This window comes from Meriones unguiculatus, chromosome 9 (genome assembly GCF_030254825.1).
Source record: "Meriones unguiculatus strain TT.TT164.6M chromosome 9, Bangor_MerUng_6.1, whole genome shotgun sequence".
In the NCBI taxonomy this organism is placed as follows: domain Eukaryota; kingdom Metazoa; phylum Chordata; class Mammalia; order Rodentia; family Muridae; genus Meriones; species Meriones unguiculatus.
Genome location: NC_083357.1, coordinates 71,133,050 through 71,254,945, shown reverse-complemented (window position 1 = coordinate 71,254,945; position 121,896 = coordinate 71,133,050). Strand labels below are relative to the sequence as shown.

General features: G+C 42.5%; 1 protein-coding gene across 1 annotated transcript; it reads right to left on the bottom strand.

The window, feature by feature from the left end:
* Nucleotides 1–429: 429 nt before the first annotated feature.
* Htr2a (5-hydroxytryptamine receptor 2A) lies at nucleotides 430–61,150 on the bottom strand. The gene is made up of 3 exons (XM_021647053.2): nucleotides 60,027–61,150; nucleotides 57,187–57,387; nucleotides 430–1,623 (listed from the first exon to the last, which is right to left on the bottom strand). The coding sequence occupies exons 1-3, from the start codon at nucleotides 60,436–60,438 to the stop codon at nucleotides 821–823; spliced, it is 1,416 nt and encodes a 471-aa protein (XP_021502728.1). The 5' UTR covers nucleotides 60,439–61,150; the 3' UTR covers nucleotides 430–820.
* Nucleotides 61,151–121,896: the final 60,746 nt, after the last annotated feature.

The following is a 121,896-nucleotide window of genomic DNA, read 5'->3' as shown; positions in this document are numbered from 1 at the left end:
AGTGCGGTACCAGTATACCTCCGGGATGCTGTTTCTCTGAAGCAAGTTCTAGAACTGTACTTGAAAAAGGGAAATTATCCTTTGATAGTTTACAGAGAAGAAAATATGCGAAACAAGACCACATTGCAAATTCAGGTAAAGCCCAAGAAGTGGAAGAGAAAGCAGGCTGTTACGGAATAACATTTAAAACCCTCCACATCTGAGAATTAACGACAGATGCAGCAAATGCCAGCAATCCTGTGAACACTTCAAAATGGCATCCATGGAAAAGCAAGAATGCAAAATATTGTCAAGTATTTCAATGAATTATATCAGCAATACAAATTTCATAATACTGTCTATTTCTTTTTTCTTTTCAAAATATTTGTCAGGGTGAATTTGAAACACTTTTTTTTTTTTTAAAAGAGGCTAATTCATTATTTCTAGCTATTTTTATATACAACAATTTATAGGTCACCAACTCACTCCCATGCCACCCATCAACAACATGGCAGCAAGGTTTCCATTTGATAATAGAAGGCGACTAGATTGATTTTATGCCTCCTTACAATTGCACAATAAAGGCCAATGATTTTAAAGCTCTCATTGACAATGTTAAAAGTGTCCTAACGCTCCCGTTACAAGTGCTGTCGGGACACTGTCCAAGTGCACACTTTGTGACCCGCTCCTCTGAACACACAGAACACAGCGAGGCGCAGAAACACTGTGGGCTCCCTGGAGTAGTCAGTCTAATTCATCCCAGCCTCCTCTCTCCCTGCCCCCACACGCGGGTACAGACTTGTTCAAGCGACCCCGGCAGTTGGTCACAGCATCCCGTTCATCACACACAGCTAACTTTTTCATTCACAGTTTCAAGGTTGTCTGTACAAGTCTCCTCTGAGTGCTCCTTCCCTAGCGTAACCATGGAGCAGTCGTTACCTGTCGGCTCGGCGTCTTCCTGTGAGTTCTTGTTTTGGCCCGCCTGGAGTTCACTAGACTTGTAGGCCAATGCTGGTATGGTGTTCACTAAAATCAGCTGCAGTGGCTTTCTGTTCTCCTTGTACTGACACTGGATGTACCGTGAGAAGGCGGACCTGTAGGTCTTGTTGAACAGCGTGTACACCAGTGGGTTGACAGCTGAGGAGAGGTAGCCGATCCAGACGAACACGTTGAGCAGGGCTCCGATGACGTCTTCGTTGCAGGACTCTTTGCAGATGACGGCCATGATATTGGTGATGAAGAACGGGCACCACATCACGACGAACAGGAAGAACACGATGCCCAGCACCTTGCACGCTTTCTGCTCGTTGCTGATGGACTGCATCGTCCTCCTGCCTGCGTAGGAGCCTGTCTCCCTGTGGATCGACCGTTGGAAGAGCTTTTCTGAGGACAGAGAACTCTGAGGGAGGAAGCTGAAGGAGGCTAGTTTGGCCCGAGTGCTGAGGTCACTCACACACAAGGTGGCCTCTTTCTGAAGTGACTTGATCGTGAGGAAGTAGGTGATCACCATGATGGTTAGGGGGATGAAAAATGACACAAAAGAGCCTATCAGGACAAAGTTGTCATCGGCGAGCAGGCAGCTCCCCTCCTTAAAGACCTTCGAGTCATCCTGGAGTCCAAAGACTGGGATTGGCATGGAGATACCTGGAAGAGGATGAAAAGTGAGACAGATGATCAAGGAATTGATTATATGAAGGTGTGAGCATCACCACATAATCCTGGCTGGTCAAAGAATTGACCAGCTTACTTCAAGAGTGTGAGTTAGAAACAGAATGCTACAGCACATGGAAATATGAGCTTACAGCCAGTCAGGTGGTACAAGGCTCAGGCAGAGGAGGACAGCAGTGAGGAAATGTCACACCATTGGCTCTGATCACGCTAATTTCTCCCCATGGTGACTGGACCCTACTCAGTGAAGTTTAGCTTGACCATGATGTGATGTTTTGTTCTCATTTTAGAGTTCAGGAGGTTTGAGGGAGGCTGCCCGGGCCAAAGCAATCATGATATACTTCTTAGTCTATGTTATTTTTTTTTCTATCACAAAGGCAGAATCAGGAGGATGGGGAAGGAGAAGAAACAACTGTACAGAGCAGTTCAAGTCTGCTTCTTCCACCAAAGGGTAAACATTCTGAGAAAAGAAAGCTGTTTCCTTCCTGCACTTGCTTGCTTTTTCAGCTTCCTGAGTTGCATGACAGAGGATGCTTGGGCGAGCTTTCAGCCACTCTGTAGTCTAAGATGCGGCCCTCAAGGCCAGCTCATCCCAGAGTCAGGGGTCACTGTTGAACTCTTGCCTTGCCATCCAAAGGGAAAAGAGTTTCCTTTGAGAATGTGTAATACAAATGCAGCAGCAGCAGCGGCAACAACAACAACAACAAAACAAGAGAAAAACAGCCAAACTCTGCATGGTCAGAACAGATTTTGGCTCTCCTCAAACACAGGTGTGACTGTCCTAACATTCCCCTGGTGGGAGGGAAAATATTTGACAAGAGTATCTCTCTGTCTGGCCCCCAAGGTGTGTGTGTGTGTGTGTGTGTGTGTGTGTGTGTGTGTATGTGTGTGTGTGCCTACTCACCGTCTGGGCCCATGTGGGAGCCAGAGACTGACATCTTTAGTTACTTCTCTACCTTATATTTAGAGACAGTGTCTCTCATTGAATCAAGAGCTTGCAATCTCAGCTAGCATGGATGGCCAGTGAGGCCCCAGGATTCGTGTGGCTCCGTCCTGCCCCTCCCTCTTGCTGCCATGCCCAGGATTTTACATAAGTGCTTAGTATTCAAACTTGGGCACTCATGTTTGCCTGGTGTGTTCTTTGCCCCCTGAGCTGTTTCCCCAGCCTTACAAGACTCATTCTAAGTACCATTTGCTGGTAACTCCACAGGCTTCAGTGATGACATTTGTCCCTTGTCTATGCAAGGTCATCCCAGTTCTTGTTTTTGTTTTGCCCTGTTTTGTCTCCTGGAATGTGAACGTAAATGACATTAGGGATACTTACTGGTAAATGACCCTTCATTCCTGTGTGTACCTGTCACATTGTTGAGAACATCCTCTGAGCTAAGAGTTGTGACTGTAAGGGAACCATCCTTTGAGACTGTCTGATGCCTCACCGAATTTCAGCAACTTCAGAAAAGATAACCTATGATTTCTAAGAAGTGCTCTCTTGTATTTTTTTGGCCAACATTTGAACTCACATCTGTGAGAGATGTTTCTTGTACTAGTATCCGTGAGAGATATTTCTAGTACTCATCCAGTCTTATTATTATACAGACTCCCTGCTTACTTCATCAGAACGGACACACTGGACATCCATTTCAGACGGACGTAGATGTGACTCATGGCTATGGGTCTGGGCTTCTGGGGTGATGTTCAGTTCTTTTATGGTATGAGGTTGGTGCCAACATGCCTTCATGAATGGAGCAAGGATGAAAGCAATCAAATATGCAGAACACCAGGATGGTGCCTGGCTCAAGAGAGATCACATAACACACGGCAAAGCAGGTGCGAATAATTTTCTTTGTGGAATTTTCAGGAAAAGATACCAGCATTATTTTGTTCTCGTCTGTTTTGTTCAGTTTTTCTATGTTAGCCTTTACATAATAGAGTTCATAAACCCAAAGAAACAAATAGTGTTTTGGCTGTTCACTATTGGCTACGTGAAGATGATGTAATTATTGGCTTCTGCCAGGGTCATGGGAGGTCTCAATCAATTTTAATTTGGTACGGCTAGCACTGTTGATTACTTTTCTGATGTGATGAATTACAGCCATTACTATTAGTCATGATGCATATAAACAAAATATCAACTGTCCAAAAAGGTGTATGATTTTGTTATTAAACTCTTGGGTGTTCATTTTCTTGATTAATGCAAAGGAAGTTTCTACCTTGAAAGCCTTTTTGCCCTATTATTTATGACCTGGTAATTTATAACGAGTGGCCATTTTCACTTAACTAAGACAGCCTAAAACACCCAATCCTTTAATTATTTGGAATTTGGAATTATGTCTTGGGTTGGAGAATCACAAAAACTAGACAGCCACTGAGGGGTGTTTTGATTTCTGCAGCCATGGAAGGAAAGGGTGATGAAACCATTCCTACAGGCACATAGATTCTCCCTCTAACATGTCTGAGATAAAGAACTACCTGCAGGAAGGCATGGCAGGAGGTTATAGGCAGGATAGTTTTGTGCTTCAGAGGGGACACCTTGATTTGAATGGGGGAGAGTCAAGTTCACTGGTCTTTGAATGACCCACTTCTCTATCCAATTACTATCCAGCCACTGCTGTATACCACTTGTTTTCAGCGTTTCTTCCTGAGTATGTGGTCAGCAAATGTTTGTAGAAAGACTGGTAGGAGCGCTCAAGCAACGCTCTAGAAAGAGGGAAAGACATTTTTGTCAAAGAACAAAAGCATGGAGCTAGGGCTTTGTGTGTACGATGAAGAGGTTCAGAAGCACGCTCCTGCCAAGAAAAATGAAGAGCACTGGCTGATAGCCAAGAGTATGGCCACAGTCATCTCAAGTGCATTAATTTTCTGGCTGCTTTGTTTGATAATAGTGGCTTTTGGAGACCTGACATCTCCTCTCACTTGAAATTTCTGCATATTAAGCATTTTGCTTTATGAACAAACAGACGGTAGCTTGAACTATGTGACTCTGCATTTTGTTTAATACTTTTTTTTTTCCCTGAGGAGTAGAAAACAGCAATCAAAATTCACTAAAGGTGCTGGATCTTCCGTGCACATTTTTTCACTTCTTTGCATTACAATTCAGACAGTGAAGTGGATGGGGAATCACGGACGCTGAGAACACAAGGGCTTCGTTAGGTGTTCTCTGTGAGCTCAGTACCCTGCTTGCTGTGCACATGAAGTTCGAACCTCTAGTTAGCATCATACCATGGGCTAAAAGATCGTAATTCCTAACTTCCAGCTGTCGTAAACAGGCTTTCCTTTTAAGCCTCCACCTTGACAATTAAGGACCTTGGAACTAATGGCTCTTTTGTGGCAAGTGCTTTTTCTTCCAATCAAGAAGCTTGAAGTAGTAGGTAGCAAGGGTGTCATGGGAAGTGAAACACTGACAGTCAGTGTTGGGGGGGGCAGGGGCTTTCAGTGTATAGAGAGCTGAGGAGATGGAAACAGATATTTCATGACCCTGAGGGAAGTTCTGAGTCGTACGTTTCAATTTCCTTCCGATGGTTACCTTTTCTTTACATTTGAACACTTGTCTTTAAAAAAAAAGGGGGGGGGTTTACTAGCAGTTGAACAGAAAACACCATATAAGCCAATGCTACAGGATAATCTTCAAGCTGCAGGGAGAGGGAAATTGAAGATGGATGGGGAAGCTGGAAAGGACACTCACCAACCTATCGGCTCCAACACATGGCAACATTTCAAGATAGTTTACACACGTGCCTTCACTCTACATTGACCACAGAGTGGATAAATATTACCCAGGTGTTCCTAAGGGTTGATAAGAATTGCACCATAGAGAGAGGAAAATTGGCCCTAGCAAGCTTACACAACTTTTCTTTAAAGAACTGCATAGAAATTTAGGGACAGAATTAAGACTTATACTAGCCTCTTAATTTTTATGGCTGATTGTTAAAAACTGATTGTGTCTTTTTTTTTATAGTAGTTATAAAATCTATAACTGTATCTGAGCTCATTAATGTTGGTTTCAGACAGTCCCCCAAACCTTTAACTGGCATAGATGCATATTTATATACAGTCTATGAGAAAGAGAGAACTTTCATTAGGTCATCTGAGAACTTTTATCGGCCAGCATTAATTACCCTGAATTTCACTGATGTTGCACACACACACACATACATGTACATATCCATTCATATACCTACATACCCGTACATGCAGACACATTATACATACATCTACACACACACACACACACACACACACACACACACACACACTTATGCACACACCCCTCTTCAAAGACTCTCTGAACTTTGAATCTTTCTTCATTCTTAATCTCATAATAAGTTTCCTCCGATGTGACATTACATTTTTGAGGCTAGAAATTAGGAAGAAAATGTAAATTCCTCCCTTGGTCTCCATCCCACTTAACAGTTGCTCTCAACTTTGGTTGCCCATTAGGATCACCCAGGAGACTTTAAAAAATTATGGTGCCTGGGCCTCATTCCCAGACCAATACATGGACTTTGAGAAATATGAATGCCTAGGTTCTGTGCTGACATTGGAACAAAAATGATGCCAGTGACCTCAGAGAGAATCGTGTAAAGCAGAGGTTGGCACTACTTGCCCCATCATAGATTCTTGGTTCAGTGGCCCCTGGCTCTGCCAGTCCCCCTGTAGCAAAGAGGCTGTGCTTGAAAATTCTGTGACGGTCTCCCACTAAATGTAGCTTGAATCCTGACTTGGAGATGCAGACAGTGGCTGTCACTTCAAGACCCAGAAGCCCATCCACATGCTTCTTGTTCCAGGAAAGATGTTTATTTACAGTTGTCATTTTTGCTCCTTGAAAATGTAAATGTCTGAATCATATCATGTGGTTGAAAGCATTGACATTTCTTATTAAAAACTAATTGGTTATTTTTAGGGGATGGGTATGCCACATCATGAGTGTGGCAATCAGAGAATAATTCTGTGGAGTCGGTGAAACAAACTTTGACCTTGATTTGTTGTTGAAGCCACAGTAATGAAGGGACTTTGGATGATGACTTATATAAGTTAATCTGGCTTAATTATTCTATATCATATACATGTATCAAACTCACATTATACCTCATATCTATATATTCAGTTATGATCTTGTATCCAAACATTAATACTAAAACTCAACATTTTGTATCCTATACTTTCTTTTTAAATAAGCATACAGATGTGTATGTCATCCAGCATTACCAGGTGTTCGTTTCTCAGTTGAGGATTTAGGATTATTTAGACAAAGGCCATGCCTGGCCCGCATTGTCTAACCCCATTTTTATTATTGACTCCCTGAATTCCTGTTGGGGACAGGTTTCTTGAGTAAGTTTTGCACGTGATACATCTAGTTTTGGCACCTCCGGTCTACAAGGTATGGGCAGAAACAGCGCTGGTGTCTGCAAGGCTAGGGTGTGGCAACTATGTGTGCACACAACCCAGGTCTATGGAAAGTCAAACCTACCTGTGGGTTAACACGTTGGATTAACCACACCACACTATAGAGAACCCACAATGTCTCCACGCTCAAGCAATTACCAATCATTCAGCTCACCCTAGAAGGTCTTTGCAATTTGGTCTTCATGGAATTATGCACCATTCTTAAGTTTTCACATAATTGTGTGGCCTTCTCTCGCTGACTCCTCTTCACCATGTCTGGAGCTATTCAGAACAGTGTTGCACATGGTTTGTCTTTTCGGTTAGTTGCATAGTGATCTGAGATGTTCCCAAGACCTGCCTCCTCTCAAAAGCATCTCCTCCCCGTGACTTGGTTGAGATATGGCAGTGTCCTGTTGTTAGCATGAGATGTCCCTTTTATTGTATCTAGAATACACTGCAGAGTTGGCTTCTATCCAAATTCAAGTGGCAGTGGATAGAGGTAGATCCATGTGGGCCTTGGCTGTCATGACAGAGAAGCCATGGGGAATAACTTAGGGAGTGCCAGCCTGACAGTGAGGTGATAAATACATCCTGGCATCTTACTAAAGGTGGAGAGCATCCAAGGGCACTGGAAATAGTAACAGAGGATACAGAGACTCATCCCATTTGCCCTCTGATTCAATTCTGATGATGCCTACTTCTCCAAACGTTTCACAAACCACCCTTTGTGGTTCCTAAGCTAAGCAGGGGCTTGGGTAAGGAAGGGGGTTGGGAATCTGTCAGGTGGACAACTTGTCTCGTGGGTACACTTGCATAGAAAGCTCATTTTTTGTTTTCTATGTCTACCAGATATGCTGCAGAGGGAGACTGTATTCTCCAACCCCCTCCTACGTTTCTTTCAAGATGTTTCTCAAGGCATATCCTTTGTGAAGACTTTCCAAATCATTCTCTCTCCAGTAAGAACTCCTTCCTAACTCTGCAACTGACTCCATAATCACTTACATGGTGCTTCCAACACCTTAGCATTTTTTTTTCTGTAGAAATATCATTATATTCATGGGATGATGATTAGTAGCAGAGATGCTTTTTCTTAAAAACTTCTTATAAGTTCAGACCTCAGGTAAATGTCTGTGGGACTAGGGAGTAAGTGCACGAAGGGGTGGGGGTGGGAGAAGGGTTGGGAATTATAACACGTTCTGTAGACACATCTTGGCATTGCTGAACAATGTCATAGTGTTTTCCCTCATTTTTGCTGGGACAACACAGTAAAGGGGTGTTAATTAGTCACGAAAGGTAGAAGAAAGCAAAGTGGACATTGATGTGAGACGGGAAAGCTGCCCACAGGACAAGGCAGCACAGAGCAGACTCCTGGGACAGCTGAAACCACAGGGAGTGATGGGAGGGTGTGGACAATGCCTTGTGAAAATCAGGGATCTCTGCTTTTTTCCTTACTATTCTGATTCCTGCCCCGAGATCGGGGCTGTTATTTTGTTTAAAGCTGTTTCTCAAGTAAAGTTATTACTGGGAATCTAGAGAATTGCGTAGTGAGGAAAGACAGTATTTAAGACAGGAGACTGTATTTAAAGATAGTGTTTAAAACAGAAGTTTGTCTCGTGACTGCTCCTCACTGGCTGGGTGACCTTAGGCTGTGTACTTTTAGTGATTCAGCCTGCAATGTGATGGAGATTAGGGAGAGAGATCCGCCCTAATTTTCACGCAGGACTTTGATGAGGAAATGGTGATAAACTGGTGTAGAATTATTTTGTAAACTTCTAAGATTTAATTAAATGAAACAAATTACGATTGCCTTTATGGTGGGTGGGGTTCTGTAGGTAATACTAAGGGCATATGCAAAGCTTCAGGAAGCCCGAGATCTCATAGGGAGAATTAAATCATGTGCATACATGATTTATTAAGGAGGCGGTGCGGGAGAAAATGCAATCGGGGGCGAGACAGAAGATGTGGGTGAGCACAGCTGAATGATGGTGGGGTGTGATGCTCGGCGCTCGTTCACATTTCTGGGAGAGAATCGGGTAGAAAACAGCTGCTGAGCTGGCCCTGTGGCTGGTTGACATCTGGATGGGACTCTGAACCAAGGCAGGGTCCAGGAGGGGGTCTGGCCCCACTGTGGGCTAGTGCAATCTCTAGTTTACTGTGCAACTAACTGCAGGCTCAGAAGCTAACACACATATTTTCTTGATTTGTTTCTGGTTCTGGTTTTTTGTTTTTTTCCCTGAAGCCAAACTCAACGTTCTGCCAATGCTCGTCAAGTTTGTCCCTCCTGAGCTACAAACCTAGTTCCGTACTCACGTCTTGTGTCTTATTATAGACACTGAGTAGGTCCACCATCTGGGTCAGCAATCAGTTATGGTCATTTATCCATCCGTCATATATTTAATTGAATCCCCACTGAATGAGGTACTTTAGGAGTTCAAGAGGAAGAAGGGGCTTTACTATAATCAGGTACTTCATAAGACCTTTCCCTGTCATCTATCCCAAAGAGACCGAGGGAGGGAGAGGGGACAGTAGGCAGTGCCAGGGTTATCACCAGCATCATACTGAAGAAGGAAGGAAGGAAGGAAGAAAGGAAGGAAGGAAGGAAGGAAGGAAGGAAGGAAGGAAGGAAGGAAGGAAATGATGCATTCAAGGAAGTATGCATTTCCCTTGAACTTTATTGTTGCTGAGGGGGATTATAATGTACAGTAGCGGTTCTGGAACATTTGGTCTCAAGGCTTATTTACACGTTTAAAAAAATCATTCAAGGGCCCAGAAAGCTTTTGTTTTGGGGAGTTTTGGGTATCTATTTTTTTGGAAATTCGAAAGAGCATTTTAAAGGCAATTATTTACCGATTCATTTAATAATAATATATTACGTATTAACATGAGTAGCATATTTTAAACAAAAAGCCCCTGCATTTCCCCCAAACACATTTGAAGTGGCATGATTGCGTAGAACACGGTGCATTGGCATGGCTCCATCTGACTCAGTCTTTCTGTTGTCGCTAATCCTTGTATCTGGAAACTGCACCCGGTCCCCATAAGAGAGGGGAGAAGGCAAATGCCATCTTGAAAATATCACTGACCCCTTTGGACTTCCTGAGAGTGTCCTGGGGATTCCCAAAGACCCGCCTCAAAGCACACTTGAAAGGCACCAGTGTAAGAGAGAAAAGCAATTAGCTAATATCAGAAGAGCCCAGCTTGGCTCCCTGTTATTTGAAGCAAGCCCCCTCACTTCTCTGAGTTTCTTCTATGAAATGAGGGTTCTTCAGTGATGTTCCTTCAAAGGACTGCCATCGGGAACAGAAAGGAGACTCGCTCTAGCATTAGTGGTGACTGTGGTACTAACCGCTGGCAAAGAAAAGAATGCTCCATAGCCCCTCTTAATGCTCAGACAGAATGAACTGTCTGAAATCCCTGCTGTAGCCCAAACCTCCAGCTGCCCTTGTTTGGTTCCAAGAGATGTGCTCTCTCCCTTACAACTTAGTTTGGAGATGTGTTCATGTCTCAACTCCTGTTTCTATTAACATCAAACCACTGACCACCCAAGATAGGGGCCCTGCAGAGCAAGACTGTGTTCTAAGATGGCTCATTAACAGAAGTGCTGAACATGACCCCTGGGGTGAGAACAGTGGTGTCAACCACCAACACTAAATGATAGGTGCAAAAATGGGTACGACTTAAGAAAACCCATGAGGATTCGGATTCACAGAGCAAGGATAACAGACACGTCTATTGTGGCTTCCTCTGTGGACTTGGGACAGCTGGGAATTTTTTTGGTTGGCGTTGGACTTCATGGGAATTTGTATGAGTAACCCTCTTTCCATGAAGCCCCCAATAGGAGGTCTGCATCGCCTTCTTTGCTAATCAATGTCTTTGGGTTTAAGAAACGGTAGCTTATTCTGGCTGACGTAGCAGAAACTGCACTTAATAAAGTGAGACTGAGCATGTCAAAGGATGTGGGAGGGCTGGGCTCCAGGCTAAGATCTCAGACGTGAAATTATGCCGCACATGCAGTGTGTAGGCGAAGAACATTTACTGCTCTTTGCCCACTCAGTGCTCAGGAGGCCACAAAAGTGCCCCTTCTGTCCTTGGGCCTTAGGGGCTCAGGCCCTGGCAGGAGGTTCTTCAGATATGTGAACCAATACATGATACTAAGTGCTTTAGGCATGTGAGCCAACCAACACCTGGCAACTGCTTCAGCGTGTGTGTTCATTTCACTCCTTCCCAAGCCAAAATTTGACCAAGGCACCTACTGGCTCCCAGTCTAAGTCTTAGGAAAAGTTGGGAATTAGAGTTCTGAAGACTTTTAGAGATCTTAAGAAGCTCCTGTAAATATCGAAATCACATTGAGAACAGCCATCGCTCTGAAGCGCAGTGGTTGGCGTTCACTTTACTCAGCATGAAGTATGATATGCAGCTGCTGTTATAGACAATTTTGTAAGTGCTGATGCTAAAATTTCTGTTGCTCTTCCCCACCGTCTCCTACTTTTGTTGGAATTTGTGGTTAACGTACTGTCAAGTATTTAACACTTTAGAAAAGTAAAAAGAACTAGCAAGCTGTCTCAGTTGGTAAATCGCCTACCATATAAGTACAAAAGCCTGAGCTAAGATGCCCAGAGCCTACATGAAAATCAGGTACTAGGCCCTTGACACATATGTTACAGCTGTGCAGCTTGATCTTCGTATGGGACTCCTAACAGTGGGAGCAGGAGCTGTCTCTGACTCTGTTGCCTGCCTTTGGGACCCTTTACCCCTACTGGCTTGCCTTGTCTAGCCTCAATAGAAGAGGAGGTACCTAGTCTTACTGCAACTTGATACGCCATGACTATTGGATATTCATCGAGGCTGGCCCTTTTCTGAAGAAAAACAGAGGAGATGTGGATGGGTTGGGGTAGAGAGGGGAGGCAGCGGGGAGGGACTGGAGAGGGAGGAGGGAGGGGCAACTGCTGTTAGGATGTAAAATAAATCAAACAAAAACCAGGCACAATGGCATACATCCATAACCCCAGAACTGGAAGGTGGGGCAGAGACGAGAAGATCCCTGGAACTCACTGGCCAGCCAGCCTAGCAGAATCTATGACAGACTCCGGTGGTGATGGTGTTGGGTGGTAGTTGATGGGTAAGAACATCTTCTGGATGAAGACCTCAGTTCAAATCCCCAGCCCCCACCTGAAAGCAGAGCTTGGACATGTACGCCTATAACACTGGCACAATATTAAGGATGGACTCAAGAGGATCATGGGGGCTTTCTGGCCTCCAGCCTAGCTTCAGTTCCCATGAGAGATCTCATCTCAGAGGAGTAAGGCGGAGGATGATAAAGCAAGTTGCCCAAGGTCCTTCTCTGACTTCCCCACCTTCACATGGCATGCACACCTAGCTGAACACACACACACACACACACACACACACACAGAAGCATGCACACATGCACCCTGTGCACCCACACACTAACAGGTACACACACACACACACACACACACACACACACACACATCAGACAATCTGGAAACACAAACCACTTAATGACAACCATGAACTCAAATGTGTTTGGAGGCAGTGTTAATAACTCAGTAACATGTCTGAGCTTTGAGGTTCCTGGAGGTTGGTTGGGAGACCAGTGCTTGGCAGATGATAATATCTGTACAATCAGGCTCAATTAAAAAGAAAACTGAGACACATTGTACGAGCAAAGCAAAATGTGTCTGTGGGCTAGATACACTTTTCCATTTTGTTATTAGCTTGGCAGGCTTAGAGCTTTAGAGAATTTCTCTTGAATTCTTTTTAATTCACATCCCTCATGGGCTTTTCACCTTGGCCTTACTCTTGGGGTCATTGTCTCTGTACCGATAAACTGACACCATTTCTACCAAAAGGCTCAAAGTGACTTTTTATTTGGTTCCTAAACCCCTGAGATCAGCCAGGCTTGTTTTCAGCTTCATTTCAGATTCATGCCCTTGGGCTCAGAAAACACCGCTTTTCCACAGACAGGTAAATTCTCCATTTGACGCTGCCTTCTGGGGGCACAAAATGTCCCCAACCAGCAACTTTACCTTCTAACCCCAGCTACACTTCAGCACTCCCCTGATGTCTTAGCTGTGCGTGAGCGCCTTGAATTCTAGAAGCTTCTTTATGTTTTTCTCTTTCACCGTCTGCAAGTTGAGCAACAGGAAAGCTGCTAGTCAGGGAAGAGTTTACTACCTGTCTTCTACATTTGTATGTTATACATACATACCCTGGCATGTAAGCTCAGGGATTTAGAGGTAGAATTATTTTTTTCTATATCAGAGAAACTTTTCTGGGCTCTATTTTCTACTTGTGCACGCTCTGTCTTCTCCAGTCTAAGTATGCCCTTGGGCTTGCAGAAAGAGGCACTCCCTGACTTGAAGTTAGAAAGCACCTTTGATGGAGTTTATCTGGTTGTTGCCAGGTGGTTTTCTTGTAAGGCACTCCAGGAGAGCTTAATGGTCATCCAAGGAAACAGCTTGCCTTTACATTCGATATTTCATGCAAACAAATACACATGCAGAGGTGAAAAGCAGGGAGGAATGATCAACAGGGTGTTAGGTCATCACAGATGCTCTACCCAACAAGTTGCCTATGAGGCAGGAGGCATTCTTCTCATTTTATGAAGAAGGCACAGATGCCACTACAGTCTCTGGTTCGCCTTACAGCTAACAAATGAATGAGGTAGGTTGTAAACTTGATCTGATCTCCCCACCGCCCCTAACTCAAATGTTTTAGGACCTTGGCCTGGTGGATGCTTGTCTTGTCTGGTTTAACTAGGCTGCTGAGTTTATAGGGCGTTTTTAATAGATTCCTCGAAGACCTTTGATTTATTAGCATTTTCATGACTTTCATTTTACAGCCAATGCTTCTGCGTGGAGGATTAAGTGTGCTCACTCGTGGGAGCATTGAGATGCATGTGGAAATTATTCAGGATCCCTTATTACTTAAACGGGGGCAAAGGAACAGAAAGAAGAGTTGGGAAACAGAATCAAACAAAACCTTCGCCCCAAGGGAGAGAATGGTCACAGCCAGTAAGATGCAAGTACCGAATGCCTGCGTGGCCTCTCAGCTTTTCACCTCTCTAATGGGCATCCCTACCTTTGCACAGCCACATCCGTGCTATGGGCTGCATCCCATCACCTATTCCCTCCTTGCCCAGGGAATGACATTGCTTTGTGTGTGTATACTTGGCTCAAGGACTTAGGGGAAACATTTTCATCATGTTCCCCATGAGCATCCTAATGTGCTAGGGACCCATATATCTTCTACCCTTTAGAGCACTTACTGGCCAACAAGGAGCTATCTTTGAACTCCTTGTTGAATCGATACAGTCTGTCTTTCCATTCCCATGGCAACGCCTGTACTTCAAGCCTTTCAGACTCCTGCTTGAGCTCCCCCACTGTTCTTACCGCTTCACTTCTGCCTGTGCGGGCCTTCCTCTCTTCCTCAGCTACCACCACTCACGCAAACACACTGGCTGTTCATCTAGGCCCAGTGATCCAAAATGTCTCATGTGCTAGAGTGCCAGAAGAACACACCTCTTCTAAACTTGGACACGTGAATGTAAATGTTTGCATTCATCTTTAAGGGGGTCTGCCTTCCACGGCCCCACCCCCAACATCTTACCCTCTGTAGGGTAAGTTGGAGTAGAGCCAATGCCAGTACAGGTCTAGGACATCAGTTTTCAGGAGTTCACTGACAGTAATTAATAAGAAAGAGTGCAGGAAATGGTAATTAAAAAAAAATGCTGGCCTGGAAGTTGTGCGTTAAAGGCTTACAGTAAAGTACAATCATCGCTTCATCCTAAGCCCTGGAAGCTATCCCGCATCGCCTTCCTTTTCTATGTCTCTTCTGAGGAGCCATGACCTGCTTTTTTTTTTTGTGAGATTAATAGGAAGTTGTTTCTCCTATTACTTGCACCTGATGTGGTAGGCAGAATAATGGTGTCCCAAAGATGCCCTCAGCAGACTCCTGTACGTCATGTTTCATAGCAAAGAGGAATTAAAATGGTGGGCAGGGATAAAGCATCCAGATCAGCTGATCTTAAAAATAGGTTCCTCTTACTGGACATGGTGGTGCACACCCATAATCCCAGCAGAGGCAGAAGCAGGCGACTCTCTGGGAGTTTGAGGCCAGCCTGGTCTAAAAAGCAACTCTGGGACAGCCAAGGCTACACAGAAAAACCCCTGTCTTGAAAGACAAAAAAACAAAAAAGATTTCTGCTTCCTGGACCACCCAGGTGGGCCCAATGTAATCACAGGAGTCTTTAGAAGTGAGAGAGGGAGGCAGGAGCGTTTGATCAGAGCAGCTCAGGGAGAGGAAGGCCTGCCTGGTCCTGACTGGCTTTGCAGACAGAGCAAGTGCATAGGCCTGGCTTGTATCTCTCCTGCAGTTGGAAGGAGGAATACCAGTCTCCAGGGAGAACACTTCTAGCATTACTGCAGGCTAAAGGGTATCATATGCCCAGATCCAGCCTGGATATCTCCATGAGCTTTGGCTCTAGCTCCAAGTCCCCTAACCTTGTGCTTAGAAGCAGGAGAGAAAGCTCAGAGGCCGGCTGCTGGCTCTTGTTCCACTCTGCGCTATCACTGGTTATTGGATACACACTGGGACCAACGACCAACTTGAAAAAGCCAAGCATCCGGCTGAAGCTATGTGGCATCTGAGTCTGCAACTTAGGTAAGGCTGAGGGCTGGGGCATGGGCACCTCTCAGAGCTCCCAGGTGATTGCAAAGTAGCTTGAGTTGAGCTCTTTGTTCACCCAAGGCTAGAGAAGATGCTGGGGTCACCACCTCTCTCTCTGCCTGGGGCATCCCTTATACCCTTTGCCAGGGCACTGTCTACATTGTGGCTTTCTCAGCAGCCCTCTGCTTGGGGCTGCCTATGGTTCCTACAGATGGATTAATGATCTCTGGTTGGTAGACATTCTTTAGTTTTTCTGTTGGCTCTGAGTCTCTCATCTTCCTCCAATGAGGAGGAATCGTCTGTTGTTCCAGTGAGTGTACCTTCAGAATAGGACAAGGGAGCCCTTTCTACTTTTTTATTTATTTTCATTTCATGTGTACAAGTATTTGTCAAGAGTTTGTCTGTGTTCCACCTGTGTGCCTGATACTCATGGAGGCCAGAAGAGGGCGTTGTATCCCCTAGAACTAGAGTTACAGATGGTTCTGAGTCACCATGTGGTTTGGGGTATTGAACCCAGGTGTTCCGGATGAGAAGCAGTGCTCTTGGCTGCCGAGCCATCTCTCCAGGCTTACCTCTTTACTTGTAATCCGGAGAGAAGGGGAATTCTCCAGGTAGTTATGGACATCAGTACCTCTTAACCCCACTGTGGGCCTATAAATTCCTCTGTTCTCTGAGCCATGCCTCCTGCTCCTCCCCCTTAGGATGCTTTGGTAGACATGGTCAGAACTGGCACTATTAGAATTTCCTGTTAGGTGATACAAGAGGCTGAGGCCATCTAGGCAGTCCATTTTCTGGTTGCACCAGTTTGGGACTGATTGTTATAGGAAGGCCTTCTTAGAGGGGCTGGAGGATGATTTTGAAGAAAATACTATCATTTCAGGACCAGTTCTTTCCAGATTGAAAGTTGCTGTAGGATTTTTTGATCTATGGGACTGATGGATGACTCCTGTGCACGGGGACACGGAGGTCTTGGTTATCAGCTAGACATAACTGGGAAAAGGGGAGCCCTAGCTGAGTAATTGCCTCTGTCACATTGGCCTGTGGGGCATTTTCTTGATTGGTGATTGATTTGGAAGGGTCCAGCCCACTGTTTGCAGGGCCAGCCATGGGCAGGTGGTCCTGGGTTGTATAAGAAAGCAGGCTGAGAGAGCCCGGGCTCACACTCCTCTCCGGCCTCTGTTCCATTTCCTGCCTTGACTGCTCTCAGTGAGGGACTGTGACCTGTAAACCAAAAAATCCCTTCCCATAAGTTGCTTTTGACCAAGGTGTTTCATGATAGGACCAAAAGCAAACTAGAACAGTCGTAATATAATTAACATTTTTATCACATTCAAGGCAGCAATGGAATAGTGCTTGTGGCCAGATCATCAATCTTGAAAGCTCTGTTCTGGGCTGAGGCTGTCGTGCTTTCTACAGTGAGCTCCAAAGCTGAAACTCCAGCAGTGAATATGATCTTACTTGGAAATGGACTGTTTGCAGATGACCAAGATAAAGTCAGGTCATGGGGGTGGCCCCGATCTAGTCTTATAAAAAGGGGGTTATCAGAGCCCAGTAAAAGAGCAGCACGTGGGCTAATGCTTTGTAAAAATAAAGACAGAGATTAGGTGATGATCTAAAAGCCAAGGGGCACCAAGGACCACCAGCAAACCACTGGAATCTAAGATAAGGGCCTAGAAAGGACCACCACAGAGGGAAGCAGCCTGGCTGCTACCTTGATCCTAGTCTCCTGCTCTCCAGAGGGAGACAAGAACTCTGCTAAAGTAAACTAAGTATGCTAAAGTAGGAACTCCATTGAACCTCTTCTCTACCTTTCAGAAAGGATGCTGTAGATGGGCCAAACTCTGGGATACCTACTCAATCCATAGGTTAAAATACAGGAGATTGATAACCATTCTGACCTTCAGAAATCTCACAGGACTTAACTGATCTTTAGCAAAGAGATCTTTGTAGACATCTTTTTTTGGTGCCAGGTTTGGGCATGTCTCTTTTGGTTTGCAGTTCTTAAGGAGTTGGGAAAATAGGAAAGAAATCCCCAAATGGAGACATAATTTTCCTTGCAATTTTTTTTTAATGCTTTTGGAATGCTCTTCATTCCATGTAGCCAGCAAACATGTAAACAGATGCAGAATCTCCAAAGTCCCCTCACTATTGAATGTGTCAGGCAGGCAGGTTGGAATCTATGAGAATTTTAAGATCTGGGAAGGGGTATTATCCAAAATGCAAAAAATTTCAATCTCAGAATTAATACATTTAAATTTCTGTTAAAAGGTTTCCATCCATTGGACACATCTACCAGTTGAATATTTAAGTTATTTAGCATGGCGCATTAAAGTATACAATAGGATGTAACTAGGCCCCACCCCCACCCCCAATGCTTTGTCTCTGCTTATGCACATTGTCTTAGGCTGAGAACAGGACTCAGATATTCTTGGACCCCTGCCAATACTGTCTCATCCTTTGTGAGAGTACCCAACTGAGATTTTTTTTCTCTACGGAAACTCATTACAATAAAAGCAAAGCATCAGTCCCTCATAGATTTACAATCAAACTAATACACTATTTGGAAAAGACGAAGTCAGAGCTTAGGCACCGAGTTCTAACTTTCCAATGAAACTTGAATAAATCTGATTACTTTCACAATTTCCTCACAGAGGCAGGTGGAAAGGGAAAATGTTTAAGAAATGTTACTGGAAATGCTGTAGGCTTCAGAAATTCAAGAGGTAGAAAACACAGCAAGGTTTCAAACAGCGAGAGAGCTTTTTAAGTGGATGTGAGGCTCAGTTGTTCCCAAGAGGTGTAGGTCTTTTAAATAGACGTGGACTCTGTGGTGGTTTGAATGAAAATGGCCCCCTTAGGCTCAAAGGAAGTGGCACTATTAGCATCGTGGCCTTGTTGGAGTGGGCGTGGCCTTGTTGGAATGGGTGTGGCTTTGAAGTTTCAAGTGTATAAGTCAGTCCTGGTCTCTAATTTTCCTGCTGCCTCCTGATCCAACTAAAGCTCTCTCAGCTCCCCCTCCAGCACCATGTCTGCCTGTGTGCCACCATGCTTCATGCCATGAAATAATGGACTAAACCTCTGAACTGTAAGCCAGCCCCAATTAAATGCTTTCCTCTATAAGAACTGCCATGGTCACAGTGTCTCTTCACAGCGATAAAACCCTAAGACAGACCCTGAACATACTTTTCGAGTCTGTGGCAGTGAATTCTGCAAGACTCCTCAGGTTTCTTGAACGGAGTCCTTAGGTTGAATAGGTTATTGATGCGATTGAGGGTGGTGGTTATGTATGATTTCACACTTGGGTTATATTTCCTTAGAACTTAGATTTAAGAGACATACCGTTATTCAATTCCATAACTGATTCATGGAGGGTATACGCTCGAGGTTGGTTTGATGTGTGTCACTGGCCCTCAAGATCTGGTTACGCCTATCCTTGTTTTGTAAACCTGCCTAAGACATACCTGATTGGTTGGTTAGATGGCCTATACCTGGGCAGGGCAGAATGGGGTAGGTGTGGCTAAGGTTCCCTAGCTTGGAGAGGACAGACAGATGGGAGGAGAGACAGAAGGAGGACAGGGCAATGGGTTAGTGTGGTAAAAACAAAACAAAACAAAACAAAACAAAACAAAAAGACAAACCCACGTGGGCTGAGAGGAAGGACTTCAATAATGGCGTGAAAAGGAAGACCCAAATGAAGAATACAAGCAAGTACCATGGTTTATGGAGGAAAGGTAGACCAGATGAGGAGGATGGAGGTGGATGGCATAGGGTGGAGGCTGGGAGGCAGAGGGTGAGGTTATTCAGACAGTGTAAGTGTACTATGTGCCCTGCCCAAGGTAAATAAGGGAATTATAAGATCTAACAGGTGACTGTGTCATCTTATTTGTGATAGCACGTTAGATAACACCGCCATGATAATCTTAGGGCTAATAATAAACATGATATAGCCCCATCCGCATTTTTAAAAAATTTACTACAACAGGAATATCTTACTGAAAGTGTTAAATTTTGAGAAATGTAACCCTTGTCCAAAACAACAACAGTCTTCAGCACTGAGCAGCTTACAGGTCAGTAGGAGGCATTTGTGTCACTATGATGAACACTGGCATGAGGACAGTACAAGGGATGAGGCCCACTGGCATCTTAGACCCAACAGGCTGCTATAACAAAACAGCACCAACGAGGCCATCTATAAATCATAGACATTTATCTCTCACAGTTCCTAAGGCTAGAAGATCTAAGGTGGAGGCAGCAGCAAATGCATGCCTGTTATGGGCTCCTTATATTTCCTCATTTCCTTATATACACACAAAACTATACTTATGGCATCTTCACATGGCAGAAGGGCCAAGACATCTCTCTCAGGCCCCTTTTACAAAGGTGCTAATCCATTCATGAGAGTTCTGTCCTCAGGATTTAATCAACTCTCACCAGTACATGGATGATTAGGTTTCAGTACACAGATTAGGAGAGACACTCAAATGTTCAGGCTGTATCATGCAGGGAGGGCCACTTGACTTGGATATGAGAACTGATTAGGAAAGATTTCTGTGGAAAGTGATAGCCAAGCCTTCCGAAAACACTAAGACTTTATCCAGACAAATTGGATAAATGCCCCAGAGGCAAGAAAGCTCAGCACATAATCAGAACTGAAAGTAATTCGATATGAAGTAAGGGTGCTTGAGAGAGAAATGGGCTCAGACTAAAACGCAAGAGGCACATCTTGAAGGGGTTTGCAAGTCATTTAGAGAAAATTTAACTTTATCCTGGGGGCAATGGGTAGCTCTCAAATGATTTCCAACAGAGAACAGAAATGATGCAATGAATAGCCTGGCCATGTGGAGGATGGATTTGGACTAGAGCAGCAAAGAGGCTGCTATAGCAAACAAGGTGGCCAGTTACAGCAAGGCTGGGAACAGGAAGTAGAGGGTCCCTAAGATACTGGGAGACGGAACTGACAGAACTTAGAGATCAAGGAGGAACAGGGGCTAAGGAAAAGATTGGGGGTTTCTATCGTAAGAACCTGTGAAGGGAGAAACAAGCTTTAAAGGGAAGGTAATGGCTTCATATTGTACATCCTGTGTTAGAAGTAAAGTGTATCTAAATTGACATACGCTGTTTTAGTTAGAGTTTCTATTGTTGTGGTGAACACCATGACCAAAGCAACTTGGGGGAGGAGTTTACACTTCCATCACTGAAGGGAGTCAGGACAGGAATTCAAACTGGGCAGGATCCTGGGAGCAGGAGCTAATGAAGAGTCCATGGAGGGGTGCTGCTCCGTGGAGGGAGCTGACTCCTCATGGCTTGCTTAGCCTAGAACCCAGGACCTGCAGCCCAGGGATGGGCTGGGTCCTCCTCTATCAATCACAAATTAAGAAAATAGCTCACAGCTGGATTTTTTGGAGGCATTTTCTCAATTTAGGTTTCTTTCTTGCAGGTGACTCTAGCTTGTGTCAAGCTGACATATGACTAGCCAGAACATATGTTTTCTGAGTCCAGAGCAGGAAGGTGCTGGGAATTCATCTAGAATAGGCCTCTCCCTCAGTCAGTGATTGGGCCTTCAAGAAGAGAGTGTTAAGCTGTGTCTTGAAGGATTAATGCTAGTGGTTAGGAAGGAAAAATGCCTTAGGAAGAAGTGTGTTGATGAAGGAGAGTAAGTGCTGTGAGGAGCTGAGGGTGGTACAGAGGACAGAGAAACAAGGCAGGGCATTCCTTATTGGCCTTGTGCACCATAATGTCTGGGGAAGTTAGAAACAGCCAAGACTGCAAGAGACAGAGACAGAGAGAATATGTGTTTTATAAATTAGACTAGCACAGAGATGACCTGTTTGATAAGAAAAAAGCTGACCAATTTAGAGAATACAGTATGAGTATATTCATTCAAAGGTTCAACTCCCAAACTGGGGTGAAGGCCAGGGAGTGGAGAGGAAGAAATGATTTTGAGAGAAAAGCAGGTGTCAGAAATGAGAGATACAGTAATCAACTAGGTATGGAGGAAGGTGGCAAGGACTGTGTCTGGGCTCTGCTTCGGCCACCTGGTAAGATGGGCAATACAGCTAGGAGCTAGGGAACCTTAGGTGCAATAAGTCATGACAGACTGGTCACAAACCTTAGTTTTTCATTTTAGTCTGAAGTCATTAGTCTCTAAAACAGTACAATTTGTGTCCCTACAAGAAACAATCATAATCACCTTCATCTGCACTGAGGAATGTGATGTCACTTAACCCCACTCCTGGTAGCATTTTCATGGCTTAGGAATGAGTTCCCTATTTGTGAAGTGTTTTCGGTTTTAGAAAGCAATAGCACTATTCAACACTGGTGAAACTGATAAGATCCCTCTAGGACTCAGCTTTTGCAGGTGCTTCTCTGCAGCAGTGACTTTTAAGTTTCCTCAAGTCCTTGAGATGCCATATGTGGTGGTGGTTCCTCCTCCTCCTCCTCCTAAGAGTCAGTGGGCATGAAAATGGCCAGCAAAGCTTTTCTAGAAAAGTTTCTAAATATGTTCCATCATTGATGTTGTGGCACCACATCCTGTTCATTCACAGCACCTCACCTTGCCATTGTTGGAGGCTTTTTTTTTTTTTTAACCTGTTCATTGTCCTTCTCACCTACTACATAAAGTCATGGTGGGGATAAGCAGGGAGTTGTACACTTTCTTAACCTGCTGTGAAATCATTGCTCTATAAATACTGACTCTTGGAGAGCTCTATTTGCAGGCTCTTTTAAACCAACACCATTTTTTTTTCTGACCACACAGATGGTTAACAGCTCAATTCCTTTTGTTTTCCTTACCAGCCACTAAGGAGAGCCCTGGAATCCATCACTGATCCACAGCTCTCCCTTTGGATTTTCCCAGTAACCCACCACTTAAAGCTTCACAACCAGGTCAAGCAGGCTCTTGCCCTGGTGCTAAAGCTCATGTTTGTTCAAGCTGGTGTCTGTGCTGTTCGTGCTCATGCTTTGACCACCATCCCTCAACTACCTTCAATTTGTTTTGCTGCACCATGCATGGAAACTTCCACAACAATTAGATCAATGGAAGAAAGGATTCCTAAAATTAACAGTGAACAAGCTCACTTGCATGAAAGGAGAACCATGGTGTGGGGTTACTGCAGAGAGATGGATAGTTCTGTGTACATGACTGTGACAGTCAGGAAATCCAGGCTCTGGAGAAAGGGCTGAGGGACTGGAGAATAATCACGCTTGTTCCGTTTTTGAATGGGGGACAATACTTTATTGCTTTCAAAGAAAGTTAAGGCTCACTCAAAAGAGTCTAACTTGAACTGTGTTGATTATGCAATTCTTAAGTGGAGGATCTCACATGAACCTTCCTCTTTAGAGGCCTTAATTGGATTTCAACTGGGCAGAATGGATTCTTAATCAGAGTATATTTTATTTGCTTAAAATGAATATTACTGCAGTTACCCTCTATTTATCAACAGAGTGGTCATTAGGAGCTATCAGTGGGCTGACTTTGACAAATTCCATTACTGAAATAATGAAACCTGATGGGTTAGGGTTATTTGCTAATGGTTCTACATTGCAGAGAGAGAGAGAGAAAAGCATGAAGCTGGGGTGAAAGAGAGCTACTTATCCAGGCAGGCTGACCCCAGGGAGAAGGTGAGGGAGGGCCTAATGAAAAGCATGGAAGCTTGATGAAAAACAAATGCCTGTCAGGCAGAATTCCTACAAATGAAATGCAAATTCAGATATATATCTTTTAATCACCGGACTGAAAAGGTTGATTACTTAAAATTAGACTCTCCAGATGTTTTTGTTGGAAGCAGGACTGGGAGGCTGACTAAGAGGGAAGACAAGAATTTATTCTTTGAAAAAGCTTTTGTTATTTCGTAATAGCCGGCGAGAAACTGAACTGGGACATTGCATCTAGGCCTAGGAGGGAAATGAAGGGGAAAACCCCAGAACAATATGGGAGGAAAAAACAAGCTGAAATCCTACCAGTCCTGTAAGTTCTTAGCATTTCTGAAATCTGGAAGCCGGAGTTGATGGATAAAGGAGGCAATTTTCTTAGCTTCAAGGGTATGCACAGGTTAGCAGCATTTTGCTCACTAACCTATGTTGAGCTTGTCAAAAATTTCCTTCAGAAGCACAAAATTTTCGTCACCTTTAAATATCTGACCTACAGAAAACAACCTGGCTGTTTTCTTTTCTTTCTTTCTTTTTTCTTTTTCTTCTTTTTTTTTCTGAGCAAGAACCAACAGTGTGCACAGGAGTATCCTTTCTTCTGTGACACAACTGTGGGACACCAGAAAGGCCTGTTCTAGCTCAGATGTCCACCCCCCCCTCCCCGCCTTCCTAAAATTTCCCACCACACATGCATTTCTTCTGACCTATCAAGCACTCTGGTCTTTCTGCCTTGTCTGTTTAAAGCGCAGGAGGAAATAGGAACTTGCACCCCCTTTTGCTTTTAGCCTGTGGAGTTTCAGCCTAAGTGGAAATCCTGTCAGGGCTGAATCATGTACAATGGATTATTTCTGAGTAATTATCGGGATGAGGGGGGAAAATAGCATTCATAGGGATTGACAGAAGCCACTCTGCCTGTCTTATGGTTTGAAGAGGCGGGAGGGATCAGCTCTGGTTTAGCCAATCTCTACTGCCCAGACTTTGTGGCTCACTGATTCTCCAGCTGAAGTCAGCTTAGGTGTTTTTGAGCCTGTCTGTTGCACTGGCACCCAGGGCGATGAATACTGAGCACAAGCAGGAGGAAGTGCTTCCTTTATCTAAAAGAGAGAAATGGAGTTTGCCTTGCTAGGCTTGTCTTTGCGTCAGTGGTCTAGGCTGATTCCCTACACAAGAAATTAGCTGTGGACCTCAAAATGACCTCTGTTTGAACATGCAAAATACCAGATATGGCCTGTGCCGATCAACTATAATTGTACAAGTGCAGTATCGTCTGTAAGTGTACTTGACCTTGATCGTCAGGGCACAGCATATAGAAAATGCTGATGCAATTCCAGACACATCAGCCTTTCAAGCAAGTAGCTCCTTAAAAAAACACATCTTTCTGTATATCTCTTTAAACACGGAGTCCTTCCTCTGTGGGTCTCACAACCTACGGTTACAAAGATGATCACCCTGAAGGTTGTGAGCCTGCAATGTGCAAATGAGTGTGCGAATTAGGGGGGCTATGCTACATCGTATTATCAAGCTGACTATTTGGATATTAAAATTTATTTTATCCGTGTGGTTGTTTGGGCTGCATGCATGTCTGCATCATTCATATGCCTGGCGCTAGTGGAGAGCACGGAGGGTGTCAGATCCCCTGGAACTGAAGCTGGTTGCGAGCCACCATGTAGGTGCTGGAACTTGAACCTGCGTCCTCTGGAAGAGCAGCCAGTTCTCATAACCACCGAGCAAATTCTCTAGCTCCCTACTACCAAATTTCATAACAAAAAAAAAAAAAAAAAAAGGAAAAAAAAAACCAGTAAATTTATTTGGTAGAAATAAATTTGTAGTAGAATTCATTGGATGAAAATGGCTTTTGGGACATAGCTCTCCCCCACTCCCCCAAGAGCCTGGGAAACAGAACAGAAACTGATGACTCTTACTTGAGCGAGAATTAACAGCAACTCCCATTTGTTGATACAGAAACCCCAGCTCTCACCTCAAAAGGAATAAAGTAGTTTATTCTAGGGCCAAATGTAAATGATCATGGCCTGGGGACACAGATTCAAGTCACCCCAAATATCATGTTCCAATGCGACAACAGTTGCATGAAGTTTTATAGTGTATCAGACCAGAGGGAGGTCCCGAAGTAAGACACTTTTCAAGAACAACGGGGAAATACACTGTTAGAATTACAACGGTAAGTAAGGGGGTTACAGCAAAGCCGGGAAATCTCTGATCTAGGCTTCCACAGCCTACACCTGGAACATTCCAACGCTCCTCCATCATGAAGTTGTAATCAATCAGCGTTTTAGAATCCTTAATTTTTTTTCTCTGAAAACTACAGTTCGTACATTAAACGAGCTATTTGAGACAAATAGCTATTTGAGACATGTTGTACTGGGTAAGTTGAAAAGTATCTTCTATAATAAAATAGATCCTGTGTTAAAATATGCCAGTGTGTAAACTGGGAAACCAGACCTGGAGGAGAGCAGAAAATGAAGTCGATGGTGGGTATGAATAGGAAATTAATTTGAACTCTGGGGGAGAAATAATTGGGAACTGGGAAGATACACTCCCGACCGTATCTCTGAAGTCTGCTCCATTGTCATTATGACTTAGCATCCATATCTGTTCAAACATTTAAGTATTCAGCTCCAAACTAACTGGGTTAAGTGTATATATGTACTATGTATATTCACGGTGTGTATATATTAATATAATATTATATGTGGTTTGTGTATATATGTAGTTTTTTTTTTTTCTAATATAGAGTCTTACTGCATAGTTTTGGCTGGCCTGGACCTCACTATGTAGACCAGGCAGACCTTGAACTTGTGGCAGTCCTCTTGCCCCTGCTTCCTGAGTGCTGGTATTCCGGCCATGCATCACTGTACCCACATATCTATACTGTATGATTGTTAAAGATCTTGGCACTGCTCTGACCACCGAAGAGTGAAATAAAGGAATAATACGAGGACTGCAGCCGACTGGTCCTTGACATGAACGATGGGGTTCTTTTTTTTCAAATCAGAATCTTAATAAGGATTGAAATCGAATCTCCAAACCACGGTGGTAAGGAGTTTCCCTGAGCTGTAACAGAACTCTGCCAGGGCGTAACATTGTTACGTGCAGTTGTTTCCTGGAACTCAACCCAGGAGGCAAAAACCTAAAGCAAGGCGATGAATCTAATGTCTGATTTACATAGTTCGAATTTGCTTAAATATTAATTACCGCTTCAGAACATACAAAGGTACACTTGCACCACCTATAAAATGACAATTTTAAAGGAAAATAGCCCGAAGTGAGCTTTGGCGGAAATAATTGGATGATTAGACTGTTTTCAGGCCCTTGCCAGTCACTTCCAATGATGTCAGCCACTAACTAAAAAACGGTTCAGTTCGGTCCTCACAGAAGATGCCCCAGGGACCTCTAACTACGGGTGGATCTCCAGTTCTTATGACTTCACACCAGAGGACGTTAATGCTTTCAGTGTCTGTGAGTTAACCACCAGTGTCGCGCCACTTCTAAGGCTCGCTGGGTTCATCTGGGATGCACTCTGCTGTTCTCCCATCCCGTTCTGTCCTTGTCTTTAACAATGTACTGAGACTATAATTTACATATAGGGGGTTAACGTTATGATACTCCCAAAGAGCGAGATGAAGAACGAGGTGGGCTGTTTCAGCTCTGGGAGGCTGGGAACTGTCAGGGGGCTGAGAGAAAGCGGACTGATTACAACCGGTGGGGAGAGGAGACAGGCTCAGCTGTTGGCAGTTCAAGGTCAGTGAGTGTTAAGATGGAAGATAAAACATTTCACGGTCCCCAAAGGCAGCCTAAGATGAAGCAATGCCTTATAGCTCAGAGAGAGACAAAGAAGCAAAAGGAGACGCTTTTCCTTCATTCCTGACAACACACTGTGCTGCTGGAATTATGGCTGCTTCAGGATGAGATCAGGCCCAAATCAGCCCTTCATGCTCATGTCGTACCAAAAGTGACACGGACCATTGGCACTTTGTTTTTCCAGTCCTTTAGATAGGGTCATGCTAGGTCCTGCAGAGCATCTGTCTTCAAACACTAAATCTTCAGCCTCAGCCTCCTAAGTGCTGGGATTACAAGTATGCTCCCCCGTGCCTCAGTTTCTCTTGAACCTTCAGAAAGGAGGGAAGTGTTATAGGCCTGCATTGTTCATTGCAGTAGCTACCAGCTGTGTGTGTCAACTCACATCTGGAGGTAGCCAGTGTGACTGGAGAATGTTAGTGTTTTAATTAAAAAAAAATTAAGTTTTTAATCAGCTTATGTCGCAATACTATTCGAAGTGTCTACTTCCTTGGATAGTACAGAATTAGACAATTCAAGGGAGAAATTGAGGTGTCGTTCACTAAGGAACAATTTTACAGCACCTGTGGGCAGGAGGGAGTTGCACACATGGGTGCTGCTCGTCATCCACCCTGATGGGGTCACCGCTCAGGGCTGCGGTTCCTGAGGTAAGCTCTCCTGGGCTCTTTGCAGCCATCGCCTGAGAACCTCTTGCTGTTTTGCTTTCAAATATCCCATTATTTTTCAAGTTCTGCTATCTTTATCTTGCCTACATCCTGGGAATCCTAAGAGGATTCATTTGTGAGAGTTCTAGAAAGGGCTTTGTAGATTAAAATTCTGTAGAAAGTGTCTATTACCCCTGGCAGCCCTGACTTCGAGAGATTAGACTTCTGACAGTTCGCTGTTAAGGGTTCAGAGCGAGGAATGCGTGTCACTAATCCTGGAGGCAGGCCCTTTCCGACACACCCTCAGACAGAGGGTTCTTACCCGCAACACATCCCCTCACTTCTCTGCCCATCCTGGAGTCTGGGCTCCCAGACAGAGCTGGCTGGTGTCTGTCTGAGGCCCAGGTCATCAACTCTGTCTGAAGGCAGGGAGAGGTTGGTTACAGTGATAAGCATCGTCTTTGAGTTCTAATGTGCCCGTGTTGGTTATGAAAGCATAGCTAGGTACATAATCTCTTAGCGCATTAGTGCTCTCATTTAATGCATTTTGATGACCAGTGATAGCCCAAGTATTATTTTACTGGGGACTGCAGTCATCAGTGAACAGCTACTTCATGGAAATCATGTTTCCTCTGGGGGAACTGAAAATAGAACGTAACAAATACTTTATGAACATACTAGAGAGTAACGAGCTAGGGAGAAAAATCCGTGCAGGAAATGGGTGGGAGAGAATAAAACTTCTGGAGTGGAAACAGGGTAGATTTCCCAGAGACACAGTACTTAAAGCAAAGGCTAGAAAGAAATTAATTGTAACCCTGTATGGTCAAACGCTGAGGTACCACAGGCTTGGTTCAGAACAGGACAGGGAAACCTGAGTGTACAATGCGATTGGTCACTTACTGCGGACAGGAACAGCTACTGTGGAAGTACTTAACATATGCTAGATGCCAAATAATTTAAGATTCTCATTCTCCTCCTCCTCCCTTTCTCCTCTTCCTCCTTTCTTTCCTCTGTGTCTTCCCCTTCTCTCCTCTCTTCTCTCTCTGTCTTTCTATCTCTCTGTCTCTGTCTCTCTTTCTCGTGTGTGTGTGTGTGTGTGTGTGTGTGTTTTACTAGGAATTAAATCCAGGGCTTTGAACATTCTAGGTACGCAGCCAGCCACACACCTAGCTCTAAACACTTCCCATCTAAAAGCTGCTGCCGGCTGGTCCTCACCTTGGAAGATGAAGGCCAACTGTGAAACTTCAAACTATCAGTCTCAGGAAATTGGTATTTTCAACTTGGATCCAACTCCACTTATCACTGGGATTTATCTCAGTATTAAGAAATGGCTAGGTCTGCAGGAATGGGCAACAAATGAAAGCCACGAAAGGCTGGTTCTCCAGGGACAGTGAGTTGCTGGGCTTCCCCAGGCTTTCCTGAGGATGTTTGAGGAATTAATAGGTTGGAATATAGGTTGTGTCTGCACCTGGAGCAAAGAGCACATTTGCTTCTTGTTCGTTTTGAAAGAGCTGGTTTCCTTAAGCTTAGCTTTCTTTCCTCTAGGGCAGTGGATCTCAACCTGCAGGTTGCAACCACTTTGTGGTCAAATGACCCTTTTAGAGGGGTCATCTAAGGCCACCATAAAACACAGATATTTACATTATGATTTATAACAGTAGCCAAATTACAGTTAATGAAGTTAATTTTTGACAAGGAAGCCAAAACCATACAATGGAAAAAAGACAGCATCTTCAACAAATGGTGCTGAACCAACTGGATGTCTACATGTAGAAAAATGCAAATAGGCCCATATTTATCACCCTGCACAAAGTTAAAGTCCAAGTGGATCAAAGACATAAACATAAAACCAGACATACTAAATCTATTAGAAGAAAAAGTGGGGAAGATCCTTGACCTCATTGGCACAGGAGACAACTTCCTGAACAGAATACCAACAGCGCAGGCTCTAAGAGCAACATTTAATAAATGGGACCTCATGAAACTGAAAAACTTCTGTAAAGCGAAAGACACTGTCGTTCGGAATAAAACTATAGCCTACAGACTGGGAAAAGATCCTCACCAACCCTATATCTGACAGACGGCTAATATCCAGAATGTATAAAGAACTGAAGAAGTTAAATATCAACAAACCAAGTAATCCAATTAAAAAACGGGGTACAGAGCTAAACAGAATTCTCAACAGAGGAATATCGAATGGTGGAGAAACACTTAAAGAAATGTTCAACGTCCTTAGTCATCAGGGAAATACAAATCAAAAAGACCCTTACACCCATCAGAATGGCTAAGATCAAAAACTCGAGGGATGATGCATGCTGGAGAGGATGTGGAGAAAAGGGAACCTTTCTCCACTGCTGGTGGGAATGCAATGGAATAATTTTATGGTTGGTTTTTTTATGGTTTCCACAACATGGGGAAAGGCTGAGAACCACTGTCCTAATGTCATCAGGTGTTTGTAGTGGTGGCCAGTGGAAACAAGTGACTTCAGTGCTATTACAGGGTGAATCCCTGACCCAAGAGCCATGTGTCCGTCACTATCCAAGAAAGTGGCAGGCTAGCTCACTAGTTAGCTATTAGACTATAATTTAAAGATATAATGGGAGAAACCTTTGCTCTTGATATCTATGTGAATCAGATTTTTCTTTTTTTTTTCTTTCAATTTTTTAAATTCACTTTACATTCTTGTTGTAGCCCCATTCCTCCTTTCCTCCTAGGCCCGCCCTCTCCCCTCCCTGCCCCCATTTTCCTCAGAAAATTTTACCTCCTATTTCCCTTCCAGCCTAGCTTATCAAGTTGCATTAGGGCTGGGCAGGTGCTCATCCCCTGTAGCCTGCCATGGCAGTCCTGCCGGGGTAAAGTGATAAAAACGCTGGCAAGTGAGTCCATGTCCAATGCAGTCCCCACTTCCCTTACTACTGGACTAGCATTCTACTTGGAGACGGTGAACCAGATTTTCAAGGAGAAAATATAAGAGAATTTAAGGAGGGTTTATTATAAAAAAACAAAACAAAACAAAAAAAAAACAAAAAAACACCTCAAAACATAAAACAACAAATGTATTGAATGCTTTGAGTAATGAATGTCCGGACTGTAAATTACACAAGGAAATGATGGCTCATTTGTTATCACAGAATTGTTGAAAAGAAATGGTTCCTAAGTTGCAGGTTTCTTTAGACAATTGGATATATAGATGATCTTGTGAATGTATCAGGCTTATTACATGTTCTGTTTCCCCTTTCAAGCATTTACCCCACTTCTACCATCCTACAGCTATGGGAATGTTGTTCTCCTTGAAAGGCCAGACCTTGGGGGACATTTGCACGATCTGAGAGCTTTCCTTGCTGTTGTGAGCTGCCAGAGCAGAATCAGAGTCAGGCTGAGCAGCAGGCGATCTGGATGGGAAATGGACAGCAAAGCCCTGGGGCAGGCTGGGAGCTGAGCCTTAACATTTATACAAGGTCCTAGAGGGTAAAGGCACAGGCAAGAACAAATACAACCGTCCAGATGATGGTTTCAAAGGCTCCTCCATACGATCAAAAGCAAATGCCAAGGTGAGGACTCACGTACCACCCCAGATCCAGAAAATATCACTGCTGATTTTATTTTTCTTTAAATTTAGGGGCTTATCACCCTACAAAAGTATGACGACTACGCCTCACTCTTGGCGAGAACCTCTTCCTGGGGAGTCATTTTGAAATTCTGTATGTTTAAACCGAGTGCCTATTTGGTCCTGTGTGTGTCATGTGCATAGTTTATCTTCAGTTGTTTTCAAAGGAGGTCTGAGGCAGATATTCATCTTTGAGCATGTGTGTTGCAAGGCGAGGAGCGCACAGCTCACGAGCCTCACACAAGTGAGGCTCTTTGTTCAATCCCCAGAAGTGCAGAGAAGAGCATAGTATAAAGGATTCACATTCACCAGCTATTGAAAGCTCACTATTTCTAAACGTAGGTGTGGTGGTTTAGAAGAATGGCCCCTGGAGGCTCATAGATCTGAATGCTTGCTCACCAGGGAGTGGCACTATTTGAAAGGGTTAGGGAGTATGGCTTTGTTGGAGGAAGCGTGTCACTGGGGGTGAGCTTTGGGGTTTCAGAAGTCCAGGCTGGGGCCAGAGGTTCTCTCTCTTTTCTTTATGCTGCCTGTAGATCCAGATGTAGAACTCTCAGCTACTTCTCCAGCACCATGTCTGCCTGCCTGCCGCCAAGTTCCCTATCATGACGACAATGAACCAAACCTCTGAAACTATAAGCAAGCCCCAGTTAAATGCCTTTATAAGAGTTGCCATGGCAGTTCAGTGTCCAAGTGGGTTCCATAGTAATAGGAACAGGAACTGTCTCTGACACAAACTGATTGGCCTGCTCTTTAATCACCTCCCCCTGAGGGAGGAGCAGCCTTACCAGGCCACAGAGGAAGACAATGCAACCACTCCTGATGAGATCTAATTGACTAGGATCAGAAAGAAGGAAAAGAAGACCTCCCCTATCAGTGGATTTGGGGAGGGGCGTGTGTGCAGAGGGGAGAGGAAGGGAGGGATTGAGACTGGAGGAGGGAGAGAACAATGGGGGGGGGATACAAAGTGAATAAAGTGTAATTAATAAAGAATTAAAAAAAGAATAACAAATTAAGAATAGAAAAATAAAGAGTCGCCGTGGTCATGGTATCTCTTCACAGCAACAAAACACTGACTAAAACAGTGAGCAAAACTTTATCACCATTATTATTGTCACAAAGGAGACTGTCAAAACAGTAAATACTTTAAAGCAGTGGTAGAAAAATTAAGCCTTTTGAAAGCCCTTGGTTTTAATTCTTTGTTATATTAGTTAATTAAAATCCAGTGCATGATTGAGTGTGTCATGACGAATTAGTTTTGGAGAGTCTGAAGAGAGAGAAAGCGAAGTTGAAGCAACAAAGTCAATGAGAGACCGGGAGCAAAAGCAGAAGTAGATAGATACATTTCCCATTCCCTGGGGATGCTGCCAACCTTGCTTTCCTCCCTCCCCCATCCTTTTGTGTCAGCTTCTAATACCAAGAGAAACTTTCTACCTGGGATTCCCAGTGGCCACGCTGAGCTTGGACTCAAGTAAGCAGTTTCCATTCTCCTTCCTTCCATCCATTACAGTCTCTTCAGTCTCACCCCCAGCTCTGAAGCACACCCGCTTGCCAGTCCTTTTCTCCCACTCTATCTCTATTCCCTGGAGACGCCTCGTAACCTGGTAGTGGGCTCAGATCTCCTCCTCCCTGTGGCTCCTCTCGGCTCGGCTCATCCTCGGGAACATTCCCATTTCTCTGGATCAGCTGCTGCTACCTAGAAACTTTGTCTACCTGGAAACCCAGTGGCTACACTGGGCTGCGACTCAAGTGGGGCATCTTCATTCTCATCCCTATCTTCTGTTATACTCTGTCCAGTCTCATCCCAGCCCTGTGGCAGACTTCCAGTAGGGGTCTTATCTTCCCCCACCCCATCATTCCATGGGAGCTCTCTAAATCTTGTACTGGACCCAGCCTTTTTCCTTTCTCCCATCCCTCTGTGTCAGAAGAAACACTCTCCACTCAGGACCCCCCAGTGGTCACATCTGACAGGAACTAGGGATATGAATCACACTATCCTCCTTCCTGGTCTCATTTATGATCTCGTTTTTCACCGTCAGCCAGGCAACAGCTTTCTTTCAGGTGTCCCTCCTCTCACCTCAACTCCCATTTACTGGAAACTTCAACTCCTGGATCAGGTATAGAGTCCCTAGCCCTTTCATCCCCATTTCTTCAGACAATTCTTTGCCTCAAGCTGCTTGCAGGATGCCTTCTCCCCACCACACCTCCAACTCCGTGGGAACCCCACCTCTAGGTGTGGACAGGGTCTCATAGCTCTTTTCTGAAGCCCTGCTCAGCCTTTTCTTCTAGCTCACCTCTATTCCTCTCTGCCACCATCTGACTTGCAGAATCACTCCCTGCCAGGCAACCGACAGCCATCATGTTTCCCAAGATCCAGGGAGAACAAAATGGAAATCAAGGACTAGAACACCCTCCCAACAAAGACAGGAAGATAGGAAAGGCCACTACATACTCTTCAAAGGTAAAAAAAAAATGTATCAAGAGGATTTTGCAATTCTTAACATCTATGCATCAAACACAAGGGCACCCAAGTTCATGCAAGAAACACTATTGCAGCTTAAATCACCAACTGACCCTCGCACAGTGATAGCGGGTGATTTCAATACTGTGCTCTCAACATTAAACAGGTTATCAAGGCAAAAACTGATGGAGTTAGTTTATGGCCATACCACCCTGAAAGCACCCAATCTTGTCTGATCTCAGAAGCTAAGCAGGTTCAGGCCTGGTTAGTACTTGGATGGGAGAAATGAAATTAAGTAATGTCATAAACTGAATGGACCTAGCAGATATTTATGGAACATTTCACTCCCACTCAAAAGATTATACCATCTTATCAAGAGCTCATGGATTCTTTTTTTTTTCCTAAAAGTGACTACATACTTGGACACAAAGCAACTCCCAAAGATACAACAAAACTGAAGTAACACCATGTATCCTATCTGACCACTATGGATTAAAGCTTGCTATCAGCAACAACAGAAACGACAGAAAGCTTAAAACTCATAGAAACTGAGCTCACTTCTAAGTGAAAAATGTGTCAAAACAGTAATTAAGAAAGAAGTTAAAATCTGGGTGGTAATGTTGCATACCTTTAATCCCAGTCCTTGGGAGGCAGAGGCAGGCAGATCTCTGAATTTGAGAGCAACCTAGTCTACAGAGAGAGTTTCAGAACAGCCAGGACTGTTATATGAAGAAACCCTGTCTCAAAAAAACAAAACAAGAAACAAAGTTAAATACTTTAGAATTGAATGAAGATGAAAATAGCATATCTCAACATATGGGACACAATGAAGGTGAAGGTGGTTCTGAGAGGCAAGTCCATAATACCAAGTGCCTACATTAAAAAAAAAAAAATGGAGAGATCTCATGCTAGTAACTTAACAACACATCTGAAACTTTAGAACAAAGAAGAAATCAAGCTCAAAAGAATATGGAAAGTAATCCAACTCAGGACTGAGATCAACAAAATACAAACAAACCAACAACAACAATACAACAAAGCAATACAAAGAATCAGTGAAACAAATATTTAGATCTTTGAGAAAACCAATAAGCTTGAGAAAACCTTAGCCATATTCACTAAAAGACTGAGAGAGACGATCCAAATAAATAAAATTAGAGATGAAAAGGGGAACATCACAACTGACACTGAGGATAACCAGGGAATCGTAAGGACATACTTTAAAAACTATATGCTGCCAATTTGAAAAATTCTAAAGAAATGGATAATTTTCTTGATCAGTGCGACTTACCACAGTTAAATCAAGATCAGAAAAGCAATTGAAACAGACCTACAACCCCTAGTACAATAGAAGGGATAACTAAGTCTTCCAACCGAAAAAAAATAAAAAATAAAAAGAGCAAGGTCAGATGGATTCAGTACAGAATTCTACCAGACCTTCATAAGATTAATGTCAATACTCCTCAAATGATTTTACAAAATAGAAATAGAAGGAACATTGCCTAGCTCTTTTTTATGAAGCACTCTGATACCTAAACCACACAAAGACCAAACACAGAAAGCTAATTACACACTCATTTCTCCTGTGAACATTGATGCAAAAGATTCTCAATAGAATACTTGCAAACTGACTCAGTATCACATCAAAAAGATCATTCACTGTGATCATGTAGGTTTCAGTCCAGAAATGCAGGGATGGCTCAACATATGAAAAGATATCAATGTAATTCACCATATAAACAAACTGAAAGACAAACACCACATGATCTTATCATTAAAATCAGAAAAGGCCCTTGGGAAAAAATCCAACACTCCTCCATGAAAAAAGTCCTGGAGAGATTAAGGCTATGAGGGACATGCCTAAACATAATGAGGCAGTTTGCAGCGAGCCTACAGCCAACATCAACTTAAATGGGAAATACTGAAAGTGTTTCCACTAACAGCAGGAACGAGACAAGGATATTCACTCTACAATATAGTACTTGAAGTCTTAGCTACAGCAATAAGGCAACTGAAGAAGATCAAGGGGATATAAGTAAGAGTGGAAGAAGTCAGAGTGTTTTTATCTACAGATGCTATGATAATATATATAAACAACCAAAAAATCCCACTAGGTAACTCCTAAAGCTAGTAACACTTTCAGCAAAGTAGAAGGAGATGACATGAATACAGTAGCCTTCCTCTATACAGATGATAAATGTACTGAGAAAGAGAGCAGGGAAAATATATTTCACAACAGCCCTCCAAAATATTGAGAATAACTCTAGCCAAACAAGTGAAAGACTTGTATAATAAAAATTTCAGCATACTGAAGAAAGAAATTTAAGAGATATCAGAAGATAGAAAGAAGCCCCTACGAAAAACAATCCATAGATTCAATAAATCCCTGTCAAAATTCCAACATAATTCTTCACAGAAATTGAAAGGACAATTTTCAGCTCCATATGGAACACACACACACACACACCAGAATAGCTACGACAATCCTGAATAATAAAAGAATTGATGGAGATATCATTTTTTTTTCTGATCTCAAATTGTTCCACAAAGCTGTAGTAATGAAAACAGCATAGTGTCATAAACACAGATATATTGACAAAGGGAATCAAGTTGAAGACTCAAGACATGAGTTTGCACAGCTATGAACACCTAGTTTTTGACAAAAAGCCATAAATACTGAAAAACAAACAGCAAAACCCCCAAACTACCATCTTCAACAAATGGTGCTAGCCAAACTGTAGAGCAATGTAAATAGACCCATATTTATTACCCCATAGAAAACTCCAAATGGATAATGGGCCTCAACATAAGGCTTGATACCCTGACAGAAGAGAAAATAGGAAATAGGCTTAAAGTCATTGGTCTAGAAAAGTATCCTGTACAGGACACTGATAGCACAGGGAGACCAATATTAATAAATGGGACTTCATGAAATTTAGAACCTTCTAGATGGCAAAGGGCACCACAACTTGGACAAAGCTGCAGGCTATAAAATGGGGAAAGATCTTTAACAGTTACACATCTGATAAAGGATTAATGTCTAAAATATATGAAGAACTAAAAATCTGGACACCAAGAAAACAAATAACCCAATTAAAATGCACAGAAAATGAAACAGAATTCTTAATGTATGAAACACAAATAGCTGAGAAAAATGTTAAATGTTCAGTATACTTAGTCAGCAGGGAAATGTAAATCAAAACTATTTTACTGCATCATCTTACTTCAGTCACAATGGTCAAGATCCAAAAACCAAATGCCAGCTCATGTGGGGAGGTTGTAGCCTAAGGGAGAAAACCCATAAATTGCTTGTGGGAGTGCAAACTTACACAGCTATGGAAATCAGTGTGGTGCTTCCTCGGGAAGCTGGGAATAGATCTACGTCAAGATCCAGCTATACCACTGTTGGGCATAGGCCCAAAGGACTCTATACCCTACTACAGGGACACTTGCTAAAGCATGTTCAGTGTTGTGCTATTCACAACAGCCAGAAATAAACAGCTTAGATTGTCTATCAACAAGTGAATGCATAATAAAAATGTGGTACATTTACACAGTGGAATATTATTCAGCTGTTAAAAATAGAAAATCATGAAATTCATGGGTAAATGGATGGAAAAGAAAATAAAACAATAAAAACATTCCGAGTAAGGGAACCCAGACCTCAAAAGACAAATACGGTATATCTTCTCTTTTATGTGAATGTTAGCTCTTAAGCCTTCGATAGACATGAGAGGAAATAGAGTGAGGAAGGAGATGGGTCAGGGTGGGAATGTGAGAGAGAACAGATAACACTAAGGGACATTTGCAGGGCTATAGACAAACCCCCTACAGTAGAAACTTCTTAAAATATATACAAATATGAAAGAAATAACTAAACGAACTCACCAAATAACAGGGGAAACAAAGCCCCAACAAGATACCTCTTGCTACCAAATGAAACCTCCATGTCAAAAATAGGGTACATCTAATTGAGATGTTGGCCAAAGGGCCCCATGAAAACCCTCAGACGGCTCAGGCTATTGCCAAGGTTATTGGTTCATCTCCGTAAACTGATGGTAAAGCCTTATTGCTGAAGACAAAAAACTTTCAGATCTTACTGAACATGGAGAATTCGAGTGGATGCCTAACTAGAGCCTTCACCTCTACTGACTCGTGTTCACAGTACTAGAGGGTGCTATACACACTCTCGGAGAAGAAAGGGAAACACTAACCCTGCTATATAAATCCTTTGAGCTATAGTGTTGACCTGTCTGTGTGATATGCTGGTACAGTGGAGGCACAAATGTTGTGGGAGGAACTAAGCAGTCTCTGGTTAGATTTCAGGCCCATTCTACAAGATGGAACCCATGCCTGACAAGGTTTGAGTGACTAAGCATCTGAGGTTAGACAAGCCGTGGACCTAAGGGAAAACTGATTACTATTGCTCTGCTAAAGGAACATAGCAATAAAATGACTTCCAAAGACATTCTGGTTATACCCATAGATAAGTGTCTCTTGTTCAGCCGTGATGAGCGTAACTGCAGCTTCCTCTTGCAGTAGATGGGAACTAATACAGAGAGCCACCGTTGGACAATATGCAAGAGTGAGAGACTTGGAGCATTCAGTCCTAAATAGGACGTCTCCAACAAACCAACCTGAGGTCCAGACACACCAGGACCAACACATACGTGAGTTCAAAGAGACTGTAACAGCATGCATACAGCCTACACAGATCAAAAGCAGTCAGGATCCTAGCAATAAGATGGGAAGTAGACAAAACCAACCCTAAACAAAAAACTCTCTTCAACTGCTTGCAGAGGAAAAAAACAGTTTCTCTAAGGGAGTCTCACTGTGTATGTAAACCACACTTAAGGGAGGCTCCTTGTCTGGTGGGATGACCAACACAAAATGAACACAAAACAGTTTTGAATATTTGTTTTTGTCTTATATTACTTTGTTTGGGCATTTTTAAAAGCCTTACTGGTCTTTTCCTTGTATATTATGGTTTTATGATTTTGTGTTTTCAAGAGTGTTATTTACATGTGTGACTTTGTGTATATGTGTTTGGTGTGTTCTTTGCCTCCTTTTTGTTTGTTTGATTCTCTGTTTATTTTGTTTTATTCTTATTTATTTACCATTTAAAAATTTCTCATTTGTTTTCTAAACAGAGAGAAAAAAGAATGCATGGAGTTGGAAGGTTGGGGTGAAGATATGGAAGATAAGGGAGGGGAAATTGTCATCAGAATGTGTTGCATAATAAGTTTAAACATTAAAAACAGAAATGGGTGTTTTGACCTCATCGATGTAGAACCCTTTGTATATCAAAGGACATTGCCAAGAACATAAAAATAAAAGCTTTAGAATGATGTGTAGAATGAGGGGAAGTATTTGTAAATGATATTAGATAAGATTACATTTTCAGTCTAGATAAAGAACACTCAGAACTCAACAAGATAAAGACACTAAAGATGGGCAATGGACTCAGACATTTCTGTAGAGAAGCATACATATTAGCCTGGCTAATATGCACATGAAATGATGCCAATTTCAAATTAGTACCACTAGCACAAAACAGTTAACATGAAACTTAGTGGTCAAAATAAAAAACAGTCAGAAACATGAGGATGGATAAGGGCATGGAGAAATGAGAACCTTGGTGCATCGATAGTGGGAACCCAGAAAGATATAATTGCTTTAGAAAAAGACTTCGGCAATTCCTCAAACACAAACAAACAAAAGCAAAAACAAAACAAAGCTTAAATATAGTAGAGGGCCCCGTAATTCCATCACTAGGTAGAAACCGGAAAGATTTAAAAACAATGTAGTTATTTGTGTGCAAACATTCACTGTTATATTACTCACGACCCAGAGCAGAAAAGCTTAACTATCCATTCATCAGTAAGTAAGATACAGGTACACAGAATACTATTCAGCGGTAAACAATAATGTAAGGGAAATATTTGAACACCGAAGGGGCAAACATTATGCATCCCCACTCACATAAACGCCTACAATAGACAAACCACTGGAAAATAGATTAAGGCTTTAGGAGCTCGGGTGGAGAGAAGAAAAGATTATTGATTAGTGGAAACTCAGTTTCTGTTTAGGGAATGAAGGTTTGGAAATGTTGGTGATGGTAGATGATACATTTAAGAGTGGCAAAATCAGCGTTCGGTATTTTACCATGAGATTTGTCTTTAAAATATACATATATATTTATTTGTGATTTTGAGAAAGGTGATAACATTACTGCAAACCAAACAAACACCCCTGAGCTAATAACAAGCAGGTGAAGCCGAAAGGACAAATGGAGACTTCTGTGGGGTGAGAGTGAGTTGAAACCAGACCAAAGATGCTGTGTGAATACATTACCTTATTTCATTTTTGCTAGTTGACCAGAAGTGGATTGGAAAGTACAGCTAATACACTGCGCTAGGCCAACATGAGGGAGGAACTCACGGTAGTGGAGTCATTAGAAAAACAGATGCTAGCGACACAAGGTTATGTAGAAGGATCAGAGCATAGACCAGCAGACAATGTTCTTGCTACTTTAAACTAGGCTACATGTGGCAGACAAAACACAAAATGGAAATAGCTGTGCTAGGATTAAAATATTTCAAGTGCTGGTATATTATTCAGGTTTTTAAAAAGAGAAAATGAGAAGACAAAGGTTGACTTTGTACCTTGAAGCTCAATATAATGACTCAGTGCCCAATTAAGATAACTTGATGGCGGAGGGGGGGGGAGTTCAGGATAGATTTCCTCTATCATTGAGTTGAGTTGATGATGTAAATTCCTAGTCTGCAGATCATGTCTAACTGAGGAGATGACGTTGGAGTGAAGCCAGTGGTTTAGTTATGGATTTTATAAATTCCACGCCATGCTTTGCTTGAGGGGTCCCTAAGTATTCTTACTGGTAAGACTTCAAGATTCAGTTTATGTAGCTAAGATTATGGGGCTGGAAGTGAGCTTAGGGCTTTGGTGGCCTGCGGAAGCCCATGTCCCCTACTCATTATGGCAGTGTGACCTAAGATCTGTTCTCAAATTCGGCATCACTGTCATAGACACGTGACTGGATGAATTTGTTGTTTGGAGACAACACTGAATGATGCCAGCTTATTATTTTAAGACTGTACTAACTAAACTAACACAGCTGAGCTGGGGAGTTATCTCAGGCAGTAAAGTTGTACAGGTGTGAGGACCCGTGTTTGATCCTCACGGGAAAATGCCAGGTGCGGTGTCACATGCCTACAGTCTCAGTGCGAGGGAGGCAGAGATAGGTAGATCCCTAGGGCCAGCTGCTCAGCCAGCTTAGCCAGATCGGGGAGACCCAGGCCAGTGAATTTCTCTGTACAAGAGACAAGGTGCTTAGCTTCTGAATAACACCCACAGTTGTCCTCTGGCTGCCTGTATACATACATGCATCCCTACATATGAACATGTATGCTCAAATGCATGCATGCACACACACATGAAGAGTAACTGAATTGGTTAGTCTGCTGTCCCTTCTCGTATTATAAGAGTGATTTCAGCTTAGCTATCCTTCGACTCTGACGCATGAGAGATGCTGAATGTGGTCCTATAAATACAGCCTGGCTTGGATTCTTTACATCTGCCCCAGAAAAATGTGTTCTAGCACATATATTATCTGGGTCAATTTGGACTCCAAAGATACTTCCAGAAGCAGAAGGAAATCATGTGGAGGCCCGCCACCACCATGGCTGCTGCCCAGATTCACTTGGAGCAGGGGATTGGGGCAGAACCCCTCTAGCCCTTCATCCCTTTCCAGGTCTAATCCCATTGCTGTCCTGTTAGAGGAGCCTAGTGAGAAAGTTAAAGAGTTTTGTGCTTTGCATTTGACTGTTTTGGAAAAGAAAACCAAGAAAATCACCCTGAGAACGGACTCTTAGCATCGCTCATTTGGGTAGAGTCTCTCTACAACTTATTGTACTCAGTCAAGGACTAACCCCTCTTGAAAATAAGCATGTATTAGGAAACTCTAGTTAGACTGCCGAAGGCAGAGCTGCAGCTGATCAGACTGTCAAGAGGTTCTAGCTTCATCCGTGTATTGTGATGCCTAAATACCACTGAGCATCCTGAAAATTGCAGAGATTTGAGAGTCTATGCTGTTGGTGCAAAAATCCCTTTATGAAGCTTGCTGACAGTCTTAGGTGTTGAGACCTGACAGATAAAATGTAACTAGAATATCAAAAAAAGATTATGGAAATGCACTTTTATTTGAGGTAAATTTCCTGTAAGACTTGTGGTCTTCTGAGCTGTGTCAGAACAGACCAGGGAAACTGTCTGAGTTTCCCTTTCGTTTTTCTATTTCATCCTGGAAGTAATTGTTAATGGACAATGATATCTTTAAAGCATTGTCATCTTAAATTGCCACTTAAGATGGGAGGAGATACCTTTTAATTTTCTCATCAACTTGGAATGAAAACTACTCCTGAGTACAGACTTCAGATCAAAGGTAACATGAGAGGAAATTCTTAAGACTCAAGGCCAGAACACATGCTTGAGGAAAACATGAATGGCTTACCAAAGGACATCTGTAGAACTGATTAAATGCCCATTGTGTCAGTGAGAGATGTATCCTTGACACAGTGCTAGTGAAGGCCCATGAAGGGAACATGATTTTCTTTTAGTCAAGAGAAAGGACTCTGTCTGGCCTGGGTGGAGAACTACTCCAGAGGTCAGTCACCTGGCTAAGAGGCACCCACGAGGAAGGGGGAGCTTTCTTAAGACCATGCTGAAGAGAAACGAGGAATAACTCTCTCCTTAATGGGGTAATGCACATTTCCTCTGCAGTTCTGGGAGGCTCTGTTGGGTTTGCCATGGCTTTGAGCCCTAGAGCAACTTCCCCTTCCTTCCTTCCTTCCTTCCTTCCTTCCTTCCTTCCTTCCTTCCTTCCTTCCTTCCTTCCTTCCTTCCTCCCTCCCTCCCTCCCTCCCTCCCTCCCTCCCTCCCTCCCTCCTTTCCTTTCCTTTCCTTTCCTTTCCTTTCCTTTCCTTTCCTTTCCTTTCCTTTCCTTTCCTTTCCTTTCCTTTCCTTTCCTTTCCTTCCTCCCTCCCTCCCTTTTCCTCCTTCCCTTTCTCCATTCCCTCCATCTCTTTCTTTTCTTTTCTTTCCTTTCCTTTCCTTTTCTTTTCTTTTCTTTTCTTTTCCCTCCCTCCCTCCCTCCTTCCCTCCCTTAGCATTGCTCCCTCCCTCCTTCTCTTTCTCTCTTTCTCTCTTTCTCTCTTTCTTTCTTTCTTTCTTTCTTTCTTTCTTTCTTTCTTTCTTTCTTTCTTTCTTTCTTTCTCTTTCCTTCTTTCTTTCTCTTTCATTCTCGCTAACTGGAGCCTAAGTATGCCTTTTCTGGTACCTGGGGCTTCCTTTCTCTTTCCTTGAGCCTCTGTGCCTAATTCAAACTGCATGGCTTTCTGTCTTCCTCTTACCCATCTCTGTCCCCTGGACAGTTGCTAAGATTAACAGCTTGCCTACTTTGGGTTTTCCTTTTAAATTGTAATAAAACTGTTCTAAGCTTTCTACTGAGCCTCTTCTTAAAAAAATTTTTTTTAACAAGACTAAAAACCCCAACAGTGGACCCTGGGGTCCACTGATATGTGGCAACTCTGGCCAGAGCAGTTCTCCACCCCTAGTTTTCTCTTGCCCCAAGAGTCTAAAACTCTGTTCAGCTCTATGGCATGATTTAGCTGGTTGCTCTGCATCCTACTGCTGGGGGTGCTTACATAACAAACATATGGAATGGGAAGGAACCTGAGAGTTTAGAAAGAAGTGTACATGCCTGCCTAAATCTCTAACCAAATTTTTGAGGAGTGACTCTGTGTCTATTCTATCTCAGGCTGCTCTTCAGTGCCTATTGAATCAGATTCCCTGGGAATGGCCTTTAAGAAAATGCATTTTCCAGTAATTGCTATGTACTTTGCAGAAGAGTCACGCTTCACAGAGAAAGGTTTTCACCCGAAGGTGCAGAGGTCCTCAGGGGGCCATCATTTTTTGTATCCATATCCCATTCACACTTGTCTGGACCTTCATCAAGAATTCACTTTTATAGCTCAGTCATCCCCCTGAGGAACATTCCCTGTGAGTACCATCTCTGGCAATCTTCCACTCACAGGAGAAGTTGAAACGGTCAGAAATATAACCTCATTAACACACGAAGACATTTCTCGGTGGAAATCAGATGCCTCTTTCCTGAGTGTAAATCTCCAGGTTGATGAAGAAATGGTGCAAGGAAAGTGACAGTGTGTGACTCGCAGTCTTGGTGCAAAATCTGTGTGCTATATGATTTTCATTCTTGGCTTCCATCTGCAGCCAGTTTTGCCAAAACTATCTCCAAGGAAACCAACATTAAATCTGTGAAAATACTGGAAAAGCCACCATAGAGATGCTCATCCAAACTCATTTGTTGTACTTTTCCAAGTAAGGTCTCATATGCACCCAGGCAGGCATAGGCAGATACTGGACTGTAGAAACAACTTCCTTATCAGGGAAACATACAAGGGCCCCTGGGGAAACATTCTCTCCCTCCTTTCAGCTCTCGGTTGGCACTTTTTGTTTTCTTTCCTTTCTTTTTTTCATTTGTCATTTATTCAGCAATGTAAATGTGCTCCCAATTGCAGTGAAATAGGTATGTGCATACACTTCCTTTCTTCCTGTCTTGCTCAGGCCTGTGGTACACAGCTTTAAGGGAAGCCAATCAACAAAGGTACTGTGTTTGAGTGTTGACCGGAAGGAATCTACTGTTAAATAGATAAGGATGGGAAGGGAAGTTTGCTGTTTTCGTCATTAACTTCCTACACCTAACAGTGCTGCTTAGACACCTTTGGTGTGAAGGTGGACTAGAATGGCTCGCAGACTGGGGTAGAGATGCCTTAGGGAATTAGGAAGGATAGAGAATACAAAGGCTCTTTGGTACAGCTGTGGTTGACAATTACCTAGCTCACTGTCCTCTTGAAGTGGTCTCAACAAACCATTAAACAACAACAGCAGCAGCAACAGTCAAGGATCTAAGAAGCCTCCGACATCTCGCGCACCATGTATGTGAGGGGGATGTGGCCAGGTATTTAGAATACTACGCCTAAGATAATAGCGGTTGGCGTGAGGGCAGGCCACCATGCTTCTAGCATACCTGGTGATTGGAGATCATCTCTCTTTATTTAAGACAAACTTGAATATTTCTCTTCAGATAAAGCAACATTTTAGTAAGGGCGCTTATCTGTGACAGATGGATGAACTGATCTATCAGAGAGTAGGTAAGAGGCAGATCTTTGGCTCCTGTGTCAAGCTGTGTATGATGAACCCGGTGATGTATTTAGGCTGGGATGTACCCTATTAAACATGGCTGTTCACATGAATCTTTAGAGTGGTTGATTTGGGACTTTAAAAAAGGACAGAGGTGTGAAAAGGGATCATAGTGAACCTGCTCTGCAGAAGGCAATGAATAGCAAAAGACAATTCACATTTTAAAGAGGCTCTAGAAGGGAGCTTGGAAGATAGCTGTGTGTTAAAGTGCTAGCCACACAGTTTGGATCCCCAGGGTGCAGACAAAGCTGGGCATTGTAATCCTGTCTGTAATCCCAGTGCTCTCAAGAATGGGAGGCAGAGACAGAGGGTTTCCTAGAAACTCACTGGCCAGCTAGTGTGTTGTACATTTTAATGAACAACAAGACACCCTGTCTCAAAGAAGGTAGGATGCAAAGACCAATACTCAAGGTCTTCAGACTTCATTCATGCACTCTTATACAACACACACACACACACACACACACACACACACACACACATCACACAGTTTGATAATACTGAGTGGCAAACATGAGTGGTTTTGGTCCTAAAAGTTTTTAAGAACATATTTTAACATGGTATAACATATTTTAAGGCAACAAGGTTTTTCTTATCATTATAACCTCACACAGCCAAAGGCCCTCCCTCCTTGAGTTGATATTAATAATTAAGGGGAAAGGTAAATTTGAGAATTCACTCCCAAGATATTACTTTTTAAATATGCCATTGTAATTCACACTTCTTATAGTAGTACAAAAGACAGAGGCCCTAAACCAGAGACCTAGAATGCCTCAGAGAATTGCCTCCTTACAAAAAGCAACCAGGTTTGTCATAAACCAGTGAAACCGTTCATCCGCTGGTGTTTTCCTAGAACAGCCTGTCCAGAAGAATTCTGCAAGTTTTCTGATAAAAATATTTCCCTCTCTAGATGTCATCAAACAGGAATTTACAATGTGACTGGTATGAGCCAAGGTTAATCCTGGAACTGTGATATAAAAATAGCATATGGTTGATGCCTGAAAAGGGGAAGTCTGGCAAGTTGGGCATCATCCCTGTGCCTGCCAGTGGAACAATATTCTGGTTTTATACAACTGGGTCCATGTAACCAACCACCGATACCCGTGGCAGAGGGCTATAGGATGCTGTGGTTATAAACAACTCCTTTACGTGTCTCTAAGAAAGTCTGATTCTTTTTCATACAATGTATTCTGATCACAGTTCTTCCTCCCCCAAGTCCTCCCAGACCCTCCCCACCCACCTGAATTCCCACCCTCCCTTTCTCTCTCTCATTAGAAAACAAACAAGTATCTAATAAAAAAAAAAGATAAGAATAAAGAGAAACAAAGTAGAATAAAACAAATGGAAAAAAGAGACAAACAAAAAACTCTCATAAGAAACATATAAATTCAGACACACACATTTGCACTCCCAGAAACCCCATAAAACACAAAACCCGAAACCAAAATATATATAAGCCAAAGACCAGTAAGGTAAAAACAGAATGTCCAGACAATTCATTATGAGACTTAAAAACTTCTGAAAACACCACTGAGTCCATTTTTGTGTTGGCCATGTATTGCTGGGCATGGGGCCCACCCTTATGTATGCCCTTCCCACTGAGACTTCTTTGGAGAGAGCTGATTTTTCTTTTTTGAGAATCTTAACTCTTTGTTTGCAATGCCTTTCTCCCACAGCAGCCTCTTCTTGGAAGTTCTTCCTCTTCGTTTCTTTTGCCAACATTCTGCTCATCATTCAAGGTTCAATTCTAACCTTTCTCTGTTCAGTCAGCTCTTCTGGATCCCCAAACCCTGCCAGAGTTCTCGCCCTGTCAATCATGATGGAAAATTCTGCTTTCTGCTGTATGTGGCTTTTTCCCATTAGCTATTTTTAGTGTGTTTATATATTTATTTTGAAGCTTTTTCTTATTAAAAATTAAGTTGTGACATTTTTACACACATATGATATTCTGTGAACCTATCCATCCTGTGACACTCCTATCACCCTCCCATCCTCACAGCTGATTTTTATTTTTAAAACAGTCTGTGAGCATGCCCAGGTCACACCTGACGAATGCTCATTTGTGCCCTCCCTCACACGTCTGTACAGTCCCTGGCTCACTGTGGGCTCTCGCTTACCTTGCAGCCCTACTTACTATGGCCTTTGAGAGGATCCACCTTCTAGGAGGGAGGGCTCCATGGAGATGAAAAGACCCAGGGAAGTAAGTCTCTGGGACTCCACACTCAAAAGAAGGAAACTGGGTTGTAATTTGATATGCATATTTCCTTAGAGTGTGACGATCCCTGAATAAAGGAAATATGTCAGAAGAGTGAACTAGATGTGGACAATTGATGCCAGGGCTGTGGGCAGTGGACGATCCCCTAAGCAGTAGCCAGGGGAGATCCTGCCTGGGTGGCCCATTGACACTTGCAACAGTCACAGAAGCCTGCCTGCCTTCTCCTTTCCTCTTCTCGGATCCTCCCCTTACTTCTTTGCCCAACTGAAAGATGAACATCTCATTGATTCCAATGTGGGAAAGGATTCCAACTTTAGAAAGGAATGATTCCCAGATGCTTTCTGAAGAAATTTCAAAGTCTCAAACTAAAGCTTGCCAGCCAGTGGGGAGCATTGCAGAGCCACGTCCACTCAGGGTCCTCTCTTACAAGCTTCCACTAATGAGATGCTGGTAATAAGTCTACCAGGCTGATGCTAAGTAGGACAATAAAGCAAGTCCTTTCTTGCATAACTATTAGGCTTTATTACTTGAAGTATAGGGAAACACAGTCTAAAAATAGCTTTGCAACAGCACCTAGGAATACAGTTTCTTTCAAAGGTGTCTCAGTGTCAGACTGAAGAAATTAGTTTTCAGAGGAGAGCTTGGATAGGCACTTTCTATTATCATACGGCTTGGGAGCAAGATGAGGTACATTTTACTTTTGCTTGTCTTGCTTTCTATTTCCTGTTCTCTGGAAACTTGTGACCTAGCAGGGAAATAGATTATTTTCACACAAATGGAAGAGGTGAAGAGCTAGATTTGTGGAAGAACCAAAGTAGGGCAACACCTAATTTCTGGAGATAAGAGAATCTGGAAGAAGGCTTCTTAGAGGTGGTTGATAAAAGAAAAAAAATCTAAGCAAGGGGAGGGCAAGGCATTGCAGACAGACGCTTACTGGATGCTGTGAGAATAATGGTGGCTCATTGTACCTGGGGAATGAAGAATGAGCCAGGCTGTGGTAGGAGATGCAGTTGCTGTCAGGGGTTATGAACGTTTGCTTGGAAAAAAAATGTGAACACTCCGTCCCCCGCTGGTGGCTAAGCCAAAAATGAACTCTTTGTTCCTTACATTGCTTTTGGTCATTGTCTTAGGAATGTTCAATGACGTGAAGTTATTGGGAAGACCATTCTGAAGGTATTTTCAGATCCAACTCCCTTCTGAGAGTTTCATGAACACAAAGGGCAGCAAAACCTGATGTGTTTTTTTTTTTTAATTGAAATCATTCACGGATATGTAAAGACACACAAATGTGTATATCTGTGGGGTGCCATGATATCTCAACACATTTATTCACTGTGCGGTTAAGTATGAAAAGATACCCAAAATCCCAAGTAAGAAGAATGACAAATTAAAACTCTTTAGTTGTGTTATTCTCACTGTCCCTGTGTGCACATTCTGGGTAGAGAGGCCTTCTACCTGCTTAAAGGAAGAGGCTTGATCTAGAGACCGAGCTTCTTGTTTAGAATTATGTGCACAGAGCCCCAGCTCCTGAGGATGAAGGCATTGAATAAATGTGACCCAGCCTGCCTCTTTGTCTTTTACAGAAAAATAACACAGAAGAGAGGTAGTCATGCTTAGCGCTGAGGGGACAAATCATTCTATTTAGGTGTACTTGAGAATGACCCCAGGAGGTGCACATGCATTTCTGCAATGAAATACTATTTAATGGAAGAAATTTGAAGGGCTCTATTTGCTTGTCATCCTATGACAATGTGCAAACAAACACTTTCCCCTTCCTATCCCATGCTTATCGTGGCTAATGACAGTCAGGAAATTAAGTAACATGTATTTCTTTCCCCATGACATCAGCCAAGCAATCAAGAAAAGAGTTTGCTCACTTTATGCATTAGAGTGAAGTCACATTGCCCCTGGTCATGGGAATTAGGTTTGAGAAGGGAAATATAATCCACAGACAGTCATTGTCGCTTCTTCACTCTGAGAAGCTCACACATGGGGCACAGGATCGATTTGTAATGATGCTCTTTTCCCTCACAAGTCGATGGAAGCCTGGACAAGCAAGAAAATAGCCATGCTGGTAGGGGTAAGCAGGGGGAGAAAAACAGCAAATGATAGGATTTACCTAGTTCAAGGAAACTGAAATGCTCTGTGGGCAGGCTGGTGAGGCTGCTGTTTCTAATCTAAGCCCTAGGGGTTGGCCACCACCTCCACGAGGTCTTCTCTGGTTCATCATGGAACTGTGAGATTTTGTTCTCAGTTATCCAGAACACCTTGGAAGGAGAGTGTGTGGTGAATGCAGCTGTAGAGAAGTATAAGAAAGAGGAGAGGGCAGTTCTGCCGCTCTTTGGAATTTTGGTCTTTGTAAAGGTGAAATCCCTCAACAACTCCTCAGTTTCACCACACCTGTCTCCCTGTGACCATGACTAACACCATCAGTGTTTTTTTTTTTTAAATTGGAATTGGTTCATATCATATATGCCACCACAACTTTGATTTCTGCATCTAACCCCATAGATATGTCTCCTCTGCTTAAATATACCATGTCCTAACTCAGTGGTTTTTAGAGCTTCAAAGTACTCTGGAAAAGAAAATCAGTCAACCCAACCTCACCCAATCTTCCATTTTCACAGTACTTTAAAATTTGAGGTGCTGAATACACGAACAATTACTTTTATTTTTCTAGGAAAAAAAAATCTGTGGAGCCTTGGTTAGATTTTGTCAGAGCTAACATCTCACACTGTCACATTTGGGATATGGTAGTACACACACACACACACACACACACACACACACACACACACACACACAGTGTCATGCTCACAATGGCATGTGCAAGGGTCGGGGTGGGGCCATCTTAAGTAGCTCTGTCTGGCGTAACAGCGAGTGGAAAGCCATGTACACTGCTGCTCTAAGTCATGTCCCCATGAGCCCCCGAATAAGGTTTCCATGTACTTAGTGTTTATTTCAAATTATAGTTTTGAAAATGGTCTACTTATTTGGTTTATTTCTCTCCTTGCTAGATTATTTGTCCTCAAAAATTAAGATGTAGGTGTATTTTGCCTTTTAGCAAGGACATTTACTGGCCTGTGATTCTCATAAGTATTTTGAGTTTGCTCATGACGATTTTAGCCGCACCAAACATTTTCCACAGAATCTGCTATGCCTGTATACACCTTTACAGTCCCTACACTTTGTGATCTGTGATAAAAGGCCTATTGCACTACTAGATGAGCTAAAAATGCCGAGAAAAACAAACAAACAAACAAACAAACAAACAAACAAACACACACGCAAACAAAGAACTGGAGATATAAGGTGGATGAGAGCAACTGAGACTCTTTATGTCCATTAGTAGAAAGATTGGTATAATAATTATTTGGGATAAAATTTCAATCAGGAGAGGAATGAGGAGAAAAATCTGGTAGAAAATTGAGTAAGTGGGATGGGTATAGAAAATGAGGAAAGCACTTGCATGTCAATAAAAAGGGGAAAATGAGAGTAGCTAGAGAGAACTACCGGAAAGCGAATGGCAGATATAATATAAAACAGACATCAGGAAACTAATTATATCAGCCATCCTGGTGAATGTAGACAGATTAAAGTTCAGTATTAAAAGCTAGAGACTGTCACATTTTGAGAAAAAGAAATAAAATCTATCTACATGTTGTGAAATGCGTATAAGGCAAAGAAACTAATTTATGTTAAAATGAAGAATCAGAAAGATACACTGGAAAGAATCAAACAGAAGGAGGCTGTTTGATGGTCTGGTGGTAGTGACATAATAAAGTAGAATATAAGTCCCCAAATAGTCTCTGTGAGAGCTGCCAGGGCAGAGGGGGAGGGTAGGAGCATCAGGTGATGGGGGCCACCTCGTTTCTCAAGCACTCACTGATCTGTCCGAGGCTGAATATGTTTTCAGCCATATATGAGGTTATGAGAGCAGAGGTCAGAGCTCTAAAAGACCCATAAAGTTTTCACCTGTAACTGCAGAGGAATACAGAAGGAGGGTAAGGACGCAACTAGATAGCAATCGGTTCTTATGAGATCACTGCTTAAAATAAGTAGAGTCTGATTGGGTTAAGGGGTGCCTGCCAATGATGTGCGCACACACATACATACACCATGTCTGCTAAAGCTCATGGATTCCCCCGTGGTGAAAGCTAGTATCAACACACTGCCTACTAGACAATACCATGCAGTTGAAAGAGTTCTACTAGGTATAGAACTCAAAGAAATGAAGAAGGCCAGCGAGAAAACCAGGGAACAGAATCACCAGGTAACAAATAAAAACAAACAAACCAAACCCAAAACCAAAACAAAGAACAGAAAACAAACAAACAAACAGTGATTGATATTTGATAGATGAAAAGATAGAGAGAATCAGTTTGGAAAACCGAACTCTGGTAAATAATCAACTGGGAAAATGTAAGGATCTAGCAGCTGAAATACAATATTTGAGAATATACTAGACGGATTTGGCAGTTGATTAAAAGTAGCTGATGGTAGAAGAATATATGGCACAGACAGAAGCGAGAAGAGCGGAAGAAGAGAATGTAGAAACTGAGCGCTAAGAAACATGGGCCAAGGTGCCTTTACTCATGAGCTGGAGCCTCGGAGTGAGGGCAAGAATAATAACTGAAAGGATGACGACGAAGGAAATTTCCAAAGGGATAACAAGGTGACACTGAACTTCAGGTTCAAGCACCCATACAAACCACGTTCGGGATGAGGACAACACTAACCCACTTCTAGGCAGCGCTTAAGCTGATGACCCACACCACCAGGTCAGTTTGGGTTCTGTACTATACAAAAATGTGCTTTAAATGAAGGTAAAATAGAGTGATCTAGAGCAATGAAAATGGAGAGCAAACAAAAAGCATGACATTTTAGGGAGGGCTATGGACCCACACAGAACTGTAGAAGTGAAGAGCCTAGAACACAGCAATGGAACAGTTGGCACGCAGGAAGCACACGCCACGTTCTTAGGGCAGCTGGAATGACGCCGTGGGTTTTATTGACCTATGTGTACAAATCAGGAAAGAAAAGACAGAGGACCGCAGATTAAGTGGGGTTAAAGTGTTCTCCAGTTTTTGCATTTCCAAGAGGTGTATAAAATTTTGTTTTAGGCTCTTTATGATTAAAAAATGTAAAAGATATTTTGTGATTACTAACAGAATATTAAAGAATAGATAATTAACAAGCTCAAAGAGAAGGTTAAATTACAATTCTAATCACTCCAAAAGGAGAGCAGAAAGAGATTGACCTCAACAGTGAAAGAACTTTTAGACTCCAATTAAAAGACTAAGATGGGGGCTGGAGTGATGGCTCCGTGATTAGGAGTGACTGCGGCTCTTCTTGAGTTCCCAGCATCCATGTCAGGTAGCTCTTAAACGTCTGTGGTTGCAGCTCCACAGGATTTGACACCTCTGCCCTCCACAAGCATCTGCGCTCGTATGCACGTATCTACAAGCACACACACACACACACACACACACACACACACACACACACCCCTACACATACATAAAAATAAAAAAAATTAAAAGACAAAGATAGATTGGATTTTTTTTTAAAACTGGGTATGCTTCCATCTTTGTAACACATTTGAAATGCAAAGTCACAGTTTGACAATAGGATAGAGTAAAATATAGGCAGAGAAAATGATAACCCAAAGAATTCTGGCAGGAACACAGTATCTATGGAGTTGATGTTTTTAAGGCAAGAAACATCACTAGAAATGAAGTGAGCATTTGAGAATGATGAAAAATCAGGATAAAATCTGTATTAGCTAATAACCATGAAGGGCAGAAAGTGTGAATGGAGGATACATACACACATAAATATATACGTGTGTGCGTTTTTTTTTAATCATAAGGAGCCTAAGACAAATTCTTCTACACCTCTTGTAAATGCAAAAATCACTCACACTCACACACACACACACACACACACACACACACACACACACACTCACACCAGAGAGCCAGGCCTGAGTTCTGTACAAGCCTTTAAAAATACATGTTCCTTACTCATGGAAAGACCTCAGAGGAAAGCTGGCAACCTCTGAAGTTCATTCAAGGAAGCTAGGAAAAGAAATCACACAAATATAAGTTTGGCTCTGTTTTCATCAGCTATCAAGAAAAAAACGGAATAGATCAGTAAGTTGAAGAAAAGTTCTACAATAGATTCTGTAAAATCTTTAACTGTTACTGAAAGCAAAGCATTTTATATACAAATAGAATTCTGTACCACGCGGCCATAGAAAAGAAATCTGCCGGTGTCCAACAGTTTGGATAAGTCTAGAAAGCATAGTAAGGATAAATGCTCTCACTCATACACAGAGTCTAAGAAAAGTTGAATTTATGGAAACAGTGGGATGACATTTACTGTGAGCAGGGATTTTAGGGTAAAATTCTGGGCTCTGGCAGCTCCCGACAAGCGATATGCCAAGTAAAGAGAACTACTCAGAGATGCAGAGGAAGGGAATTTACTCAGTATGGACACCTTGTGAAGGACAAAGATACACAGCGGCTCCCCATGTCCATCTTCGGGGTCCTGACACGAGCTTTAGGTTTCAACAGAGGGTAAAATGTATCATTAAGTAGACCTAGCCAAAGCGTGGTTCACTTGGCACTGAGCATCATTGTTCAGCTTTGGTCTGGCCTACAGTGTGAGCTCTCTTGGGGACCTGGTACCAAGGCTTCAGTCTTTCCCTTCCCTCAGCAGCAGACTTTGGGAAATTTTGACTTGCTGGGTTTCATTGTTTAAATACTCTGTTAACTGGGAGCGAGGGTAGAGCCATATCTGTAGGATATTTTCTCTTTGGCAAGAGCAGTTCCATTATCAGAGACAGATGGGAGAAAGGGGAGATGGGTTGGTTCAGGGGATCTAGTGTAAGGTGTGGTGTCTGCATTTGCTAACTCTGAGTCTTACTCTTGTAATTTTCTTCGTGTTCTGACTGCAAAATAAAAAGCATCTTGGTAAGAGGATGGAAGAATTAACTAATTTGATTGTGGTATTTATTTTACAAAATATTTGCACATCCAGTCACCACAGTGTACATCTTGGAATCTGTTTTGTTTGTTGACTATATATGATTAAAAGCAAGGACAACAACAAATAGGAAAAAAAATTCCGGCTAGAATAAGAATCCAAGTATAAAACCACATACAGAGCAAACCAAAACCTCAAGCCTAAACAAAAGAGTAGAAACAGAAACAAGCGAAGAAAAGCCAGGAAGAAGTCAGTGCTGAGCTTCTTCAGGACCCGGCTTAGCACTGACTTTTTATTTTTAGCTTTTCTTACCTGATTGCTCCTCAGAACTCCATATCACAGATAGTTATGAGATTGTGTGACTTCTAGCTTTCTTACATTCACCTGTCTTCTCCCACACTGGGAGAGACATTTGAACACACACCATTCTTCTCTGTGTGTTCATCTGAGTATACACAGAACAGAAAGATGATACTTTCCGAATCACCCTTTTTTAATGATGACCATTGGTCAGCATCCCAGCAACCATTCCAACCTGTCTCCCTCCTGGGATGACAGCCAGGCAGAGCTAGAGCAGACAGCCTTATTAGGTAATAGATAAAGTACAGACTTTGGAGCTGGGTTGGCCTGCATTGACTCTTGGCTCCGAGTGCTGCCATCCTGTGTGACAGACTTATCTACAAGGTGACTTGGACACGACGGGGTCTGTGGCAATGCTCAGAGTCGCTAACTTTTGCTCATGGTGTCATCATGAAGCTTGACAGAGACGGGGGGGTGGTTTTGGCCAAGGGTAAAAGATAATGGACTGTAGGACTGGAGAGATGGCTCAGGGGGTACAAGCCCTTGCCATACAATGCGAGGACCAGAGTTAGATACTCGGCATTCATGTAAATCTTAGATGAGCTGCCTGTAACCCTAGCTCCCAGGAGGAAGAGACAGGGTCCCTGGAGCAAATGAGCTTGGCAAGCTTTGGGTTCAAGCGAGAGACCCTGCCTCATAAAGTGTAGATAAACTGAAGAAGATGCTTGACATCAGCCTTTGGCCGCCACATTGAATGTGCATGCACGTGAACCCCCATACATGCAAACACACATACACACCAAGACAAAAGTGATGCGTCATTTCAGTTTCTGCTTAGTTAAGGGACCAGTCTGTGCAGCTGAAGGAAGTGTACGTGGCTGCACGAATTGCACCTGACCCTTTGTTCATCATGTTTAATTCTCTGATAATCTGGCTAGTGGTCCTCAACCATGGATGTCCCTTAGGAACGCTCAGCCATCTAAACCTAAGGGTTCTCTAAAGTAGTCTCAAGCAGCTTGGATGGATAACTGTTGGTCCCTTTACCATCCTGTTCCAAAGGGAACAGGACTCCTTGGTTGCACGGATTAAAGCCATCGGCATTTTCTTGGGGCAGAAGCTGTCAGCTAAGGAAGGAGTGGTACACTCAGCAGAAAGAGAAGGGCTTGATGCCAGAAGACTAGAGTGCTGGTGTGTCAGACCTGTGACCCAGGAAACCACAAATCCTGTGTCCTGAGGTTCCCCAGCTCATCAAACACATTGTCGGCGCTGTTGACCTCAAGTGAAAAGGCTCAAGATGGAAAAAACAGAGGAGGTGTTTCCAAAGCGTGCAGAGATGCTGTGTAATGGGTAACTCATCATTGTTATCGTCAGAGCCAGGGGACGCTCCCCATGCCCAGGCTCGCAGCACACACTCATTCATTCCTTTCTTAGAACACTAGTTCCCTCATCTGCAAAGTGGAGACAGTGTCACAGAGCACAGACAGTGCTTGCTGTTTCTGATAGGTATCCAGAAAATTGCTTTTATTTGATGTGTATGGGTGTTTTGCCTGCCTGTATGTCGTTACCATGTGTGTTTCTGGTCCCCTCAGAGGCCAGAAGAGGGTAATGAATCTCTTAAAACTGGGTGTGAGTCCCCATGGTAGGCACTGGAAATCAGAACAGCTCCTTCTCAAGAGCAGCAAGTGCCATCTCTTCTCCAGCCCTGTTGGTAGTGGTGAGTTGTATCAAATGAGTTCTGGAATCCTAACCTACCATCAAACCTTGTAGTCTCTCCTGAGGAGTGGATACCATACCCCGTGAGCCTCAGCAAACACAGCATTTCCATCTGAAAAGCTTTGGGACTTACAAACCAAGTCTGCCGAGGTGACAGGTACAATTGACTTTTCTGCCTGAGAGCTGCCCCTTTAGATCCTATTATGGTGACAGAAGATCGATTAGAGTGAGAGGTGAGTGTGTGTAATCGGCCTAACTGAAGTGCCTTGGAATCCTTTGGTGTGGGTGTCGCAGCAGGAAGAAAGGCCACCGAGGTACCAGTCAGCTGAAATGCCCAGCTCTTAAGCAATTCTTGCTACTTCCCCCTGTCCTCAGCCTCTGCCCTTTTCTGGACCCCCCTTCAATGTCTACACTCTCTAGGGGAAGCATCTGTCTCCTTCTGTAACCACAAGTTCAATAATGACAAAACTCAGGTTTCTGGGAGACCCAAGACTTGGAGTACTGAGCTTGGATCTGAGCAAGAACACAGTCATTCTTGACTCAGGCTCTGCTAGTGTACTTTTTCTTACATGTGTAAGACAATACAGACACTGTCAGCCACTGACATCCACAGATGTTCCTTTCCTGAAACATCTCCAACAATCAGGAGGTTGAGGCATATTGCGCAGCACACGATACGGCAGATTCAGACTGTCAGGTTCCAGTGCAAGCAAACAGCATGTCTCCCGGGAAAGGACAGACTCTAGTTTCAAACGCAGCCCTGCCAGAGCGTCTGACTTACCTACAGATATGGTCCACACAGCAATGATTTTCAGGAAGGCTTTGGTTCTGGAGTTGAAGCGGCTGTGGTGAATGGGGTTCTGGATGGCGACATAGCGGTCCAGCGAGATGGCACAGAGGTGCATGATGGAGGCCGTAGAGAAGAGCACGTCCAGGTAAATCCAGACAGCACAGAGCTTGCTAGGCAAAGGCCACCGGTACCCTGTGGTGCAGAAGTTTTAGCATCAGCAAGCAGCTCCATGCTTCCTGAAGTGTGTGGTTTATACCCCGGGCAACACAAGAGACTTTCAACGTTTGAACAAACAGCAAGTGTACACTACGGAGGCACCGATAAGTGCATGTTTGAATGTCTCTGGCCTGTGGAGTTATATCAGCAAAAGAGGGACTTGTACCGGTCACATACAGCAATGACTGATCTACATGACTTTCTCTGCGGTTAAGACCCCTATGGTTAGTCTAATCTTAGTCATTCTAAGACGTGTCCGGTCTCACACAGCTAGGCGTTTAATGATAGTGACTTAATGGCGTCAGATCGACCGCTTGAATGTCTTTACTTATGATACAGAGTCCCCCAATGTTTTCTTAAACTCAGATTTGTGGCATGTGAGAAGATTGAGGATGGTGAAGGAGACCAAGGGTGTCTGGCCTTGGAACTTTGTCTCAGGGCAGTGCTCAGACTATAGGTGACAGCGGCTCTTCGCAGCTGGCTCCTTAAACTAGAAACCCACCTCTGGTGATGCTGATCCAGTAAGCCTGGGGCAGGCTGGAAAACGTGCATTTTTCAAACAAACGAACAAACAAACAAACTTGGAGATCATCCTGCTGCAGCGGGCAGTGGGCTGCCTCCCAGTGAGCAGCTGCTTAGGGCAAAGATTCCCTCCCCCTTCCCCCCCTCGGGCCTCCATCACTCCCCCCCCCCACCACCACGACATCATCACAATCAGCCGGTGGAGCTTTGGGCTTTGGGCCAGTTAAATCATTCTCTCTGAGGGTGGCTAGAGGTGAGCCCCCAATATCAAAGGATTTTAAAACTTCCCAGAGTCCAATACCAGGAGCTTGGCAGGTTCTCTGCTGTCTTAGGAAGACGGAGGATGCCTTGATGACATAAATGAAATGTCCTACTCTTCCCTGTGTGTTTTGGAGAGGCTCAAACACTTGGGTAAACTGTTAATTAGTTCTGCTCACAGAATGCGCAAGGATGTTAAATCAGTCCGCGAACGGGAAGGAAAATTAGAGAGATCAGTACTTTCTTTAGGATAGCGCAGAGCCCAAGCCGAGCAAGCCCTCCTTTAGGCACAAGGCGTGTCTCTACCTTGCTGTCCCCAGGCATATTCAGAACAGGAAAGGATGCTGGACCTAACCTAATTCCAAGCCTTCTCACCCAATAGCTTGTACTGAAAGGCTTTTCCTCTCTTAGCAGTAACCGGCTCTGCTGTTGGGAACTGATGTTGGTTTGGGGGCGGGGGACGGTGTCTTCCCTGAAAGAAAGCAGGCCCTTCTCCCCTCAAAGTTTCCTTCGAGGGGTAAGAAGAGAGTACTTCTGCAAGACAGATTTGTGACTTGCCGCTAAGAAAGGAGCAGGACCAGCCTGGTAGTGCTAACAGACTCTGGGCGGATGCAGACGGCACACCCAGGAGTCGTCGCTAGGGGGCAGCCTTGTACCCTGAGCGGAGACCAGGGACCTGCTGCACTTCCTACGTGGCCAGGGTTGCCCCCGCTGCCCAGCAGGTCACCCCGCCTACCTTCCTGCTGTGGTTTGGGTTCTTGCATAGTCACCCCTCCCTCCCGCGGTAGAGTTTGCCTCCGAGGGCTGGCCAAGGTTTTAGGAAGCCAGAGCCCCTCCTAAGAGGCTGAGACACGATAGGCAAATTAAACGGAATTATTCAGGTGTGCCATTTGAATGGTCAAGCCAGGCTGGTCTTCACAAATGGATGCTTGCGATTCCTGGCTCGTCTCCTCCCTCCTTGAAGCTTTCGGGGGCTAGGTGGACATGTTCATCATTGTGGCTTCAGGGACTTAGCCAGAAAAAAACCCCTTTAAAGGTATCCCTAAAAGTGCCCGTAGCCCTGGTGACTGCTGAGTAGGTAGTGCCACTGCTCTTCGTTAGGAGGAGTCTGGCTGTATTACTCATGGTCTGAAAGGATATCACATTCTGCTTCCCCATGAAAGCCGTCCAAGTGTTTGCCGACTTCCTGAGAAGTTTGACACTGTCAGACCGGGTTGAGAAGAAAGGAAGACGAATAGCTTTCAGTTTGTTTTCTACCCTCCTCCAAAGACCAGACAGGAGTTTATGCCTCTACATTTTTAAAGAGTTGAGGCTTTAGACTCAAAGGCTTTCTTCTGTATTGGCTTGTCTGGGCCGGGGGCTGGCGGGGAGCAATTAAAACTAGAGTAATTCCTTTATTCTAATGGAGACTGTGAATATTTTAAGACGCAGCCCATTCCAGCACTAATGCTCTTTCTGCAAACGTTCCAAGGTAATTGGGAAGGTTTTTACCACTCCATTAGAAGTGCTGAGAACTGTGTGACAAAGATAAAACTATTCTGTCCGGAGGCTGGCAAATAAAACCAAGAAAAATCACATGGGCACAGAATGACGGTTAAATTACACTCACGGAGTATTGGCAATGCGGATAGTAATTTCTCTACGAAATGTATCTGTTTTAAAGCACACATCTCACCAGGCGATCAGGCTGTCTGACCCCTCCCTCCCCCCTCCCGAAGTAAAATAAAAATTTAAGACTAAGACAAAGCTTCCTGTCTATTTCTCTCCCGAGCCAACAGCATGCACATGCTCTTTGGGACTATGGTGGGGACGGTTGGCATGCTAGCTCCACTCACCATACAGGATGGTTAACATGGACACGGGCATGACAAGGAAACCCAGCAACATATCAGCTATGGCCAGTGACATCAGGAAATAGTTGGTGGCATTCTGCAGCTTTTTCTCTAGGGACACTGCCATGATGACCAGTATGTTTCCAGCAATGGTTAGAATGATCACGACAGCTGTCAATAAAGCCGACCAGTTTTTTTCCTGGAGGTGAAGCAGGGAGAGGCATGTGGGCGGGGGGTACCCTTCGCAGGAGAGGTTGGTTCTGTTTTCTGCATCGATTGTCCAGTTGGAGGCATCGGAGCTGTTAGCATCCCTGGAGTTGAAGTCGTTACGGTAGAGCCTCGGGTCACCATCTAATTGCATCAGGGAGTTTGGAATCGAGCTCAGAGAAGTATTGTCTTCACAGAGAATTTCCATGTCTGAGCCGGAAGTTGTAGCGGATCAAGTGTGGAGAGAGACTAGCGAGTCACAGCCGCGGCTCACCATTCATCTCCGCGTCCCGGCGCTAGGACGCGCTGAGGCGGAGACCATGTGTGGTTCCTCCGGCTGCCTCTCCCTCTCCCATCGTAAGAGTTAGGGAGGTGTGATGCCTCTTGCTAATGCCTCCCTTCAACAACGTTGGGAAGAGTCCGTGGCCGGGTTGTCAGTTCTCACGGAAGCAAAGGCATAAAAAAAGGCAGTTTGGAACATTTGGGGTCACAGACGCGCTCCTGGTCAAGGAAGGAAAGTTTTTGGAACCCGTGGGAATCTGCTTCAGCTAATTCTCCGTGTGGATGGGCTGCTTTCGCGAGTTCAGCCATCACAAAGTTAAAACATCATGCGATCCGAAGTGGGGAGGGAGGGAGGGAGGGAAGGAGAGAGGGAGGGAGGGCTGGGGACCCTCTATTTTAAGGAGGCCAATTAAAAAATCCTATGCGGCGTTAATACCATCGCAGCCGGGTACGCCTGGATTAACCCTTCTCAGTCTCAGCCAGGACCGCCACAGCATCCGTCAGGAATTTCAGCTTGTGTTTCTGGCTTAGTTAATGAAAGAAAAACGCGTCCCGGAGAGCAGCAGGGAAGTTTCCACACCAGGAATTCTCACGGCAATGACGGCATCCTGGCCAAGCGTGACTTCAACTAGAGAGAGAGAGAATCCCACAGCAGCAGAAGACAGCAGCCGGGAGAACTTACACTCGCCGTCGCCAGGGTCCGCTATCCTGTGCTGACCGAGCCGGTCTGGAATCCCCTCTCTCGGAGCCTCCAGCCGCTGGAGACGATAGTAAATTTGATTTCCGTTTCTGCTGACTTCAAAAGACTGCACGCCAGTCCCAGCGCAGCTGAGGTCTGCGCTGGCTGCCTCTGCCCGCTGCTCAGCTCCGGGGTCCTCCCCCTCCCCAGAGCGTGCTGCTGGCCTCAGCGGGGTGCGCGGCGAGCAAAATCCGTCACCTGGGAGCCCCTCTCAAAGTCACACGGAAGAGCCGCAGGGCAAGTAGGAAGAGCTGTCCGCACCCAGAGGCTCCCAGCCTTCCCGGAGAACGATAGGCTGCTGGCTGCTGCCTTCCCCAGGCCTCCCTCTGTCACTGTGTCACAACCTGCAAGGTGGCACCGGCCAGGAAGGGCGGACCAAACAACGTCCCCCCTCCCCGCCCCCATTCTTCTCTCCTCTACAGGTTTAACTGGGAACTTCTGCTGTAAGGAGAGAGCGGAGGTACAGCCTAGTGGACGAATTCTTAATAAGGCAGGTGGGCTGCGCGGAGGTCCTGTGTTAGGCTGAGGGGGAAAGAGTGAGGAGAGAAGAGAAAGAAAGCTGGAAAATGGCATGTCCTGGCATCTGGGAGCACACAGCGTTTCTACCCAAGCCAGTGGTGATGGGTCCAGGAAGAATGCCTGATCTTGGCAACGTGAGTTTGGAGGAGCCAGGAAGTCTGTGGCAATGCCTGATAAACTGTGGGAACCAGTTTTAGCCAGTTAAACGTATTTAAGCACACACACACTATGGTTACGTGTTGTCGGCCTCACTTAACTGGCTTATTTTTCTTCATCTGAAAAAAAAAAAAAAACCCGTCACCAAGAAGTAAATGAAAATTTCATGTTAGAAAATGAAGGGTTTTGTCCTGTTTTTATTTTATTTTTCCCGAAGTGACACTAATGACAAGGCAACTCCCGTGCCAAAGAGGCCCTCTCCCAAGTGGTTCTTAAGGAAGATAGATTTACTCATTACTTCTGCAGATAAGAAAGTGGATTATTTCCAGACCGCGAGAGGCTTTCTGGGGGAGGGGAGGGGGTTTGTCCATCCCTGTTTTTCTCTCCTGCTTTACACTCCCCACTGAGCCCCTCCCACGCCTCTCCAGCCTTCACTGTGATGCCCACCAAATGTCCAGCTGCCTTCTAGGTCCTTTCATCTGTGACTCAGGTGACCTTGTCACTGTCCATCCCGAGAGCCTCTCTCTTAGGGCTCCTTGCCACACGTCCTCGTGGTTCATGGAATCATCATTATGGAATCTTCCGCGGCTGGTCTTCTGCGTGGAACGCATGCTCCGGTGGGGGCGGCGCTGGACAGAGTGGGCGTGGGAGCCACGGTCCCTCTGTTCAGAAGCCCAGCGTTGTAACTCACACAACCTAACTCGGGTGCCTTGGGGCCCAGCGTCCTCCCTTGTCAACCGGCATGATATTCCCCCTCCTCGCTGGGTGACAGCGAGGCGTCACACTTGACCTGCACAAATACTTAGCCCATGACTGGCTACTAGGATGCTCTACATTTCACACTAGCTGTTTTATTCCTGTTAAAATCATTATGGACTGCAGGAGGAAATCATCATCATCCTCTTGCCTAGTTCCCTATCACTTGGAGGGGTACACAGCTCCTTCTTAGTCTGCTCATTCTCTGGGGCCCCTACTTTCAGCTCTAGACTCTCACAGCTTTTCCATGGGCATCCTTGGCTGCAGCCTGAGCCTTCCCGTTTCTTTTCTTTCCATGTTTGTGCTCTCTTTCCACATGCACCTCGTGTGTTTCCAAGGTGCAGCTTCTAAGTTGAGAATCCCAGGCTGGCCACTTGTTCCCCCTGCCACTCCGATTAAGCTCTTTGATCTCCACACTTGGTTTCCTCACCTGGGTGAGAAGGAGTAGGAAGAGCCACACATCTATTCCAGAGGGTTAATCCCAGAGCTAAGTAAATTTATAGATTCGCCTGCCATGTTCCAAACCCACATGCTTTCAGTCTTCTCGCTGTTATTGAATTTCCTTTTAGAGAGCTTGCTGTCAACCATCCTTCCCCAGTGGAGGCAAAGACACCAGCAGCCTCTGCAGTCTTTCATTTGGATGGCCGTTACACTGAGTTCAAGCCACCTAAAGGCAAGGGGTATGCGTATCTTGTTCATGACTGGGTACATAACTTTTTCTTTATAGTCACAAAAGTATTAGTCAATGTCTAATGTGCTTTGAAGACTTGATGTGGCACAGGCCTGTGATCTCAGCTATTTTGGGGCTTGGGAAGTAGGTTCAAGGCCAACCTGAGCAAAAATAAAATAAATTAAAAAAATTTAGAGTTTTATGGGCAAAGCAATATAGACATGATCTGTCTAGGTTGTTGACTATTGATAATAGAATATGAGTCAGATTGGGTAGGAAGAGCTTTTGCATTCCTATATGTTGTACATAACAACAGGACTTTATTACAACGTCTTAATATATAAATATATAAATATGATGTGCTCTGATCGTATTCCACCCTTGTGATTCTAAGGCAGATAGTCCTTTTGAGTTTGCAGTGTGCTGGCTTGGCAGTTGTGGTGGACACTGGACTGTGCTGTCCAGCACCCCCTGCTGGACTGTAGCACTCAGTTTTGCTACCATTGGAAGTATTAGTGGATGGCTCTCAAGTCTGAAAATTACTCTCCCCAAAGAGGCCCCTTCACAGGTGGCAATCAACCTCCTTTTGGGGGCACAGGTATGTGTGGGGTGCAGTTCCTATGTGATAGCACCAGTCTCCTCTTTGCCTGAAAGCTGAATAGCTGTTCGGGGTCTCCTCAGAAGCGCTCCTTACAGGATGTGCCCATGCCTTTGTTGTATGAGTCATAAGCCCTGCCCCTCCCCATCCCGGCTCCCCTTCAGGTGCTGACCCCTCTCCCGCAAACCTTCCTACACAAACCTGCCTGATTTGGCTTCCTGGGGGAACTCAGCCTAAGATTTAACTTTCCTGGTCGTCAAGTGGCCCCCTAACAATTGGAGCGGGGGTGGGGGGCTGTGTCTGACTTGCACTCTGTTGCCTCCGTCTGGATCCCGGTTCCCTAGCAGGGCTGCTTTGTTTTGCCTCAGTGAAAGAAGAGGCACTTAGTCCTGATACGACTTGATGTGCCAGGGTGGGTTGGTGGGAGGGGCATGTCAGGGGGGGCGGGGAGGTCAGGAGGGTTGGGGGAGTGGAGGTGGGTGGGGGTAAGGGTAGGGGGTGGGAAATGGGCCGTGATCGATGGATAGGGGTAGGGGTGTGTTGGGGAAGTTGGTAGGAGGGTAGGACTGGGAGGAAAGGAGGGAGTGGGGTTGTTGACTGGGATGTAAAATGAACAAGCAAATAAATTAATGAAAACAAAAGATTTAACTTTCCCAACGTGTGTGTGTGTGTGTGTGTGTGTGTTTCCACCTGCATGAGTCTGTCCCACAGAGAGATAAAAGAAAATTGTTGCTTAAATCAGTGAATGCTTCTTTAGCATAAAACTTGTAGTTGCCAATGGGCAGGGCTGCCTTATTGTTGAAAGAAGAATGTAAGGTGAATCGCTCCAATCTGTTCGTTGTTGGAGGCAGAATTCTGAAATGATTGGGTCTTCCGTGCAGGGTACCTGTTATTACTAGTTGATTTTGGACAGGCCAACAGCAAATGGCTGCTTAAAGTTGCTTTAAAGCTGGAGTAAGACAAAATGCTGGAGTGGCACTGGAACCCTTGCTGAGCTTGTTTTTTTTTTTTTTATTCTCTAGTCACTTGGTTCCTAAAATATTAATGCTTTACAGATGTTAAAATATGTGAAGAAAAAGTTTTTCGAGTAAATAAATCTGGAACATATACATCTTTATAGCCTCCTCTTAAAAATACATTGTGGGCATTAGCATTTTAAGGGCTCTGGGAGATCCTGTAATAACGAAATTTGCTTCTATTTATCTTTTCCCCCTCTTCCAAAACAGTCATTGTAGGTCAATTTTATTTTCTTTCAAAAAATTGAGTTATATTTTGCATTCATCAAAATATAAATATCTTAAATATATAATTCAGTGAGCTTTGAAAACTATATACACCCACACAGCCATCAACCAAATCAGCAAACCTACCAATCTGAGATTTCCCTTATTTTTGAAAGTGCCTTCATAACCATTTTTTTGACCTCTGCTTAAACCGGAGACATCTGCTTTCTTTTTATTCCACAGTATGTCTGTGAGTTCTATTTAATTTGCTACTGTACAACTGTTATATGTATGTGAGAGAGACAGACAGATAGACAGAGAGGGAAAGAGGGGGGTAGGAGGGAGAAAGAGAGAGAGAGGAAGCCAAAGGACAGCTGGTGTTGTGCTCCACTCTCTTCCCTCTTCTCTTAAGATAGGTTCTATAAGTACACCTGGAATTCGATGATTTTTTGGCTCTGCTGGTTTTCTGGTTGACGAGAAGGCTCCAATGGTCCCTTAATCCAGCTCATAACAGCAACAAAACTAAAAGTCTCTGTGGCTATGCCTACCTTTTATGTGTGTACTAGGAATCTAAATTGAGGTGCTCGTGTTTGCTTAGCAAACGGTCTTCACCACTGAGCCACACCCCCAGAACTGCACCCCCCCATTTGAAAGATAGGTGGTAATCTAGTAAAATCTAAAAGAGTCTAGGCATGAATTATAGACCGAATCTGTAGTCTGTCTGTCCTTCTAAAATTGTACTTTTTCAAGATGGTGCCAACATTAGTCTCTATTCATTCAACTAAATCTAATTTTGTCCTGAATTGGCAGCACAGAATTCTTTTACTCCATGTCCTTCTGTAAGAATGTGTCCCCGAGGGAGTCTCTGGCATGAATTTGGTTGCCTGCTCTTTGATCACCTCCCCCTGGCCTGGTGTGGTAGCTTTACTAGGCCACAGAAAAAGAGGATCCAGACATTCCTGATGAGACCTGATAGACCAGGGTCAGATGGTAGGGGAGGTCAATAGGGGAGGGACATGGGCAGGAAGAAGGAGGGAGGGTCAGACTGGGAGGAGATGAGGGAGGGGACTACAGCTGGGATACAAAGTGAATAAATTGTAATAGATAATAATAATAAAAGTGGAAAAAAAAGAACCTGTCCCTGAGATTTCTGTGACATAGATTTTACCAGTGGTCTGAGAATAAAACAAAAACAAAAAATAAAAACAAAACAAAACCCCACTATTCACAATAGATTTATTAGTGATATTTAATCTGTCACTTACCCTGGATGCTGCAATTGTCAGGTTTGAACAAGGCAGACTTAAACATTTTTTTTCTCGTATTGAAAATAGATTTTTAAGAATTTAGTATATTTTGATTATGGCTTCTCCTCCCACAATTTCTTTTAGTCCCTTTCCACCTCCCCTCTCACCCAGATCCAAAAATTTTCTCTCTTTTGTTTTTTTAAATTTATTATTATTATTATTTTTTGTATTATAAATTTTATTTTTTATGTTAATTACAGTTTATTTACTTTGTATCCCAGCTGTAGCCCCCTCCCTCAATCCCTCCCAATCCTGCCCTCCCTCTCTCATCTCCTCCCTGCCTATCTCTAAGTCCTGTGATAGAGGAGGTCCTCCTCCCCTTCCATCTGACCCTAGCTTTTCAGGTTTCATCAGGACTGGCTGCAATGTTCTCCTCTGTGGCCATGGGGGGTGGGGAGGTCAAAGAGCCAGCTACTGAGTTTATGTCAGAGACAGTTCCTCTTCTCCTTACAAGGGAACCCACTTGGATACTGAGCTGCCATGGGCTATATCTGAGCAGAGGTTCTAGGTTATATCCATGCATGGTCCTTGGTTGGAGAATCAGGCTCAGAAAAGACCCCTGTTCTCAGACAATTAGGAACAGTGCTTCCTCAAGATCCAGCTATACCACTCCTAGGCATATATCCAAAATACATTCAAATACACAACAAGGACATTTGTTCAACCGTGTTCATAGCAGCTTTATTTGTGATAGCCAGAACCTGGAAACAACCCAGATGTCTCTCAACGGAGGAATGGATACAGAAATTGTGGTACATCTACATAATGGAATACTACTCAGCAATTAAAAACAAGGAAATCACAAAATTTGCAGGCAAATGGTGGGATCTAGAAAAGATCATCCTGAGTGAGGTATCCCAGAAGCAGAAAGACACACAGGGTATATACTCACTTCTAAGTGGATACTAGATCTATAAGGTAGGATAAACATACTAAAATGTGTACATCTAAAGAAGCTAAGCAAGAAGGAGGACCTGGGGTAAGATGATCAATCCTCTCTCTTTTGTTAGAAAGCAAACAGCCATCTAAGGAATAACAAAATAAAACAGGATAAATAAAGTATAAACAAACCAGAATATGACAAAACAACCAAACAAGAAAAAGAGCCAAAGAAAAGGTACAAGAAACATACATAGAGACACACACATTTGTGCACAGAAGATGTCATAAAAACCCCAGACTGGAAACCATAATATACATGTAAAGGAACTGTAAGGTTAAAAAATACATCCACTTAACATTGTAAGAAAGACCTAGAACCTTCAACAGTGCCACCATTGGGTTCATTGTGTGCCAGCCATCCACTGCTGGGCACAGGGCCTACCCTTAAGATTGGTTTGTTTCCCCAGTGAGACTTCCGTGTAGAAACCTAATTTTTCATTTGTAAGTGCTTACCAGTTGCAGAGTGCTTCTGGGTTAGGGATGGGGGCATATTTCCACCTTTCCTTCCAACTCTAGAAGCCCATCTGGTACAGATCCTATGCATGCTGCCTCAATCTCTGTGAGTTCGTATATACAGGCTAACACTCTTGACTGCTGTGTGTCTGGGATGTAAAACTGCCATTCCCTTTATCAAGAGAAACAATTGAATTTTTTTAGTGGATATTTGGTTTATAATGTTTGTTAACTAGATAACTGTTGAGTACTGCTGTAAGTGCTAAGTACACCCTTGAAGAGAAACAGGTTTTTGCTCAAACACTTGAAAACAGCGTGGATGAGTATGGGATTTAGGGAAAAGAAATAAATTTAGCAATCAGTGACATATTGATTTAAAATATGACACTGGGTGAGATCATAGAAGAAGCTAGAGAGAGAGAAGGGAAACGGGCTGAGGATTGAGCTCTGGATTTTTTTCCAGTGTTTTGGGACGGGGACAGGGAAAGAAGTTAGTTGAGTAGACTGAGTTTAGATACCACTCAGCCTTGGCATTCACCTAAAGGCAAGGAAAGCATACAGTAAGGAAAACTTCCTGATGACTTCAAAACAATGAGGATGGAATTCCAACACACTGTTGAGAATGGCAACTTTTGGTGACCTTCTTCTAGAGTAGTGCTTAGAGCAGAAATTCAGCTGAGTGGCTACAAGAGAAAGTGGAAAGAGATGGATGGATGGACAAGTGTAGATGGCCTTATGGAAGATACCTGGAGGAAACAGAAGAGAACTCGGGGGTAGGTAAAGGGATGTTGGGTGTGATAGAACATTCTTATCATCCTAGCATCTGGGAGGTCTGGGCAAGAGGATCAGGCAAGTGAGCCAGGTCTGCAGTATGTAAGGAGACATGGAATCCATACTCAATTGGTGGAAGGAGATACTTGTTATGACAAAGTTCTTGGATGATGAAAAGGGATTGAACACATGCAAAAATGTAGAGCTGGGGAGACAGGACATGAGGGTGCTACTGATAAAGATGGTAAAATACATTTCCAGCTCTTCATTAGCTTATTGTTCTCGTTTGGGAAAGCGATGAATAAATGTTTTCACATACTGCGTACATTCTGTGAAGTTAGTCAACATGATGATGTGATCAAGTCTGAAGGGTAAGGAACAGTTTTTGGTAAGATTGTCTGGGACCATTTTACATAAAGGTTGCATTTGTGATGAATTCAGAAGGAAGAAGACACTGGATGTAGAGTTTTCCAAGCAAAGGGAGTCAGATGTGTGCTTCCCTAGGCCTAGGCTATGTTAGAGTAAAAGCAAGATTAATTCTTAGAGCTGAGTGGGAATAGAAATGGGGGGACTGGAGAGGGTGAGAGTGGGGAGGAGGCTTGTGAGGTTGTTGGTCATCAATCATGTCATCCTTGCTGGGCCATGATAAATGGCTGGATTCTACTTGAAGTGCAATTTAGGAATTTAGGAACAATAAAAGCATAATTCTTATGTTACTAAAAGGTTGTTAGGTCTATGGTGTCGAGAAAAGGTAAGGGCGGAAGAAAAAAGTAGAGAAAAGCAGAAAAAGTAGAGAAAAAAATCCAGTTCCCTTTCGTTTTCTAATGATCATCCACACTGCATTGAATGTTGTTCCTTTCTCCAGCTTTGTTTATTTATTTATTTATTTATTTATTTATTTATTTATTTTTGTGTGTGTTTAACTTTGTACATTTTTTATTTCAGTTTATTCACCTTGTATCTCAGCTGTAGTCCCCTCCCTTGTCTACTCCTAATCCCACCCTCCTTCCCTCATCTCCTCCCATATCTTCTCCCATGCCCCTTTCCCAGTCCACTGATAGGGGAGGTCCTCCTCCCCTTCCCTCTGACCCTAGCCTATCAAGTCTCACCAGGAGTGGCTGCATTGTCCTCCTCTGTGGTCTGGTAAGGCTTCCCTCCCTCTCAGGGGGAGGTGATCAAAAAGCCAGCCACTGAGTTCATGTCAGAGACAGCCCCTGTTCCCCTTACTAGGGAACCCACTTGGACCTGAACTGCCATGAGCTATATCTTAGCAGGGGTTCTAGGTTATCACCATGCATGGTTCTTGGTTGGAGTATCAGTCTCAGACCCCTGGGCCCACAAGGAGAACAACAGAATCAAAAAATCTGGGCCCTTCCTCCATCTTTAAAGCCACCCACTGCAAGGAAGTCCTCAGGTTTCCACCTCACTGTTGTCCTCACAGGGAAGTATTCCCTGCTTTTAAAGACTTGCACAATTTCATTGAGTCACCTTGGGGAATCAGAGATACTCTTCCCACTTTGAGAGCCTTAGTTCTAATAGTACATGTAAAGTGGCACTGGCTTTTGACAGTAACACATTCATAGAGTTGAAGGATTATCTCTATATAGATATTTACATATATACACACACAGACAGACACAGTCAGACACACACACACACACACACACACACGTGTATGCTTAAAAAGCAAAGTGTAGAAGTGTGGGCTAGAGAGATAGTTCAGCACCTAAGAGCACCTGCTGCTTTTGCAGAAGACATGAGGATTTTTGTTTTGTTTTGTTTTGTTTTGTTTTGTTTTTTTTTCCTAGAACCTACATGGCTCACAATATCCCATAATACCAGTCCAGGGGACCTGATGCCCTCTGTCTTCAGGGACATTTGCAATCACTTGGTGCAGATAAACTCATGTAGGCACACACACAATCACACAAGTAAAATGCACACAAATTTAAATAAAGGAACAAAGCATGTCACCGTGACAAATGAGTGTTGAGCATCCCAGCATTTAGATTATGTTATAAAGCTATATGACAGCTTATGACAGAGGACCCAGCTTTTTGGTGACTTATTTACCAGGAAGTTCTTGGCTGTGGATCACCTGTGGGTCACATGCCCATCTTTAACCCATCATGGCATCCAGGAGAAGAAGCTACTGAAATTGTCTGAGTCACTTGCCAACACTTACGGGGAAGGGCCAGGGAAATGCAATCAGCCAGCTCCACTGGAAGAACGTGGCACTCACCTCACTCCCAAATTGAGATGCCCATGCTGGTGGGTTGAAGACTATTCTCTTTGTTAGCGGAAGGCATGGCTTGACTTACTTGCTTATTTTTGGTAATTATCTTTACTCTGTTACCCTGTCTCTTGGGCCTGAGTCATCCTCAGGTTTCAGGAGAAGCATTGCATTTATTTCAGGTCACAGTAAGACCATTTGCTACATCCTTCTGCTGGAGGTGAATAAAAGTGATCTAAAAGTAGTGCAAATGTATTTCCCAGATGTCTAACTTATTATCAGCCATGACCGTGGCTTGGGAGAAATTAATACGTTATCACTCAGCCTCTTATTATTTTCCTACATGAAAAACAGAACCATCCGAGGAAAAAAATTGTGCTAACTTCAAAGCATCACTTTTGGAAGATACCTATTGTTTCTTCAGATTTTGAGATTTTTCTTACAGGAAGATATTTGGACAAGGTGCTAAATTCTGTTTGAGGACCAACTTCTGGGGGCCCCTCGTACACACTGAAGGTCTATTTGAGATTTGCTTCTAATCAGGGTCTGGAGTGAGACAGAGTTGTTCCTAGGAGATGTGAGTCCCGTTTTCTGTTGAGCTTCACCAAAGCACTTGCTGCACTTGTCCCCTGAGACCCACCACATATTGCTTGAGGGGCCACGAAGAGTAATGGCCAAAGCCCTCTCCAAGGAAGAAGAGCACTTTAGACCAGCTGTATCAAGCCAGGATCACGAGATAACACCGAACGAGAAGGAAACACCTCAGTGTTCATAGGAGAGGTGTCTCGCTTGTCTGATTCTTCCATGGGAGAGCGTTTCTTTTGGAAGTATGACCTTGACCTATTTTAGAACTTTCTTTCCTTTGCAGTGGGTGGCACTGTGGCTTAAAGGATGTCTTGAGCTTTTGCAGTGTTAACGGGGTAGACTGTGTCCTCAGTTTCCATGTTTTCCAATGGGCTTACTGTCATGAGTCACTGTGAATATGGGCACATTTCTTTCCTTGAGAGACACTAAGATATTAGAAAAGTCAAATTCACACCTTGATGAGGCTACTTTTCAAATCCAAATGACTGTTCTTTCTGTCTACTTCGTATTGATGATTCATGCAGTTAAGCCCTCGGGGCATTTTATAAATATCTCAGATGGTGCACTGGAAACCACTGAAATGGATCAGAACATTACTTCAATTTAGTTTCTCCTAAAGCCACAGAAAATTACTCTTCTTGTTCAGTTGTTCGTCTCAAATTAGCTCAGCTCTTCTCTCCAGGATGAGGTGGCTTGTTTAATTTCAGTATTTCAGCTGCCTGCTAAGACCTGGGGTTAATTTGCTGTGACAAAAATACCAGGCACAAGTGCCTTAGAAGCAGGAAAGGTTTATTTTGGCTCATGGTTTCAGATGATTTATTGGGGAGTCACTTGACTCTTTTCCTTTGGGCCTGTGGTGGCTCAGAGTATCATGGGAAGAGCATGTTGTAAAAGGGACCTAAAATCTCACAGTAACCTCAAGAACATGTCACCAGTGACCTAACTTCCTCCGGTTAGCATTAACAGTCCTATTTCTCAAAAATCCCACTAGTTCCCAATAGTGCAATGGCTAGGGACCAAGCCATTAACGCATTGTCCTTTGAGGGACACAGTTCAGATCCAAATCACAGCAGACTGGCTCCATGCCTTTGGAGCAAAAACGAGTCACATACTTAATATGTGAAAATTAATCATTTGATCTCCTGTCTGTTCTCAAGGAGCCCAATATCCCCACTTTGAAGCCCATGACTGCCCCTCTATTATCTGATGCTGTTGAAGGACTCTAGAGCATTAGACCAAAGAGGTCTATCATGCCTCAGACCTCATCTAGGTGGTGTGTGGGTGGGGGAAAATTGCTGTGAGCCAGCCACACAGTGTGCCTGTGGCTCTTTTCTAGCCCTTGAGAAAAGTGAACCCTCAGTTGTAAAACTGCCCTTGCTCCTTGCTGGTCACTAGGTAGGTGACCAGAACTCCCCTCCCCGCCTTTTTTAAAGTTTGTTCTCATGAGACAGCCATTGTCCCTGGAATCAAGATTGTAGTGTGGTGACATATTTTGGGGATCCTTTTGGCAGAAGCACATCCATACACTTTGTCCCCCAGATGTTGTGGATCCTCGGGGTAGAGGGGTTGAACAAGATAGCACTGTGCATTTAAGACGTTTTCCGGGAGATGCATTCCCAGAACAGTGATCGGCTTTGCTCTTACAGCTCTCTCTACCAACTCTGAAATTGCTTGATTCTGTGAATCTAAATAAAGTGCAAAAACTATTGTTGATATCCTAAATGCACATAAGAAGCTATGCCACTTAGAAGTAGCTTTTTTCTAAACATAACCCCATATTTTATATTTCACTAGATATTTTCTCTGCCCATGTGTTTTTTTGTGTGTAATTTACACACATATATGATTTGTATGTGATACACACATTGTACTTAAAATTAGAGAGACAGATTGACAGTGGAATTTTGCTGATGGATACTCCATAATTCATTTAATTGATCTCTTTTTGACAACGAGGCAAAATGTTAGCATTGCAAGTGCCAATTTCAAAGATTACCAAATGGCCCCCTAACATTGCAGGTTAATGTATATTCCCACAGGCAGCTCATTATCATTTTCCTTGTATGTAACAAAGGGTTCTTTATGTGGGCAACTCTAACACCTTCATATTTTGTTAACAACCAGTTGGCTATTAAAATTTGTTTCACTGTAAATCAAAATTTTGTTCCTTTTCAATTGAGACATTCATGAAAAAGTTCTTATGCATTAACTTTCAAGGCATACAATGTAGCAGGATTTTGGAAGTTATAGTGTTAGAGGCCAAATAGTTCTTGCTTTTCACAAGGAACACTTCTACTCTTCATTCAAACTTTTCTCTTCTACTGTTTTCACCTGTGCTTATTTTGACTGCATACTTAATAATTTCTTTCTAGACACTTTCTTGAAAGATCAAGAGCCTCCACCCAGATTGCTTGCTATAAAAAACCTCAGTCAATAATGTTGGGAGAAAATACAAATTGTCAATACAATTCTACTGATGAACATGCCATAATTTACTTAGTCAGCTTCCGTTTAAATAATTAAATTAATTAAATAATTAGTTAAATACAACAATTGAATCAAACAAATTTTGTTATGAAGTGCTAAATTTCAAACATCTCCCAGCCGCTCTCACAAATGGTGTGCTGATGTATAGTGCCAACCACAGCCTACATTGTGAATCTCTCTGAATACGGCACAGGAACGGCTAGGGTTGTGCAGAGCTGGGTGTCTGCCAGGTCTGCAGCCTTTCTGCATCGTAGGTGTGTGTGTGTATGTCTAGCACTTGCTCAGCCAGCTTTAAGAGACCTCTATAGAGAAGAGAGACACACTCTCGTTGTTAGTCTTTGCCAATTTGCAAGGCATCACGCCAAGGTTCTGCTTTCTGATTGGAATCCCCACATTGCCTCTAGTCTTTGTCTGTGTGTCGATGCTTAGTCCTATCAATTTTGCCATGGGGTGGCCTATGACTGATCAAAGAACGTTCTTCAGTGGTTTTCTCAAAGATGCTCACTTGGCCGTTTCTCCCTGAGTTCTCAAAGGCTAAGGGAAGTTCTTTTGCCTATGTACACTAGTAAATCTGATCAGTTTAAACCCCTCGTGTCACATTTTCTTTCTGTAAGGATGCTGTAGCTGTAGAATTAACCATCCATGGGCCTGCATAGTGCTAGGCAGCGGTATGGGTTTGATGAGCCCCGTCATGCCTCATGCATGGAAAGCTTTCATCTAGATCAGTGGTTCTCAACCCGTGGGTCAAGACCCCCTTCAGGAGTCTCACAACCCTTTCACAGGTGTCACACGCCAGATATCCTACATATCAGATATTTCTATCATGATTCATAACAGTAGCAAAACCATAGTTTGAAGTAGCAATGAAAACAGTTTTATGTTGGGGGTCACCCCACCATGAGGAGCTATATTAAAATGTCACAGCATTACGGAAGGTTGAGCACCACTTACCTAGATTCTGGAAGGGGCCTGTTTTCATTTTAGCTTTATATGTCTAAAATGCCAGAGTAAAAATATAAATATAACACACACACACACACACACACACGTTCATTGTCGGTCAGGCTTTCCTAAAACATAGTAAGTCCTTTCTATTAGTATGTTAATTTCTTCCTGAAGGTCCCTGACATTTTCTTGAGTTGTACTTTATTAAGTAAATTTATTAATATTTGGGCTGGAGTAAAAAAGAATGCATTATGCCATTCCGTATGTATGTCATTGTGCTGTGCTCGAATTTTCCTCCACTACTTTTGTTGACTCCTCCCCCCTTTGCTGTTCCCATTGCCCTCAATATCGTCTCCCTTTTCTGTGGGCATCAGTCATATATATGTACAAATATATGTATATATATGTGAATGTCAGAAAACATATTCCGTCAATGTGAAAAAATATTTAGTTTTTCTTCCTTCTCCACAGCCTCCATCATGCTCCCTCCCTTCAGAACCATTTGTCCTCTAACATGGCCCCTCTTATACTCCGGCACCACGTATATACGCGTGCATATGTACATTAGATCAAGATTCTAAATATGAAAGGAAACGCACCTTTCTTTGACTTTGGCTTGTTTTAGATAGCACAATTCAAGTTTTCTTCTCTTTACGGCTCAACTTAGGCCCCTAACTGAGCTGCCGTGAACACTGCTGCAGTAAAGATTGATGAGAAAGTGGCTTGTGATGTATTGGCTTGGAGTCCTGCAGGCAAACACCTAGGAGTGGTATGGTTGGGGGACTGGAAGAATTTATTTTTACTTTTTGAGGAACCACCATGCTGACTTCCCTAGTGGCTGTGCTAGTTTACAGTCCCACCAGCACCAGGTTGAATGGGACTGGAGGGAGAGGGCTCTCTTGTTTCTTTCCTGATTTTAGAGGAAATGCCCGGTTTCCCCCACTTAGCATAACGGTGGCTATAGGTTTGCCATACGGTCCCTTTGTTATACTGAAGTATGTCCCTTCTAGTCTTTGTTTCCTCAGGTCTTTTTTCATGAAGGGAGGCAAATTTTTGTTCAGGATCTTTTTGGCATGTGATTTCTGCTCTGAGTCTAGTTGTGTCTGTACGTCTGTATGTCTTCATTACGCTTACTGATTCATTTAGGCGGACCTGTCTTTGCATGACATGAACGAAACCAAGGAAACCGAAGAAATCATGTATATCATCACTTTAAAGGTGCCCTTGCATTAGGATTGCAAGGAATTTATGAGAAAATTTTTATCTTTGTTTATTTGGCCGCATTGGTATATAGGTCTCTCTCTTTCTTTCGTGTGTGTGTTTATGTGTGTGTGTATTCTTGGTGATGGGACAAAACTAGTACCACGAAGTGAGTTTTGTAATGCCCCCCTCCCCCTTCTATTTTATGAAGTCAAGGTCTGGGAGAATTTAGCAGGGAATCCATCCAGTCCTAGGATTCTCTTTGCTGGGAGGCTCTAGTTCAGTGCCATTCTTCTTGTATTCATATATTTATTAAGTTGTTTCTGTCCTCTTGATTTAGTTTTGGTAAGTCACATGCATCTTGGAGTTTATTATTTCTGCTAGGTTTTCCATTTTCCAGAGTACTTTCCAATGATCTTTTGAATTTCACTGGCATCAGTAGAAATCTCTCTCTCTCTCTCTCTCTCTCTCTCTTATCTCCAATTTTATTAATTTGTGTTTTCTCTATTTTTTTGGTCAGGTCAGCCAGTGGTTTGCTGATTTAAAAATGTTTTCATGAATATTTCATGACATTCTTTGAGAATGTCCCACATGTATTTTTGTCACATACACCCCATCATCTTTCTTCAACTCTTTTCCCCTTGCAGCCTCCCCTTGACGCCGTCTTCTGTCAGAGGACACCATCTTGCTGCGGGCAGTTGGTGTAGATACTGTGCTGTAAGTGTGTGTTATGGGGGATGGTCAGTCCTCTGCATTTTGGTCACTTGTGACTTACTTTATGGTTTCTTCCTACTGCGTGAAGACACTTCCTTGAGAGGCAATAGCCATACTTATCCATGGCTGTAAGGAGAATTATTTAGAGTGGAGTTAGTAGTGATACTAGCTAAGGAAACTGGCAGTAGTGGGTTCACCTGTGGGTTCCATGGCCTCACCAGCCATAGGTGGTTGGCTAAGCTCACAGTACCAGTGCGCGGGCCTTAAGTCCTATTAAGTAGCTATTGGCTACCCCCAGGATACAAATTCCACTATTTCATCCTTCAGAACATCTTGCTGTTTTGGTCGTTGTTGTGGTTCACAGGCTTTACAGCTGCATAGGACTTCTCACTGCAGGAGTACACATAGGTCCTTCTGAAGCTATGCGGGCTCTTCCTCAGGGGGAAAGCTTCAAAGGCAGACTGTATTCAGATTGATTCCTCCAAGTCCTGTGTCTGACTTGGTGTGTAATAGAGTGTCTTCAGCACTAGGGTCTTACCTGCAACCAGCAGTAACCTATATTATTTTGGGGCCTCTTACACTCTGCTAACCAACAGCTTGAAAGGAGGATCTCATTCAAAAACCAGGTTTTTGTTTTGCTAAATAGTTTACGGTGTTTGGGGGAGCCTTATCACACACAGCACTGTAACTTCGATGGAACTTTGCGTCTATGTATAGATGTACTTACATGTAATTTTCAGTTAACATAAAGTCATCCTTATGACTGTTTCAAAGTCCTTAATGTTATTTGTCCCTCCTCCTTCTCTCTATCTTTCACCTCCTCTCTTATTCCCAGGTTTGTTATCTTTTTATCTTTTCAAAGTACCAACTTTTCCTGATCCTTTGTCCTTTCAGTCATTGTGATGTTTATTATTTATTTAAATCTACTCGCCTTGGGTTTGGCTTGTTCTTGTTTTTCTAAGGCTTGAGTCACATCATTGTTTATTAGAAGTCTTTCAATGCACTTTGAAATTAAAATCAATGATGTGTTCATCACATTAAAACTGTGTCCCTGCTGAGCCACTGAAAATACTATTATTTTGATACTTATAGAAATTGTGTTTTCCTATCCATTTATAATGGAGTATCCTTTCCGTGTGCTTCACATATCAGTCATGAGTCTGTCTTCAAACTCTTTCCCAGAGTTGAAAGCGTCACAGTAGTCAACACAGTTCAGTCTCCTTTCTCCCAGGAGTTACCTCTGTGTAACTCCTTCTGTACTAGCTCAAGCATGGATGCGATGCATAGCCAAACTGGGAGATGGACAGAGACATGGCTGGATCTCAGAAATAGAACAAGGGGCTCTACCACAGTAAAGAGTTATCTTCTTCAGCTACTACTAATCAATCAACTGACTTTTAAACGATGAGTAGAAATTATGCATATTAATAACTGATGAATAATGTTTTAATGCATGTATTCACTTTAGAATGGCTAAGTCAATTTAACTCAAGACTCTTTAAATTTTTTTCTCCTTTTTTTTCATTCTTGGAGAATTTCATACAATATGTTTTGATCATATTTGGCCTCACCCATCTCCTCTCAGATCCATGCCCTTGTCTACTGCAGAAAGAAACTTCTCTGATGAGAACTGACAGACATACGAATCTATGGGTATAATGGTAAATCAATAGTAAATCATGGTTTATCATGATGTTCATCAGCAGAGTAACAGTAATAGGTTTTTCCATGGGGCCTATTACCTGTCCTGCTTTAGCTTCTTGGTTCAAGCGTCCATCCCAGGTATGGGTTTCAACTTGTGTAGCAGGACTTAAATCCAACCAGAAAGTGGCCACTCCTATATTTGTGCCCCTACTGCACCAACACACAAGTCTTGTCAGGAAAGCTGTTATTGTAGTTCTCAGGGTTCATGGCTGGGTAAGAGCGGTGCTTATTTTTTCTCCTCTGGTAGAGTGCAGAGCACCTTCTAGCACAATGAAAAATAAAAAGCAGGAGGATGAGTCTTGCAAGGGCAAGGCCAGCTTGATTTCTCCATGTCCTATGATTCAAGTATGTCATGCCTTTAGCCATAGGTCTTACCGTCATGTTCTGGAAGGTAACTAAGAACGTGGCAATAGCCTGTATTGTTGGAGGGGGTCCTCTGGGAACTGACAAGACAACAACTTTAAAAAGGAAACCCACTCCTGTCATGGGCTTTTTATGTATTAGCCTATGGTGTCCAGTGCAATCACTGTCGCCCCATCGTATGCTAACCCTTTAACCATTTTATATAAATGTAGGTATGTATTTTAGAAAGCTTTCACAGTAGTATATTTCCATTTAAGTTAGTGTTTCTCTTATATTTTATTTTATTTTTTTTAGATTTACTTTGTTCTACACATCTTCCTAACATGGATTTATAAGCACTATGTGCATGGATGCCTCTTGCCTCTGGAGTGGAGAAGATGACATCAGATTCCCTGGGCTAGAGTTACAGATGGTTGTGAGCCACTATGTGTGTTCTGGGGAATGAACTCAGATCTTCTGCAAGAGCAACATGTGCTTTTAGTCACTGACCTTTTTCTCCAGATCCACCTTACTTTTTAGGCACTCATAGCTCTAAAATTTTCACTGTGAACTGCTTTTGCTGTAACTAAGTTGTTGTTGATTATTAAAATTTATTATTGTTTTATCTTTTAGTTAAGCAGTGGTTATTCCTAAACCAGCTGTATACCCAAATCACCACCCAGAGACTAGGATTTATTTAACCTAGAGCACAATGCTGGGCAATAGTTACTCTATCCTAAACCTCCAAGCCCACATAGTTTCCTCCCATTCAGATTTCACCCATTATACTTGCTTTTAGTCATAACTTAGTTCTGGTTCATCTCTCCTCGTGGTTCCAAGTTCTCTCCTTCCGATCTCTCCTCTCCTACTCGCTTCCTTCTCCTCCCCTCTGGACCAGGATTTCCCTCCCTTTCCTCTCCGTTGCTCTGCCTTGGCTGGTTGTTTTATTGAAAGTACAGAGATCAAATGGTGGCATGTTTACACAAACTTGAGACATGTAATGCTTAGAATAAACATCACAATGCAATGTCCAGTTTAAAACCAGATAGTGGGGTACAGAAATCAGCATTTGAATGAACAAGGGTGAATTGAATACACTCCATAAGAACATCATACCAACACTAAGTATTCTGATTAATTATGCTTTTGTTTTCATTAGTTTATAACTCTGAATTTCCTGCCCAAATTATTTGACACACTGATCATTCTATAGTGAATTGCTAAAACTTTGCATGTTTGTATAGTTTTATTCCTGTCTGATTTGACATGAAAGAAGAAATTATTGTCATTCTTTTGTATTTGTCAAAGCTTTGTTTATGGCTAGAATTTAATCTGCTTCAGAGAAAATTCCATGGACATCTAGGAAGAATGTATTGTAGATATCCATAAGGATTGAATTTTTGTTATTAGGCTTGGTAGAAAGTAACTCTACCTGTAGTCCCATCTTGCAATCCCAAAGCAGTTTTTTTTCGTTCTTGTTAATTTTTGGATAACCCATCACTAAATTCTAGAGGAGAAAGGAATGCTTATTATTATTTTATCTAAATGTATCTGTCCATTATGTCTAGGAGTATTTATGAAATTGGTTATGCCATATATTCATATATGTTCATTGATTTTTTTTTGAGGCAGGCATATGATTCACAGCTTCTATTTGGAAAAGAAAGACTGTTTACCTTTAGAAGTAATGACACATATTTGTTAATTCCTGTAATATTGTTGGTTGTTTCCCTATCTAATTCAATTACTGCTTTCTTTTTCTTTACCACGCTTGCTGATTTACTGAGCTGCACACAATTGGTTCTTTCTCAGCTCTCCTTTGTTCGTCTGTCCCCCTCCCTCTTTGAGTAAGACTTGCCTTCTCTACAGTGTGTGGGTTGACTTTAACTCACAGTCTTGAGTTTACTTGGCATGAGTTGATTTAGTTTGTGCCTGTCTTGAAATGTCTCTGACAATTCAAATAAACAAACGACTGCTGTGTATAACAAACTTGTTGGGCAATTGTTTCATTGCACAGCTTAAAATGTGTCATTTTATGCTTCTCTGAATGTTAGGGTAGCTACTGGGAAGTCTGATATTATTTTGACACGTTTACTTTAGTAAGTTGATTTATGTATATTAGAGATAGGGTCTCATGTACCTCAGGTTGGCCTAAAACTCATTGCTTAGCAAAGAATGACCTTGAACTCCCCAGCCTTCTCCCTCTACCTACCTGGTGTTGGGATTACAGGTGTGTGTAACGCCATGGCTGGGTTTTAGTGTCTTAATAGTATAGCTTGCTTCTACTGTTTTTGTTTTGTTGTGATTTTGGTGTGTTGACTATAATATGACATAAAGAGGGTCCTCTCTAGCCATGTTCTAAGTTGGGGTTCTAACTGCCACTTGTGCTTGATAAGCATTTCATACCATAAATTTGGGGAAGGTTTTTTGTAATTTCAGTGAATTGATTTTCCTCGCATTTGTTTTTATCGTAACTCCTTCTGTAACCTTCTGTCCCTTGGATTTTTAGGTGGTCATGTACACTTGTCTATGTTTCCTTACTAATGTGGAAATGTTTTCAACCTTGTCTTCTGTCCTTGACACTGTCCTTTCTGCTTGCTCTAGTCTTTTGGGAATACTTTCCATTCTGACTTTGTACTTCGTTAGCTTTTCATTTTCAACAAATGTTTTCTCGGGATCTCAATTTTCTTACTAAACTTCCTGTCAGTATTGCTGACTTTTCCTGCTGTTTCTGACTTTTATATTTGCAAACTGCACTGAGCTCCTTATTTTAGTCTCCTGCTTATTTATTTCTTGGAATTATTATATTTTAGCATTACACTTTGAATTCTTTGTGGAACATTTCAACCAAATCTTTAGATTTGGCAATTGAAGAGTTCTGATTTTTTTCTTGGTTTTTCAAGATTGAGTTTCTTGTGCAGCCCTGACTATCCTGGAACTCACTTTGTAGACCAGGCTGGCCTTGAACTAGAGATTTGACCTTCCTCTGTCTCCCCACCAGAACTAGGATTTCTGTTTTTTTTTGTTTTTGCTTTTAATTCTTATTTCATATATTATATCTAAATCACAGTTTCCCCACTTTCCTTTCCTCCTAATTCCCCATCCCCATCAACTCCTCCTCCTTTCCATTCAGAAAAGGACAGGCCCACCAGGGATATCAACCAAATATGGCATATCAAATTACAATGAGACTAGTCACCTCCCCTTGTGTTAAGGCTGGACAAGGCAACCCAGTAGAAGGAAGGGTGTCCCAAATACAGACGAAAGAGTCAGGGACAGCCCCCACTTCTTGGGTTCTGCTAGCTTAAAAGCATCACGTTAGTTTTTTTTTTGTTTTTGTTTTTTTAATTATCTTTTGCATTCTTTTTGGTGATTAAAGCATCTGTTAGTTTGGATATTACATTTGGTTCTGTTGGGGACTCATCTTAGTGAAGAGCCTCTTTTTCTTTTTTCTTATTAAATTTTTAGGTCAGCATACAAAGTAATGGATTCCATGATGGCCCTTTATCCATGCGTCATGCTGTGTCCTCATTTGTTCCCCTCCCCATATCTCCTTCCCTTTTCTCTTTGCTTCCTTCCCATGGTCGTTTGCCCTTCTGTTTCCTTAACAGATGTCCTCCACTGCCCTTTCTATTTACCACTTTCTCCATTCTCACAGTCCCCTTTACATGTTTACAATTCTATTCATATGCATAAACATATATACGCACATGCATCATTTCATATTAGGTTAAAGGAAACATGTTATTTATCTTTGAATCTGGCTAATTTCATTTAACATGTTGATTTCCAATTCTATCCACTTCTTGTGAATATTATTATTTCTGTTTTCTTTGTGGCTGCATAAAATTTTACTTTTTATTCATGTATGTTCTGTACCATCTTCAGACATTTATCTGTTTATAGTCATCTAGGCTGGTTCTGTTTCCTGGCTAATTGGGAATAGTGAGGCAACAAGCACAAATGTACAAGTGTCTCTGGGGGATGTTAACTGAGTTGTTCCTTCAGCTACATACCCAGGAGTAGTATAGTGAGCAGTCTATTCAAAACATCTCAATCCCAGGTCTCCTCAGAGAGGAGAAAGAAAAATGCTTCAACAATGACACAACTCAACCAAAACGAATGAAAAAAAAATAGACAGAAAATTGATTGAAACCCAGTAAAGCCCTACTAATGACTATAGGAGAGCAAGTGGAAAAAAATAATCGTGAGTGTTGGGAAGCTAAAACATATTTACTTCTGTATAGAAAAATATGTAAATAAGGTAGAGGAAGGTGACAAGAAAATTGGAGGAAGCAAAAAAAAAAAAAAGCGGTTAGGGTAAATAAGGAAAGAGAAAAATGAGACTAGAGGATAAGAAGAGGGCGCTGAATATGGGATAAGGTGAGATTGTCCCATAGTGAAAAAAAAATGTGTCAACACAAATATAAGGATAGGAATAAAGACATAAAATATCACGGCTTTACAAATAGACACTACTGTACACAGAGTTTAAAAGGGGGAGGGTAGAAAAGAGGAAAGGGAAGAGGAGAGAAAGGGCCGGGACACCTTCTGCATCCTCCCAAACTGGAGCCTGGGAACTGGCTGTGTAGCAGGTAGGAGCACTCATGCCAACATAGAGACTTGTCTCCTGTGGCCTAGTGGCCTCCCTTTGCACGTCAGGGTCCCCTGCTGGGCACACTTAGCTTTGCAGTGTGTAGGCTTGTCTGATTCTCCATAGCCTTGAGACTTCACTTGTAAACACACCGCTGAGGCTAATGTTCTAGTAAGGGCTGTCTCACACAGCACCAGAATCGGGGAGGAGTAAACACAGCCCTGGAATCTCTAAGAGTGGACTGATCTCAGCGCTTAGACGCTCACCCAGCCTTGTATGCTTTGTCTGCCGGAACCCAGGATTCTCAGGTCTTGAACTTCAGGGCAGCTAGGCTTGTTTTGACTTCAGGATCAGCAGTCCTTGGCTCCGAAGTTACTATCTTGTGATGAGGTGAATACCAACCCCTACATGTTATTATTCACCAAACGGGAAAAACTTCCCTCCTCCTCAGCTGTTTGACACGTGGGTGATGGTCCCGTCTGTCTCTTGCTCTGCGGAGTTGATTCTTGTCCCTGGGTTTCCTAACTTAAGATTCTCTCTCTCTTTTTGTTACCAAGTCCTTAGAGTAGCTTAGTCTTAAACAATAACTGGCTATTAACAATAACCAGGAAATGGAACCAGGCTTCTGACACACGAGGGATGACGCTGCTGCCCCACTGTCTGACCAAAGCTCTCAGCTAGATTACGACTAGCCTGCAGTTTGGGCTACCCATCTCCTTTTACCAAGGTCACCTGGATGACCTTTTGGATGAGGCTTACGTTTCCGTTTCCCTGCTGGTGATGAGTATGTCTGGCGCTACGTGCTATTTTCTCGTCTTGGCTGTATCACCCTGTTGTTGTTCCACACCTACCCTCCGTTTGTGTGTGTGTGTGTCTGGGTGTGGGATTTTGCATGTCATGCCATTCTATCTCTTTGGAATTGATCCTATTCTTAATTCTCTTAGCTCTTACCACTGTACATTGTCTCAGAGTCCCATTCTTTAAACCATTTTGATTGTCTCTCAATTATGACTCCGATTATGAACGGTTCCTTTCTTCTCCTTCAGTTTTCTCAGCCTGCCTTGCTTGTCAGTTCTTGTGTTTTGGGGGTATCTGCTCTCAGAGCTTCGTTAGGGTCCTCATTTCTGTAATTACCCTCTTCCAGATGCTATAAGGTCTCCCTCTGAGGTACCTCTTCAATCCTAGATTTAGACCAAACTTACAGCCCTTGTTTACATGGAAGATTGCTTCATAAAAGCCTTGATGGTCTCATCATAATGTTTGATCAAAAGTCTAATACCGTGAACTTGGTTTGGAAAGGATAAAATATTCTTGGTATTTAGCTTTTCTTTTTTTTTCCCAATTTTAATTAATTACTTAATTAATTAAGTAAGTAATTAAGTTTACATCTCAGTCATAGGCCCCTTCCTCCTCTCCTCCCAGTCCCACTTTTCCTCTTGCATCCCTCCTCCCTTATTCCTCAGAATAGGGGAGCTCAGACACCCCAGCTCATCTATTTTCATGGAGACGGAATTTGACTTCTTCCCCTTGGAAGGCTTGGCAGGGCAGTCCAAACAGAGGAAAGTGATCAAAAAGCAGACAACATAATCCATGTCAGAAATATCCCTACTCCCCTAACTAGTAGGCTCACATGAAGCCTAAGATGCCCGCAGGCTACTTAAAAGTAGAGGACCTAAGTCCATGCATTGTCCTTGGTTGGTGCTTCAGACTCCATAGGCCCCTCTGGGCCCTGGTTGATAGGCTCTGGTAGTCTTCTTGTGGAGCTTTTGTCCCCTCTGGATCCATTTATCCTTGCCCCGTCTTTTCCACAACTTTTCTTTTTTTGTTTTTGTTTTTACTGTGTTTTCTTTCTTACTTACAGGATTTCTCCACAAGACCAGAGCATGGTCCTATCTAGGAGATGTCTGTCTCGTTTAAACAAGTACCTTATTCATCCATACTCATTTTTTTCTTCCTCTCTTTCCCTCACCCTCTCTCTTGTGTATCCCTGCCCCTCCCCTTCATCCTTGTCTCTCCATCATCCCTCTGCATTTCTGCCCTCCTCTCTATCCACCTTTCTACCCACCTGTCCCCTTATCTCTTCCCGTATCTTCTCCTTTTCTCTGCCCCTCTTCCTGCTTTTCTCCCCCTTTTCCTCTCTCTCCATCCCTCCATTCCACTTCTCCTTTCCTCTCTTTTCTCCCTTCCTCCTCTCTCCTTGTCTCTCCTCTGCCCTTTTTCATCCCTATTTCCTTTGCTTTTCCCTTTCCCCTATTTTCTCTTCCTTTCCTTCCCTTTCCCCATCTCCTTCCCTCCTCTTTGCTCTCCTCACTTCCTTTTTCCTCCTTCCTACTCTCCCTCTTCTTTTTTCTTTGTCCTTCCTCTTCTCTTCCTTCTTCCCCTTCACTCATTCTATGTCACTTTTATCTGTGTCTTTGTCTTCAGTCTCCCTAGCCAGCAGACACTGATGCTAGAAGACATGAACAAGGCAAATGCTGTCCTGTTGTCACTCAGCACCAGTTATTGACAGATGCCTTTCAGACCCTTTTCTGTTTCAAATGGGATAAGAAAGCTCATGCCTTTCTCAGTCCTATTTTATCCTGTTACAAAAAAAAGGGGTTGTCAGCACCCTGCCCTTTCTTCAGTTTGCAGCCTTGGGGAGAGATGGACGCTGACTGCTTCATCTGAGATTGGCAGTGACAAGGATGCTCTCAGCCTTGTCCCTCACCATTATCTGACCTCCTTTAAATTTTGGAACTCTTTATTGAATATGGCAGGTCCTGTAGAGCAATGTTGAAAATGAAGATTGCATTTCTTTCTAACTCATAGCTTTTCTTTTTAATGGTACCACTGAAAGAAGAGAGAAGCATAATGTTCTTGCTTACATCTTTTACATTAGAAGCGTTACTGCGTTGGAATGAATCATGTTCAAATTAGTCTCGTAGACTAGTCATTCTTCCCTTAAGAGTTATACTTTGTATCAGGGCTTCCTGTCATGTATCTTAAGGTTTTGATACTGTAGTTTTAAAGCATTTAAAGTGAGATCTGTGTTCAAACATTAAGAAACAGGGGCTTTAAAATAATTTAAGGAAGACAAATAAACAGTGAATGCCTCAGGAGACTGAGTTGGCAGCTTTCAATACTGCCTTGAGGGCAGACACCTTTCCAGGACTAGGATCAATGTGTCATCTGTACAACAGGGGTCAGCACGTGGTGGCCTGCAGACTGCTACTCGCTGTCTGTTTTCTAGGTGGTATTTTATTAGACCCAGCCATACATGGCCACTTACACATTACCCGTGATTCCTTTCATGCCACAATGGCAAGACCGAGTCATTATGTGTGCGTTGCAATTTCCTTCAAGATGAAACTTTCCAACTTGGAGGGAAGCCCGTTAAGCCACAGGATGTTATAAAGGGAGGCGAAACATTTCATCCCACAGGGAAACTTTTTGAATTCCAGGAAGTCCCTGAAACTGTCCAGATACACTAGGCATCCTTTCTCCCCAAGCATATATAAGCAAGAAGGACTTCTGAGTGACACTGTCAAACTAACACATCTATTTGGAGAAAAGAGAGCAGCTGGATAGCCTGGAAAGGACGCTCTTCAGACTGCTGAGCTGCCTGCAGACTGTGCAGTGTGCCCTGAGTTTCCAGCTCTCATGAGCTGTCACCCTTGCTAGGGTGGGCTTTGGTCGTAAAACTTTAGAGTCATTCCTGCTCTTGTAAGTCCAGTCCTCACCCACATACCTTCAAGTAAACCACAGTAAAGCTCACTGTCACCAAATTAGACTTTCATGGCATTTTTCTTTTCTTTTCTTTTCTTTTCTTTTCTTTTCTTTTCTTTTCTTTTCTTTTCTTTTCTTTTTTGATCTACCATTGGTACTCTATCTGGGGTGAATAGATGTTTGTTCATGTTTCTGCAGGAAAAGTGTCACAAGGTGTTGTGACAGCAATCATGTGTTAGTAAGCATTTTACAAAAAAAATAATTACTGAACTCTGATTTAGAATAATTGCTTATCACCTTGGAATTCTTTGTATTACTTTCCATCAAGGTCACTCTAGAGTAAATCAGAAACCCTCTGCTCCTGGTATTTCCTCCCAGAAAGTAGCATATAGCATATTTCTTGCTATTTCTTAGATATAGACCAGACACTATTTTTTTTAGTAAGTGATTACTTTTTGGAGAATGCCAAGAAATTTGATTTTCAGAGACCTAGTAGAAATCTGTAGGATCCTTTCTGTGGCTTATTATTATTATTTGATGTTAGACTCTCCTGTAACATAGTCATCTTTCATGATTGTATAACCATCTCCAAATATTTTATCACCTATTTTGAGGGTGATCACAATCAATGGCTTCTAGAATCATTTGCTGTTGACCCCAGCAGCCAAAGGGTATAAAAAAGATTGTGGAGTATAAAACAATTATATTTAGACACATACTCTTTTCTTTTCCATTCTGTTCATTGCTTTTATTGCCAGATATGTTTTCCTCTCTAATAAGAAATTTTAGCAATTGTATACCAACTGTGTGTACTATTCTAAAATTTGAAGAAGCTAGTGAAGGAGGCATAATTTTTGACCAAAGAAGCAATAATGAAGCCCACAGGCAGTTCGGAGAGACATCCTGGAAGGATGATGGTGTTTCATCTTTCAACTATGTGCCTGTGATACTTTTCTTGCTTTCCTATCTTTTGACCTGAAACACAAAGACTGTTGTTGAATTTCCTGTTTTTCTTTGTGTGAATATGGCTGGCTCATCTTAAGTCTTGCTTACTTGTCTTAAATCTCAACCTTTGTTTCCCTGGAGGACATCTTCTCCGAATCCTGTTTCTTCTGGAGCCTGGAGGAGAAATGAGGAGTAATGGCAAAAGCTTCAGCCCAGTGAATTCTTGCTCCCTGTGTTATGGATGTTAACTTATCAGCTCCTCCTGCAGCATCAGATAATAGGATGCCTGTAAATGGGAACAGGCTCTTGCTGATTCCCATTCAGCCTGCAACCCTTCAATACCTTGACAGGAATCCTTTCCTCCAGCCGCACTTGAGTCTGGCTGCTGCAGTTTGAGCATCATTTGCTCCAGTGACACGTACATTAGTGACACCCCGCGGAGCCAACAGTGCATCTCCAGATTGTGAACCACTGTGGCCCAGCCAGGCGTCTCTGAGATGCCGCACTGCATTATGAATTGGTGGCAGGAGATACTTGGCGCTCTGGTAGCTCATTTACTACCCACCATTGCTTGTCCACCCCAGAAAAGCACGCGCATTTGGAAATGTCTAAAAGATCCCTGAACTTTCCTCATACATTCTTTCTTTTCTTTTCTTTTTTGGTTTTTCGAGACAGGGTTTCTCTGTGTAGCCTTGGCTGTCCTGGACTCGCTTTGTAGACCAGGCTGACCTTGACCTCACAGAGACCCAGCTGCCTCTGCCTCCCCAGTGCTGGGATTACAGGCGTGCGCCACTGCGCCCGGTTGAATGATGTTTTCTTTGCTTAGTTTCTGTTCAGTTGACCTTTTCTTTGGTGAGAGTGGAGTGTTGAAATCTCCCACTATTAATGTGTGGGGATCGATGGGTGGTTTAAGCTTTCTCAATGTTTCTTTTACAAATGTGGGTACCAAATTTTACAAATTTGGGGCATAGATGTTCAGAATTGATATGTTTTCTTGGTGGAAAATTTCTTTGATGAGTATGAAGTGACTTTCTTCATCTTTTTAAATTAGTTTTGGCTGAAAGTCTATTTTATTAGATAATAGAATGGCTACTTTTTAGGTACCAGCTTGCTTTTTTGGGTCCATTTGCTTGGAAAATCTTTTTCTGGCCTTTACTCTCAGGCAATGTCTATCTTTGTGGCTGAGATGTTTTTTTTTTTTTAATTTTTTGTTGTTGTTTGTCTGTTTCTGAATCAGTTGATATGATTGTGCAATTTTCTATTTAGTCATTTAGTAAGGTAGATTAGATACAACTGGAGAGATGGTCCAGCAGTTAAAAATCTCTTGTTGCTCTTGCAAGGAACTAGGCTGACTGGGTTCTCAGCATTGGCTTACCACCATCTATAACTACAGGTCCAGTTTATCTGGTGTCCTCTTCTGTCCTCTATGGGCTCCTGCACATACATCGTGAAATACCTGTGTGCAGGCACAGATGTGCACATAAAAGAAAAATCTTAAAGAAGAAATCTGCAAGAGTCTTGAGTATGAAGCTAACTTTCAAACTCTGAGATAATTCTAATTTGGTTATGGTGTATAACATTTTTTTTGAATTGATGACTTTTATTTGTAACACTTATAAAGAATTTTTGTGTTGGTATTCATGATAGATATTTGGAAGGAAGTTTTTGATCAGTGCTGGTTCTTTTTCTGTCCAGTGCTGACACTGAGAGAATATTTATAATGGGTGTAGAAGTATCTTCCTGATTTGCTGGGAAAGATTAGGTAATGCTGATAAGTCTCCTTTAAACAGCTGATTTCTAGGGTTCACCTGTGAATGCATTTAGGATTGAATGTTGCCATTTCAGATAGTATTGAAGTTAAGAATTCATGTGGATTAAGTTAAGAATTCTCATTAGGTCCACCGGGTAGCTTTGCAGTTTTCAAAGAATTGGTGTATTTTATACAAAATTTTAAACCATAAAACTATTTATAATAGGCAGCCACCCACAGTTTTGATGTTGATAGTTTGTCTCCTCATCCTCTTCCCTCTCCTCCTCCCCTCCTCTTCTTTTTCTTCTTCCTCCTCCTCCTTCTCTATCTCCATCTCCTTCATTCTCTCCTCCTTCTCCCCATGCTTACTAGAAGATTTTCATTCTTTATAATCTTTTCAAAGAACCTGCACTTTGTATCATGGATTTTTTTTTGTATTTTTTCCTTTGATTTATGTTCATTATTTCTTTCATTTGATTTGCTTTGTGTTTACTTTGTTCCTCTGTCTATTTTTTTTTTTTTTATGTGAGAGATCATGTTAAAGGCCCCTACCACTTCTAATGCATGCCTTTAGTGTGATGACTCTTCCCCGTTAGTGTCACTTTGTTATGCTGCATTTTCATTCCAAGCAGTTTTATAGGTCTTTAAGAAATCCAACTTCAGGTGACTTCTTTGGCCAGTGGAATGTTTAGAAGAAAGCAGATTTTTCTGCTATCCTTCTGTCTTTTATTTCTACTTTAGTTCCATTGTGGTTGTGAGGACATGCTCTATGATTTCAGTTCTTGTAAACTGAGGTGAATTTTAGTCATATGGTCAATCTTACTTTCATGTTCCAGCATGCTTGAAAGTCACACAAATTCTGTGATGCGTTCTGCCTGCCAGTTGTAATGTAGTTGATGGTATCGTTGAAATCTTCTGTATCTTGCTGATTGCAGTAGTTTGGTTGAGAAATGTAGCCCATACCTTGTGTATTTGAACAGTTGGTCTCTGGTTGGTGGTGCTTTTTGGGGTAGGTAATGGAATCTTCAGATGTATCCTTGCTGGAGGATATGTGTCAGTGGGAGTGAGTTTGAGGGTTTATAGCCTCACCCTACCTTATTTTCATTCTCTCGGCTTCTTGTGTGGGTATAAAGATGTAATCAGCTTGCCTTCTGCTCTTGCTATCATGCCAAGTCTTCTTGTTATGATGGACTATCCTTTTAGAGCTGTAAGCTAAAATAACCCTTTATACCATGCTTTCGGTCATGGTATTTTAATGCAATGACAGAGAAGTAACTTATAGCATTCATGTTCTTTCTCTGTTTTATAAATTGATGAGAATAAAATCCCTTCAAGTCTGTAAGTTTTGTTATAGAGAATTTGTATCTCTTCATTGGTACATACCTCTATAATATTGCTGTATCTCTTGGATTACTGACTATTTTATCATTATGTAATATTATTTTTAATATCTACTTTTTTCTTTGTTCTCAAATTTGTTATGCAAAAAGAATAATCCACTTCTGATTACCTTTGCTTTATATACAAGTGACTGTCTTTTTCATTCCTTTTCATTTGCCTTGCTTTGGTTAGTATATAGGAAGCAAATTCCTTATGGGCAACTTATTATTTGCCTTATATTTTTCAATTCACTTTACCAATACTAGTATTTTAATTAGAATGTTACATTATTTATAATCACTGTATTACATTTATTGATTTGTAGTGCTTACATCTTCCATGGTTTGGTTTCGTATTTTCTATTTTAGCTTTCTTTTTTTTAAACCTCTCTAAGGGTTACTTAAACAATCTTTTGCAGTCTCATTTTATTTATAGTGGTTATTAAAATGCATATCTGATTCTTTCAGTAGCTACTGAGGCTATTATATCTACATTCTTTGTTACAGTCTACTGATATCATGATTTCACCAACTCCAGCATATGGAAACTTCACTTCTTTTTATATTCTTACAGTCTCTTATTTTTTAATAATGAAAATAAATTATTATAGACATGGCAAATGTTTCTCCTGTGTATATTTATAACCTTAGAAAAAACTGTTATTTTTTTCATCTTTCAAACACAAGAGAAACTCAAGAAGAGGAAAGTCTATTGTAGTTTTCCATATTTTTGCTTCTTAATTTTTATTTTCCTGATGTTCCAGCTTCATCCTCTATCATTTTTATCATTTTTGCTCGTGTAGGTGCTTTCTCGTACACATCCATTTACTGTATATCTGCTGAAAATATACTCTTGTAGTTTCCTTTCATTTTAACAAGTCTTTTCCCTTTGGTAGATCTGAAAGACAGACTTACTGACTGTAAGGATCATAGCTCTTTTTATTAACTATTAATTAATCAATCAGTCTCTAATACAATACATCTTCAGTTTCCCCTCCCTCCACTCTTCTCAGTCTCCCTCCTCTCTCTCAGGGCCACTCCTCTGTGTTCACCTTCAGAAGAAAGCAGGTCTCACAGGGTTATCAACTGAACAGGGCATTGCAGTTCCAATAAGACTAAGTGCTACCTGCGATCACTTGCCCCTGGGGATGAGGCCAGGCCACCGAGGAAGAGGACCCAGGCAGTCCTGATGAGACTTAACAGGCTATTGGCAGATGGCAATGGTGGAGAACTCCCACTTTCAGTGGACTAGGGGAAGGGGTTGGGAGAATGAGGAAGGGAGGGTAGGACTGGGGGGAGTTGAGGGAGGGGACTTCAATCGGAATATATAATGAATAAATTGTGAAAAAAGAAAACAATGAGCATAAAAAAAAAAGACTAAGCATAAAGCCTCAAATTGTAGCTTTTGAAAGCTGCTGAGCTTTGCAGCATCACTGACTCCTGATGAAAAAAAACATTGTCATTAGAATTGCTTTTTCTTATAGGCAAAGCCATGCAGTTCTCTGTTGCTTTTGTTAGAACTGCTATCATGTATCACGGCATGGATACTTTTGGGTTTATTTGCTTTGGGACTCACCTCTTGAATTATAAAAGTTACCATTCTGAGAAACTTGGGGAAAATTTTAATCATTGTGTCTTAGATTTTTTTTTTCATATTTACTCTTTCCCTTCTTTCTAAGACTCCAAGTGGCAGGAACATTTGCTCTTTTGCTACAGATTCACAAGTTCAGAATCTCTGTGCATGTCTTATCAATATGCTCTCTCTTTCTATGCTGCATTTGATCAGCAATTCTTTATCCATCATCTCCAACCTGATGTTGAGGCCATTCTCTATATTTAAAAGTTTCACTATGGTTAATTTTCAGTTACAATATGCCTGTTTCTTTCTTTTTTTTTGGTGTTTCTATTTATTTATTTATTTATTTTTTTGAGACAGGGTATCTATGCATAACCCTGGCTGTCCTGGAGCTTACTTTGTAGACCAGGCTAGTCTCAAGTTCATAAATCTGTCTGCTTATGCCTCTTGAGTGCTGGATTAAAGGTGTAAGCCACCACTGCCTAGCTTCATTCTTTAAGTCCTCTATTCCTTTTTCTTGACTTAATATATATATATATATATATATTAATTTATGTGCTTCTGTTTTCTCTCTAGTATCCATGTGCTGGCTGATTTAAAAGCATTGCTTATAATTTTAAATATCTGACTTGATGTTGGTTCCTGTTTTCTGTGCCTTTCTAATCACTGGACTCTTCCTGTAGGAAGATGAGGTTTTATTTTTTAATTGAAAACTGTTATTTGTATATTTGGTTATGAGATTCTAGGCCTTATATAAGTCTTCTGCTGTTGGCTTCTCTGATGTTGGCCTACAGTGGAAGACATGTATGGGCTGCCTTGTTACTTTCATGTGGGAAATAAATGAGCGGGCTCTCCACTGGGCCACCACTGGCCATTAGGAGTAAGTCTCCTGTGAGAGGTGATGGGGTGAGATTTCTGGAGGCTCTGTCAACCTCCACTGCCTTCTCCTGGTGTGGCTCACCCATCCATCTACCTTTCCAACCCTACATCCTTTTATGCTGTTCCTCACCTTTCTCCACTGAACCCTGGCAGTGCAGCCCTACTTCAGGCAGCAGTGAACTCCTGACCATTCACTGGACCTCCTTTAACAGGACATGTTGGAGACGCTGGGTAGAAGCCTAGACTCCCCTTGTATCTTCCCCTGATATGTGTGACTTACCAACCATCAGTGCTAAGCATCACCGAAACCTTGCAGACCTTCTTGGATCCCACCCTGAGAGGTTTTTGGGCCTCAGTTTTCTCAGCAAGGGTAGTAGTATAGACTTCCACTCAGTGTTTACTTGGTGGTAGTGGTGGGCTCTTTCGCTGGTATTTCACTGCAAAAGAGTAGTCATTAAGATTTTTGCTTTCCTAATGTCTTAGTTACTTTCTTGTAGCTGTTCTAAAATGGCTGACTGAAAGGCTTAAAGGAAAAAGTGTTTACTTTGGTTCCGTAGAACAGGGTGCTGCCTTTCATGGTAGAAAGGTAGCCGTGGAAGCTTAATGCAGCTGGTCATCTCACATTCACAGTCAGACGAAAGAGCAGTGGAGGCTAGCCTTTTCCTTGTATACCATCCAGGACCCATGCCCTGGGAATGTTTTTAGTTTTAGTGTGGGTTTGCTCACCTGAGTAAACCTAACGAATACAATCCTCACAGATGCTCCTAGAAGATTGCCTTCTACATGATTTCAGATCCAGGTAAGTGGCAACCACTAACTCTCATACCTAGTGGACACCTCTGCTGGCCCATTTGTAAGGTAGAAGCTTGTGTGTGTGTTCTGTTCTTACTTGGGCTTCCCAGTTGCTGTCTTCTGAAGTAGCCATTCAGGGATATATGAGGCTAGAATAAACCCTAAAGAAATCACCACTATGCTGTTTCTTAGTGAAGACAACTCAACCAGTTTTTGACTTTTTCATCACCTCCCAGAGTTACCATATTTTATATATGCACACACACACACACACACACACACACACACACACACACACACACGTGTAGAGGGTAGAGGATCAAGTACATCTCTACTCTGTCTTTCAGAAAGTACAAGTGATTTTTCTAGAGGTTTGTGAAGACCGTTTCAGAATCAAAGATAGAGACTGAGGGACTCATTTAAGGTGAGTGGTCCGTTTTCTTGTCTACAAGGAGGGTGTCAGGGCTGTGGTTGTTTACTGAGTCAGCTGGGATAGAGCAGAAACAGAGCCGTTGAAAGGGAGTTTGCCTGGCAGGGCTTCTATATGACGCTTTATTATATAAACGCTTGTAATATCTGAGAACTATTTCCTAGTTCTGATTCATTTGCGAAACAAAGATACCGAAGATTTATTTCTACAATATTCAGGTGTTTTGAATACCATACGAACGAACAAATTAAATATGAACAGAGATGGGAAAACAGAATAAATGCTTCTCAGAAGTTTATGACAAAATTTTAAATTATAAATAATGGAGAGCAATAATCTTTCGTGATGAGTGAGGAGGGGAGAAATATCATTTAGCATGAATTTGTAAAGATAACTGAAAACACTTAAATTCCATATGCATTACTTACATGGTAATTTGAGGTACAATTTATTAATCGTAGTCAACTCAGTCATAAGATTTTCATTACATATTCCTGACAAACCTTCAACTGTCATTTTCTTGTCAAGAAGCCTGACATTCCCTACCTGTGTTTGCCGTGCCTTTTAATGATATTTAAAAAAAATCAGATCCCTGTGAACATAATTAGGTTAGGGATGTTCTGTCTCAGATAAAAACTCTTAGATTGAACAGAGAGTTATTTTCTGTAACCTCTTTGCATTTCTAGTTTACCCTGACAGTTTTTTTTTTTTTCCCCCACCACTAGTTTCTCTTAAACTTTCCCTGGCATTTCCTCATTCATTAACAGTTAACTCAGAGCCTTCTGTTATGTAGACTCTGGTTACTGGGTAGACAGATGTGAGCGGCATGGAGTTAAGTATCATCTGTGCAGTTTCCACTTCATTTGGGAAGGTAGGTCAGAAGCAAACATGCAAAGTAATATCCAAGATTTGGCCAGATGATGCCGAGTTCTTAGTGAGGCAAAGGCCAAGGGTCAGAGGCTAGCGGGTGATGGGTGGTGAGGGAAGGGGAGAAGATAGGACACTTGAGAAAGGCTTTTCTGAACAGTGAACATTACAACTAAGAATCTAACGGCGAGGAGCCCCTGAGAACTGGAGTAAGGCTTTTCCCAGGCACAGCCAAGGTGTTTGTGGTAAGCTCGGGGTATTTATGGAACAGCAGACAGCCCAGGTAGCTAGGCTGGAGCAGGTGAATGACGCGATGGATGAGGCAGCGGAAGCCTCAGGAAAGGAGATTAGTAAAAACTTCGGTTGGTTTCACCCCTCGACTTTTCTTCCATCAGGTTTCTGCCCACATCAAGCAGAAGATTATATAGTCATGCTCGCTGTCTGCTGGCATTCATATTTCGGTCTTACTGTTAGAATTTTATGTGAAATAATTGGGTCGTGAGACTGCATGTCAAGTTGTGTCTGCCTGCTGAGTGTGCTGGCATTCATCTTAACAACATCTCCCCCTTTATATATATATATTTTTTCATGAAACTAAAGGAGAATCTTCTGCTGATGAGAGGAAGAAATTTTCTATTCTCAACATTGGCAGCGACATGAATGTACATGTAATGACTTACTAGTATGACTCTCACTTTAGCCTTCTACACACACACACACACACACACACACACACACACACACACGAGAGAGAGAGAGAGAGAGAGAGAGAGAGAGAGAGAGAGAGAGATTACCATGGTGATGTGGTTCTAAGTCCTGGCACCTTTTCTCTGGAGGAAGAGGGAGTGCAGAGAACAGGAGTGAAGACATATAGTCTCCGATTCTATTTTCCACCTACTACAGAATTCTGAGGACCCCAGAACTTTCTCCTGGAGAACTTGGGGTTTGAGAGACCTTATATGTGTGAGGGCCTGTGATTGTCATGTAAGGTGACTACTCCTAGCCTCAATGGCTGTGGAGAAGTTCTTCTCTGCCACTGCAATGCAGAAGGGAAGCTCAGGACCCAGATTGCTCCCAAACTCCGCATGAAACAATGAAAAGCTTGTTGGGTTTTGCCTTAAAATCTAGCTCTCTTTTCCCTCCAGACATGCTGACTTTTCTTTTCTTTTTTTTAGCCATCAGGGAAATATTTTTTTTTTCAATACAGTTTATTCAGGAACCTTGAACAATCCTCGGACCCTGGGGAAAGCCAGCCCACAGCTTAAATAGCCTCTGGGTAGCCAACCCAGGCGTGCCACGGGGGCAATGCAGATAGGTCCACATACATGGAAGCAAGCCAGATCCTCAGCCTTAGCCAAATGTGGAATTGTTCGTGACAGAGAGCACTCACCATCGGGAAGGTGGAAGGCGGAAACCAGCTCCATCTTTAAGGCATAGCATTCCGCAGCTCTCTACAGTTCCCCCTTTTTGTTTTAGATGCATCAGGCAAGAGTAGAGGTCTGATCTCTGATATTAGAAATAAATTGGGACTTTGTACTGATGTTCATTTAGGTGTCATCCACCCAAAGAGCATCAGACCCATCCAATACCTTTTTCTCAGAGGCGGGACCTGGGGCATCAACCCGCATGCAATCAGACATGCTCTTCTCTGGGTCCAAAGCGGCTGACCCTGAGTGCAGTGCTTAGCCTCACATCCTGAGCATAACATTTTAGCTTTTTATGGTAGCCAATCATGCTTGGGGAGACTGTCCTGCTTCAATGGCTGTAAAGGCCTGAATGATCATGGCTGCATTACGCTGTTGTGAGACTCTAATCTTGCATATACACCACAGGCAAACCAAGGAGACCAACACCAGAAGGCCTGCTAACGCTCCCATGCCCGCCCATTCCTTCAGATGATTCATGGCTGCAGCAATCCATGTTGATAATCCTGTGGCTAGTCCTGCGTCCACTCTGGTAGAATTTACTGTGACCATGGCCACTCTCAGCTGCTCCATCGTCGTATCGAATTCTCCAATTACCTAAAATATAGCTAGACAATTGTTTAGACAGATTTGCAGCACAGGAAAAATTCTCATGTTATATGCTAGTGACTCAAAGTCCAGCATATTTTCATTGACAGCCAAGTTGAGCGATTTGCCATAGGGTATCAGTTTGCTCCTGCACGAGGTCAATCCTCTGATTGAACACCATCAAGCTTCCTTTTAGTTGAGCATTAATTCCTTTATGTACAACTAAGCATGCTGACTTTTCTATGCCCATTTTCCACCGCAGTCCCCCCTTCCTGAAAACCAGTCAAAGTGTCCAGGATCTGGAACAGTTTCAATAGCATGTATAATTTATCTTTCTTCTCAAAATCAAGTAATTATCCCTGAGAGTAAATTTCTTTCCGGGGCTGATTAAAACGACGTTATATCGATCAGCTGTAGCCTGTGAAGTGATGCTCTGTCAGTTCTGGGTCTGGCCACTAGGGGGCCACAGCTCCTGCTAATTGTTCTCAACCTTCCTGACGCCGCGACCCTTGAATACAGTTCCTTTTGTTGTGGTGACCCCCAACCCTAAAATCATTTTCATTGTTACTTCATAGCGATAATTTTGCTACAGTTATGAATCGTAATGTGAACATCTGTGTTTTCCGACGGTCTTTTGCGGGTCGTGATCAACAGGTTGAGAACCACGGCAGGCAGGCTTACATTACTCTAGAGCCTGGGGCCGGCCACCAGGTAGAGCTTCATCGTCCTGCTGGGAGGAGCCTGTGGAGAGACAGGCTCTGAGCCTAGATAGAGAAGCTGAGGTAGTGGTCCATCTTTAATCCTAGCACTCAGAAGGTGGACACAGGAGAATGGCTGTGTGTTCAAGCTTAGACAAGTGAGACCTGGCATTATTCTCTCTTTAGCCCCTGCCACACTCGTCACCTCATTAAAAAAAAAAAAAAGTTTCAAAAGATAAGAATGGCAGAAAAGACAAGTCATATAAAAAGCCATTTAAGCACTATGCGTTGGGCATAATTGTTACCCAGCAGTTGGTAAGTGAGTAAGTAGCTCTGATCTCTTTGAAGAATCTACTTCCCTTTTGAGACCCTCTGGTTTTCAGTGCAAACAGATTTTTAGGAGGCCCCTTGGTTAGTGCCCGCACCATCCTACGCAGGAGCCTGAAGTTAGTTGTATACTGAAAGGTCTTTGATGTAGGTTCTAAAGGACCCTGAGACGAATTGTTGGGGGTAGGGAGTTTGAAGGGTTAAAGCCATAGATGGATAAACAGCAGCTTGGAAGGATCTCTGAAGAGAGGGATCAAGATCCACAGGGCAGAGTCTGGATCCTTTCCTAAGGCCTTCTGAAGAAATCGGAGGTGGGAGGGGAGCGAAGGGGGTGGGCAATAGGAAGACATGTTTCACAGCCCAAGCCTGCGGCGTTAGGAGGCAGGAGTGAGGGTGGGGAGCAGAATATGGGCCCCCACGTTGGCTGGAAACTTGCCTCTGGACGCCTGATGGCTGGCCCCACATGCTCCGCTTCCGGCTGCCGCCTTTCAGCAAAGTGTCGCCTTTGGAACTTCCTCACGCCAACCTCCCCCAGGCCCCAGAATAGGCCTCTATCTCACGGTTTGTGTGGGTATGTTTTTCAGGAGAGGGAGAACTGAATGAGAGAACCATATTAAGTCCAGCATGGTCCCAGCTAAAGAACATTTTCTGTAGAACTCTTTCCTCGGTCTTTCTTATCCACCCACTCGGTCCCCCACCTTTCTACAATCCTTGCTTTACCCAAGGGAGTGTGGCTGTTCCCTTCCACACTGAACCACTTGGGCTCCCAGGCAGACAAGTTTGTCTTAATGCTGACCTTGCTTGCCCAAGAACAGGAGAGAAGACAATTGTTTAAGGAAGGACTGTGCAACACCTACTGTCTTTTTTTTTTTCTTTCTTTCTCTTTTAGGGACTTCCTTTTTTTATTTAGGTTCATAGGCTTTGCTTACTCCCTTCTATCCATGTCCCCGGCTCCTTCAGGGCCAAACATGGTTAAGCTAAGGCAATTTCTCAGATGATTCCTTTCTCAGCTTAAATGTTCACATGCCCTGGACACTGAGACCTCCTAGAACAGCTTAAGCAGACCAGTGTCCTTGGGTGAACCATCCACCCTGCATTGCTTGAGAGATGAGGGATTTGTGAAAAGTGTTGCTAGGCCAAATTAATTTGAGCTAGCCCATGAACGGTACCCTGTCAGGGATGCCTTTTGTATTCTCATCAGAATTCAGTTTAGCTTAGAATATCTGACTCTCTGTTGTTGTCTGAATATGTCTTCTTACCCCCAAATCCATATGTTGACATCTTAACCCTCAAGGTGATATTAAGAGATGCAGTTTGCTGTATGGAGACTTGGCTCAGTGGTTAAGAGCACCTGTTGCTCTTGCAGAAGACCTAGGTTTGATTCACTGCTCCCACCTGGCAGCTCAAAGCCATCTCTAACTCCAGTTCCATGGGATCCAATGGCTTCTTCTGGCCTCTGTAGCGATCAGGGATGCAGGTGGTGGCTATGTAGCTGTGCAGGCAAAACACTCGTACTCTATTACTCTGGCAAACAAAAGAAACATTGAGTAAGGTAGTCTCTGTGTTAGGGTTCTCTAGGCAAAGAAGATTAATAGAATGTTTATGTATTATAAAGAGGGTTTCCCTAGCTTGGCTTACATGATAGGGCCTGGATAGTCTAAGAGTGGCCATCTGCACCACAGAGAGGCTGAGGAGACAGTAGCAGCTCATTCACAAGCTCATTCCACAAGAAGTAGCATTCTGGTGCTGTAATTATTGAAGATTCCCTGAGAGTCACTAGTTTCCAGTCCAGATTGAAGACCAAAGTGGTTTTGGTCAATGACGGTGGAGGCCGCTGGGGTAGACACACTTATTAGCAACACATAAAGGAAGAGAAGAAAGGGATAAGCTCTTTCCTTGGACCTCTATGTACCTGGGCAGATCACTGAAAGGTACCATCTACTCTGAGAGAGAGCCTTCTCTCCTTCTCTTGTTTCTTCTTCCTGGACATACCCCACAGACCTGCTTAGAAGCACAGTTGACAATCATGACTAACCGTGACAGTCCCCACCCCCACCCCCACTGAACACCTCTAGTGACCAACTTAGGGCCTTCTACCAGAGAAAATCACCCATCAGTTCACTAAATAGATTCTTTATAGTGACCGTCCCATTATCTTCATTCTCCACACAATGGAAACGGTGTTTCCACCTTCTGGTATGCTGGACAGTTCCAGCATTGACCCAGAGTTTGCCCCGCATTAATTAAATCAGAAGGCACTTAAGTTGGCACCAAGCTGACCACCCCTTTGCTGCTTGCCCCCAACCATGCCACAATGAATCTATTATGGAGCCTCATATCCTCTCTGACTCTAAGCAGGTCTCCAGGGCTTTTGTTGCTAGAGTTAGCAATGAAGGACTGAGTCATGTCTGCTGCATCTCTGGTTCTCTGAGATTGCCTTCATCTTGCCTGGCTTACTGATGATAGCCAGATCTTCCCTCTGCTTTTCTGAGTGTCTTCACAAGCATGCTCCTGTGTCCTTCCGTATCCTATAGATTCTGATCCTGTCTGTAAGGTAGCATTCTCCTCCATGAAGCCTAAAGGGAACTCTTGACAGTGTAAAGGAACAATTTCACATACTGTTTGTCTTCTTGCCAAGAGACACTGATGCTTTGTGGACCTGAAACAGCTTTTAATTTCTAACATCTAAATCGTAGCTCTCTAATAACGAGGCAACCGCACACAGGAAGCTCATCTTCCTTTGTTATTTCTGGCCATGTTTATACTAAGGTGGTTTAATTAGTTAGTAATTTTAGGGGTGCTCTGTCTTCCTCAGGAGCTCAGATTTTCCACCCTTCTGGCTCTGCCACCCCGGGTGCATACAATCAAGGGCACCTGCCACCACAGGTGCACAAACCACGGGCAGCTTTGATGCGGTTTCTGAATGCTCACACCCATGCCAGCGTTTGGTTGTTTGTTACAAGCCCCATGTTTCAGTCAGTCTTCTGTTGCTGCGATAAAATACCATTAGTAAGGCAACTTATACAAAAAGGAGTTGATTTTGGCTCTTGCTTCCAGATGGATGAATGTCTATCCTGGCAGGGAAGAATAGCAGCCAGTATCAGGAGCAGGAAGCTAAGAGAACAAAGAGGAATTGGGACAAGACTACACCAATCAAAGCCTGTGAGGGGGTATTTCTCAATCAAACTACCACATTCTGCAGCAGTTTTCTCTTTGAGAATTTCCATCTTAGTTGGGTAAAGTGCGGGGACCATGATTTAACCAGGATATCACTGCCAGTTAAAACGGTTACACAGAGCTTCCCAAGGAGTCTCTAAGATGTTGCCGATATGGAAACTTACATATTATATCACGCATCTGACTTTGTATCTGGAACACTTAAATATTAATTTTTATAGCACATTTCTCACAGTTTTAATGATGATAATTAGTCTCACAAGTTCCGTCTGACTTGAAAGTGACATTCCAGGAGTCATTATGACTTGAGGTCAGTTTGATTTCTGGATGTTCTAGGTTTCTCTGTTTGGCAGTAGTAGTGGGGATTTATTTTTGGCTAAGTGAGATCTGTCTAGATCATATCCCACTGACTCGTGGCCAGATCCGTGATGGAAAACAATGTTCTTAAAAATAGAACCGACAGACCCAACACAAAGGCTCTCTGAGACAGCCTGGGAGCCTTTCGGAGGGGAAAATTCTCTGAAGGAGAGAGACATGAAACTTAGGGACAAAGAAGAAGCATTAAACGTGTGTAAATATGCAACACGGAGAAAAAGAGAAAGCAGGATGGGTAATTCTCAGGTGTTGCTCTATCCATAACCAGAAACCATAGCTGGCTGTGGCTTGGGAAAGCATCCCCAAAAGGTTAAAGGCAACGGCGTGATCTCCTCTCTACTGTGCCTTTGGGAGGTGGTGGGATATTTAAGGGGAGAAACCTAGTGTGATGTCTTCTGGTCATTGAGGGTGTCCCCTTCATGTTAGAACACTCTCCCCGTTCGGACTTCCTTCATAATGGCCCCCTGACACCAGTTCCTGAGCTTCTCTAAATCCCACAGCAATATAAAACTAATCAGCTAAGAATGAGACCCTATAAAATTGTGAGCCAAAGTAAACCTTTCCTCTTTGTAAGTTGATTTTTTTTTTTAAATAGAGTTTTGCTGTTGTAACAGAAAGTTAACAGATACTTTTAAGTTACATAGCTATGTAGTAGAAATTGCACTCTGTTATTGAATCTTTTTAGGCTTTAGTAAGAGAATTAAGTAAGATAACTGATGCTGAGGATTCTGTATGGTGCCTGGCATATCCTGCCCTGCCTGAGTTCCTGCCCTGATGTGGAAGTTTAAGGTGAATAAATCCTTTCCTCTCCAAGCAGTCTCTCAACCGTAGACTCCTGTAAAAGAAAAAAAAAAAAGTTAAAATAGTTCCTTACTTCAAGAGGAAAATACCAAGGCACAGTCACAACCAACAATGTTCAGTATTTGGATTTACTCACAATATTCTCCAGCCCTGCTCTCTGCGACAGCACATACAGCTTGTCTTCTAGGCTCAGGCTGGCTCCGCTCCTCCACTGCTACCGTTCTCGGTGGTCATCCCACGTTATTGGCATTTAAAAAACTTCTGGGGTCTTCTCCTGCAGATGGGCTGCACTTTCACCAAGACCATCTCCTGGGCTTCTTCTTGGTGCCAAGCCTCCAACTTCTCTCAATGAATAAGTGTTCCTGCCTGCCTGCAAGACCAGTGCCGCCACAAAACCAGTGCCGTCACAAAACCAAGCTCAGGGGCCAGCACGAAGTACAAGCTGAACCTCTTCAATGCAGCTTCTGTGAACTGACTCTCAGGAAACACTTCCCGGAAGCTTTCACCTCGATGGTGCTGGTGTCTTCTTGATCACAGCCGATTCTTCAGCCCCAGCTGACCAGCGTCATCAACTGTCCCAACAAAACAAAGGGTTCACGTTAGTGGTTCTGGTCTCTTGTTAATCACGGCCTCCTCTCCAGCTTCAGCTGACCAGACCACAGATTCTTACGGCCCTGCTACAGTCTCTGCTTCCCTCTGAAACTTCACAAGCCAGGCCTCCACCACCTTCGCAGCTCTCAGCATTCTCATCTTCCAAGCTCCTACAGAACAGCTCACCAAGCATTCACGCTCAATGGCATTTCTAGCTGGAAGTTCCAAAGTCCTTCCACACTCCTCTCCAAAACAGCATGGTCAGGTCTGTTACAGCAATACACGGTTACCCTGGTACCAACTTGTCATAGAGTTACTACTGAAGTAAGGAAGTATTTAACTCTTTTATTTTTTTTAATTTTGCAGGCACCCACAGTTGAGAGACATAATTTTTTTGTTATTCTTTTTAAAAATATTTTTAATTTTAATTTTTATTAATTACACTTTATTCACTTTGTATCTCCCCATAACCCCTCTCTCCTCCCCTCCCAATCCCACCTTCCCTCCCCCTTCTCCACACATGCCCCTCCCCAAGTCCACTGATAGGGGAGGTCTTCCTCTCCTTCTTTCTGATCCTAGTCTATCAGATCTCATCAGGAGTGGCTGCATTGTCTTCATCTGTGGCCTGGTAAGGCTACTCCCCCCTCAGGGGGAGGTGATCAAAGAGCAGGCCAATCAGTTCATTTCAGAGGCAGTCCCTGTTCCCATTACTATGGAACCCACTTGGACACATGTAGCCATGGACTACATCTGTGCAGGGGTTCTAGGTTATCTCCATGCATGGTACTTGGTTGGAGTATGAGTCTCAGGAAAGACCCCTGTGCTCAGATTTTTTGGTTCTGTTGCTTGTTGAGCTCCTGTCCTCTTCAGATTTTACTATTTCCCACTTATTTCATAAGATTCCATGCACTCTGCCCAACAGTTGGCCATAAGTCTCAGCATCTGCTTTGATAGCCTTTCTGTGGCAGGCTCCTAACTTGTTTCCTGTTTTCTTCTTCTTCTGATGTCCATCCTCTTTGCCTTTCGGGATGGGGATTGAGCATTTTAGCCAGAGTCCCCTGTCTTGATTAGTTTCTTTAGGTGTACAGATCTTAGTAGGTTTATCCTATATTATATGGAAAGACTTAATTTTTAAAGAGCTTTTAAGTTTTAAAGGAAACTTTGATCCAGGCACAGTGGCCCATGCCTGTAATCCCAGCACTTGGGGAAGCAGTGGCAGGCAGATCTCTGTGAGTTCAAGGCCGCCTGATCTACAAAGCAAGTCCCAGGACAGCCAAGGCTACACAGAGAAACCCTGTCTTGAAAAACAAAACAAACAAACAAACAAACAAAAAACTCAAACCCCTGAAACTTTGAATTTGGATTATTAAAGTGATTGAATTTTAAAGTATTCAAATTTGTAAAGACTAGGAACTTTTAAGTTTGTAAGATACTTTATATTGTGGTGTTATTAATGTGTGATCTTAGGGATGAACAAGAAGATTGTGGCATAACCATGAAGTATTTGTGTGTCAAGTTGACAAGGGATCAAATGTGCTAGATAGTTTTATGTCACCTTGACACAAACTAGAGTTTCTGAAAGGAGGGAATCTCAAGTGAGAAATAAGACCTGGATATAAGGCTTTTTTTTTTAAATGAAAGAAAGTGAAGATTCTTCCCCAATCTGTAGGCAGTTGTTTTGTTCTGATGACAGTGTGACAGTGCCTTACAGAAGCTTTTCAGTTTCATGAGGTCCCACTTATTGATTGTTGCTCTTAGAGCCTGTGCTGTTGGTGTTCTGCTCAGGAAGTTATCTCCTGCGCCAATGAGTTCAAGGCTCTTTCCCACTTTTTCTTCTAACCGATTTAATATGTCTGGTTTTATGTTGAGGTCTTTGGTCCACTTGGACTTTAGTTTTGTGCAGGATGATAAGTATGGATCTATTTTCATTTTTCTGCATGTAGACATCCAGTTAGACCAGCACCATTTGTTGATGATAGATGCTATCTTTTTTCCATTGTATGGTTTTGGCATCTTTGTAAAACATCAGGTGTCCATAAGTGTGTGGGTTTATTTCTGGGTCGTCTATGCAGGTATATACTCACTCATAAGTGGATACTAGATATATAATATGGGATGAACATACTAAAATCTGTACACCTAAGGAAGCTAATCAGGAAGGAGGACTCTGGTTAAGATGCTCAATCCCCATTCAGAAAGGCAAAGAGGGTGGACATCGGAGGAGGGAAAAAACAGGGAACAGGATAGCAGTCTACATCAGAGGGTCTCTGAAAGGCTCTACCCTGTAGGGTATTGAGGCAGATGTTGAGACTTATAGCCAAACTTTGGGCAGAGTGCAGGGAATCTTATGAAAGAAGTGGGAGATAATAAGACCTGGAGAGCACAGGAACTCCACAAGGACAGCAACAGAACCAAAAAATCTGGGCACAGGGGTCTTTTCTGAAACTGATACTCCAACCAAGAACCACTCATGGAGATTGCCTGGAACCCCTGCACAGAGGTAGCCTATGGCAGTTCAGTATCCATGTGGTCTCCATAGTAATGGGGACAGGAACTGTCTCTGACATGAACTGGTTGGCCTGCCCTTTGATCACCTCCCTCTTAGGGGGAAGGAATCTTACCAGGCCATAGAAGAAGACAATGCAGCCACTCCTGATGAGACCTGATAAACTAGGATCAGATGGAAGAGGAGGAAGGAGGACCTCCCTTTTCAGTGGACTGGGAGAGGGACACGGGTGGGGAAGAGGGAGGGTGGTATTGGGAGTGAAGGAGGGACAGAGGCACGGGGGGGATACAAAGTGAATAAACTGTAATTAATAAAAATAAAAATAATTAAAAATTAAAAAAAGAAAGTGAAGAGATGAGCTGGAGCCTATGTCTGAGAGAGTTCTAGCTAATACTAACCAATAGCCACGAATAAGTAATACTAGCCTGTGCAGCACTTCTTTTTCTATCAAATAGATATTATAATAGCATCCAGACACAAAATAAAGTAAGCACTGAGATGATTCCACACATCAAAAGACAGTATGATTTATTATAAAAAGAGACCAAGTGAACGAGCAAGCAAGACCTTGCTTAGAAAGACTATTTACGATCAAAGTCTGTTTTCTTGGCTAAAACGGCTTCCTTCTGGAGCTTTTAGAGAGGATGTTGGGAGAGTACAATATCAGTTACAGTGTGGAAGTCCGATGGAAACCTTGAGCTCCATGGCAAAGTCATGCCATCATGCTAAGCTGAATAAGTCTGCTACCTGACTTGCAGCCCCTGAACATTTTGTTCATGTAAGCAACCCATAATCTAGTAACATTACCTGAGGTGGCTGTCTGAATGAGGTGTGTCCAGGTTTCTGGTGTCTTATTCAAAGAACTGAAAAAGAAGGTCACACAGTCTGCAAAGGGGCAAGGAAGCTTCATTAGAAACAGAGGTTGTGAAGGCAGTTATGTTGCCGGTCAGCAATAGGGAGCTGAGAGTACTCAGGGGTCCTGGTTAATTGTTTGGGGATTTCTTGTATAGCATCTTGAAGAGAGAGGGGCTGGTAATTGAGGGGGATAATTTGAGTAGTTTTCTATTTTGATTGCCAGGTGTAGGTTGTAGAATCATTTTTCTACTGCATGCACTCCCTTGATTCTAAACACACACTTCCAATTATGTGTAGGCAAATTCTCCCTAAAAGTTCATTTGGAGAACATAGTTAGACTTATTATGCATGTACCACAGACTGATTTAGGCCAGCTTGACCCCCTCACTCCAGTACTAGGGATATCTAGGAATAGCTTTCAGTAGATGCTATCTACGAAAGGAGTTACTGATGGTGATTGTGGGAGGAGAAACTTATCCCACTGTTTAGTGTGTGTGTGTGTGTGTGTGTGTGTGTGTGTGAGTGAGTGTGTGTGCATAAAATACATGCAGACAAGGATCCTAGGCTTCCAAGTGCATTTTTTGGAAAAGGGATGTGTGTAGAGCCCAAAGCAGGTGGAGTCCCTGGTTTCTGAGCTATTCCTTCTGCTTCACTGATTGGCTCACGATTGCCTTACAAGGATGGTAGGGGACTCTTTGTAGACAATAATACTAAAGAGAGTTTTTGCTTGGTTATGGAACTCTTATGTCCTTTCTAAGACCCATATGTCACATTGATTTCAAAGCATTTAATTTTCTGGACAATACTCTGTGCTAGGTACTAAGTGTACAACAGAAGCACAGATGCTGAAATAACCCATCCAACCTCACCTCACCAGTGAATGTGCATTTCATGTTGTTTGATAGAACCTCTCTAAGATTGGATGTCTCTCCTTACACATTTAAATTTCATGCTATACCTGTCCACTAAAGCATTTATCAGTGAGTTATTTTTCCTTGAGGGAACCATCCGTTTTGTTTTGTTTATTATTCTATCCTCATGCCTAAGAAAGGACCAATGCATGAAAGGTATTCAGCAAATGCTAGATGAACGAGCAAAGCAGGTTGACAGGACATAAAGGCACATCAGGAAGAGAAAATGCTAAGAGCAAACTCCTAGAAGCATGAATGACAGGGTGTGGTACTCTACATGAAATGGTAGTAACTGCTCATGTCGACCACACCTCTTACTCTAAGCAACCAGTGTGTCAATGTACCACTTAAACTATCATCCTCCCAAAGTCCTTCAGGGCAGGTGTTGTCACCATGAATATTTTATACATAAGATTATAGAAGCTCAAATAGTCTAAGTACCTGTTAGAATTCATGTAGTTGATAAGCAGTGGATCTGGATGCAGATGCAGGTATAAATCCTGACCACAATCCTCTCTCTCTTTTAATGGAGGGAGAACTTATTTTGACCTACACTTTCAGAGGTGTGCTGGATAGTTTTATTTTTTGACCTGATACAAGCTAGAGTTACCTGAAAAGAAGGAATCTCAATTAAGAAAATGCCTCCATAATACATGGCTGTAGGGCATTTTCTTAAGTAGTGATTGATGTGGGAAAGCTCAGCCCATTGTGGGTGATGGGCAGTGGTCCTAGGTTCTATAAGAAAGCAGACTGAGCAAGCTATGGGGGAGCAAGCCAGTAAGCAGCACCCCTCGATGGCCTCTAAACCAATTCCTGCTTCCAGGTTCTTGCCCTGTGTGAGTTCTTGTCCTGACTTCTTTTGATGATTAACTGTGATGCTGAAGCATAAGCTGAACAAACCCTTTCCTCAGGTTGCTTTGGTCATGGTATTTCATCACAGTGATAGTAACTCTAACTAAGATAAGGGGATAGAAGACAGTATGATGGGGAAGGCATTGCCTCAGGGGTGGGAAGCCAGCTGGTCACATGACATCATGCCAGAGAATAAACAGTAAGCAGGATTGAGCTATAAAGCCTCAAGGTCTTTCATTCAGTGACTCACTTCCTCCAGGGAGGCACCAACTTCTACAGACTCCTCATCCTTTCCAAAGAGCTTTTACCTGCTGGGCATCAACTTTAAACAGTTTTTAATGTGCTGTTCTACCTCTGTTAGGAGTGGAGGGTGATGATACTAGTTAGGAATTGACTTCTTTAGAACCCACGGCCATCAGGAAACTCAGAGCCAAATGTCTAAAGTCTCCCACATCCTGCGTTCTTAACTAAGCCAATCGCGAACCACTGCACAGTTCACAAATGTGCACAGTATGCGCACCACCAGCTAGTTCTCTGCTATTGGTTACACAGTTGCTTGCATTATTTTGCTGTCTGTAGAGGAAATGCAATGTTTTTGTCAATTTCCTAATTTAGTATCTGATGTTAATATATCAAAGTAACTGTGCTGTGGTGGATTCTGGCATGATTGCCTGTGGAGGTGTTTAGTAAAATCACTCTCTATGGGTAGGAGGCCAGGGATAGTCCTGATAAATGCCCACTATAGAAGAGAAGGATTATCAAACTGGAAATAAAAGGTTGGAAGAATAAGAAATGAGAGAATTTTTATGATCTCCCTCTTCTTCTTTTCTTGGATTTTTGTCACTTTGAGGTATACTTGTGCTAATTCGCAGTGTATTTGGGGTAAACGATTCATACCATGTGGAGACAGACATGAGATGGCTTAGAATCCCCCTGGATGAAGAGGAATGTAAGGAATCTTGCAGAAACCCATAGCAAACATTGGATCTCAGCCCAGGCTAGCACTAAGCATTATATGGGGAGTTCTTTCAGTTGCCTGGGTCACATGATACTCCAGACCAGTATGTGGGAATGCACACAGAAATATCTGGAAAGTTTACAGCAGAGATTGAGGCAATGTCCAACCAATGCTGGGCCCAACCCTAAGATCCGCCCATGGAAGAGAGCCAACCGCTATCACTGTTAATGTCCTTGCAGACAGGAGCCTACCAGAGTGATCTTCTTAGAGGCTCCACCCAGCAATGGCTCAAAACAGATACTGAGACTCAGAGTCAAACACTGGGCAAAGCATAGGGAGTCTACCGGAAAAGAGAGGGAAAGGACAAATGGACCCAGAGGTGACAAAAGCTCCACAAGAAGACCACCAGGGCCCATCAGCCAGGGCCCAGAGAGGCCAATGGAGTCTGAAGCACCAACCTAGGTCAATGCATGGACTTAGGTCCTCTACTTATAAGTAGCCTATGGGCATCTTAGGCTTCATGTGGGCCCACTAGTTAGGGGGGTAGGGGATATCTTTGACATGGACTATGTTGTCTGCTTTTTAATCACTTTCCCTTGTTGGGACTACTCTACCAGGCCACAGAGGAAAAATTAGAACTCAGTCTTCATGCAAATAGATAAGCTGGGGTGTCTAGGTAGGGAAGCTCCCCTATTCTGAGGAATAAGGGAGGGGAGAGGCAGGAGGAAGGGTGGGACTGGGAGGAGAGGAGGGAGGGGTCTATGACTGAGGTGCAAATTGAATTACTTAATAAAAAAAATGAAAAAAAAACATATCTAGTTGTGGTTTTTGCTAAACCACTTTCTTTCATGATCTTAATACCAACGAATTTGGGAACAATTTTCATAAATCAAATGAATTAGAATCCGAATCTTGTCAAATTTAAGATTTAAAAATTATTTACCAATTAAAGGAATACAATCAAAATGCATTGTACACATACATGAAATTCTTTCAAAAATTAATAAACATGTTTATGTTTCAACAGAAAGAGCTTAATGTGTAGGTTCTGACGCCTATACCTGTATGCCATGTTCTGATTTAGTGATACTGGGCTTGGTGCCCACAAGCTGGTGTTTGTAGTTGATTCCTGAAAGACATTACTTCTGTTGATGATGGTTCAGGCCTCTGGGATGGTACTCTTAGTGCATTTTTTTCTTGTTCCCAAAGTTTTAAATGTAACTCTTGGGCCAATCTTTCAGCCTTGCCTCAAGTTTTGCTTGGAGACGGAAGGAGAAAGATCCTGTGCTCTGACCAAAGCTAGAGGAACAGACTGTGACAGGAAGCAGCTGTAAATAGAAGAAAGGTCCATTTTTGGATGAGAGGTAGTTATGAAATAGATGGCCTTCCCCTTTCCTCCTTGCTTTTCGGCATGAGCAATGAGGGGCTGAGGTTTGATTTTAAGAGAAGTGATGACTGTAGCTTATAATAAACACTGGCATTTAAGACTATAAATAAATGACTTTAAAGAGAATCATGCCTACGGGTGTTGTGCCTGCTGCATGCTTGTGTACCACATGCATGCCTGGCGACTCGCAGAGGGCATTGGATCTTTGGAACTGGAGTTAGAGACGGTTCTGAGATACCATATGTGTGAAAAGAAAGAACCTGGGTCCTCTGCAACAGCGTCCTGTGCTATTCACTGCTGAGTCATCTCTCTATCCCCCAGAGAGACATATTTTAAAGAGAACAATCTAGATCTTATACCTAAAAAATGATCCTTCTCAAAATATGCACATTAAAAAGACAATTAGACGCTTGAGAGAAATTATAAACAAGCTCACATTTTTCTTTTTCTCATTCCTTTTACATAATTGCATTTGGAATTTGGCTGACAGATGTGATGTTTTCATGACGTTGCCAGTGTAATGTTAAAAAGGTGCATTTGTGACACAGTGATATATAAATTTTAAATATACAGACTAAAGTATTAAGCTAAAATACATGCTAGCCTATGTTATGGGTGACAAAAGAGTAGAGAGAACCTAAATCTGTGTTACATATTCAACATCAGGATTTATGAGATGTCAAGGTTTTCCCATATTTATAAGTTCAGATGTGTTAAAAAGAAGATCTGAAACATCAGTATCATTTTATACTTTCCTATCCCATTGTGAATCTCTGTAAGTAATGTTGCTTGTTCTGTAGCTACAAAGACATTATAATACTCAATAAAATGACAGATAATTATTTAACAACATCTAATAAAACTATCCCAAAGAACTCAGCATCGCCTTTGCCTTGGTTCTGTGATTGTGTTTTCTGTGATTCTTTGTATCTTTACTGGCTCCCTTCTTATTTTAAATGACCATGTGTGTGTCTGTGTGTGTTTGCTCTGTGTGTCCTGGAAATGAACATTAATGTGAGATAATTGATTTTATACTGGTGCTGTAGTTTTTAGTCCTTGAGATGTTGAAAATTAAATATTTCCTCTCTAAACCTCCCATTACTGCCTTGTCAGATGGGCTGTTGATATTTGGTGAGTGAATCAGTTATTTCACTTAGGCACTTCCTAGCCATTCATTTCTAAGTTCACTCTTCTTTCTTCATGGCTTAGCGGATATGCTTTTGATTTTTAAAGATTTCTGTCATCAACGGAGCCTTGAAGTATTTAGAAGGGGAGGCAGGATAGCCATTTGACTTTGTATTAGTTTCTAGCCAGCAGCGTCCAGAATAAGACATTTATGTTCTCTTTACTTCCAAGGCTCTCCAAGGATGTCTTTTCCTTGTTTTCTCTTTTATAATCAATAGTGTTTGTGGGTGTTAACATACTGCTTTAACCACTCATACTAACTCTTTTTTAAAAATAAATATTTTTAAATTTATTTTGTATTTATTACAATTTATTCACTTTGTATCCAGGCTGTAGACCCCTCCCTTTTCTCCTCCCATTCCCACCTTCCCTCTGCCTTCTCCTCCCATGCCCCTCCCCCAGTCCATTGATAGGGGAGGTCTTCCTCCACTTCCATCTGACCCTAGCCTATTGAAATATTTTTAATTATAGGCTCCTTAATTTCTATAGTGACCAAATAATGACTAAATTCTATGAATTTTTTTTTTTTTAAAGAAGAAAATGGCCTGGGCAACAAGGAAATAATGACAAATGACTTGTAGAATTTTTACATTGTACTTTCCTTGTGTATTTGATGAGCTATTCTACCCTCTTGAAACAGCCCCTTGTCTTTGATGAACTTCTGCCGACCAGCACATACTGCCAATGCATGTGGGAAGTTCGTGAGATGTGTTTCAGAAGCTTTCTTTGTCTATGGTGATGGGCTGAGTTTGGTGACACTCATTTTGTTTAAAGAAAGCACACAGACAAGTCCAGCGCATAACCACATTGTGCAAAGAATGATGTTTTTGTGGCTAATAAATTTGTCTTTGAGGTAATTTGAAAGGACAATAATGGAGTTCTAGAAAGTGTTTGTTTAATCTGAACCTCAGAAATTATAAACTATACTGTTTTGGTAACTGGATGTAAAAGTTCTCTCTTGGAGCTCCTTACAGAATTCTAACCATGAGAATTTTGCCTTGAAAAAAATTTTTCTTTTCATTTTCATTATTATACTTGCTATGCACTGAGCGTTTGTGGCACCCAGGAGTTCATGGGGCTGGAGAGAAAACCCCAATGTGGTGACATCTGGAGTCAAGACCTTGGTGTGTCATTATGTCCTGATTTTGTAAGAGTAAGAGCATAAAAAGAAGGAAGTAAATTTTACTTTCCTTATGAAGACGCAGTGGGAAGGCAGATACCCACAAGCCAGGAAGTTTTAGATGTCTCAGATTTGATTGAAGGTTACTTACTATTCAAAGAGCCTGGAGTTTCTCATTAGCTATAGGAACAGTCAATTACAGATGTTGACACTAGGATGAAATTGTGTCTTACCAGACACTGTGTGTGCCACAATGTCCTGGGTATAGATGTCTTTGTCTCTCTTCTTTAAGCTATGTAACCTGTAGCAATAAGTTACAACAGCCCAAACCCACAGAGTTCTTTCAGGTGTAAAATTTCTCTTTCATTCATCTTTGTGCATCACATGTACTTGTGAGGACTTCTGTCTCTTCTACTTGTTTGAATAGCGTTTACAAATGGTAGATCACTTTTTTATAATAGCTGCTGTCCTTGTAGCTAATCCCAGCATTTAATTTCATCAGCAGTTCTTGGCTCCTTAATAATTTTTAATGACGTCGTTAATTTTTCCATTTATTGAAAATAGAATTTTTTCATTTCGTATGTTTTGATTATAGTTTCCTCTTTCTCTGTATCTTCTAGTTCCTTCTCATATCCCCTTCTATCTAGATCCACTTCCTTTTTGACTCTCATGAGAAAAGTCTTGTAAGTGATAATATATAATTAATATGATATAATATAATTAATATAGAATAATATGTGAAACAAAAGCAAGTATATTGGAATAGGACAAAACATACAAACAGAAGGAAGAGTCCCAGAAAAGTCACAAGAAACAGGCGTAGATGAAGATATTTTCTTATTCCCAGATTCAGGAATCTCATAAAAATAAAAAATAAAAAAAAAAAAACAACTGGAAGTCATAATATATACACAAACTACCTGTAGGATTAAGAAAAGTAAAAATTAAAAAAAATAAAAAAGATTAATTGAAAGCCCTGACACAACATTATGAGACAAGGACGCTCCAAAGTTGCCATTGAGTTCATTTTCTGTTGGCCATCTCCTGCTGGCATGCCGCCTGCCCTTAAGAGTAGTCTGTTTCCCCAGTGAGACTCCCTTGGAGAAAACTAAGTTTTCCTTTGCAAGTGGTTGGGTTAGGGATGGGGACACGTGTCCACTTCTCCTTTCAACTCTAAGACCCCATCTGGTGTAGAACCCATCCATGCAGAACCCATCCATGCAGAACCCATCCATGCAGAACCCATCCATGCAGAACCCGTCCATGCAGAACCCGTCCATGCAGAACCCGTCCATGCTGCCACAGTCTCTGCGAGCTCATACCTGCATTGCTCCTGCTGTCTTTACAAGGCCCTGTTGCCTTGGTGTCCTCCACACCCTCTGGATTTTATAGTCTTTTCTTCTCCTCCTTTACAGGGTTCCCTGAGCCCCGAGGGGAGGGATTTGATGAAGACATCCCACTTAAGGCACAGTGTTTCAAGGTCTCTGACTCTTTGTGTAATTTTTCTGGCTGTGGGTCTCTGCATTTGTTCCCATCTGCTGCAGGAGGAAGCTTCTCTGATGATGGCCGAACAACGCGCTCATCTATGTCATTAGGAGTCCCTTTTTGCTATGTTACGTTAGTAGAACAGCAGTATTTCATTTCGCCCTACGTCCTCGTGCTATCTAGTCTCAGGCTTTCGGTCACCCAAGCAGTGCTGGATACAGGTTACCTCTTGTGGAGTGGGCCTTCAGAGAAATCAGACATTTGCTTTGTTATCCCACAAGCTCTCTGCCACTATTGCATTAGCATATTTTACAGGCAGGATGCCACTGTACATGGAAGGGTTTGTAGCTGGGATGGTGTTTATATTTCTCCTTTGGTAGCATGCAGAGTACCTTCCAGGACAAAGAACACTAACCAGTAAGGGCAAAGGTTCCAGGTAGGCTCAGCTTCTCCAAGTTCAATTATGTAGGTATTGTCTTCAGCTATAGCTCTCTGCTGTCAGTTTGTGGAAAGCAACAGCCTGGTTTGTCTGGGAATTTCCCATGGGACCCTTTTGGCTAATGACTCAATTAGATATAACCCATTCACACTACTGGAAGCTTTATTAGGTGACAACAGATGTCCAGTTGAGGCCTCTTCCTTTATTTGGCCATTTCATTTAGATCACCTTCACATATGTATATATTTTAGGAAGCTTCTAGTGTGTTAAGTTTCCATTCTACCCCGCAAAGTTTGGCCTGTCTCTTCCCATATTCCTTCCCTTATCTTCCTCTTCCCTCCTCCCCTCCTGATCCCCCTGTTCCATCCCTCTATCTATCCGTAACTATGTAATGTATTTCTCCTTCCTAAGGAGATAAACGTGTCCCCCCTTGTTCCTTACTCTATAACTAGCCTCTGTGGTTCTATGGACTGTAATTTACTCATCGTTGACTTAATAGCCAATACCCACATGTAAGTGAACACTTACCATAGTTACTTTTCTGGGTCTGCACCATCTCACTCGTGATTACTATCTAGTTCCAATCATCTACCTACAAAGGTCATGATTTCATTTTTCTTTTTAAAGCTGAGTAATAGTGCATAAATGTACCACATTTTCCTTACCCATGCATTTGTTTAGGGACATATTTGTTTCCAGTTTCTGGTTATTAAGAATAGAGAGCAGTGAACATAGTTGAGCAAGTATCTCTGTGGCAAGATGAAGAAGCATCTTTGCGTATATGCCCAAGAGTGGCATAGCTGAACCTTGAGGTAGATGTGTTCCCATCTTCCTGAATAACAGTCACACTGATTTCCACAGTGGCTAAGCAAGTTTTCAGTCCCATCAGCAGTGGATGCGTGTTCTCCTTACTCCATACCCACACTGGCATAAGCTGTCATTTGTTTTATTGATCTTGGCCATTACGACTGCGTAAGATAAAAGCTCAAAGTAGTTTTCATTGTCACTTCCTTGATGACTAACGGTGTTGAACATTTTCTTTAAATGCTTCTCAGCCAGAATTCTCTGTTTAGATCTGTACCCCATTTTAAAATTGGGTTAATTCTTTTCTTATATCCAGCTTTTCAAGATCTTAAAATATTTTGTATGTTATTCTTCTATCCTTGTGTACTTGGTGAAATCCTTCTGCATTTTGTAGGCTGCTGCTTTGTCTGAATGACAACGATCTTTGTACAGATTTTCAGTTTTGCAAAGTGACAGTTATTAATCATTGATCCTAGCACCTGTATTAATGATATTTTGTTCAGAAAGTCTTCTCCTGTGGCAATGAGTTCAAGGCGATTCCTCTTCTGTCAGGTTTAGTATATCTGGTTTTCTGTTAAGGTCTTCAATTCATTTGGAGTTGAGTCAGTTGAGTCTTGTGCGGGGTGATAGGTGTTGATCTAATTTTGGACTCTTCTACATGCAACCATTCAGGTCTACTGGCACTGTTTGTTGAAGATGCTGTCTTTTTTTTTTTTTTTTTTTTTTTTTTTTTTTTTTTGTCCAGGGTATGTTTCTGGCTTCTTTATAAAAAATCAGAATGTGTATGAATTTATGTCTGGGTATTCAGTTAAAGTCCATTGTGTGTGCTTGTGTGTTAATACCTTGCTATTTTTATTACTGTAGCTCTGTAGTACAACTTAAGTTTGGGAATGTTGGTACCTCCAGTGGGCATAGCCATCTTTTCTTATTCAGGATTATTTTAGTTATCCTAGGTTTTTGTGTTTCTGTATAAAGCTGAAAATTGCCCTTTCAAGATCTGTGAAGAACTGTTTTAGAATTTTTGATGGGAATTGCACTGAATCTATCTATAGATTGCTTGTGGTTGGATGGCCATTTTTACTATATCAATTCTATGAGCGTGGGAGATCTATCCATCTTCTGATACATTCTTCAATGTCATAAGATTTTTATCCTACAAATCTGTATCTTGTTTGGTTTGTTACTCCATGATTTATGTGTGTGTGTGTGTGTAAGGTGTTGTTTCTTTGATTTCTTTCTCAGTCTCCTTGTCATTTGTATATAAGAAGGCCACTGATATTTGTGAGCTAATTTTGTATCCTGCCACATTGTTGACAGTGTTTATCAACTTTAGGAGTTTTCTGGTGGAAGTTTTAGAGTCATTTATGTATACTATTATATCATCTGCAAGTAAAGATCTTTGACTTCTTCCTTTTCAATTTGTATCCCCCTAATCTCCTTCAGTTGTCTTATTGCTCTAGCTTAGACTCCAGATACTATATTGGATAGACCTTGTTCTGATTTTAGTGAAATTGCTTTGCATTTCTCTCCATGTAAATTGATATTGGCATACAGCAATCTGACAGCCAACATCACACTAAATGGAGAGAAACTCAAAGCAATCCCACTAAAATTAGGAACAAGGCAAGTTTTCCCACTCTCCATATTTCTTCAATATAGTACTAGAAGTTCTATCTAGAGCAATAAGACAACTAAAGGAGAGCAAAGGGATACAAATTGGAAAGGAAGAAGTTAAAGTATTGTGATTCACAGATATGATAATATACATAAACAACCCCAAAAAAATTCCACCAGAGAACTGCAGATGACAAATTCCTTCAGCAAAGTGGTTGGATATGAGATTAATTAAGAAACAAACACACAAACAAACAAACAGGTAGTCCATCTGTATACAAATGACAAATGGGCTGAGAAAGCAATTAGAAAAACCACACCCTTCACAATAGCCACAAATAACATGAAGTATCTAGGGATAACTCTCACCAAGGAAGTCAAAGACCTGTATGACAAAGACGTCAAGTATCTAAAGAAAGTAACTGAAGAAGATACCAGAAGATGGAAAAACCTCCCATGCTCATGGATCGGTAGTAAAAATGGCCATCTTATCAAAGGCAATCTACAAATTCAATGCAATTCCCATCAAATACCAACACAATTTTTCACAGACCTTGAGAGAACAATTCTAAACTTCATGTGGAAAAACATATAACCCAGAATAGCTAAAACAATCCTATACAATAATAGAACTTCTGGAGGCATCTCCATACCTGACCTTAAGCTATACTACAGAATAATAGTAATAAAAACTTCATGGTATTGGCATAGAAATAGGCTGGTTGATCAATGGAATCGAATTAAAGACCAAGAAATAAACCCACACACCTATGCACACTTGGGTTTTGACAGAGGAGCCAAAACAATGGAAAAAAGATAGCATCTTCAACAAATGGTGCTGGTCTAACTGGATGTCTACATGTAGAAACATGCAAATATATCCATACTTATCACCCTGCACAAAACTCAAGTCCAAATGGATCAAAGACTTCAACATAAAATCAGATACATCAAATCTGCTAGAGGAAAAAGTGGGTAAGAGCCTTGAACCCATTGGCAAGGAAGATAACTTCCAGAACAGAACATCAACAGCTCAGGCTCTAAGATTTACAATTATTAAATGGGACCTCTTGAAACTGAAAAGCTTCTGTAAAGCAAAGGACACTATCAATGAATGAGATGGCAGCCTACAGACTGGGAAGATTGCCACCAATCCTATATCTGACAAAGGGCTAATATCCAGAATATATAAATAATTCAAGAAATTATTAAATACCAAGAAACTAAATAATCCAATTAAAAATGGGGTACAGAGCTAAACAGAGAATTCTCAACAGAGGAATTTTGAATGGTGGAGAAGCACTTAAAGACATGCTCATTGTCCTTAGTCATTAGGGGAAGTAAAAATCAAAACAATTCTTACATTCCATCTTACACCAATCAGAATGGCTAAGATAAAAAACTCTAGTGACAACACATGCTGGAGAGAATGTGGAGAAAGGGGAACCTTCATCTATTGCTGGTCGGAATATAAACTTGTACAACCGCTTTGGAAATCCATCTAGAGCTTTCTCAGAAAACTGGAAATAGCCATACCTCAAAACCCAGCCATACCTCTCCTCGGCACACATCTGAAACATGTTCCACCATACAACAAGGACATTTGCCGAACCATGTTTGTAGCAGCTTTATTTGTTATAGCCAGAAACTGGAAACAACCTAGATGTCCCTTAACTGAAGTATGGATAAAAAAACCAAACAAACCTGTGGTACATTTACACAACGGAATACTACTCAGCCATGAAAAACAAGGAAATTTCCAGGCAAATGGATAGAACTAGAAAAGATCATCATGAGTGAGGTAACACAGACCCAGAAAGACACACGTGGTATATACTCACAAGTGGATTTTAGTAATATAGTACAGGCTAGACATACTACAATGCCCAGACTCCAAGAAATAAGCCCAATGGGCATCTTGGGCTTCATGTTGTCAAATAGTAGGGTGCAAAGAAACAAGAAGAAATTAGCTATCCTGACAGTGAAGATCAAACTTGCCCCAAGGAACTTGACAACCCTAGTCAGCAGGAACAGTAACAACACACCCTTTTCCCTCTCTCATTTTTTCTTTCCCATCTAGTGTTAGAGGGTTGAAAGGGAAGACCTAAAGGGGTAGAGAAGGGTGGGAGAAACACAAAAGAACCTACAAAGTAGCAAATGTCGATTACGTGTGTGTGTGTGTGTGTGTGTGTGTGTCCCTCCTCTTCCAACTCGCTGGTCTAGAATTGTTTATTCCTTGTGATTTCTTGAGTGTGGTTAACCTCTTCAGTTGAGCTTTCCTTCTAGCACCTTGTGTAATCCTGGATTTGTAGACAGATGCTGCTTAAACTTGGTTTTATCATCAGAAGTATTTTTTTTATCTCTTCTATTATGATTGAAAGTTTTGCCGAGTATAGTAGTTTGGGCTGGCATCTGGGGGCTCTTAGCGTTTGTGAAATGTCAGTCTAGGACCATCTGGCTTTTAGAGTCTTTATTGAAAATTTGGGTGTAATTCTAATATGTCTGCCTTTATATGTTACTTGGCCCCTTTTCCTTGCAGCTTTTAACTTTCTTTCTTTCTCCTGTATGTTTAGTGTTATTATTTATTGTCTAGTCTATTTGCTGTGTGGAATGCTTCATAAATCTTGATAGGCATCTCCTTCTTTAGGTTAGGTAAATTTTCCTATGAGATATTCTGTTAAGAAAATATTTTGTTTCAACAAAATATTAAAAAAATATTTTCTGTGCCTTTGACATGGGTTTCTCCTACTTTCTCCTTTCCCTAATCCTATTATTTTTACATTTGGCCTTTTTTATGGTGTCCCATATTTTCTGGATGTTTTGTGCCTGGAGATTTTTAGATTTAATATTTTTCTTTCACCAAGGTATCCATTTCTTCTATCATGTCTCCAATGGCTGAGATCCTCTCTCCCATTTCTTGTATTCTGTTGAGGCTTGCATATGAGGTTCCTATTCAAGTTCCTAAATTTTTGCTTTCCACATTTACCTCAGTCTGGGTTTGATTCGTCAACTCTATTTCCATTTTTAACCATTGAACTGTTTCATTCATTTCATCCGCCTGCTTTTTGGGTTTCTATAGATTCCCTCAATTCATAGATGAAGGATTTAGTAATTTCATGTTTAAGGTCCTCTGTCGTCTTCATCAGTCTATTTGAGATACTTGTATTATGTACCAGCTATTTTGGATTTATCAGAGCTTTCTTTGTAGGGTTGTTGGGCTGTAGTGGAGAAATATTGTCCTGGCTGATATTGATTGTGTTTTTGTGCTGGTGTCTAGGCATCTGGGTTTGGGAACGTTGTAATTCTAGGTGCTAATGTCTGGCCCTGTCTTTGTTGGGTGTGTGTTTTGATCCTTGGCTTCTGTTGCCCTCTTGTGAGGTAAGCATAGGAGAGGCTGCCACCTGGATACCTTCTATGCCAAATAGAAATCTTTATTGATGGCCAGTAGCTGCATTGGGAGCTTTCCCAAACAGTGCAGCCCTGAGCCTTATGATTCTTTGCTGTTTATGGACAAAAGTCATATCTGAGCGAATTTCAGTTAATAAGAAGCGGACCTACAGCATCTAAAGGTCAAGGTTAGTACATTTAGGAACTTTTTACTCAGAAACTTTCCTAGCCGTACTGTCTGGAGCCACCAACTTAGCCTTTGTTCCCATTTTGCCAGGTAAAATAACTTTTTTTTCTTAAAAAGTTTTTCAGCTGTTGATGTCTCTATGCTGGGTTTCAAGGTCTGAATGGTGCCTAAGTTCTTTGTTTAGTGGTGAGACCCTATGAAAATTTGTTGGTATTTCCGTTGTTCTGGTCTTGTTCATGTAATCCCTTCTCCAAGAGACTGCTTCACAGTAGACTTCCTGGCTCTTCACTAATGTTCCCTGAGACATAGATGCAAAATCAATGATGAAGATGTTTCCATTGGAGCTAGGCTCCCCACAGTCCATTGATTTCTGCATTGGGTCTAGTTTTTGGGCTTTCTGTGATGGTCTTTTGCTGTATCTACTAAGGATTGTTTTGTGATGCCAGAATATG

Coding starts and splice junctions, on each gene's coding strand:
- Htr2a (XM_021647053.2), bottom strand. CDS start 60,438: ATGGAAATTCTCTGTGAAGACAATACTTCTCTGAGCTCGATTCCAAAC. Junction 57,388..60,026: donor CATGTTAACCATCCTGTATG/GTGAGTGGAGCT, acceptor TCTGCACCACAG/GGTACCGGTGGCCTTTGCCT. Junction 1,624..57,186: donor TGTGTGGACCATATCTGTAG/GTAAGTCAGACG, acceptor ATCCTCTTCCAG/GTATCTCCATGCCAATCCCA.